The sequence below is a fragment of the Perca flavescens genome, chromosome 24, assembly GCF_004354835.1.
Source record: "Perca flavescens isolate YP-PL-M2 chromosome 24, PFLA_1.0, whole genome shotgun sequence".
In the NCBI taxonomy this organism is placed as follows: Eukaryota; Metazoa; Chordata; class Actinopteri; order Perciformes; family Percidae; genus Perca; species Perca flavescens.
In genome coordinates this window covers 15,088,100-15,229,244 of record NC_041354.1, presented here as the reverse complement: position 1 = coordinate 15,229,244, position 141,145 = coordinate 15,088,100, and the positions used below count along the sequence as shown (strand labels likewise).

General features: G+C 40.1%; 5 protein-coding genes, 1 long non-coding RNA gene and 32 other non-coding genes across 39 annotated transcripts in view; all 38 read right to left on the bottom strand.

The window, feature by feature from the left end:
* The window catches only part of LOC114550730 (zinc finger and SCAN domain-containing protein 31-like), an 8,646-nt gene extending 7,456 nt beyond the window's left edge, over positions 1–1,190 (bottom strand). The window contains exon 1 of the mRNA XM_028571520.1: positions 905–1,190. Coding sequence (XP_028427321.1) covers positions 905–1,076 — 172 coding nt within the window. The 5' untranslated portion in view covers positions 1,077–1,190. The remainder of the gene's footprint in view (positions 1–904) is intronic.
* An 18,161-nt stretch (positions 1,191–19,351) lies between these two features.
* Positions 19,352–19,424, bottom strand: trnat-cgu (transfer RNA threonine (anticodon CGU)). Its single transcript has one exon. It is a non-coding gene; the product is annotated as a tRNA-Thr (tRNA).
* Positions 19,425–29,849: 10,425 nt separating this feature from the next.
* Positions 29,850–40,748, bottom strand: LOC114550673 (zinc finger protein 501-like). The gene is made up of 3 exons (XM_028571432.1): positions 40,367–40,748; positions 30,320–31,183; positions 29,850–30,235 (listed from the first exon to the last, which is right to left on the bottom strand). Exons 1-3 carry the CDS (start codon positions 40,404–40,406, stop codon positions 29,850–29,852), a joined length of 1,290 nt encoding a protein of 429 aa, XP_028427233.1. The 5' UTR covers positions 40,407–40,748.
* Positions 40,749–44,020: 3,272 nt separating this feature from the next.
* Positions 44,021–44,093, bottom strand: trnat-cgu (transfer RNA threonine (anticodon CGU)). Its single transcript has one exon. It is a non-coding gene; the product is annotated as a tRNA-Thr (tRNA).
* Positions 44,094–49,916: 5,823 nt separating this feature from the next.
* Positions 49,917–59,440, bottom strand: LOC114550722 (oocyte zinc finger protein XlCOF6.1-like). 2 transcript variants are annotated; one of them, XM_028571508.1, is made up of 5 exons: positions 59,317–59,440; positions 59,094–59,170; positions 51,320–51,681; positions 50,416–51,277; positions 49,917–50,333 (listed from the first exon to the last, which is right to left on the bottom strand). In XM_028571508.1, the coding sequence occupies exons 2-5, from the start codon at positions 59,131–59,133 to the stop codon at positions 50,320–50,322; spliced, it is 1,278 nt and encodes a 425-aa protein (XP_028427309.1). In that variant the 5' UTR covers positions 59,134–59,170; positions 59,317–59,440; the 3' UTR covers positions 49,917–50,319. The 2 variants fall into 2 exon arrangements, with proteins under 2 accessions (XP_028427309.1, XP_028427308.1); XM_028571507.1 differs by having other exon boundaries at positions 49,917–51,277.
* Positions 59,441–61,598: 2,158 nt separating this feature from the next.
* On the bottom strand, positions 61,599–64,835 carry LOC114550694 (zinc finger MYM-type protein 1-like). The gene is made up of 3 exons (XM_028571458.1): positions 62,907–64,835; positions 62,707–62,806; positions 61,599–62,334 (listed from the first exon to the last, which is right to left on the bottom strand). The coding sequence occupies exons 1-3, from the start codon at positions 64,787–64,789 to the stop codon at positions 61,807–61,809; spliced, it is 2,511 nt and encodes an 836-aa protein (XP_028427259.1). The 5' UTR covers positions 64,790–64,835; the 3' UTR covers positions 61,599–61,806.
* A 20,804-nt stretch (positions 64,836–85,639) lies between these two features.
* On the bottom strand, positions 85,640–85,713 carry trnat-agu (transfer RNA threonine (anticodon AGU)). The gene has a single exon. It is a non-coding gene; the product is annotated as a tRNA-Thr (tRNA).
* Positions 85,714–85,955: 242 nt separating this feature from the next.
* Positions 85,956–86,028, bottom strand: trnak-cuu (transfer RNA lysine (anticodon CUU)). The gene has a single exon. It is a non-coding gene; the product is annotated as a tRNA-Lys (tRNA).
* A 1,546-nt stretch (positions 86,029–87,574) lies between these two features.
* Positions 87,575–87,648, bottom strand: trnat-agu (transfer RNA threonine (anticodon AGU)). Its single transcript has one exon. It is a non-coding gene; the product is annotated as a tRNA-Thr (tRNA).
* Positions 87,649–87,890: 242 nt separating this feature from the next.
* trnak-cuu (transfer RNA lysine (anticodon CUU)) lies at positions 87,891–87,963 on the bottom strand. The gene has a single exon. It is a non-coding gene; the product is annotated as a tRNA-Lys (tRNA).
* A 1,740-nt stretch (positions 87,964–89,703) lies between these two features.
* trnat-agu (transfer RNA threonine (anticodon AGU)) lies at positions 89,704–89,777 on the bottom strand. Its single transcript has one exon. It is a non-coding gene; the product is annotated as a tRNA-Thr (tRNA).
* A 1,305-nt stretch (positions 89,778–91,082) lies between these two features.
* trnat-agu (transfer RNA threonine (anticodon AGU)) lies at positions 91,083–91,156 on the bottom strand. The gene has a single exon. It is a non-coding gene; the product is annotated as a tRNA-Thr (tRNA).
* A 243-nt stretch (positions 91,157–91,399) lies between these two features.
* Positions 91,400–91,472, bottom strand: trnak-cuu (transfer RNA lysine (anticodon CUU)). Its single transcript has one exon. It is a non-coding gene; the product is annotated as a tRNA-Lys (tRNA).
* A 1,368-nt stretch (positions 91,473–92,840) lies between these two features.
* trnat-agu (transfer RNA threonine (anticodon AGU)) lies at positions 92,841–92,914 on the bottom strand. Its single transcript has one exon. It is a non-coding gene; the product is annotated as a tRNA-Thr (tRNA).
* A 242-nt stretch (positions 92,915–93,156) lies between these two features.
* trnak-cuu (transfer RNA lysine (anticodon CUU)) lies at positions 93,157–93,229 on the bottom strand. Its single transcript has one exon. It is a non-coding gene; the product is annotated as a tRNA-Lys (tRNA).
* Positions 93,230–94,221: 992 nt separating this feature from the next.
* Positions 94,222–94,295, bottom strand: trnat-agu (transfer RNA threonine (anticodon AGU)). Its single transcript has one exon. It is a non-coding gene; the product is annotated as a tRNA-Thr (tRNA).
* Positions 94,296–94,537: 242 nt separating this feature from the next.
* trnak-cuu (transfer RNA lysine (anticodon CUU)) lies at positions 94,538–94,610 on the bottom strand. The gene has a single exon. It is a non-coding gene; the product is annotated as a tRNA-Lys (tRNA).
* Positions 94,611–96,353: 1,743 nt separating this feature from the next.
* On the bottom strand, positions 96,354–96,427 carry trnat-agu (transfer RNA threonine (anticodon AGU)). The gene has a single exon. It is a non-coding gene; the product is annotated as a tRNA-Thr (tRNA).
* Positions 96,428–96,669: 242 nt separating this feature from the next.
* trnak-cuu (transfer RNA lysine (anticodon CUU)) lies at positions 96,670–96,742 on the bottom strand. Its single transcript has one exon. It is a non-coding gene; the product is annotated as a tRNA-Lys (tRNA).
* A 1,376-nt stretch (positions 96,743–98,118) lies between these two features.
* Positions 98,119–98,192, bottom strand: trnat-agu (transfer RNA threonine (anticodon AGU)). Its single transcript has one exon. It is a non-coding gene; the product is annotated as a tRNA-Thr (tRNA).
* Positions 98,193–98,434: 242 nt separating this feature from the next.
* Positions 98,435–98,507, bottom strand: trnak-cuu (transfer RNA lysine (anticodon CUU)). The gene has a single exon. It is a non-coding gene; the product is annotated as a tRNA-Lys (tRNA).
* Positions 98,508–99,785: 1,278 nt separating this feature from the next.
* On the bottom strand, positions 99,786–99,858 carry trnak-cuu (transfer RNA lysine (anticodon CUU)). Its single transcript has one exon. It is a non-coding gene; the product is annotated as a tRNA-Lys (tRNA).
* A 1,375-nt stretch (positions 99,859–101,233) lies between these two features.
* On the bottom strand, positions 101,234–101,307 carry trnat-agu (transfer RNA threonine (anticodon AGU)). Its single transcript has one exon. It is a non-coding gene; the product is annotated as a tRNA-Thr (tRNA).
* A 242-nt stretch (positions 101,308–101,549) lies between these two features.
* trnak-cuu (transfer RNA lysine (anticodon CUU)) lies at positions 101,550–101,622 on the bottom strand. Its single transcript has one exon. It is a non-coding gene; the product is annotated as a tRNA-Lys (tRNA).
* Positions 101,623–103,368: 1,746 nt separating this feature from the next.
* trnat-agu (transfer RNA threonine (anticodon AGU)) lies at positions 103,369–103,442 on the bottom strand. The gene has a single exon. It is a non-coding gene; the product is annotated as a tRNA-Thr (tRNA).
* A 242-nt stretch (positions 103,443–103,684) lies between these two features.
* On the bottom strand, positions 103,685–103,757 carry trnak-cuu (transfer RNA lysine (anticodon CUU)). The gene has a single exon. It is a non-coding gene; the product is annotated as a tRNA-Lys (tRNA).
* Positions 103,758–105,497: 1,740 nt separating this feature from the next.
* On the bottom strand, positions 105,498–105,571 carry trnat-agu (transfer RNA threonine (anticodon AGU)). Its single transcript has one exon. It is a non-coding gene; the product is annotated as a tRNA-Thr (tRNA).
* Positions 105,572–105,813: 242 nt separating this feature from the next.
* Positions 105,814–105,886, bottom strand: trnak-cuu (transfer RNA lysine (anticodon CUU)). Its single transcript has one exon. It is a non-coding gene; the product is annotated as a tRNA-Lys (tRNA).
* Positions 105,887–107,627: 1,741 nt separating this feature from the next.
* trnat-agu (transfer RNA threonine (anticodon AGU)) lies at positions 107,628–107,701 on the bottom strand. Its single transcript has one exon. It is a non-coding gene; the product is annotated as a tRNA-Thr (tRNA).
* Positions 107,702–107,945: 244 nt separating this feature from the next.
* Positions 107,946–108,018, bottom strand: trnak-cuu (transfer RNA lysine (anticodon CUU)). The gene has a single exon. It is a non-coding gene; the product is annotated as a tRNA-Lys (tRNA).
* A 1,560-nt stretch (positions 108,019–109,578) lies between these two features.
* Positions 109,579–109,652, bottom strand: trnat-agu (transfer RNA threonine (anticodon AGU)). The gene has a single exon. It is a non-coding gene; the product is annotated as a tRNA-Thr (tRNA).
* A 242-nt stretch (positions 109,653–109,894) lies between these two features.
* Positions 109,895–109,967, bottom strand: trnak-cuu (transfer RNA lysine (anticodon CUU)). The gene has a single exon. It is a non-coding gene; the product is annotated as a tRNA-Lys (tRNA).
* A 1,637-nt stretch (positions 109,968–111,604) lies between these two features.
* On the bottom strand, positions 111,605–111,678 carry trnat-agu (transfer RNA threonine (anticodon AGU)). Its single transcript has one exon. It is a non-coding gene; the product is annotated as a tRNA-Thr (tRNA).
* Positions 111,679–111,920: 242 nt separating this feature from the next.
* On the bottom strand, positions 111,921–111,993 carry trnak-cuu (transfer RNA lysine (anticodon CUU)). Its single transcript has one exon. It is a non-coding gene; the product is annotated as a tRNA-Lys (tRNA).
* Positions 111,994–113,361: 1,368 nt separating this feature from the next.
* Positions 113,362–113,435, bottom strand: trnat-agu (transfer RNA threonine (anticodon AGU)). The gene has a single exon. It is a non-coding gene; the product is annotated as a tRNA-Thr (tRNA).
* Positions 113,436–113,677: 242 nt separating this feature from the next.
* Positions 113,678–113,750, bottom strand: trnak-cuu (transfer RNA lysine (anticodon CUU)). Its single transcript has one exon. It is a non-coding gene; the product is annotated as a tRNA-Lys (tRNA).
* Positions 113,751–121,267: 7,517 nt separating this feature from the next.
* Positions 121,268–131,019, bottom strand: LOC114550706 (gastrula zinc finger protein XlCGF57.1-like). Its single transcript, XM_028571480.1, has 3 exons — positions 130,893–131,019; positions 130,683–130,754; positions 121,268–123,122 (listed from the first exon to the last, which is right to left on the bottom strand). Exons 2-3 carry the CDS (start codon positions 130,720–130,722, stop codon positions 121,453–121,455), a joined length of 1,710 nt encoding a protein of 569 aa, XP_028427281.1. The 5' UTR covers positions 130,723–130,754; positions 130,893–131,019; the 3' UTR covers positions 121,268–121,452.
* A 2,987-nt stretch (positions 131,020–134,006) lies between these two features.
* Positions 134,007–134,439, bottom strand: LOC114550744 (uncharacterized). The gene is made up of 2 exons (XR_003691731.1): positions 134,372–134,439; positions 134,007–134,092 (listed from the first exon to the last, which is right to left on the bottom strand). It is a non-coding gene; the product is annotated as an uncharacterized LOC114550744 (long non-coding RNA).
* Between the last annotated feature and the right edge of the window lie 6,706 nt (positions 134,440–141,145).

Genomic DNA, 141,145 nt, shown 5'->3' with positions numbered 1-141,145 from the left:
TTACTGGTGAAATAAGTTATTGTTATAGTTATTATTATTAAATCTTTAATTTTGACCTTAGCAATAAACAAGTCACTGACTGTTGTTTACTACCCTTATTTTTTTTTTTTTTTTTTTTACTTTATTGAAAAGTACCGGTTCAGGCACCGGCACCGTTTTAAAAGTATCGATTTAGCACCGGAATCGAAAAAAAAAAAAAACGATACCCAACCCTACACAGCAGGCAGCGCTAATCTGTATTGTTGCCCAGGAAATGCAAACCGGCAGCTGACTGGACGAACGCGTCACGTGGGTTAGTTTTCTCCGGAAATTCAAAGCCAGACTGTCATTGCGGCCGTTCAGAATACGATGCAGTCAGTTAACAATCGGTTTAGCGGAGCCTTTACGATTAATTAACCGTGACGTTTTTAAGCGCGGTTAATAGTGAAATCGGTTAATCGCTGCGTCCCTATTATATGAAAGTATGAACAGTAGGAAACTAAGAAGCAAACGGTCAACAAACTGGTGACATCAAGTAAACTCAGCCTTTGCTTTTTCTTGAACAAAGATAGGTTAGGATATTGCATTCAAGTTTTAGCTTTACAAGCCCAAACTGAAGCAACTGAACTGTATTACTCACTGTATATTTACAAAGAAAATGTGACTAATGTTAGGTCAATTCACATAAACATCGTGCCAAAATAAGAACAATAACGTTGCAGTCAATAGGCATATTTGCTAGCTAACCTCTGCTAAGAAATAATCCAGCACATAGACGGCACCTTAGGATACGTGAAAGGTGATTTAACGTCGCCGCTCTTTCACCACGCTTTTACAGTTTAGCAACAAGACAATAGGCTGAGCGAACATTACTACGGACGTCTGCTTTTGTAACCATAAATGAAATACTAAAGTGCATACACACCTATCCTGTGTAACTGTATTTCGGGTTTCCAAACGATATCCAACAGTTTGCGCTGACGGTGGATCTCTTCCTCGTACTCGGCGATAGTCTTTTCAAAAACTCGGAATATTTCTTCAGCAGCAGCAGTTAGCCGCTCGTTGACAAACTCTCTCAAATACCCAAATGAAGACATTGTTGCTTAATTACACCTGAAAGAATTAGCTGCACTACGACTACAATACAGTCTCCTCCAGCTCACTCAACACGAACATGCAGGTAACGCTACGGGGCGCTTGTGTTGTTTACTTCCGCTGGGTGTCACACTGTTTAGGTTCCTACAGTGGAAGTACGTGCGCTTTTCGTTCCGCTTTCAACTGACGGCATTTTATTCAAACGCGTGTGTTTAACATCAGCATTTAGGATGTTCATCTACTTCACTTCATTTCCCAAGGTCTGTCTGAAGGCGTTTAAAGCTTCTCTGCTCCTGACCCGTCCCCCGCTTTATTTCAATAGGTGATTATGTGAATAACACTGGGAACTGGTTGTAAAGCCAACATGAAGCTGAAATACTGAAATGCTGTGGATGCCGATTCTATTCTATTCTAATAGACTATAATGGTCAAACTGGATATATAGTCAGAGTCATATTTGTCGAGTTGTGAACTTTTTTCCACTAATGTGTTCAAATCGATTACTGAATTTGGTGAATCTGCTTTTGCTAAATGACAGAACGGGGTATTTCTTCTTAATTAACGTTAGGCAGTCGGGCCTTTTATAACGAAAATACATACAAAGCACATTTGTGTACAAATAATTAAAGGGATCATGTTATTTCAGGCGGTTTTGTTGTCTTAACTGTGTTTTCTCCAGCAGGGGTTGTGGCTGATTCTGTGGTCTGTACTGGGACCAGTGGTCTCTGGCAGGGACCAGTGGTCACAACCACTAGGGGCGCTAGAGACACTGGTTGCGACCAGTGGCACAGTGGTCATTACCAGCATCTTACTGGCACAAAGGGCAGTAAAATGACTGGTCCTGACCACCTCCGCTGTGATCTGATCTATTCTTTGGACCAGTTGAGTGATCTGTGGAGTGTTTATTTTTAATACAACTTTTCATGTTTCTCAAAGTGTGAGCAGAGTCGCCTAATGTGAGAAGCCATAATAGTTTGTCTATCCAATGCTATTGATCACTATTATTAATAGAAATCATAACAATGATTAAATTATTATTATTAGTCGTGGTTGTATGAGTAGTACTATCGACTATGTGGGTCCGTGTCTTCGATTGAGAATTGAAGATTAATTTTCAATTGGTTTTTCGATCATGCCATAGGGTTAGGGGTTAGGGTTAGGGCTACATGGCCACTGCATTTAAACTAGTGAAATGAAGTAAACTGTTGGTGATTCAGTTCCTGGCCAATAAGAAGCCATTTCCAATTTTGATGCCAGTTGTGATTAGAGGTGGGCGATATATCGTTTAGACGATAATATCCAAATTGTTGTCTGGACGATATGCAAAATTGGGATATCGAATATTTCATAATTTGTACAATCCGACCCCCCAAACATGAAAAGAGCTGAAGGAAGTTAAAGAGAAAACAAATAACGCACACTATAACCTTCTAAACAATTATATGTAGCGATTTTAGGGTTTGTTTGACTGTATTTTTTGTACAAAATCACGATCGTCCCGCACGAGAGTAAGCTGCTACTAGTTCTTACCTTGCGCGTTATGACGTTCACTCATGTCAACAAAGATGGCGGTGCGCGATTGTCCAGTGGCTCTCCTGTCGGTGTATATTTATACAAGTACATACAGCCACACTGCACTAATCAATACAGGACCACGATATAACACAGCCGTTACGAGAGCCTTCCAGTCAGCTCATAACATCCCGGAGGACATAGCCTGACCGAGCCCTCCAGGTTGTTGTCGGCGCTAGCACGCCGAGCTAGCTATCTACCGGCAGGATGAGAAAATAACTCCGGCACGACCAGAGGCGGAGGACTGCAGTGTTGTGCACCAGAATGGAGTACCAACTGCAGGATCGTTGCCCAGTACGGCTCACCTGACCCGGAGCCCTGTCGGTAATATACCGACCATTTTATTTACTACGAAAACAGCACACTGCCGTCTACATAGCCCCCGATGCTAACGTTAGCAAACGTTTGGTTCACTGCTAACCATAGCGAACAAACTGCAGCGCGATCACCTGGATACGGGATACAGGGGACTTTTACAAGGTGTCCTTAAAAAGTCTGTTCCCCTCCAGCTTTCTCCTAGCATGTAGATTGTGTTACTAGAGGGAAGAACACACTAGACCATGTATACTCTAACATCAAAAAAAGCACACAGAACTGCACCTCTCCCTCACATGGGCCAGTCAGATCACATCCAACTCCTGATCCCAGCATAAATCCCGGTCAGAAGGACTATACAGCCAAGTAGAAGGACAATCAGAACCTAGTCTGACCTGATATTTTGTGAACATTTTAAAGTTGTAATCACGTCTGTAGGTGAAAGAATGTAGGAGGAGATACATTTTGAAGCAGAGGAAGATTTTAAGGGGTTGAAGCCTGCTCTCATTCACTTCAATGTTAAAAAAAAAGTGTTAAAAAGCTTAAAATTTTAAAAAGTATAAATATTAGAAAAAAAGTTGAAGTCCCATCATTAGCTGAAAGAGCTGAACATTTGAAAAGTTGAATGGTTTAAATAGGTGAAAGTATGCAGAAGTTACAGAGCCAAAAAACGTATGGAAGAGGGAATAATAAATAAAATCGAACTAGAAAATGCATTTCCTGCAGAAAATGCGTGGGAATGCTGAATAGCTGAATTGCTAAAGCTAACTGGTTGAATAGCTTAAATCTGTAAGAAGATGTTGAAGTAGTGAGAATAGTAGAAAAAGTGGAAATTGGTTTAATAAGTATGAATTTCAGTGAAAAGTTGAATAACACCACTAATGTATAAAATAATTTATTTTCTAACTGGAATTATGAATAAGTATGGAAGACTTACAAATGCCGTGTGAAAAATTGATGAAAATGCAGAAATATGGAACAAATTGTTTTAAAAATGTCAAATGCATTGCACTACACAGCTGAAACTGCACATAAGTTAAGAGCTGAAATACATTAGTAGAAAAGCTGGAAGCTGTAATACTGTCAAAATTGGAAGTTTCAATACATTGACTAAAAAGACTTATCTGCTGTATCCATTGCATAGAAAAAACAGAGAGAGAGAGAAAGAGAGGGATAGAGAGAGACAGAGAAAGAGAGAGAGAGAGAGAGAGAGAGAGAGGGGGAGTGAGAGACAGGGAGGGAGAAGGAGGCATGGAGAGAGAAGGAGAGAGAGAGAGAGAAAGAGAGGGACAGGGAGAGAGCGGGAAAGACAAAGAGAGAGAAAGAGAGAGGGAGAAGGAGAGAGAGTGATAGAGAGAGAAGGGGGATCGAGAGGGAGAGAGAGACAGAGGGAAAGAGAGAGAGAGAGGGAAAGAAAGAGAGGTGGAGGGATGGAGAGAGGAGAAAGAGAGTGAAAGAGAAAGAGGGAGAGACAAGGAGAGAGAAAGAGAAGGAAAGAGAGAGAGGAATAGAGAGAGAGGGAGTGTGAGAGAGAGGGAAAGAGAGATAGGGATATAGAGAGAAAAAGGGATAGAGAGGGAGAGAGAGGCAGAGGGAAAGATAGAGATAGAGAGAGAGAGAAAAAGAGAGAGAGAGACCGGGAGGGAGAGAGAGAGAGAGAAAAGAGAGACAGGGAGAGAGAGAGAGAGAAAGAGAGAGAGTGACAGAGAGATAAAGAGGGGGAGAGAGACAGACTGAGAGACTGACAGACAATATATTGTAAATTGAACCAATTGTAACATGTTGTTGTTGTTCTATTCCTATCTGTGATTGTAATGAAAAAGTGCTGTGTCATGCTAGAAGGAGGAGCAGCAGGTGTTCCTCCAGCTGTAATCAAGCCTTGGCCTTCCTTTGATCTATCATTAGCACACCTGGTAAAGGAGAAACATTGGTATACAGTGAGATCCAGTCTGAGAAAGCTGATAAAGATCTCTTCAAACAGAACAGCATTCCCCCAATAAAAAAAATGGCCAACACGAATAACAATAGTGGGAATGCTGTTGAACAGCATTCCCACTAATTACCATTTATACATCTGTATGTATAGTACAATATCCAAATATCATGAATTTAGTTCCAAATATCATCTTGGTTTCGGGCCATACCCCTCAGACCTCAATCCCCCAAGATATATACACACTGGTGCACAGCTGCTTCAGTCTGAAAGAGTCCTCCAGCCTTCCTTATTTACAGGGGGCGGAGCCAACCACTAACGATCAAATCAGGATCACCTGAGTAGAGCCGACAGGGAGAAGCAAAACAAGGGGGGAGCTTGTAACACACACGTGTTGGGTTCTCATGTGTGTCTTTAAACTTCCACTCTCCGTAAAAGCTTTCTTACAGACGGAGCAGCTAAATGGTCTCTCTCCGGTGTGGATTCTCATGTGTTTCTGTAAATTTCCACTCTCTGTAAACGCTTTCTTACAGACTGAGCAGCTAAATGGTCTCTCTCCGGTGTGAATTCTCATGTGTCTCTTTAAACTTGCCCTCTCTGTAAAAGCTTTCTTACAGACTAAGCAGATGCATTGTTTCTCTCCTGTGTGGGTTCTCATGTGTCTATGTAAAGCTCTACTCTCTCTAAAAGCCTTCTTACAGACTGAGCAGCTAAATGGTTTCTCTCCTGTGTGGGTTCTCATGTGCCTGGTCAGATTTCCATTGGTGCAAAATCTTTTCCCACACTCAGAGCAGCTAAATGCTTTCTCACCAGTAGTACATACTGAATCACTAACAGGGACTTCATCTTTATTCAGAGAGTTTAAACCTGACTGAGGTTCTCTGGTCTCTTTCCAATCAGCACTGTCATCAGTCTCGGGTTCAGAAGAGTCTCCAGTCTCGTCATCAGTATCTGGTTGTAAATGTGGATCGGATTTCATGGCTGGTTCTGGTCCTCCACAGTCCTCTCCCTCAGCTTCTGTTTTTATCTCCTCAGTTTGTCTTTGATGAAGCTGTGAGAACATAGGTTTCTCATCATCATCATCATCATCATCATCACCCTTCACAGGGACAGGAGTGAATGTGAACTTGGTGATATCAGCCTCCTCGGGCCCTTGAAGCTGCTCTCCATCCTGACTGATCCGGAGTTCCTCCTGTTCCTCTTTAATGTGGGGGGGCTCTGGGCCCTCCTGGTCCAGACTGGAGCTCCACTCCTGCTGATGTTCTTCACCAACAATCACTTTCTGGACATCTGAAGGTAAAGGTGAAACACAAACCGCTTTTAATGTGAATTTTAACAATAATTTGCTAAGTAGCTCTATTCACTCCCATAATAATTAGGGGTGTCAGGATTTTCAATTCAATCTTATATAAAAAAAAAAATAAAAATAAAAAAAAAAGTAAAAATTCCAGCACTTACACTCACAATAACTAGGGGGACATGAATGCTATATATTATAATCTACTTTGTTCAAAATGTAATGCCTAGTGCTTGTAGCCTAAGCCTAGGTTTAATTCTTCCACTTCATAGCTATATACAGTACAGGCCAAAAGGTTGGACACACTTTCTCATTCAATGCGTTTCCTTTTTATTTTCATGACTATATTGTAGATTCTCACTGAAGGCATCAAAACTATGAATGAACACATATGGAATTATGTACTCAACAAAAAAGTGTGAAATAACTGAAAACATGTCTTATATTTTAGATTATTCAAAGTAGCCACCCTTTGCTTTTTTATTAATAAGGGAAACACTTGCACTAATTAACCCTGACAAAGCACACCTGTGAAGTGAACCATTTCAGGTGACTACCTCATGAAGCTCATTGAGAGACCAAGGGTTCTAGAGTTATCAAAAAAAGAACCTATGATATATATGAGAGAGAGAGAGAGAGAGAGAGAGAGAGAGAGAGAGAGAGAGAGAGAGAGAGACACATACAAACACACACACATCAAAATATAATATACTTTGTTGGTACAATTATGGTCTGAAAAATAATCACGGTTTCATGATTGTGCATTATTTCACTATGTGTGTGGAATCAGATGAACACTGTAGATTTTAATGTTTTGTATTACTGCCTTTTGAAAGAAAATAATAGTAACAGTTTTGAATGTTTTGAAAATGATTATATGATCTACCTTTTTATTTAAATCCTTTGAAAAGACTAGAGGTAAATCAGTCACACCACAACCAAAGGCCAAGTTGGCAACAACAGTGTTCGGCCCTACTAGCTGGTGTGTCTACAAGTTGGAAGAGATGCTAGACAAGATGAAGCACTCATGGGGAGATTAGCAGCATATTGCCAATGCTGGATAAGCATTCATTTGCAAATTGTCAGACAGACAATCTGGCGAAAACGCACGTCTTTCAATTTATTGTGACTGCGACAAAAAGTTGTGAATGATTCAACTTTTGGAAAAAAGCAACCCAACGTCATCCTATGGTGGACAACTAGGTTACCGCTGATCATTCATGTTGTCAGTCTGCTTTTCACTTACCAGGAAACATCTTTGCCTTTACCGTTGCCACAAGCTAATGTTAGTAAAGTATCAGTGCGATTGTTCTTCTGTATATCGTACGAGATCAATAGTGTACAGTTTACAGCGTAGGAGAGAAGCAACAGAGGTTTGTGTTTTTAATATATTTCTCATGTCAATGAAACCGAAATTAGCTCTTAGTATCTCCATCCTTTACACGCAGCTGTTCTAGCTGTAGCCTAGTCTGTGTTACAACTGCACATGACGTGAGTTGTCTACCAGGGAAATCACGACACATACGATTACGTTTATGTTACAAGGCAGACAATCCTTTTTCATCGTTGACGCAAGGAAAGGTATCCTAGACGTTGTTCTAGCGTTATGCCCAACCATGCTATAGTTAGCCAACAACTATAAAACTTTGAATTTACACAAATAGGCAGAATTACCTTTTGAGAAGAAAGCAGGCAACTTTTTAAACCTTTTAAAATCCTTGCTCCTTATGAATTCTTACCATCTTGGAAAAGCCAACCCAATATTAACTTTGGTCTTGTTGCTTTGCCTGTTGTGTTGTCGTTTTAATTCTCTTTTTAACCTCTTTGGCGACTCCGTTAGCAAAGTTATTTTGCTTGTGTTAGCCTAGCAAGCTACTAACCCAGGTTAACGCTAGTTGTAATGCCTCATCATGTAAATAAAAACAAAATACCAACTACGGTCTCACTGCAATAAACTACTGGTAATGTCTAAAGTCTAGGCTGAACAGTAGGGGCTGCTCCTCAGTCACAGAACAGAAGAGATAGGTGACTGTTTCAGCGCGCGGCCACAAGAGAGAATTACCTCGCGTGCTCGCTGGACAATATCTACTGGCTTTTTTTTTTTTTCTACAGAAAGACGCCAGATTTGTCTCTAGTTGCTTTTGTTAAAATGTTGCTAATGGGGTCTGAAAAGTCGCTAAGTTGGGAACACTGCCCACACACACACACCGGCTTGACCCACACACCAGCACACAAGTATAAACATTAGACCACTTACGTAGTACGGTGAAAAGCTCCGAACTTCCTGTCGAAAGCATACCGTTTGTGTTTAATCCCGGGTCTGACTTTTAATTGAAAAGAAAAAAAAAAAAAAAAAAACTGAAGGCATTTAATGGTCAAAATGGTATTAATAAATATTTGAATATTAACATTAATAAACAAACAAACTTCGAATATGATTTTTGGGCAAAAGTCAAAGCCCTAGACCAAAGTTTTCGTGTTGGGGACGGCCCCAGGCGGGAGTGCAAGGCTCCAGGCTGCAGCCATGCAGTCTCAAAGTTTTCGCCACTCGCCATGCTCGTCCTTTCGAGTTGCCATCTCTGACTCACTCGCTGGACAAGACAAAAAACTTCATGTAGCCAGAGCTCGGCTAAGGCAGGGCTAAAGATTAGGTGTCCCTAGAACCCACATATCTAACAGGAGTTCCACATTACATTACTTCCGCATTACATTAATTAATTTGCACGCAAGTTTTATTTACTTATTTTATTAAGTGACGCGTCGACGCAAATTATTTGTGTCAACGCATTTACGTAATCGATGACGTTGACTACGTCGACGAATCGTCCCAGCCCTACTGAACAGACAGTATGGACGTTATCTAAGGTATAACGTTAAACTTTCCGAATAAAGAGAACAGAAGTGGCCTTGACGACTGGATCTGAGTGAAGTGGAAGTCCGGGACTGTCAGTCAGTAAACAAGGAAGTGACGTCCTAATTGATGCCCTGCTTTCATGAGACGTCTGACATTTTGCATTGCCAATTGAATAAAGAGACCAAAAAAACCATGGAAATATGAAATGCGATTGATTGCGCTTTCATTCAAATTTGTATGCAAAATAATTGTAACTGAATTGAAGGTGCATTGAAACTCTGCATATTGAATTGTCAATTGTAAAAATACATATTCAAATTGAATGACAAAATTGCAAATTGAATTGACAATTGCAAAATACCTTGACGTTCCACTTGCCGCAGGAAATTCCGCCGGATGCATGTATTTTCTGTTTCCTTCCGCTTTCATTGTGTTGGAATTTTAAATTTGTTGGATTAATGAGGACTATTGTTTACTGCTCTTCAGATCTCTGAATGGTAAATTGAGACAGCTAGCTAGACTGTTAGAGCTGGGCGATTTTTTTCCCCTAAAAAAAAACTCTTTACAATTCGATTTTTACCCTTCCATTTAAAAATAAAATAACTGCGAACTGTAAATATATTTTAAAAATATATATTTATTGTATTTAATTAAAATTGCATCAACATGAACAAAATTGCAAAGGCAAACCCTTTCTCCAACTGAAAAGCCACTGTGCAACAAAGATAAACATCCAAATTATTTATACTGTATTTGGACTGAAAAAAAAAATAGATTTTTTGAAAATATGAATCGATTTGACCTACCAACTCGATTTTTAAATCAAATTGATTTTTTAGCTTAGCATGACGATTCTGATTGGTTTAAAGAAATGCCATAAAACAAGAGCATGTTTTCCTCCCATCCCCAAATGCTATCTAGAGTAGCCAGACCCTCCTTCAGGGCGCTTTGGAGGAGGGTCTGGCAAAGTGAGACCAATTACTAGCTAACGTTAGTTAACTGCAAAATAAGCTTCTGCAGTGCTGCGTTCAAACGCTGTTGAAAATGTTTCATTTCAAAATTACTTTTAAAATAGCCCAGTAAACATTGCTGGGAAGTATTCAGGTAACACACTTGTTACCAGATGGCTGTTATTATAATAAATATGTACTAAAATTACTTTAAACAGGCTGATATATACACACCTTCTACTCTTCAGAACATTGTGGAAAATTAGCAGCTGAGAAGAGCAGAAAAGGCGACTCAGCAGTACTTGTTGGTCAGCCTAACAATATAAGCTGCTCTATTTAAGAATACAAAAAACATGTATGCAGGCTCAAATTCACACGGTTATACTGGGATAAAGCACTAAACAAAAAGGAAACTCTGCTAGCTGCTAGGCTAATGTAAAGTGAAATGGTACTGCAGCGTTAATGTTTCCACCTCAGCTGAGAACAGAGAAATTTCTATGACCGATCACGTTTTATATTTCACGTTACCTGTAGAAGTAATTCATAATAATGGGAGACAAAATAGAAATCCCCCATCCTATTGTGCAAAGCTGGAAGTGACAAGCAACGTGACTTTTTTCTCTCTCCATAATGTCTTGAATATAGGATAGAAGACAGACAATGGTAACTAAACAATGCTTATTATATTTCATATGACACTGTATATGAACGTCTGTAACTTTCACCAGTAAAAATATGTAACCAAATACAAGGCTCCAAATAGGCCTGCACACTGTTGCAAAAAACTGACATTGCGATATTTTTTTCTGCAATATATATTGCCTTATGAAAAAAGCTATTTGGAAATAATAAATCATTCTCAAGTACTGGGGTGATTTTGTAGGGGAGCGCATCTACATAGAAAATGAAAAAGGAACTCTGCTAATGTGAACCATTCTTTGTTGAACTTTAATGCTTTACAGACACCAAAGCAAGTAAGGCTGCGACTACTCATCTGACGTGATTTTGGAGAGGGACATTAGGTAGATAAATACGCTGATTGACTACGGCTCCGAACCGTAACGTTAGTTGGGACGCCTTGAACATGAACAACACAGAACATAAAACACTGACTACTCTAACTTCACTACCCATGGAAAAGTATGTGCATCACTGTCAGCTGCAGCTTACGGTACTTTTCTACACACAGAGAGCCTCAATTCCCATTACAACAAACCCAGTTGGACTAAGGTATATAGTATATATATATACCCACCCACCGCCAAAAGTTGCTTCCTAATCTGTGGGAAACACTGCAGAGCACGGAGCCGTTCCACAACCAGTGGAAATTAGGAGTTATGCTGAAGAACACCTAACCTGCAGAAAAGTTAGAACATTTAGAGACCGACAAGCCCATTCCCTGATGGTTTTCTTTATGAAAGATATAGATTTTAAGCAGAGGGAATTATGTATCTCTGTCAGCTTCCTGGCAGTATGTTGCCAATGCACCCATTGGTTCTAATTATGTATGTATGTATGTATGTATGTGCTGCGCATCGGAGTGTAAATGTTTATATGCATGTGGCATCTTGTGAGGCAGCCTCTGCCACAGTGTATGAATGGTAGCCTGTACTATGTAAAAGCGCTAAGACTAGAAAAGCGCTATCTAAAAACAGTCCATATATATATACACACACACACACACATATATATATATATATATATATATATATATATATATATATATATATATATATATATATATATATATATATATATATATATATATATATATATATACACATATACACACACATATACATTATATATATATATATATATATATATATATATATATATATATATATATATATATATATATATATACACACACACACACACACACACATATATATATATATATATATATATATATATATATATATATATATATATATATATATATATATATATATATATATATATATACACACACACACACACATACACATATATATATATATATATATATATATATATATACATATATACATACATACATATACATACATACATATATATATATACATACATACATATATATACATACATACATACATACATACATACATACATACATATATATATATACATACATATATATATATATATATATATATACACACACATATATATATTTTATATTATAAATATATATTATATATTAAAAAATATATACACGGGGTTGCAACTGAAAGAATATAGGCTATTGCAACAAAAGTTTATGGGATGCACTAGTGTAATTATGGTCAGATCTTATGCCTCAATGATAGGGCAGTGATATTGATAAGTCTTCTAATTTTCGGGTATTTTTTGCCAGCTTTTCTTCCTGGGTTAGAAAGTAGCGGCTGTATTGTGTCTGTGTTCTTTATATTTCTGCAGGATTATCGTTTGCTCTTCTTATGTAAAATATGCAGCGCTGGTAGATTTATCCATGTTTTCGATATATAGTGCAAACACCGCCTCTTTTATGTGGACGTGCACGTCTCCTCAGGAGTTTGTGCAACAGCTGCTGTTTGCCGAACAACAATACACAGCCACTTTGTCTCTCTTCTTTTTCTCCTCCGTGGATTAAAGCTCCAGTCAATTGCTGTCGGGTCCACTAAGATCTATAAACGATTCGACGGAAAACAGTAGGCCTTATTGTCAAATATAAATTTTACTAGTGCTACATAGATAGCACTAGTAGACCCGTACATTGCTGATTAAATATAACTATTGACCTCGACAAAACAAATAGTTCTCGTGTGTTTCATCATCACTCAATGTTTCCCACACTGGATGCTTAGATACAGTACTCCCCTTTCCATGGATGTTTAATCACATTAGATATGATAGCCATTTCAGTGTTGACAAAAAAGAGGGGAGGGAGAGTCTGTAGGAGGCTGTAATACAGTACATTGGCATCGATTTGACAACAGTCTGCTCATTCTTGATAACAGACCGTTGCTAAGAATAACAGACCGTTGCTATGCATAGCAGAGCATCGCCATGGACGAAGTGTGGTTAATTTATCAGCTGTGGCAAAAAGTGGAGCACCTCCTGTCCTCGAATTCAGGCATTGACAGTAGCTCTTACTTATTAACATACTTTTTCAGTTATGACTGACTTTCAAACTAGATAATAATAAACGTTATATGGCATTATAAACCAGAGAGAGCTCATACAACAATGAATCCGGGTAACGTTAAGTAAGAAGAAATATAAGAAGAATATAGAACATTGTAAACGTCTCCCACCTCTCCACTGGTCAGCTGACAGTTTCCTCTCAGAGTTCATGTTGAAGTGTCTCTCCTCAACTTCTCCCCGACCTGTAATTCGAGAAAAATACGAAGCTCACAACATATCCAATAACACGCGTTAGCAGGAGCTAGCTGCGGCTAACGTTAGCTTAGCGCGCGGACTCCCTGCAACAACAGCAGCAGTAAACGCGTTTCCGGTCGGAGAAAGAAAACAGACCTGAGCCCAGACCTTGTAGCTCCGTTTCAGGTTTGAAAACCTCATGCAGCAGTTTGGGATGTTTCTCTCTCGAAGGACACCAAACACTGGCGCCTTTTACTCCGCTGTCCTCATCACGAGCTAAAATGCAAACAATGGGACGGAGGTCGTAGCGTCTTGCGGGACCCGGAAACACAAACACAACTTCCGCTACACACGGCCCTTCAAAATAAAAGTGTTTTAAGAGTCGATTTTACCCACTGTCCTTTAATAAGATGATATAAGATCAGTGGTTGAATATAACTTAGTAAATTTTCTCATGTACTATACTTTTAAGGTATTATCATACTTTATACGTCTAATGTATTGTACTTTTTGACTTGGATTGACTGCTCAGCACAGATTCCGGCAGTACTAAATGAGGTATCTCTGTTCTCTAAAGCCTCTGGTTGACGTTTAAATATGAAAAAAATTGAAAGATATACACTATATACGATTACCCTCTGATTATTATGTATAATAAACCTGTCACTTTGAAGTTAAATATTTAAGGATCATAGTTTAAAGAATAAGAATATAAGGGAAACATCTACTGTAATATAGAAAATGATATACAGAACACTTGAACTATTCTAAATAGATGGCTTCAGAAGGGGATCCTGAGGCATTCCCAGGCAAGGATGGAGATATAATAGGCTTGTTCGAGGTGAGCCAGTTCTGTGCAGAAAGTCGGGTTGCCAGCGGCCGTAGCTGACAACGGTGAGTTATTTTAGGCCAAGAGAGGCGGGCTGTGAATTGGGAATAGAGGACCGGGAGTTTGCAGTGTGTTTAGTGGTTGTTCCCTAATTCTAAGCCAACAAAGTGTGTTCAGTTATGGAGTTATTTTCAAGAGCGGATTCTTTGAATTTGAGAGCATTTCTCACTAATATTACGTTCAGATTTTGTAATGATTTCCCTCAAAACCTTGCTATCACACTCAAACAGTCACTGCTCGCGCTTGGATTTGCTCTGCTTGTGCTCAAACTTTCTGCTTGCACTCAGATATGTTGTTGTTTGGACAAATTTCTTGCTCTCAGCTTTGGCCCTTCTCCTCACACTCAGGTTGAGTCTGAACGCTAGCAAATCTTCTCCTCACGGATTTCACCTGCATTTTTTTTGTGTTACAATGCTCTCAAAATCCCCCCAACCAATAGAATGCCAGCTGTAGTGTTGACCAATCAAATGATCCCTCCCCCGTTGAGGGTGCGTTGGCTTTACGTTGAACTGTCTGTTTTGGGCGGCTGCTCAAACGAGTGTCTTTATCCCCTCCGTTGATTGCTTTATTATAAGTATATGTCAACAATGTGCACAGAATGGTCGACGCACTTTCACCTGCACTTATCAGGAAATGGGAGAAAGCTTTGAAGTGGGACATATCAAGTTAGGTCCACCACTACTTGGGTAAGTAACATAAATTAAGCATGTTGCATATGGCGCTAGCATATAGCCTAGCTTGATGTCCATAAACAATTAGATTTTCTTTATAGAGTTTAGCTAGATTGAACGACATATGTCGGAAGGTATGTGTATATGTGATGACCCCACTTATTCCTGGGGATTTGGCTAATTTCATGTTAGAGCCAGTAGTAAAAAATAACTGTAATATAACTGAAAGAACACAAGAAACTGGATTGTTGGTGTCGGTTTCGGTTATATTAGTACAGACAACACTAAGTATCATTACTTATTCACCGTATATATTATTCTGGTGTACACTGTTGACATGACTCCATGCTATTGATTATACAGTATGTCACTTTAGCATACCACTACTTCATAACTTTCCTTAATTGCTCTTGTATAGTTAATTCATCGTCTACTTGTTGTATATACCTCCTATGTAATTTAATTATTATTATTATTATGTTGCAATACCGGAATCATCTCTCTTGTGAACACTAGGCTTATCTTATCTTTATTTTAGTTCATATCATAACCCTGCTCACAAACTCACCTGTACCTGGGTCATCGGTTTGCCAATATCAATGTTCCTGCTACAGTAAATCCTACAGACAAAGTGTACCGCTTCACAGGAGCACCATACACTTTGTGTGTCACATATTGTTTGTTATGAATTACTCATTGTTTTGACAAAGTAAATTAAAGCTGTTTTCCAAGTGTCGGCTCTGGTATATTTAATTGTACATAATTAGAACCGATGTGCGCATTGTACTTGTTTTTTTTTATAAAAAGGTTACTCTGGAAAACTACAATGATTTAAGAAATATCAGTGCTACTTATCAACATGTATTAATTGATTGTTTATGTGGGCAGACATTACAGGCACCTATTCATGTAAGCAGGGAACACAATAGTCTGTTCTCTCTTTTATCACTTGGAGTATGCAGGTGATAGTGCAGAAACGGGTGAAGTCCTTGTAGATCTCTGGCACCTTGAGGACAGACAGATCCAGCAACTCTCCACTGTTGTCTTTGTATAGTGTGCTCCTATTTAAGACAAATAGATATACATAGACATCAACGCATAATATATTAGGTTTACATAGCTTTCTTTAACATCATTACTATCTTACCTTACCTTCTCTCATTTGGTTTTGTGGACACCACAGTTATTGTCTCTCCCCGGGCCCGGTTGTGCACCCTGTGAAATTAAGCAAGATAAATAATAGATAACTGTATTTAACATGATTTTACAATTACATTATTATTTTGTTTTTTTCAATTACATTAATATCATCAAGCTAGGCTTTATGCTAGCGCCATATGCTACGTGCTTAATTTATGTTACTCACCCTCGTAGTTGTGGACCTAATGTGATGGTTGGGGTCTGCTGGCTGTGAGTTTTTGTTTAGTTTTCTAGTTTCCTCGTTCCTATTTTATTTTCACCTGTCAGTTTTCTCTGTTGGCCTCCTGTGTTTTCCCCCCCCCCCTCCTGCCTGCTCCTGCCTGCTACTGCCAGCTGACTAGGCACACCTGCTCGTCATTCCACCATCACCTCTCCCGCCGTGCACACCTGCCAGCCATCTACAATCAAGCCCTGTATTTGAACCGCGGATCCACTCATCATGGACCTTTTTCACAGCAGACATGTTGACTAGTCATAGTAGGAAAAGCACAGCTGAAATTGATAACCTTAACAATAGCTCAGTTCCACCAAGTGTCCCAGTAAGCTATTTCAGTGAGTCCAGGGCCTCTCCTAAGTGGAATGCCTAAGTGGAATGCAGCCATCGTTAATAGTTTTGAATACAGCTGTGCTTTTCCTACTATGACATGTCTGCCTTGAAAAAGGTCTATTGTTTCATCGTTGCTTCTGCTATCTTGCTTTTCTCTCCATACCTCTCCGTTACCTCCAGTCAGCTGGCTTCACCATTCGGTCACTTCCTCACGGCTCCATGCTCCGTCCTGCCTCCACTCCTGCTTCCAGCCGTCCCCTCTTCGACTCACCTGTTCCCCGGATTCCAGTGCCTCCTCCTCGGTTCCCTCGGCTCCGGTATGCCCGCGCTCCCCGAGCTCCCTCGTAATCCTATCCCAGTGAGTCCCTTGCCATCCTAGCCCAGTGAGTCCCTTGCCATCTTATCCCAGTGAGCTCCCTCACCATCCTATCCCAGTCCCAGAGCCCTCACTCCTGTCCTTGGCGTCCGCCTCCCCACTCCCCTTTCCCACTCCCCTTTCGAATTCTAATAAAACTGTTTTTGCTGAGCCTAGCGTTTGGGTGCATTCTATGTCCCACTTCAAAGCTTTCTCCCGTTTCACGATGGGTGCAGGTGAAAGTGTGTCGACCATCCTGTGCACAATGTTGACATATACTAATAATAAAGCAATCAACGGAGGGGATAGACAAATTCGGTTGAGCAGTCGCCTGCAACAGACCGTTCAACGTAAAGCTAACTGTGGCAAACCAGGGGGAAACAGGTCAGCCAATCCGGCACAGGGGGCGGGTACATAGGCTCAGACTGGGGGAGGAGCTGCAGCCACTTGGCACATGGAACTGGTCACACCTGCAGTCCATCAGGTAATCAGGGGGAAGGTGTTAAGAGAGCCAGCCCAAGGCTGCAGGGAGAGAGGAGACAGTGAGTAACAAAGGCCCAGAGGAGCAACACTTCAGGAGCTAATGGTCAACAAGGATATGGGCTAGGATAAAAGACTAACCTCTCCCTCTGCTTAAATCCTCCCAGGACAACACCTCCTGAAGGCTGACGGACCCCAGACGGGAAGAAACCTAATGGTGCGTTCTTTTTGTCCACCGAAGTCGATCTACGAGTTGTTTTCCGGAGTTACGAACCGGAAGTTGCAAAAAGAACGCCCCCGAGGTCGTATATACGACTCGTCAAGTCGTCTGAACTCCGAGGACCCCGAGTTCACTTTCAAAGATGGCTACGTTGTGCATCACACGTAGTAAACGTTGTGGTTTTCTACAATTTTAAGCACTTTTGTCTTTGTTGTAACCAAATGAAGAAGTCGTACACCTAGCACTGTATACTGCTACCTATAGGCATGTCGCTACAGTCTTATGAGTTAAATACCGCCTGATTAGTTATTTTGTAGCTTGTGCAGCTGAAATTGGCTAGAGACGCTCGGTTGCTATATGACAACAATGGCTTTAAGCAGAGTCTTGACCAGAAAGCAGAGCAGTAGCCTAACGTTAATCAAAATGTAATTTTCATGTATCAAACTGTGAAATATATTTGTGTAATATGTCAATAACTGGGTGAATAGAATCCTAAATGTTACTAAAAATGTAAAAAAAAAATCCATCTTTTCTCCGACTCGTAGTATTGTGCGACAAAAATAACACAACCCACGGTTATTAGTTTTTCGAGATGGATGTGACGTCGCACTCAAGCTACTAGTCGCGATTACAAGACAAAAAGAACTTACCATAAGTTGCAGTTTGTACAATTACCCTTTTCCTGAGCGACTTCATTAAAAAACACTTTGTTTAAGTTGACTGTCTCTGTGTTTCCTATGTTCATTGTGAATCTGGTGTTCAAGTCCCCTGGGTTGCCACAGAACGCACCCTCAACTGGGCAGGGATCATTTCATTGGTCAACACTACAGCTGGCATTCTATTGGTTGGGGGGATTTTGAGAGCATTGTAACACAAAAATCTGAGCGTGCAAGAGAAATCCATGGGGAGAAGATTTGCAAGCTCAACCAACTAAAGAGTGTGAGAAGGACCAGAGCTGAGAGCAAGAAATGTGTCCAAACAACATATCTGAGTCCAAGCAGAAAGTTTGAGCACAAGCAGAGCAAATCCAAGCGCGAGCAGTGACTGTTTGAGTGTGATAGCAAGATTTTGAGGGAGATTGTTACAAAATCTGAACGTAATATCACTGAGAAATGCTCTCACATTGAAAGAATGCGCTCTTGAATAAAGATAGGAATATAACTCCATATTCAGTTGGGTGGAGAGGACAGCAAGGTAGTGTTATTTTTAGGAGTTCCTACCGTAATTCTAAGACAAGGAAGTGTGTCTGTCCGTCAGGTGGAGAGGATGATGAGGTTGTTAACAGTTCCTACCGTAATTCTAAGCCGAAAAAGTGTGTCTGTCAGTTGGGTACAGAGCTCCGTAGGAACACAGGCTTTTATGACTGTCAATCTAGCCAGCATCTAATGTTAGCTACTCTGCTGTGCTGTGAAATAATGTCTGGGTATGTGAGACAAGCGTCTAGCAACATTTTTGTGAATGCTGTGTTCTCAGCCTGGCAACCTCCATGAACTTCGAGTCTGGGGAGACAACTCTCTCCAGTATTTAGAATACCTATTTAGAGTACCTATTTTAAACATTAGCTGTCAGTATTACATATTGCACCTTTAATATCCTCATGTTACATATAACTTTTGGGCTCAACAAAGCATTGAGGTAATCAACTGGTAATCAGGCACTGCTGGGATTTGAACCCAGGATCTCCTGTTTACGAGACAGGCGCTTTAACCTCTAAGCTACAGCGCCTCTTACAGTTAAAAGAAACGGTTCTCTATTTTTGTCGGGTGTTTTGTGTTGGTGTATACCAGGACCCTGTAACATGCCCACCATGTTGGATGAGACACATGCCTTTGGTATGGGAGACCTGGGTTCGGTTCCCACTGCGATACGTCAACCAATGTAATAATATACTGACTGATTGATGAATTCTTCCATTTACTGTAACTGATATTTTGCTGAGGTTTGCACTGTTGAAAGTCCCCAAGAACAATGAGCAGGGAGCCTGAATGCTAGAATGTGACATCGTTCTCAAAACCCTTTTCTGAATTACTAGTAGGTAAGAAATAAAGGATATGTAGCAATGCTCCTTTCTTTACTTACTTAAATAAACAAGCCCAAATCTCATTTAAGCCTACTGTTCATCATACTGATGTAGCTTTAACTTTCTTAGCAAACTTGACAATACCAACACACGTTAATACGCAGTTTATGATGCATTTTCACTGAGTGATGAGTTGAAGAAGCAGCCTCAACCCAGAGGAACTGCAATGGAAGAGCAATAATTCATATTTCTCCTCAAACTTGATGAGAGGCATATTTAATTATCTTTTTGGAGTAAATGGGAATTTTTTGGGGCAAGCTCTTTCTTGCCATAGTTGGGAAACTGAGGAGAGGGTTAAATAAAATGGGTAGAAGAGTTAGAGAGGGTCAGTATTGTTAGCAGTGGAGCCGACTGACACATTGGGTTTAGCCTAAGAAGTTACTACATTAAAGTTTTTTATAAAAGCTTATCTTCACCTCCTGTAGTTTTATGTACAGCGGAGCGACAGAACAGGAGTGAACGAGAGCTAATGGACAGTAATTAACTGAAGTGATACCATGAAGTACGCTGTTACAGATATAGCTCCTGTCGGTAACATGCTAACGCAATTAGCGTTACAAGTTCTAGAAACTCCATAAAATCCATAAATTTACCTTCTGTAGACCGCAGGCTGTGGGGGGGATTTCAGACAGGACACTGCAGCACACCGACACGGTGCTCTGCAAGTAGGAGACAAAGAAATGTGTTCATGTCACAGACTTTCACCTTGCAAGCTGCCACGAAGTCCCGGCAGTCTTTTTCCATAGTGGGTCACCAGAACCGTTGGCGGAGCAGGAACAGGGTTCTGGCCATTCCTGGGTGGCAGCTGAATTTGGAGGCGTGCACCCACCGGAGGACCCGGGAGCGAACACACGGCAGGGACGTAGAGGCGGTTGGGAGGACCTCTCTTTCTCTGTGTGTCTGTGTTGTTGCCGTGGTGATTCCCTCCCTCTCTCCCGGGTCCTGATTGCTGCCAAGCTGGTTCACCTGCTCCCAGCTGCACACCTGCAACCCATCCACTAATCAACGCTGCAGCGTAGCAACCACTCACTGCTGGCCACATCTTTGGCCGTTTCTCAGTCTCAAGAATTCAAAGAACGGGCTTGTGTTCTTGGGGAGAACAACCTTGCTAAATGTTCTTGAAAGAATGGACCTGCAAGTTCACAAGCACAGAAAAAGCTGTCAACAGTTTGAGACGATGCATTCTTCCTGTTATTGTGCAACACCCACAGCAACAGAGGCCGCCTGCAGTGCTCCAAAATAACAGCTAGAAATAAAAACCACAATATTTTTTTGTTTGTTTTAGCTTAAACACCCCTACTTATTCAAGAGTGGAATGCGATCCCTACTATAATTAGTGTATTAGTTTTAGTCAGTTAAAAATAAGTAAAGTGTCCCGATTAGTGTTATGTGGAATTATCATTTCTATATTATTGTAGTGCACTGTATATGCCCAGGGACGACAGATAGAAATTAGCAATACAAATTAGAAACGTTGGCGTCTCCCCTTTAATCTACATAACATGCCATAGCATGTTACCACTTTATGGGCAACTGTTAACTTATCATACAGATTCTAACTCAACTCCCAATTTAAAAAAAATTCTGAAAACAAATACACCAAAAAAAGTACAAACTAAATACTAAATCTAATGTATATAGTCTATACAGATAGAAGATAAACGGGTATCTCTCTCCCCCGCCTTTGCCTGCTGCGCTGTCTGTGTGTGTGTGTGTGTGTGTGAGACTGTTGGCCAGCGAGGTTGTTAGGCCGCAGGAGATTGTGGAGTTTAACTCCGAAAAGGCAGTTAACCATAAGTTCCCGTAACTCTTATGATGGACATGTGTTGTGATATTTAAACAAAATCCGTCAACGGCAAAATAAAAGCCTTGTATTAATGAGACCGGTCTGAGAGACCTCCGGCTTACAGCGGGGTCTCCGAGCGTGACTGTCCCAGAGATGAGCTAGTGGCCCAGCAGGCGCTAGCTGGCTGTCGCATCACTTTATGGAGCTTCTCAACTCCGAGAACTTTGGAGCCAATTGTCAATATGGCATTGATTTTTGTAAGACTGCCTTTATTCTAAATCTGCACAGTTAAACATTTTAATTGTCCCGTGGTTGGTCCGCATATATACCGGAAACCCGACCCTCGTTGAGTGCCGAAATGAATGTTGGGATACGGGTGCTGCCGTGCAGTTCATACAAGTTACCAACCAATGCATCCTCTGTAAAATGGCCGTCGAGAAGATTTCCGAGAATTTGAACAGTTTTGAATGCAAACTTGTGTATTGGGACATTACTTTGGCCACAGAAGATGATGTTTCACAGGGACACAAGAACACAAGTCCATAGAAGAACACAGATTGAGAAACGCCCCTTGTCTTAGCTACAGTGGTAATGGCACAGCTTAGTCACTTGAACTTTACATTTCAGTTTTTTTGCCCCATTCCTGACCGAGTGGTTAGGGCATTGAACTTGAAATACAAACGGGTCTCCCCACGCAGGTTTGAACCCTGCTGACAGCGATATCTAACTTCAACAATATCATACATGCAGAGCTTGAAATAACAAATAATTGTAATTTTTTATTCATAGAGCATTTTTCAAAATAACACATGACATGACAGAGCAGTCATAAAAACATCAGGATTAAAAAGATATATATATATATAAAGACTATTAGGGGCTTTAAACCCTGTACAATGTAAGAAAGTGTAGTAAAACATTTTAAAAGAAAAAAGAAAAGTCAAATACATTTAGACTTAATGGACTCACACCCGATTAAATCCCAACATTTTAATAAGTTGGCTTTAACAGCTTTAAACTTGGTCGAGAGTTTTAGACTGTTCAGATGAGATCTTGAGTGTAACATTTCATAGACTCTTTCAATTATTTAATTATCAATTACTATTTATACGTCTGTATTTATAGTACAATATCATTGGTTTTGTGCCATACCCCTCAGACCACCATCCCCCAAAAAAATAACCACACTGGTACACAGCTGCTTCAGTCTGAATGAGTCCTCCAGCCTTCCTTAAGTACAGGGGGCAGAGCCAACCACTAATGATCAAATCAAGATCACCTGAGTAGAGCAGACAGGGAGAAGCTAAACAAAGGGGGAGCTTGTAACACCAGTGTTAATTTTGTTGACGAAGACTATGACGAAAAATATTGGTCAACGAACCTTTTTCACGGACGAAAGCTAAATAAAAAGTAAATACAAAGTCAGATATGATGGCGAAGAATGTGACGAAATATAACTGACACTTTAGTCAACGAATAAAAATGAGACGATGGAGAAGAAATCCAATCAGAACTACTCTTTTTGTGGGACAAGTTGGGAAGAAAGAACAAAGATGAGTTTGCAGAACTCCACACAGTTTCGAGGACGTTTTCACAACAGCAAGGTTGTTTACATTATATTTAGTTTGTTTAGTTGCACAGTCTTAGTTACACAGCTTTGGCGGATTTCAGTTGACTTCGCTCGTTAGCAACACGCTAACATTTTGCAGTGCACCCGGTCCGAGGGCAATGACATGTCTCATGAACAACAGAAATGTCAGAGCTAGGTCTAGGATGAAAACGAAGACTTGCCATCTAGTCACACTTCACATATGACAACAAGGACAACAAGACCGCCTGTAAACCGTGTGGAGCAAAAATCGTTGGGAAAAACACCAACTTGAAGCGACATCATCCAGAAATACATGCAAAGGTAAGCATACACGCTAAGGTTATTTTATTAGATAAACCACCGTGTTTCCGCTAGCTAAACTTGGAATAAAATAGAAGCTAAAGGAAACCACCTCTGAACTGTATTGATTAGACAATTGTCTCGCTGAATTAATGGGAGTATAAATATTCAGTGTCCTCAAATTGAATCAAATGTGTACTATTATAGTAGATGTTGTGGTGTTGTATATGACTGGACAAAGCAGGGCTCCAGACTAACTTTTTTCACTAGGAGCACAGTGGCCCCCCAACTGAAAATTTTAGGTGCGCAACCAGAAACTTTAGGGGCACACACCGTAAATTAACATGCTAACCAAATATTCACATTTCTACTAATTTCCACTGTATTACTAATAAATACTTTGATAATAGATGTAGAAATTACAATGTGCCATTTCAAATTCAGTGTCACTTTTGAAGATTCAACATAGAAGGCCCCATTGCTGTAAACAAAATACTTAAAAAATATACCAGCTCTAGGCTACAATTACAATGAATTCAACTTAAAATTAAACATGCATTGTTTAGGCTACTACCCTTAGGGTTGAGTAATTGTCGCATCTAAACCAATATCGGTACAGATTCCTGAAATTCCGTTCCAGTACCCAAAGGTACCTATTTTCAGTACTTTAACAATTATTTCAGTTGTAAAAATAATTCCAAACCTATTTATCCTATGTATTTAGAACATTTTTACTTTAGTAGAATGTTACACTCTAAAGAAATTAAACAAAAATAAAAATAAAATCCCTCCCCCTCTCTTCCCAAACCCATACCTACAACCTATTAAATTGAATAATTATTAATTTCTTACTCACTGTAACTTTTTTAGCCCGTTTTATTTTCATGACCATTTTTAATTCCTCTTTAATGTTTTATGTAAAAGCACTTTGAATTGCCTTGTTGCTAAATAAAGTTGCCTTGCATTACAAACTCAGCCTATCAGTCAATCACCAGGGCACAGAAACCACTGTGCCTGCTGCTTGTCTCAGAGGAAGTCTAACGTCAACAGCCCCGCTACAGTTTTCTTCTCGCCATTCATATCATATCGCAGCAAACGCTGTCTGCGTGAAGTTTTGAAAAACTTTAACCACACTTGAAACCACTTTATCGGCATTGCGAGACTCACTGTGGCTTCAACAAAACTGCAGAGCCGACGTAGTTTGCACCGTCACACCTCTGCGTGTGTGTGCAAGTGTTTGTGTCCAAGCTCTGCTCTCTGTCAATTTTCAGAGAGGACAGATAAGCTAGCGCTTACGCTCTCAGGACATTGACACTTAACGTGTAAAAAAAGAGGGCAAATTTACTGGTCGCACATGTGCGAATGGATGTAAAATTCAGTCGCACACTCTCAAATTTTGGTCGCAGTCTGGAGCCCTGCAAAGTCACAGATACAGAAGACGTCTGATGAGAAAGATGACAGAACACAACCATTACACAGCCTAGTTCCCCCAAGTTAGTTTACAGTCTACATATGCATGCCAGGACCATATGTAGGGGCCTCCTCCATCTCCTGCTGATGTCTTTTCACTTTTTTGGCTATGCTTACACTTTTAAGGCTCCACTTTGCACTGGCGGAATGGACACTATTTGCTCTTGGGATCCTAACCATGTTGTCATCCTTCATTGCATTGACAGTCTGTGCTCTGAAGCCAATATTTCTCCATCACAGCCAGCATGGATACTGGCTGCAGCTTCAACGCTAATTTTCCCCACAAATACTGTTTTTGGACATTGGTCCCATATAACCAAGTTGGGGCAATAGTTGGCATTCTGAGCACCTCCATGCTGCACTGTCACTGAATCATTCAAAAGACCAATATTTAGAACATTGCAATCAGAGTAGACAAAATTGTTATTTGACAGATTATCTTCACACTGTCAGAGATACGAAGAGACGGATCCTGACTAAACACAGGCTCAGTGACCACCAACTGGGTCAGACAGAGGTGCAATTCCTCCTCCACTGGGAAAAACTATCTTCATTAAGAGATTTACACCTTGGAAAAATAGCCAAAAAAAAATAAAACTTTGAGAACAACAAAGTCAACACCAGAAAAGAAGCTGGTAGTTCTCCTAGGAGAGGTGACAGCAGCTCCACTGGCAGCTAAATATGGATCTGCCTGCCACAGCCTGAGGGACTCACAACCACTTTGGGATCCCCCTTCACAGACCCACTTAGCTGGAGCTGTGTCAGGATCTCACACACGAGCCGCGCTATGTAGGACTTTAGAAAGAACAAAGTTTGAAAGTTTTTCAAGGATATTGAAAATGAACCACGGTCGTAAATGCAGTATTCCAGACTGTACAACGGAATAGCCTACTGGCCCAGAGAAAAGTGTTTAGAACGTGTATATTGGACAATGGAGCGGGAGTTGTGGATCTAACGCAGTGCTGCAGAGGCACTGGCAGAGGACATTGCAGGAGTTCACTCTCCGCTCCCCGCGCTTACTAGCTATTAGTTGAGTTGTGATTCTTTGGTGGAGGTTTTTTATGTCTCAATGGTCACGTTACAACTAAACTAGTTACAATGAAAGTGTCAAAACATTTTGTCTCGGCTACAGCCGCTGCAGCTGCCTCGCGTCCGGGCATGTCTGGGCATGTTACAGACAGTGTGTGGGTGTGTGTAATATGAGACTCCAATGTCTGCGTATGTGGGTTGCTCAACCAATCAGTGCACAGGTCATCTAAATATTCATGAGCATACCATATTTGGAAGCTCTTGTTCAAAATAGGGCCATATTCACAGGGTAGTTAATGTCCCACAGAAAATCACTTGGGCCATTTTCAGCCCAACCAATGTTACATACCCTATTACAGGGCTCTCAAGTCTCATGCATTGGTCGTGAGACACATGCATTTCAACCCGTTCACACGCTTACATGCCACACTTTGTATTTCTCACGCAGATAAATTACCAGGATAACACCCACCAAGTTGCGCCGTTATCTTTAACAGTGGAACAGGTAGAGGAATCAAGTGAGTTCCCCACGGGTTCCCCATAGAGCTCAGAACGCCCTGCCACCACCCGCGGCGCTACCATTGGGCATTTTAGGTCCGGGCCCGCCCATTTTGACCCAGGCCTATAGTTAGTAGTGAGTGATTTTCATTCTAGCAGTTCATCCAATAAGCAGCCCGAGGAAAGCTTTGAGTGAAAGCTTCTCAGCCAATCAGCGGCTTCTACCCGGACTCTTAAGCCTGCCCACAGATTCATGCATCGTCACCAGCAAGTGATCCAATGAAATGAATGACGTTTGCGCTCAAGCTTTTCAAGCAAGCTCAATGAATGAGACAGACCCAGACTGTAGCTATTAGCTAACTAATATGAAACGCAAAGCAAAGCATTTCAATCATTTCAATTCAGCATGAAACGCTCCGAGGAGCAGGAGCCAGGAGGAGGACATTTTAAGTAACGCGGTTACAAGTGACGAGTTACCATCCTGCTCAGCCGCCCTCTCCCCATCAAGTCCTCCCGTAGCCATCCCATCACACCAGCAAGGCAAGTAGTGTCTTAACATTATTAGTGTCTGGCTGTCCGTAAGCAGGGGGAACCTGAATTCATTTTTTTTGTCTTATTTTAATTGGCCCATCCAGTTTTCTGGAGGCCCACCTACAATCAAAATCCTGGCGCTCCTAGTGCCTGCCACGCACCAGCAGAGTGAGTGCGGATTTCAAGTTGCGGCTTTCGTCGCTGTTTGACTGTGACTTTGCCTGAGATTGAGTGACAAGTGTACTCGCCCTGTTGTTTATCTGGTTGCCATGACTTGGCGAGTGATGACGTCCTGTCACTGTTCCAGTTGAGGGGAGAGAGAGCAGATGACAGTTCGCTTGAGTTCAGTAGAGCACACGGCTCTGTAGAGTCGTGTAATTATGACTTTATATACTACATGTAGCTACATAGCGGAAACCCTTTTGTGCGTCTGCCCTGATATTGTGGCGACAGAAATCAACATAGAGCCCCAAGGACCCCTTAGCTGAAAGAGAGATGGAGATGGGACCCCCTACTACTGTACATATATTGTATAAAATTGAGTTGCATGTTAAACGGGGCCTGATGGATGAAAATGAATAGATATATATTATTTAAACATCATGTTTTAATGTTATACATATATGTGGAAGGCACAGTGAATTAATAAGCCTAACTGTATGGCTACCTATATTAAGCTTATCTTCAATGTGTAAATGAAATGGTTTTCTTTTCACAAATAGGCCAAATTATCTTTCCTAATAATAGGTTGGATTCATATTATTGTATATTTTCAGCCCCCCTGAACTTACCCCGTGTTGAATATCTCTGACAGAGGAAACACTGGGTAGCTTTTGCGCCTAGATCGGCCGATTTATTGGTATTTTTTACATAATCGGCATCGGCCAATATCAAGCCGATTAATAGGCAGGCACATCTGCGGGCAGCCTGGTGTTGTTGTGGAACACGTGTTCGACGCACGATGCCCCTAGAGTCAATTACCAGCAGAGTGAGCAGACCTCACCCAGTGCCTAAGGTAGGAGCTGTTCCTCGGAGAAAACGGTAAAGATTAAATTCTTAAAGTCCTATATATTTAATGAAAAACGTATGACATGTTACTGCCAACTTCGCGAAAAAACATGAATAGGCGACATGACGTTCGGCTACTTTGGATATTAATAGCTGTCATGTCATGCTGTCATGTCACAATAATTAATTGCTTTGCTAGCGTCGTTGCTAGGGTTGGTACAGAGTAGACCCGCTGCTAATATGGCACCTGTGCCTTAACGACCCATACCTACCGGATCGAATAGCAGCGCGGATTTCTGTGAGTCATTTCGGCGCCACTGATATGCCTGCATTGCTCTCTGATGCTCGAAAACGAATGTTAGAATAACAGAAACATTGCAGCATGTGACGCTAGTTAACATTACATTCGTCAGCAGCTAATGTTAGCCTACCGTTAGCTAGCAGATGGATTAAAACACAATTAAAATGGTGACAGCTAAACGGTGTAAAGTGTGATTTATTTCAGTGTATATGATCCAACAGCAGCATGTTAAGCAGTGTGCAGCTGCCGTTGTCTACTTGTCTGAAGAAGAACACAGACGGTCGCGGTGCATTCAAAGTTTTTGTAAAATACCCTTTTGCCATGGTGGTTGTTCTTGTCGTTCAACAGCAATTTAAGAGTGAAATACATTGTTATAAGTTATAGTTATTACATTATTATTAAATCATTTAATTTTGACCATATGGCCTAAAGTTGTTTTCCCCCCTTTTGCGATAATTAGGTTTTGTCCATTTGGCTTTGTCTGTCAACAAACAAAACAAAATTAAAGCTGCGAGCAGCGATGGACGGGCCCTCGCGCCTCTGCGCGCTTCAGGGTTACCGGCGGACGCCGCTCCTTGCGACCGTGCTTTTGCGCGGCACTCAGACGAGTTCAATTATACCTCACACAAGACTATACCTTAGATGGGTAAGGTTTTATGAAAGGGGGGGTGACTGAAGCATAGGGGGTGGGCCAAACCATCACCAATGAATAAGGAAGTCTGTGCTGAGTTCAATGATATCTCACACAAGGGTCTACATGAAACGGGTCATTAGTTATAAAAGGGGGCGTGGCCAAAGCATAGGGGGTGGGCCAAACAATCACCAATGAAGAAGGAACTCTCTGCTGAGTTCATTGATACCTTACACATGGGTCAACCTTAAATGGTTCAAATGTTATGAATGGGGGCGGGGCCTGAGTAAGTGGGCGTGGTTAACGTATAGGGGGCGGCTCAGTATCACATGTAGACCACACATTCTGAGTTTCATGTAAATCAGATGATGTTTGTCATATAAGGCAGATTTCCTGATGCCAGCGGGGGGCGCTATGACCAAAAGTAAATTTTGGCCTATAGGTGTCCTCAGGCATGGACCCTTGTCCATTGTGAGAAATTTCGGGCAGATTTGACAATGTACACTCAAGTTACAACAACTTCTTTGTTCATCGCTAAACACTCAAAATGGCAGCCACGCCAAATTTTGGGCACATTGGAAATGGGTTTGAATGGGCTCTTCGCCAGACACTTGCAGAGCAAATCTCAAATTTGCCGGAAGTTGGTCAGGGTTTACCCAGGCTTCTTTAGGACTAGACTAAGACTAAAACTCTTATGATATTTAGTCAACTAGCACTACACTAAGACTAAAAGATTTCAGGTGACTGAAATATGACTAAAACTAAATCATAAGTTGCTGTCAAAGTTAACACGTGTCGCTTTAAATTTCCATTCTCGCTAAAAGCTTTCTTACAAACTGAGCAGTTAAATGGTTTCTTTCCTTTGTGGATTCTCATTTGCAAAAGGTAAATGACCACTCTGTCCAAACTCTTTCTTACAGAATGATCAGCTAAATGGTTTCTCTCTTGTATGCGATCTCATGTGCCTCTTCATATCTCCATTGGTGCCAAATCTTTTTCCACACTCAGAGCAGCTAAATGGTTTCTCTCCTGTGTGGATTCTCATGCGTGTCTGTAAATTTCCACCCACTGTAAAAGCTTTCTTGCAGACTGAGCAGCTAAATGGTTTCTCTCCTGTATGAGATCTCATGTGCCTTTTCACATCTCCATTGGTGCCAAAACTCTTCCCACACTCAGAGCAGCTAAATGGTTTTTCTCCTGTGTGGATTCTCATGTGTGTCTGTAAATTTCCACTCTCTGTAAAAGCTTTCTTACAGACTGAGCAGCTAAATGGTTTCTCTCCTGTATGAGATCTCATGTGCCTCGTCACATCTCCATTGGTGCCAAATTCTTTCCCACAATCAGCGCAGCTAAATGCTTTCTCTCCTGAGTGGATTAACATGTGGGTCTGTAAACTTCCACTCTCTGTAAAAGCTTTCTTACAGACTGAGCAGCTAAATGGCTTCTCTCCTGTGTGGATTCTCATGTGTTTCTGTAAACTTCCACTCACTGTAAAAGCTTTCTTACAGACTGAGCAGCTAAATGGTTTCTCTCCTGTGTGGATTCTCATGTGCCTTTTCACATCTCCATTGGTGCCAAATGCTTTCCCACACTCAGCACAGCTAAATGGTTTCTCTCCTGTGTGGATTCTCATGTGTTTCTGTAAATTTCCACTCACTGTAAAAGCTTTCTTACAGACTGAGCAGCTAAATGGTTTCTCTCCTGTATGTGATCTCATATGCCTCGTCACATCTCCATTGGTGCCAAATCTTTTCCCACACTCTGAGCAGCTAAATGCTTTCTCACCAGTAGTACATCTCGAATCACTAACAGGAAATGTATCATTATTCACAGAATTTAAACCTGACTGAGGTTCTCTGGTCTTCTTCCAATCATCACTGTCATCAGTCCCAGGTTCAGAAGCATCTCCAGTCTTGTCATCAGTAGCTGGTTGTAAATGTGTATCTGGATCTGATTTCATGGCTGGTTCTGGTCCTCCACAGTCCTCTCCATCAGCTTCTGTTTTGATCTCTTCAGTTTGTCTTAGATGAAGCTGTGAGAACATAGGTTTCTCTTCGTCATTTTCACTCTTCACAGGGACCAGAGTGAATGTGAACTTGGTGATATCCGCCTCCTCCAGCCCTTGAAGCTTCTCTTCATCCCGACTGATCCGGAGTTCCTCCTTTTCTTCTTTAATGTGTGGGGGCTTTGTGACCTCCTGGTCCAGACTGGTGCTCCACTCCTGCTGATGTTCTTCACCAACAATCACTTTCTGGACATCTGAAAGTAAAGGTGAAACAAAAACTAACAGCTATTAATGTGAATCTTAATGCTTTGATAAGTAGTGCTATTCACTCTTTATAAATAGGGGTCTCAGGATTTTCAATTAAATCTCGATTTAAAGATTTTTTTTCCAGCACTGATATTACCAATAACAAGGGGGACATCAGTGCAATATGAGTTTACAGAGGGTCGGCTGAGTGCACCATGAAGTCCAGTCGGAGCCAAAAAGCTTTAATAATTTTTGTTAAAGCTTTTTTAAAGTTTGTTTACATAACTCACAGAGGAATGCAAAATGACGTCACACTGGTGGCTCAAAGGAAGCATAAATTACAATTAAAGACTTTGTTGGTACGATTATAGTCTCAAAAATTATTATGCATTTATTTCACTGCTAATGTATGAAATCACATGAAAACTGTACATTTTAATGTATGTATAGCTGCCTTTTGAAAGAGAAATCACTAAAAAAATTTTTCTAACGATTGTTTTGAAATGATTATATGATCAACCTTTTTGTTTAAATTCAGTGCTGGGTGGTATGACCAAAAATTTGTATCACGGTATTTAAGATATTCACGGTTTCACGGTATATCACTGTATTTTCTTTTTGCTTGACTGGGTCTTTATATAGGTTTATAATGGCTTATTTTACTGTCAGTTTTCAGTACTGTCAGAATATAAAATGAATCGTTTCAATGTCATCATGTTTAGTAAAAGTTTTTATTACTAATGGGTTTCCCTTGCTCCATTTATATAACGTTATATGAAGGAGAATGCATGAAACAGTTATAGAATCCTAACTATTTTTTTATTGTCCAAAATACAAAGTAGTAAAATTAACTTAAATCGAATGAATATACATACAAACAACTTTAACATTGTTTCCCTTTCAAAACAAAATAGTTGTAAGATAGTTGTATAAACACTACTTTGACCACAGGTAAGTTAGGTTGTAGAAAAGTGCGCGAGTGAACATAGCTCCCGATGTCCGCATTCTTCATTGTTTGAATAATGTTAGCAGGTTGGCACATGTATTTCAGTGAGGTAAGACATCTTTAATCCATCCATCCATCTTAAGTCATTGCTCTGAACCCATCTTTCTCAACTGTCTGTAGCGGGACCGTAGGTTGATTGTTATTGCGTTCATTATGTTCCTCAGCTGCATGCTTGAAGTGACAGGTCTTTAACGTTAGCACGGCTGAGTAACGTTAGTGCAACAAAGTAATGTTAAAGCGACGGGCAACAACAGTGGCTAAATTATGTCAGATTTTTTTTAAAGAAAAAACTTCGGAACAATAGACGGCTCCTCTCGAGTATATGTTGTTCTGGTGTATCTCCGGCCTTTCTTCGTCCTCTAACTTTCTTCTTCTGATCTCTGCAGTAGCGACCGGAGCCTCTCCGAGCTCAACACACTGTTATGCTACCTGGCTAGCTAGCAGCTATGATGTTACCCTGCATGCCGTTCGGCGGTGTAAATTTGTAAATGTAAAATTATTAGTGTCAGAAATAGTTTAAGCCACAAATTGTTGCGTGCTATGGTGTTTTATCCTATTAGAGAGTTAGATGTGGGTTATTAATTGTTGTGTTATAAAGTTACTACCATGAGGGAGAAGGGTACGCAGTTAACGGGGCTACCATTCTCAAGTCACTCTGAGGTTACTTCGGCCGTAGAGCTCTCTGCGGCAATGCAATGACGGTATATGAAAAATTCATATCATACGGGAAATTAATACTGGTATGCGGTACAAACCGGCATACCACCCAGCACTACAACAACATGGTTGTCCTTAAGAAGCACTAAATGCTTGACCTTGGGGTAATTACTGGAATTTTTGAGTCTTTGTAAATTATAAAGTGTGGTCTAGACCTACTCCAGCTGCAAAGTGTCCTGAGATAACTCTTGTTATGATTTTATATTATAAATAAAATGTAATTGAATTAATAAGGAGTTGGACCTTTTTATGACTAGAAATGCCCCTGCTAGCTGGTGTGTCTAAAATTTGGAGGAGCTGCGATTAGCAGCATATTGCCAATGCTGGATACACATTTATTTACAGTAACTGCGTTACTTGTCAGACAATCTGGCAAAAACGCAGGTCTTTCCATTCATTGTGAATGCCTGCGACATAAAGTTGTGAATGATTCATCTTTTGGAGAAAAGCAACCCAACATCACCCTATGATGGAGCTGGATTGTTTTGTTGTTTGATATTTTTAAAACTATAGCGCTATATCTATCAATATTTATTTAGCTGTTATCATGGTATTCATTTCTTTATTTAAGGCGAGAAAAAACATTGTTTTTTTTTCACTGGTCAATTTTGAGATTTTCGGCTATTTGTGTTCAATAACATGTCTTCTTTCAGACATGTGAAAAAAAGTCAAAAATACACATTTAGGTCTTTATTTTACTACACTTTGTCGGTTAGCGTTGGTAGATTTCTCCTAAATTCAACAAAAGTTGGCGTCCTAAATCATCCCGCTGCTCCGCGATCGCTGTCTGCACCCTGTCATGAGCTCTGTCTCTCCTCTACAAAGCTGTCGGATCCAAATATGGTCATTTCCTTTTCATCAGCAACCAATCGTGAAAGTAAAAGGGGGGATTTAGCGCTAAATGCGCAATCTCATTGGCTGATGACAATTCCTGACAACGTGATTCGCTTAGAATGGTCATGTGACGCGCTCTGACATTTCCACGGTAGTTCAGAATGTCAAAATAAATGCGTCGAAAATCACCTCAGAGAAGACGAAAACTGTTTTTATTAGTTAAGAAGACCCAGGGGATTACAAACTAAGACAGCAGATAATGAAATGCCTTCACGTAGTACGCCGATGTGTCAACTATCGTTCAGAAAACAGGAGTTTTCAGTTTTCAGCGGAGGTAATCAGACTGACTCGCTCTCTCCAAGCAGTTTATAGAAATGTATGGCCTACATGTCATATATTATTAAATATATTTAGGTTTCACATATATACTATTCTACTATAATTACTATAAAATACTAAACAAATCTGTAATTTTGGGATCCTAAGTGGTTGAGAGTCCCTCAGGCAGATCCATATTTAGCTGTCAGTGGAGCTGCTGTCCCCTCTCCTAGTAGAACTACCAGCTTCTTTTCAGGTGTTAACTTTTTTTGGTTATTTTTCCAAGGTGTAAATCTCTTAGTGAAGATAGTTTTTTACCCAGTGGAGGAGGAAGTGCACCTCTGTCTGACCCAGTTGGTGGTCACTGAGCCTGTCTCTCTCTCTCTGACCTGTCTGTCTGACCCAGCTGGTGGTCACTGTATTTAGTCAGGATCCGTCTCTTCTTTGTATCTCTGACAGTGTGAAAATGTGTTTCATAACAATTTAGTCTACTTTGATTGCTTTGTCCAATGTTCTAAATATTGGTCTTTTGAATGATTCATAAAGAAGCTCATCCCTGCGTATCACCGGATGTCCAGTGTCAGTGCAGCATGAAGACACTCAGAATGCCAACGCATGCCTCAACTTGGTTATATGGGCCCAGTGTCCAAAAACTGCAGCCATGAAGGCTATTTCTACATTCAATGAGGGTGCCTCTGCCATGCTGGCTGTGATGGAGAAATTGTGGCTTCAGAGCAAAGACTGTCAATGCAATGAAGGATGACGACATGGTTAGGATCTCAAAAGCCAATAGTGTCCATTCCTCCAGTGCAAAGCGGAGCCGTAAAAGTGTAAGCACAGCCAAAAAAGTGAAAAGACACCAGCAGGAGATGGAGGAGGGCCCTACATATGGTACTTGCATGGATATGTAGACTGTAAACTAACTTGGGGGAACTAGGCTGTTTTCTGTCAGTTCGAAGTTTGTGATGTAATGGTCTTCAGTTGAAGGCCATGTTGATGTGTTGTTTTGGATGTTATGATCAGTGATGGATGAAGCAATGAGTTGTGGATGTTAAACAGTGAGATACATGGATCATACTTGGACCTGAAGGGATATGTGTCTGTAATTCATGGCTTACATTAGAAATTAGTGGAATTTTGCTATAAAAATCTTTAAAGGCCCGTTTTCTCAAAATGACTTCTCTCATACTCCAAGAACGGAATCTCCACTTCAGTAGCACCTTTATACACCAAACTTTCCAGTCTTGTACCTAGTTATATTACGAAGACAATTACAGAGGCATTTGTAAATATATTATTCCTAGCCTGATTTATATAACATTTTATTCCAAAAAACATGGCGAAAATCGTTTAAGGCTATTGACAGTATATTCTGATTTACAGGATAACAAAAATAGATATCCATAAATCCCTCTGTAATTTTTTCCCCCATCTAATATGTGAACACAATGAAAAAATAATTTGGAACGTGGCTTTATCCAATACTCAGATTTCTTTTTTTTTAAATATATGCAAATTAGCGCATTTTTCATTAGATAATGCTTAATTTGCATATTTAAACATTAAATTACAGAAAACTTGTAATACATTTTTTTTTCATCTTAATGTCAATAATCAACTGGCAGATTTTCATGGTGATATCTGCTAGTTAAACAAATTCCCTATTCACCTGTAGTGTCTCGCCTTAAATATTATTTTGGTATTACCATTGAAATATTACAGTATGCTGTAAAACAGAAACCTACGATATAAGCCGAACATTCATATCAGAGAATCGGACAGCAATCAGCGGGTTTTTAATGACAATATCGCTTCAATGTACATATATTTAATCAGCGGTTTTGTCACCAGCAACACGTTGCTCAGCTTTGTTCCAGTAAGTTATGTACCGTAATGTTTTTAAAAGAATCTACGAAATATTCCGGAAGTGACGTAGTAATTACCGCTTTGCGTCTGTGAAAGATACAAATACATAATATTCGTAATATTTATGTTTTTGTCTAACGTATAATAATTATAATAAAATACAGTTTCATTTATTCGTCACATGTATTGTTTGCTCGGCGGGAGGCAGCAATCTGAAATGGAATGAAGCCCATTCACTGCAGACAACTACAGCCAAAACCCACCCACCCCGGAAGAACTACAAGTAAACTAGCTATGTAGAAGTTGGCAGTGAAGAATTTAGGATACTCCCTGGGTTTTTTGGGATCGGGAATACACTGGTGTCATCGGATTTTAAAAATCAAATTGTTAAATAGGGGAAAGTAGCTTATTACCATATTTGACAGTGCTTACAGTGGGTAAACGTTGGAGACCATATCTACAAGACAGCTGAGGTCCAGAGCTTTCTATAACAGCTGGTCCTATGTGTGTAGCACCTTCTGTTGCTAAATGACAAGCCTTCAAACATGGACTGGGTTCAAAGTTCAGAGGTCAATATTTCAAAGCTGGAGTAATGTATGCTCTTCAGACTGACTGAGCTATAGTCCTACGACAATATTAAAATTTTTACATATCATGGAGACGACAAATTTTATTTGTATAGCACAGTTCAGCAGCAATGCAATTCAAAGAGCTTTACATAAAACATTAAACAGTCCCTCCAGGATTTTGCAGCCTTTTTTGAGATTGTTGCAGCCCAAAATGCCTGATTTTGCGGGACCTTTTGTAAAAATTTGCAATAAAAGTTGCGATGTCTTTTGTTGCAATGAAGTTGCGTTGCAAAAAAAGTTGTGATTTTTTAAATGTATAGGTTCTTTAAAAATAAAAAGGAAACTTGAGAATAAAATAACACTGGGCTGATATTTCCTAGTAACCTTACCAAAAAGGCTCAGGATGCTGCAAATGTTGGTATAATATGAAAATAGCTGGTGTATTTAAGAAAGAAAAACAAATTGCACGCAAAAAAACGCAGCAGCCCCCGCCCACTGCAGAGAGCCAACAAGATTGAAACAGCAGCAGCTTTCAGTGACTTTAGAGTGAAAAAACGTTACAGCGTACATTTATGTTAAAATTTATACTGGTTGGCAGGACGGTCTTTCGCTGTACGTTTTGTTGGTAAATGTGATAGCTTATTTTGTAGGGCTGCACGACATTGGAAAAAAACTGACATTGCGATATTTTTTTTCCTGCGATATACACTACCGGTCAAAAGTTTTGAAACACCCCAATTTTTTGTTTTTTATTGAAATATTAGCTGTTTAAGTCCAGTGAATAGCTTGAAATGGTGAAAAAGGTAAGGTTACCCAAAACTGAAAAATAATGTATATTTCAGTATTTTACAAAAAGGCCTTTTTCAGGGAACAAGAAATGGGTAAACAATGTAAAGCTGTTCTGCAGCAATGGATGTTGATCAAGCTTTGAAAGTTGGTGCTACCAATTCCCACAGGTGTTCCAACTTGTCTGGATTACTTACAACCCCCTCTGTTTGTATAAAAGTATTGTTGGAACACACTGTGGTACCATACCCTCATGAGCAATACAGTATTGTACTTCATAAAGTAGTGTGTTGCAGCTCACAGGACAACAGCTTCAAGCACTGCTTAATAGTGGTTGTAATAAGCAAGTGTCAGTTTCAACTGTAAAGAGAAGACTTTGAGCTGCAGGTTTGATAGGTTGAGTTGCATCAAGAAAGCCATTGTTAAGACGTCAGAATAAGAAAAAGAAGCTTGCCAGGGCCAAGAAACATTGTCAATGGACTACTGAAGACTGGAAGAAGGTGTTATGGACTGATGAAACCAAATTTGAAATATTCGGTTCATCACGCAGGAGTTCGCCTTTTATGAAGTGGGTTTTTATGCTATACGTACCAGTTTATTACCTTCAGTAGTTGACGGTTAACAATGCGCCAGTTTCGAGAAGCAGGCAGGAAATTTCCCTGGACAGGGTCAGCAGAAAAACTGTAATCTTACTTTTCTCTCGCGCGACTATTTTCGCAGCAACTCTGTGCAGAGCTTAGCGCCACCCATGACAATTCTGATTGATTAAAAAAAAATGCCATAAAGCCAGAGCACGTTTTCTTCCCATTCCCAAATGCTATGTGGAGTAGCCAGACCCTCCTTCAGGGTGCTTTGGAGGAGCATTAGTTAACTGCAAAGTAAGCTTCCCCAGTGCTGCGTTCAAACGTCAAAAAGTTTCCAATCATTTCAAAATTACTTTTAAAATAGCCCAGTAAACATTGCTGGGAAATATTCAGGTACTACTGCATGAACCGAAAACACACTATAATAAATATGTACTAAAATTACTTTAAATTATATTTGCCTCATATACACACCTTTTACTCTTCATAACATTGTGGCAAATTAGCAGCTGAGAAGAGCAGAAAGGGCTACTCGGCAGTCTGCTAACTTGTTGCCTATCAATATAAGCCGCTCTATTTAAGACTACAAAAATGTGCATGCAGGCTCAAATTCAACCACGTTGTTTTATCGGGATAAAGCAAGAAGCAGAAGGAAACTCCTCTAGCTGCTAGGCTAATGGATAGTGCAATGGTACTGCGGAGTTAATGTTTCCACCTCAGCTGAGAACCGAGAAATGTCTATGCCTTACCTACCGTTTATTATATTTAATGGTACCTGTAGAAATAATTCGTAATTAAAGCTTCAAGCAGCGTTGGACAGGCCCTCGCGCCTCCTTGCACGTCGGGGTTACTGCCGCTCCTTGCATTTGTGCGGCAATCAGATACTTCAAATCATCACCAATTAATGAGGAACTCTCTGCTGAGTTCAGTGATACCTCACACAACGGTCTACATCAAACTTGTTCGTTCATCAATAAATCCTCAAAATGGCCGCCACCGCGAGCCATTTTTGTGCGCCTATTCCCTTAAAATACGTACATTTTCACCAGGCTTGATGCAACTGCCAATTTTGGTGAGTTTTTGAGTATGGTAAGCCCCTCATAAAGGCGATTAATTTGCCAGAAGAAGGAAGAATTCCTTTAGTTTCAACAGGGCCATCGCCGCTGTCGGCGCTCAGGCCCTAATAACAATGAAAAAGGAACTCTTCCAATGTGAACGAGGGATGGGCACTTGATTACATTTTCTTCGTCGATCGTTGGGAGAATTAACAATTGCCTATCGATTAATCATTACTATTTTTATATTAAAATTCATTATTTAACTTTGTATAAATTAAAAAAGCAATGAAAATACAAAAATACAGCGTGTTTTTCCTTGATGAGATCTTAATTTCAAGAAGAACAACTTGTGGCAGTTAAACTGGAGGTTATAGATATAGATTATAGATATAGGCGCTGCAGTGCTCTGAAGCAGCAGAACCTGCAGTTGCGAGCTGGCGTTCTTAAACAGAGTCCCTCGTTTGTTCCAAAATAATAAATAAAAAGAATCATATTAAATAACTTATCGAAAAACATAATACTTAGATCTGAAAGGTTTTGTCAAAATGTAACTCAAAACTATTCAAGGCACGGACAAAGCCTAATAAAAAATAACCAGTAGGCTAACTCAGATACAACTTCTGCACCAGTCTACTGATTTTTGTTGAGAAAGATAAGCATGTTGACATGATCTGGGGTCAGACACGACCGCTACCTGGTGACAGTCAGTCCAGCCGCCGAAAACACCCGCATTGCCGGAATGCACAAGTCGCCTGCCTCCGAACTAACTTGGCCAGCCCGGGGAACCTTATTCCGTTCTTCGTAGTGAGTTTCTACCAGTCTGGTGAGGATACCTCGTGACGGAACGTGATATGCTGGTTCCAATATCCATCTCAATGAACTTGCAGGTCCCTTGGGTAATTTTCTCTGCTCGTTGTGCATCGCAGCTCCTCCATGCGAACGCCGAGTTTATGCTAGGTTGAGACAGAGCAGGGTGCACCACGGCTGCCACCATCATTAACCAGGGTCGGTGTACTTTGTTTAGCGGTGGGCTACATCATTTGAGTCGCGGCCGTGTTGTACTTATACACGGCATCTCAGTGTTTGCAGTGAAATAAGTTGTTTGAAAGAAAAAAAAATGTAAATGGTCCCACGCTACACTTGAAGAATAACAGACCGTTGCTATGCATAGCAGAGCATCGCCATGGACAAAGTGTGGTTAATTCATCAGCTGTGGCAAAAAGAGGAGAAAAGTGGAGCACCTCCTGTCCTCCAATTCAGGCATTGACAGTAGCTTTTACTTATTAATATATATTTTCTTCAGTTATGATTGACTGTCAAACTAGATAATAATACAAGTTATATGGAATTATAAACCACAGCCAGCTCATACAACAATGAATCTCCCCCAACATGGTAATGTTAAGTAAGAATATAAATTAGAAGAATATAGAACATTGTAAACGTCTCCCACCTCTCCACTGGTCAGCTGACAGTTTCCTCTCAGAGTCCATGTTGAAGTGTCTCTCCTCAACTTCTCCCCGACCTGTAATTCGAAAAAAATACGAAGCTCACAACATATCCAATAACACACGTTAGCAGGAGCTAGCTGCGGCTAACGTTAGCTTAGCGCGCGGACTCCCTGCAACAACAGCAGTAAACGCGTTTCCGGTCGGAGAAAGAAAACAGACCTGCTCTTTGTAGCTCCGTTTCAGGTTTGAAAACCTCATGCAGCAGTTTGGGATGTTTCTCTCTCGAAGGACACCAAACACTGGCGCCTTTTACTCCGCCGTCCTCATCACGAGCTAAAATGCAAACAATGGGACGGAGGTCGTAGCGTCTTGCGGGACCCGGAAACACAAACACAACTTCCGCTACACACTGCCCTTCAAAATAAGTGTTTTAAGAGTCGATTTTACCCACTGTCCTTTAATAAGATATGATAAGATGAGTGTTTGAATGTAACTACGTACATTTGCTCATGTACTGTACTTTTAAGTTATTATCATACTTTATACTTCTAATTTATTCTACTTTTTGAGTTGGATTGACTGCACAGCACAGATTCCGGCAGTACTAAATGAGGTATCTCTGTTCTCTAAAGCCTCTGGTTGACATTTAAATATAAAAATTTGAAAGATATACACAATATAAGATTACCCTCTGATTATTGTGTACAATAAACCTGTCACTTTGAAGTTAAATATTTAAGGATCATAGTTCAAAGAATAAGAATATAAAGGAAACAGCTACTGTAATATAGAAAATAATGTACAGAACACTTTAACTATTCTAAATAGATGGCTTCAGAAGATGATCCCGATGCATTCCAATGCAAGGACAGAGATATAATAGGCTCGTTCGAGGTGAGCCAGGTCTGTGCAGAAAGTCGGATTGCCAGATATACCTGTAAAATAGTAAACCCAGCGTGCTACAGCTGTAACGTTAATACAGCCATGAAAGCATCAAACAAATGAACAGGATCAACGGAGATACAGTAGATTCTACCCGACCTAAAAAAATGTTTCTAACAGTTGCGTGACCAGAGACGTAAAAAACCCCGGGCAAATATTGGAGATGTATTTAAAAGATGGAGACAGCTTGGAGCCCAAAAGTATGCTGAGTCAGTGGCGGCACCAGAGATGTTCTTTTGCTGTTGCTTTCTGGTTACTGGACTTTCAGTGAGGGTGCTCTGAAATTTTGAGTTTCCCTTGACACAAATAGCCTAACATTACACACACTTGCGCAGATGCCCACCCACCTTCGCCGCAGTTTATTAAGCGAGCAAACGAGAGGGGATTGATTTAAACTTGCTGATACAATGGCACAAGTTCAGGCAGGTAGGCAGCAAACCGCTGCAAAATATACATCTCAGTAGGGATGGCTGACGCGAAACTGACGTTCCGAAGCTTTGTCGAGATCCTGAAGCGCAGAGTTTCGAAACACTGATCCGAAGCGTGATTCAAAACACCCATGTCATGTGACTACGGCTAAATGAAGCTTCGGAGTGTTTCACAAGTGTTTCGACAGGTGGCATGGTCCGCCGAATCAGCGTTTGATTGACAGGGTCTGGAACAGACCACACAATCGCACATCTGTATAAAATTAAGTCAATACATCTTGACCTCTTGGGTTTTTGTGACAGGAGTTTGATTTTGAGATAGTGTATTTTTGGTGAAATAGCGACATTTATAGTGCGATTTGTTTAGTTATATTTAGGCTTACATTTAAATTTACACATTGACTGATAGGCTAGAGACAGACAGAGTATACATACAGTGACACATTAATAGATAGATAGATAGATAGATAGATAGATAGATAGATAGATAGATAAAAATGGAAGCTCTTTTTTCATTTTCATTCAGAGCCACAAATGTCAACATCAGGCCCATCATAATCAACATCAACACCAGTAGAAACACAGGACAGTTTATGGGAAAGTTTTGATGATCGTATCCGTGAAACCAAGAGGATACACAATGCTACAGCTGATGCCACAGTGGAAGTGAAAAAATACCTCCACTCTGCGTTTTTTCCAGAACTCATGATCCCCTAACTTACTGGAGAGAGCAGTAATCTTTCCTCATTTGTATGCCCTTGCTAAAAAATATCTTTGCATGCCAGCAACATGTGAGAGGATTTTTTCAAAGGCTGGAGAAATTATGGGTAAAAAAAGAAGTCCTTCCACAGCAGAGAAATTCGATTTTGGAATAAAAATCTATAAAAAAAGTGAGACATTGTGGCTTGATTTTTTATTAATATTCATTTTTCATGACCAAAATAACAAGCCTTACAAGCTTCACATATTACAAAAATACAATCATTTTAATGGCTCGCTGTCAAGGTTGTTTCAGATCAAACCTGCAAGTGACCACTAGGTGTCATCTTTGAGACGGGTGTGAGATTGTTTCGAAGCCTCGACACAATATGGCTCATTTGCTTCAACGGTTTCATTGTTTCACGAAGCCTTGATCTGCCCACCACTACATCTCAGTATTTAAAAACACTTTAAAAACATAAACTGACTTAACACAATTACCTACCTAACTAAAAGTCACAGAGATGGTCCCATGTGGCAACCAACAGGCAGCGACAAAGCCAAGAGGCAGCCATCATGATACAGGTGCTTTATATAAGCTCAGCTAAGAGGGGGTTTGGTCTGGGTGGAGCTACTTTGGTCTAGTTAAGGTGCGTTCAAGAACCAACATGGTGCAAAGCTTACTGCACATACCACTACACTAGCATTAGACTCACTTCTCTAATCTAATGGCTCCAAATATTGAGCTCTTCTTCTTCTGTGTGAAACGTTACTGCGGAAGTAAGGTCAAAAGTTCAATATGATCACCTGTGTTTTGTAGCCTAAAAATAATCAGTTTGTTTTATTAATGTATTTATTAGAAAGTTTGAGCACAAGCAGAGCAAATCCAAGCGCGAGCAGTGACTATTTGAGTGTGATAGCAAGATTTTGAGGGAGATTATTACAAAATCTGAACGTAAGATCACTGAGAAATGCTCTCAAATTGAAAGAATGCGCTCTTGAATAAAGTTAGGAATATAACTCCATGTTCAGTCAGGTGGAGAGGATGGCAAGGTAGTTTTATTTTTAGCGGTTTCTACCGTGATTCTAAGCCAAGGAAGTGTGTCTGTCCGTCGGGTGGAGAGGACGACGAGGTTGTTGTGTTTGTTTTAGTGGTTCCTACCGTAATTGTAAGCCAAAAAAGTTTGTCTGTCAGTTGGGTACAGAGCTCCGTAGGAACACAGGCTTTTATGACTGTCAATATAGCCAGCATCTAACGTTAGCTACTCCGCTGTGCTGTGAAGTAATGTCTGGCTATATGAGACAAGCATCTAGCAACATTGTTGTGAATGCTGCGGTCTCAGCCTGGCAACGTCTGTGAACTTTGAGTCTGGAGAGGAGGGGGTGGGTGAGACGACTCTCTCCAGTATTTTGAATTTATACTGTGGTACAGATTTTAAACATTAGCTGTCAGTATTACATGTTGTACATTTAATATCCTCATGTTACATATAATGTTTGGGCTCTGGGGAATCAGAAATTAAGTTTGTTGTCAATAAACTGTACAAAAATGCTGGTGACAATGCATTGAGGTAATCAACTGACAACAGCCACTGCTGGGATTTGAACCCAGGATCTCCTGTTTACGAGACAGGTGCTTTAACCTATAAGCTACAGTGCCTCTTACAGTTAAAAGAAACTGTTCGCTCATTTTGTCGGGGCTAAACGTGGCCCAGGTGTACACTAGGACCCTGTAACATGCCCACCATGTTGGTGGTGATGGCACAGTGGATATGACACATGCCTTTGGTAAGGGAGACCTAGATTCAATTCCCACAGCGATACATCAACCAATGTGTCCCTGAACAAGACACTTGACTCCTAGTTGCTCCAGAGGCGTGCAACCTCTGACATATATAGTACTTGCAAGTTGCTTTGGATAATAGCGTCAGCTAAATGACATGTAATGTGACATCACTGTTGGGTGTGGCTTAAGGTTTACGTGATGCTGACTGTGTCAGGGTTGAAATAAACTTGAACTTTAATGGCCAAGGCATTTTATAGGGTCTGACTGCCTGATATGAGTTTCTTCCTTACTAAACTAAGTGTATATTGTAGCTTAAACTTGCATTGCACCATGTATAGAGCTTTACGCCTCGACGCAGCGGGCCCAGATTTGTCTCCCAGGTTTGTCTCCAATCTGCGGTGCTTTGCTGCATGTCAGAGCCCATAGATATATACACTAGATGTCGCCTGGCTACTGCTGTTCAGTTGAACGAATGCGTCAACAGAGCCGCCATCTTGGAACAGGGGAGTCACTCCTCTTTAATGCTAATGGAAATAAAATCACCATAAATCGTCAATCTCAAGCAATTTTCTAGTTTTCGTGGTTCGTTCTAAAGGTCAGACATGCATCTATGATCAAGTCCAGAGAAAATTTAAGCTTTTGATATTAATATAATCTACTTTGTTCAAAATGTAATGCCTAGTGCTTGTAGCCTAAGCCTAGGTTTAGTTGCCACATTCTTCCACTTCATAGCTATATACAGTACAGGCCAAAAGTTTGGACACACCTTCTCATTCAATGCTTTTCCTTTATTTTCATGACTATTTACATTGTAGATTCTCACTGAAGGCAACAAAACTATGAATGAACACATATGGAATTATGTACTTAACAAAAAAGTGTGAAATAACTGAAAACATGTCTTATATTTTAGATTCCTCAAAGTAGCCACCCTTTGCTGATTACTGCTTTGCACACTCTTGGCATTCTCTTGATGAGCTTCAAGAGGTAGTCACCTGAAATGGTTTTCCAACAGTCTTGAAGGAGTTCCCAGAGATGCTTAGCACTTGTTGGCCCTTTTGCCTTCACTCTGCGGTCCAGCTCACCCCAAACCATCTTGATCGGGTTCAGGTCCGGTGACTGTGGAGGCCAGGTCATCTGGCGCAGCACTCCATCACTCCTGCACAACACAACTAATGGTCCCAACCCCATTAATAAGGGAAAAAATTAACCCTGACAAGGCACACCTGTGAAGTGAAAACCATTTCAGGTGACTACCTCATGAAGCTCATTGAGAGAACACCAAGGGTTTGCAGCGCTATCAAAAAAGCAAAGGGTGGCTACTTTGAGGAATCTAAAATATAAGACATGTTTTCAGTTATGTCACACTTTTTAGTTAAGTACATAATTCCGTATGTGTTCATTCATAGTTTTGATGGCTTCAGTGAGAATCTACAATGTAAATAGTCATGAAAATAAAGAAAACGCATTGAATGAGAAGGTGTGTCCAAACTTTTGCCCTGTACTGTATACTGCTTCCACGTAAGTAAAGAAGTAAAGATGAACTATCGAATACAAAACACTCCAAAAACTCCTCCACTATTTATTTCTGCATGTATTTATTTATTTATTTAACGATATTTAAAGTCATGTTTCGTCGTCCACAGTCCGAGTCCCACCAGACTCCCTTTAGGAAACCTGTGATTTCAACTTCAGCAAGCTGTGACAGTCCGCTCCACTCAGTCCTGCTTCTGGTTCTCCCGGGCTTCTCCCTCCAGCGGGTTCAGCAGCACGGGCTGGGCATCCAGCTGCATGGTGTCGGTTTTGGCTGCCAGAAAGCAGGCAGGGAGCTCCAGATCCTGCAGCCGCAGACAGTCTCTGCTGCCCTGCTGTAGCTTCTCTCCGTCCGCCTGCTGCCGGCAAACACAGTGGAATTTCCCGCCAAAATCGAGATACAGGTCGTCCCGGACTACGTGTAAGATCCTTCCGATCACAATTCTGTCTTAGGCCGCATGCTTAGAACCTCAAGGCGACACCTAGTGTATATATCTATGGTCAGTCCCCCCTCTCTCTACCCTTTCATTTCTTCAGCTGTCCTGTCAATAAAGGCCTAAAAATGCACACTACAAATCTATAATTGCTCTGCATTTCATGTGTTTTTATGTACCATCTTAAGTCTGTGGTAATCAGAGGTGTATAAAGTACTAGAGACCCATACTTGAGTAAAAGTACAAGTGCTCTATTAAAAAAGTGACTTGAGTAGAAGTTGAAGTGCTCTTTAAGCACCCCACTTAAGTAGAAGTTCTAAAGTACTCAACATTTTTTGTACTTAAGTATTGCAAGTAGTTTATTTTAAAATGTACTACTCAAGTACTGAAAGTAAAAGTACAAGTATTGTGTTATTTAGTTATTCAAGAAAGCAGTCAAAAGTTTGAATATCATATTGTTTATATTATGTCAAATGTTTAGCCTAAGGCTGTAGCCAAAGGAATTAACAAATATTAATTATATTAAAAATAACAAATATTAAATACTGAAATAAAATGTAAAATTATCACACTGTGCAAATAAAATGAACATCCTCTCCAGCACAGTAACGATTAAACAGTAACAAGTAACTATGCAGCACAAAAAAAATTTATTGGAGTAAAAGTATTAAACTCATCAAAAATATGTACTCAAGTAATAGTATTTCCGCAGAATCCTTTATTATCAGACCACTTTTTATTAAATTTTGAATTCTTACTACCAGACTATACAAAATTAAATAAAAGTTGCTACACTAGATGCCTATCTGACAGTGCTATAGCTAAATTTAAGGAAGATATTCCAACAGCATTTAACTCAATGTCATGCCTTAATATAACAGTGGACCTTTATGTTAACTTTAGTCCCTCCCAAATTGATAATTTTGTAGACGCAGCTACGGCCTGCCTACGGACAACTTTGGACTCGGTTGCTCCTGTCAAAATGAAGATGATGAAGCAAAGGAAACTAGCACCTTGGTATAACTCCCAAACTCGCAAATTAAAAAAAATCTCACAAAAACTTGAAAGTTGATGGCGTTCCACGAAACTGGAAGAATCTTGTGTTGATTGGCAAGACAGTCTGAAGAATTATAGGAGGGCCCTCAGAAATGCTAGATCAGACTATTACTCATCACTAATAGAAGAAAATAAGAACAACCCAAGGTTTCTTTTCAGCACTGTACCCAGGCTGACAGATAGTCACAGCTCTATTGAGCCATATATTCCTCTAGCTCTTAGAAGTGACAACTTCATGAGCTTCTTTAATGATAAAATTATAACAATTAGAGATATAATTCATCACCTTCTGCCCTCACCTTTAAACGCAGGAGTGCTAGAAATAACAACAAGACCTGACTTAGACTGTGTGGCAGTACGAGTGGCTAAGATGACACTCAGGTAATTTAAGATTTCCGACAACGCCACTTGGGATAGGCCCAAGACTTTCAAAGCACACAGATCCGTTTATCCAAAATTAGGAGTCAGAAACAATAATATACTTATAAAAAAAATATACAATTTTATTTTAGTATGTTTCAAATGTTATTTATTAAAATAGTAGGATATTTTATGTGCGGAGAAAGCATACAATGAATATTGGAAAAGTAATAAACAAGACAATTCAAAACAACAAACCAGCATGCATAATTAAAGGAACAAAATAAACCAAAATCAACACATGAAAAGAAGGACAAAAACCCACATGCAATATATACAAAGTTAATAACAATATTTACAAAGTCAATGTCTGGGTGTTCATAAGGCATAGCCGTATCAATCCAAACCAGCTCTATGCGCCCAGAACAGTCCCATACATACAGACACTTTTTGTACCAGTATCCAGAACAGCCTGTACCGATATCCAGAACAGCAAGAGTGGGAGGAGAAACGCGCCGGGGAGTGTTGGCCGCTTAGATAACTGTGGCCCCCGGCAGCCTCCACAACAGCATGCACAAGGCTGTAGCTCTTTGCAGCTGTGATATAAAACGCACCATTAAAACAGGAGCGTAATAAATTGTAAGCAGACAGGCAGACAAGACACTTACCGCTTTATGATAAATATGTCCTTATTAACAGGTTATGTATCACAGTCATTCAAAGTGGCTGTGAAAAAAACTCTTCTGAAAAAACCCACCCTCGATCCTGAGGTCTTAGCCAACTATAGATCTATATCTAACCTTCCCTTTCTCTCCAAGATCCTTGAGAAGGTAGTCGCTAATCAGTTACGTGACTTTCTACATAGAAATAGTCTATTTGAGGACTTTCAGTCAGGATTTAGAATGCGTCACAGCACAGAGACGGCACTGGTGAAAATTACTAATGACCTAACTGCGGCTGACAAAGGACTTGTCTCCATACTTGTCTTCTTAGATCTTAGTGCTGCATTTAACAATATTGACCATACCATCCTGTTACAGAGACTGGACGATTAACCCTCCAAGTACGCTAAAGTTAGCCATGGTGTTCCTCAAGGCTCAGTGCTTGGACCAATTCTATTTTCCTTATATATGCTTCCTCTAGGCAATATTACTAGGAAACACTCAATTAACTTTCACTGTTATGTGGATGACACCCAATTATACTTATCAATCATGCCAGACAAAACCAGTCAGTTAGCTAAACTTCAAACGTGTATTAAAGATATAAAATCCTGGATGACCTACAATTTTCTGATGTTAAATTCAAACAAAACTGAAGTTATTGTGCTGGGCCCTAAACATCTCAGAAATTCACTATCTAAAAATATAGCTACCCTGGATGGCATTGCCCTGGCCTCCAGCACTGTCAGATATCTAGGAGTTATCTTTGACCAGGATATACCCTTTAACGCCCACCTAAAACAAACCTCAAGAACAGTCTTTTTTCACCTTCGTAACATTGCCAAAATTAGGAACCTCCTGTCGCAAAGCGATGTTGAAAAACTAGTCCTTGCATTAGTTACTTCCAGGTTGATGTAACTAATGCTAATAGTAATTCCTTACTATCAGGTTTCTCAAATAAGTCCCTTAAGATTCTCTAGCTGATCCAGAATGCTGCAGCACGTGTTCCGACAAGAACTAAGAAAAGAGATCTATCTTGTATTAGCTTCTCTGCATTGGCTTTTTGTAAAATCTAGGATTGAATTTAAAATCCTTCTCCTGACCTACAAAGCTCTAAATGGTCAAGCACCATCATATCTAGAAGAGCTCTGAGTACCTTATTGTCCCACTAGAGCACTGTGCTCCCAAAATTTTGAGCTACTTGTGGTCTCTAAAAGTAAAATGGGAGCCAGAGCCTTTAGCTAGCAGGCTCCTCTCCTGTGGAACCAGATCCCGATCCCAGCTCTACCGTTGTTGGTCCTATGTACCGGAAACCCGACCCTCGTCGAGTGCCGAAATGAATGTTGGGATACGGGTGGCGCCGTGCAGTTAGTACAAGTTACCAACCATTGCATCCTCGGGAATTTGAACAGTTTTGAATGCAAACTTGTGTATTGGGACAGTACTTTGGCCACAGAAGATGACGCTACAAAGCACTTTGCACTACAGCAAAATAACATGACAGAGCGGTCATAAAAACATCAAAATATATATATATATATATATATATATATATATATATATATATATATATATATATATATATACATACATATACACACACATATATCTTAAGACTATTAGGGCTTTAAACACTGTAGAATGTAAGGAAGTGTTGTAAAACGTTTTAATAGAAAAAATGACAGTTCAAATACATTTAGACTTAATTAAATCCCAGCTTTTTAATAAGTTGGCTGTAAAAGTTTTAAACTAGGTCGAGAGTTTTTGACTGTTCAGATGAGATAGTGTGTAATATTTCATAGACTCTTTCAATTATGTCACTATCAATTACTTATACATATGTATTTATGGTATAATATCAATTAAGTTTTGTGCCATACCCCTCAGACCATCATCCCCCTAAAATAACCACACTGGTGCACAGCTGCTTCTGTCTGAAAGAGTCCTCCAGCCTTCCTTAAGTACAGGGGGAGGAGCCAACCACTAACAATCAAATCAGGATCACAGTTAAATGGTTTCTCTCCTGTGTGGATTCTTATGTGTGCCTGTAAGTTTTCACTGTCCAAAATCTTTCTTACAGAGTGAGCAGCTAAATGGTTTCTCTCCTTTGTGGATTCTTATGTGTGCCTGTAAGTTTTCACTGTCCAAAATCTTTCTTACAGAATGAGCAGCTAAATGGTTTCTCTCCTTTGTGGATTCTCCTTTGCATCTGTAAATGACCACCCCGTCCAATATCTTTCTTGCAGACTGAGCAGCTAAGTAGTTTATCTCCTGTATGAGATCTCATGTGCCTCTTCATATCTCCATTGGTGCTGAATCTTTTCCCACACTCAGTGCAGCTAAATGGTTTCTCTCCTGTGTGGATTCTCATGTGTTTCTGTATGCTCCCACTCACTGTAAATGCTTTGTTACACACTGAGCAGCTAAATGGTTTCTCTCCTGTATGAGATCGCATGTGACTCTTCACATCTCCATTAGTGCAAAATCTTTTCCCACACTCAGAGCAGCTAAATGGTTTCTCTCCTGTGTGGATTCTCATGTGTGTCTGTAAATTTCCACTCTCTGTAAACGCTTTCATACACACTGAGCAGCTAAATGGTTTCTCTCCTGTGTGGATTCTCATGTGTCTATGTAAACTTCCTTTCCCTGCAAAAGCTTTCTTACAGACTGAGCAGCTAAATGGTTTCTCTCCTGTGTGGATTCTCATGTGACTCTTCACATCTCCATTGCTGCCAAATGTTTTCCCACAATTAGCGCAGCTATATGGTTTCTCTCCTGTGTGGATTCTCATGTGTTTCTGTAAATTTCCACTCGCTGTAAAAGCTTTCTTACAAACTGAGCAGCTAAATGGTTTCTCTCCTGTATGTGATCTCATATGCCTCATCACATCTCTATTGGTGCCAAATATTTTCCCACACTCAGAGCAGCTAAATGCTTTCTCACCAGTAGAACGTCTTAAATCACTAACAGGGAATGTATCATTATTCAGAGTGTTAAAACCTGACTGAGGTTCTCTGGTCTTCTTCCAATCATCACTTTCATCAGTCCCAGGTTCAGAAGCGTCTCCAGTCTTGGCATCAGTGTCTCGTTGTAAATTTGTATCTGGATCTGATTTCATGGCTGGTTCTGGTCCTCCACAGTCCTCTCCATCAGCTTCTGTTTTGATCTCTTCAGTTTGTCTTTGATGAAGCTGTGAGAACATAGGTTTTTCTTCATCGTCTTCACTCTTCACAGGGACCAGAGTGAATGTGAACTTGGTGATATCCCCCTCCTCCAGACCTTGAAGTTTCTCTTTATCCTGACTTAGCCGGAGTTCGTCCTGTTCCTCTTTAATGTCTGGGGGCTTTTTGTCCTCCTGGTCTAGACTGGAGCTCCACTCCTGCATATGTTCTTCACCAACAATCACTTTCTTGATATCTGAAAGTACACAAACTAACAGTTATTAATGTGAATCTTAAAGATTTATTTTCCAGCATTCATACTACCAATAAGGGGGACATCAATGCAATATGAATTTACAGAGTCAGCTGAGTGCACCATGAAGTCCAGTCAGAGCCAACAAGCTTTAACAATTGTTTGTTTACATAACTCACAGGGGAAGGCAAAATGCTGTCACACTGGTAGCTCAAAAGAAGCATGAGTTATGTATTTATTTCACTGCTAATGTATGAAATCACATGAACACTGTAGATCTTAATTTATGTATTGCTGCCTTTTGAAAGAGAAATAACTAACAATTTTGAATGTTTTGAAATTATTATATGCTCAACCTTTTTGTTTCAATTTATTTGAAAACAGAGACTAGAGGCAAATCAGTCACATCACAAACAATGTTCAAGTTGGCAACAACATAGTGCTGGGTGGTATGACCAAAAATTTGTATCATGGTATTTAAGATTCTGGCGGTTTCACGGTATATCACGGTATTGTCTTTCTTTTGCTTGACTGGGATATAGGTTTATAATGGCTTGTTTTATGGTCAGTATTCAGTACTGTCAGAATATAAAATTAAACATTTCAATGTCATCATGGTTAGTAAAAGTTTTGATTACTAATGGGTTTGCCTGGCTCCACAACATTATATAACGTTATATGAAGGAGAATGCATAAAAAGTTATAGAATCTAAACTATTTTATTATTGTGCAAAATCCAAAGTAGTAAAATAAACTTAAATTGAATGAATACACATACAAACAGCTTTAACATTGTTTCCCTTTCAAAACAAAATAGTTGTATAAACACTACCTTGTCCATAGGTAAGTTAGGTTGTAGAAAAGTGGGTGAGAGAATGTAGCTCCGCTCTCAGCCTCATTGAGTTGAGTGCAGAGCGGAGCAGCGCGAAGCGAAAGAAAAGAAAAAAGAGCAGAGCCGGGGTAGAGGAAATACGGAGAGAGACCGGAGAGACCTGTAACGTTGTTCTAAAACACTCGGCGGAGGCAGAGAAATCAGTACGACCCAAGTCATCCAAGATGTGGGAGCATTTCACACTAAATAAATCAAAAACGTGTTAATTACAAGATAAACAAAAGCAACACGGCATGGCACAGGCGCACCACGGTGATGAGTCAGCACCTAAAATGTAAACATGTTGGAGTCCTTGATGAGGAGGAAGGGAGTTCAACAGCAGGGTAAAGTCACTACACTATCCTACTTCTGTTCCGTTCTGAAGTGAGGAACGTAATGTCCCTCCAGTAGCTCTTCTGGTGCTGCTGTTTACTCGTTATGACTAGCATGACAAGCTAGCGTTAGCTCGGTAATAACAGTAATAAAGCAGGGGTGGTATACTTTGCAAGGCTAAATACACTGTTTTATTCACTCGCCTTTTTTGGCCCATTAATTTTTCAATGTTATGTATATATTATGTGCTTTGTCCCATATCAGTTATTGTTGACAAATATAATAGTGTGTGGTGTATAAACGAACTTAACTTACTACAATGATGGTAATAATTTAATGAATAAGTGTGTGTGTGTGTGTGTCTGTCTGTCTGTCTGTCTTGTCTGTATCTGCTATTTGGGTTACTTACCTTTACACAACTATTAACTAAAACAATAAGTATGCATGTATTGAGTTGATGTAAATTAATGCTTTTGTTTTTATCCGATTCATCGAAAAAATAATCGACAGATTAATCGATTATTAAAATAATCGTTAGTTGCAGCCCTATTACATACCCCATTAGGAGACCATAACGAACAGTGTGAAATACCTTATATAATCATTTTATCACCCTTTTAAATGGTAATGTATTTTGCAATTGTTAATTCAATTGTCAATTTTGTCATTGAATTTCAATATGCATTTTGCAATTGACAATTCAATATGCAAAGTTTCAATGTGATCCTCAATTCAGTTAAAACTATTTTCACTAAACATTAGAATGAAATCTTAATTGCATTTCATGTTGCTATGTTTTTTTTAGGAGTCTCTTTTTCAATTGGCAATTCAATGTGCCAGTGAAACAGCACCCCCCAGTATATTGTATTAACATTTACTTGGTCACCCAACCCAGTCTCATGGCAGTTCGTGATATTTTCATGTGATTTAATCTAATGATTTGTGTACACGGACACGTTCATCTCGTTCTTTTCATGTGTCTCGGCACAAATTTTAAACTAATAAATTTCAATGGGAAGCATCTTTCGTGATCACAGCACAATTCTTTCTGCCAGTCAGGCTGCAGCAGAGAAGCTGTATACAGCTTTGCTATCATTGGTATTTTTAGCCCAATAACCGCTGTTTTAATCAACATTTATTAACCAGATCTTATCATGGTTTACATGCATTTCTTTTATTGTTATTATTTCAGTCTATTTCGGCCAGGGAAGCTGTGTTGCTTTGTTGTTTATAGATATTTTTAAAGCTATAGCTCTACATCTATCAACATTTATTTAGCTGTTATTATGGTATTCATTTCTTTATTTTAATATTATTTCGTTCTTATTACCGGTGAAATATTACAGTATGCGGTAAAACAGAACATTACGAAATGAGCCGAGCGCATTCAAAGGCGATATCCCACAATGCATTCATAACCGAGAATCGGACAGCGATCAGCGGGTTTTAAACGACAATATCACTTCAATGTACATTGAACACATGTTCAACAGCAACAACCTGTTGCTCACCTTTGTTCCAGTAAGTTATGGACAGTAATAACATTTTTTAAAAATCTGGGAAATATTTCGGAAGTGACATAGTAATTACCGTTCGGTATCTGTGAAAGATACAAATAACTAATATTCGTAATATTGAGGTTTTTGTCTAACATTGTATTTGAGGATTTACATAATAAAGATAAAAAAAAATAATAATAAAATACGGTTTCAGTTATTTGTCTCATGTATTGTTTGCTCGGTCAGCCGGCAACAATCTGAAATGGAGTGAAGCCCATTCACGGCAGTCAGCAGAAAATCAGGAGCCGAACCCACCCTCCCCGGAAGAACTATAAGTAAACTAGCTTTGTAACAGGTTCTGGGGCGCATCTATAGTGGGAGTTGTAGTTTTTAAATACATTGGTATATTAGTATAAAATTATTATAGTATAAAACCCTTAAAATACGTAAATTGTCATCAGGCTTGATTTTTAGTATGGTAAGCCCCTAAAAAAGGCGATTAATTTGCCTTTAATTTTCCTTCAGTTTCAAACGGGCCCCAATAACAATGAAAAAGGAACTCCTCTAATGTGAACCATTCTTTGTTGAACTTTAATGCTTTACAAACACCAAAGCAAGTAAGGCTGTGACTACTCTTCTGACGTGACTTTGGAGAGGGACATTAGGTAGATAAATACACTGGTTGACTAGGTTTCCAGCGCCATTCCTCCGAACTGTAATGTTAATTGGGACGGACGCCTTGCTTCTTTAGGCTAACTATATTAGCTTTAGCAAGGCTGGTAGCAGCTTTCGGCGGTGAATGAAAAGAAAACAGATGATTTTATTTGGATCCCCCACCTCTATAAAAAAAAACCTGAGCAACGCCATATATATTAAAATAGCCCCACATCATCACATACCCTTCACCATACCTAGAGATTGGCATGGTTTTATTTCAGTTAGCCTAAAAGCTGGTTTGATTTGCAGTGAGAGATGATCTTATGGAAAGTAGCCCATGCCAATCTCTAGGTATGGTGAAGGCTATGTGATTATGTGGGGCTATTTTAATTCCAAAGGCCAAGGGAACTTTATCAGGATGCATAGTATCCTGGATCCATGAAATAACTGGCCTTTAAAAATAAAAATCTGCCTGCCTCTATGGGAATTTAACACAGGGGTATGTATACTTATGCCTCCTGTATTTTAAGGATGAACATTTATTTATTTACGATACATTATTCATTCACAAAGAAAATTGGTGTCCTTATTTTTCCTCTTTTTTTAATTAGGGCTTTAAATCAATTTCCAAAAGATGTTTTTTATTCCTCTTTTTAGTCAAGTTTAGCATGGGTATGTAAACTTATGAGCACGAGTGTGTGTGTGTGTGTGTATGTATGTATGTATGTATGTATGTATGTGTGTATGTATGTATGTATGTATATATTTGCTCCCACGATCATACAACTGTCAGGGTTGTAACTGAAAGAATATAGGCTACAGCAACGAAAGTTTAGGGAATGCATAAGTGTAATTATGGTGGGAATTAAAGAAATTGCAGTAAGCTGGTTTAAGTCTTATTTCTCTGATCGATCTCGAATTTGGTAATGTTAATGATAAATCCTCTAAGTACGCAAAAGTTAAACATGGCGTTCCACAAGGCTCAGTGCTTGGACCAATTTTATTCTCCTTATATATGCTTCCTCTTGGTAATATCATTAGGAAAGACTCAATTAACTATCACTGCTATGCGGACAACACCCAATTATACTTATCAATCAAACCAGACGAAACAAGTCAGTTAGCTAAACTTCAAGCATGTATTAAAGATGTAAAATCCTGAATGACCTATAATTTTCTGATGTTAAACTGTAACAAAACTGAAGTTATTGTGCTGGGCCCTAAACACCTCCGAACTTCATTATCTAAAGATATAGCTACTCTGGATGGTGTTGTCCTGGCCTCCAGCACTACTGTCAGAAATCTAAGAGTTATTTTTGATCAGGATATATCCTTTAACGGCCATCTAAAACAATCATCGAGAACAGCCTTTTTTCATCTTCGTAACATTGCCAAAATTAGGAATGTCCTGTCTCAAAACGATGCTGAAAAACTAGTCCATGCATTCGTTACTTCCACGCTGGACTATTGTACTTCCCTACGGTCAGGTTGCTCAAATAAGTCCCTTAAGACTTTCCAGCTGATCCAGAATGCTGCAGCACGTGTTCTGACGAGAACTAAGAAAAGAGATCCTATTTCTCCTGTATTAGCTACTCTGCATTGGCTTCCTGTGAAATTCAGGATTGACTTTAAAATCCTTCTCTTGACCTACAAAGCCCTAAATGGTCAAGCACCATCCTATCTAGAACAGCTCTTAGTACCTTATTGTCCCACTAGAGCACTGCGCTCCCAGAATGCAGAGTTACTGGTGGTTCCTAGAGTCTCCAAAAGTAGAATGGGAGCCAGAGCCTTCAGCTACCAGGCTCCTTTCCTGTGGAACCAGCTCCCAGTCTGGGTTAGGAGGGCAGACACCATCACCTCATTTAAGAATAAACTGAAAACTCTCCTCTTTGATAAAGCTTATAGTTAAGAAGTGAGGAGTTGCAGCGTCCGCCTAACCCAGCCCACCTGCTTCTCTTCGTAGTCATCAGAGTTATTAATCATATAATCAATAATATAGTGTGAGTAGAGGGGGGCAGGCCAGTACAGCCTCTCATCAATGTTTTCATTCGTTTCCTTTTATATGCATCCTGTCCCAGAACTGCTGGTTACTAACCTAGCTCTGGGGAGTTTACTCCCCGGAGTCCTTATGTATCTTCTTCGCAGAGCTATGCTCTGCGATTCCCTTCAAACGCCCAGCCGCGTCCTGCTGCGTCTGCTGCACCCACCCATTCTCTGCAGCGCCACGTTTCATCCCGCAACGTCCTGCTGTGACATGAACTACAACTACTACCTTCAAAGTCACTGTTCCACTATCTTTAATGCGACTATTATCGCCATCACACCCCCAACCGGCCCCGTCAGACACCGCCTACCAAGAGTCTGGGTCTGCCGAGGTTTCTTCCTAAAAAGGGAGTTTTTCCTTGCCACTGTTGCAATAGCCACTGCTAATGCTTGCTCTTGAGGGAATTACTGTAATTGTTGGGGCTTTGTAAATTATAGAGTGTGGTCTAGACCTACTCTATCTGTAAAGTGTCTCGAGATAACTCTGTTATGATTTGATACTATAAATAAAATTGAATTGAATAGATATTGTGCCTGAGTGATGGGGCAGTGATATTGATTCTGAAGTCTTGTAATTTATGCATTTACAGCATCTGCTATTTTTTGCCAGCTTTCCTTCCTGGGTTAGAAAGTAGCGGCTGTATTGCTTGTTGCCTGTATAACCGTGCCTGTGTTCTTCATATTTCTGCAGGATTATCGTTTGCTCTTCTTCTGTAAAATATGCGGCTTTGGTAGACTTATCCATGCTTTCGATTGGTTAAATGGTGCAAACATCGCCTCTTTTATGTGGATGCGCACGTCTCCTCAAGAGTTTGTCCAACAGCTACTGTTTGCCAAACAACAATACACCGCCACTTTGTCTCTTTTCTTTTTCTCCTCCGTGGAATAAAGCTCCAGTCAATTGCGGTCGGGTCCGCTGAGATAGCAGTAGTTGACTGGTACATTGCTGATTAAATATATAACTGTTGACCTTGACAAAACAAATAGTTGTTGTGTGTTTTGAGCTCTGTTTCTGGCTCGATCATCACTCAATGTTTCCCCACATTGGATGCTTAGAAACAGTACTCCTCTTTCCATGGATGTTTAATCACATTAGATATGATAGCCAACTCAGTGTTGACAAAAAAAAGACAGAGAGGAGAGTCTTTTTTAACATTGTCAAAGTCAATGAGAGCATGCTTCAAATCCTCTTCTGCTTCAAAATGTATCTCCTCCTACATTCTTTCACCTACAGACGTGATTCAAACTTTAAACTGTTCACAAAATATTCAGGTATTCAGGTTGTGCTCAGTGTTTTCATATCTTTTACAGTTGTTGTGAAAAAGCTGTTTAGGTTTAGTGATAATTTCAGGAAATGTTATCGATTAAACAGAGTGCCAGAGTGAGTGTCATCAAGTAGAGTGTTGAGCCTTAAAAAAAAATTATCTTTGTCCCTTCTCTATAAATTGCTCGTACACCCAGTTTTTACTGGTCATACACAATTTATACATCAAAACGTACGTATGTTTGTCTACTTTCAGCTAATTTGCTAATGTAATAAGCATTTATAGTTTTTGAATTATCTGCCTTAGAGCGACAAGACCATCAGTAAATCTCTCATTCAGTTATTTATGCTCATTCTTTGTTGAGCCAAACACGAACGGAGAGTATTTTGAAATTGCAATTTCAGAGTCATTTTTTTTTTTGTTATTGATAACAGGCCGTTTATAAGAATAACAGACCGTTACTATGCATAGCATCGCGTCGCCATGGATACAAGTGTGGTTAATTTATCATCTGTGGCAAAAAGTGGAGCATCTCTTGTCTTCCAATTCAGGCATTGACAGTAGATCTTACTTATTGATTTACTTTTTCAGTTATGTCTGACTTTCAAACTAGATAATAATAAACGTTATATGGCATTATAAACCACAGCCAGCTCATACAACAACGAATCTCCCCCAACAGGGTAACATTAACGTTAAGTAAGAAAAAATATAAGAAGAATATAGAACATTTTAAACGTCTCCCACCTCTCCACTGGTCAGCTGACAGTTTCCTCTCAAAGTCCATGTTGAGAGTCCGTGTCTCTCCTCAACTTCTCCCCGACCTGTAATTCGAGAAGAAATACGAAGCTCACAACATATCCAATAACACACGTTAGCAGGAGCTAGCTGCGGCTAACGTTAGCTTAGCGCGCGGACTCCCTGCAACAACAGCAGTAAACGCGTTTCCGGTCGGAGAAAGAAAACAGACCTGCTCTTTGTAGCTCCGTTTCAGGTTTGAAAACCTCATGCAGCAGTTTAGGATGTTTCTCTCTGGAAGGACACCAAACACTGGCGCCTTTTACTCCGCCGTCCTCATCACGAGCTAAAATGCAAAGAATGGGACGGAGGTGTAGCATTTTCCGGGACCCGGAAACACAACTTCCGCTACACACTGCCCTTCAAAATAAAGCGTTTTAAGAGTCGATTTTACCCACCGTCCTTTAATAAGATGAGATAAGATCAGTGGTTGAATGTAACTTAGTACATTTGCTCATGTACTGTACTTTTAAGGTATTATCATACATTATACTGCTAATGAATTGTACTTTTTGACTTGGATTGACTGCACAGCACAGATTACTACTAGTAGTACTACTACATGATGTCTAAAGCCTCTGTTTAATGTTTGAAAATGAAAAAATTTGAAAGATATACACTATTCACAATTACCCTCTGATTATTGTGTATAATAAACCTGTAACTTTTAAGTTAAATATTTAAGGTTCATAGTTCAAAAAAATTTAATACAAAGGGAAACATCTACTGTAATATAGAAAAGGATAGACAGAACAGTTGAACTATTCTAAATAGCCCGAGATGGAGAATTTATCTAGGCGTATCTATCCAGCGTATTACTTGGATATCTGTTAAATCCATCCATCCATCCATCCATCCTGATCTGCATATCGGGGATATCGGGGCAGCTCCAGCAGGGGGCCCCAAACTTCCCTTTCCTGAGCCAAATTAGCCAGCCCAGACTGGGGGATCCCGAGGCATTTCCAGGGCAGGACGGACATATAATAGGCTTGTTCAAGATGAGCCAGGTCTGTGCAGAATCAAACGCCGGCCACTGCATGCCGGTTAGATTTGTGTCCGACTTGCTCAGATTTCATTCACACGTGGGCAACGATAACCTCACGAGATCAAGGCGGCTGCAGGTTTGAGATCCAGACAGCGCAAATGCTTTTCACCAACTGCATTACCCAGGCAGACCCAGGGCATGCTGGGAAACGCCTGCCTCTCAGCTGATCTAACAGTCGATTGGTTTAGAATCTACTCAAAATTGTGACATTTTATATAAACTTTTGATTGTTTTTGAATCTCAGGGATTTTAATTGCTATTTGTCTCATTTAAAGGCTATACAGAACACTTGTTGCGTGGCTGGTAATGATGTTTAGAAATCATTGAGACTAAATCCGTTCAGATAACGGATCATCTACAGTCTGTTCATTAAGATTGCATGTAGAGCATTTTGACAGCTCCTCTTAATAAAAACTGGAGACTGTGTACAAGCTGATATATGGGACTAATAACATTTTATTAAATCGGACCTAACTAGATGGGTATGGTGCTAAAACAGTCTCATAAGTATTTGCAACTTGTAGAACACAATTCACAAATTAATAGAGTGATTTGTGTTCGTAAATCTGTGTTGTATCTGTGCCTCTAATTTGTGACTTGTGAAACACAATTCACAAATGAATGCTTGATGATTCGTATCCGCAAATTCGTATCTGTGTCCGTGTGTCTAATTTGTAACTCATATTTCATCATTTCTAAATTAACTTAGTATTTTTCAATGTGAATATATTTGTAAATCTCCTTATATATGCGTGGGTACTTTTGAGACTGTTTTTCCACACCGTTGTGGTCACATTACAATTCCCGTCTCAAGTAACGATCCCAGCACTCTCAAGTAGATGGCAGTAATGCAACATTTATGGATACCAACCACCGTTAATTTATATGAAAAAGCCTTGTTAAATGTTTCAGAGACGGTTGCCAGAAACTACTTGACGTTCCTCCAGGTAACTTGATATTATTAGGACTTTGTCGTCAAATAAATTACATTTACATTTTCATCATCATTGTTGGAGTGCATTTACAATTTGCTCTATGTTGTTATAGTGGCAGTGAGTTTGCTACATTTTGAAGCGTGCCAACGTTCACCTTCTTGTACAGCTTGAGCGGCGATGCTAGCTAGCTAGTGAATATATTTGGTATCATATGAAACTTAACAATCTAAGGAATCCATTGATACTGACCATGTCATGCTTGTCCATAACAGGTTCCAAAGTAAAGCCATTTTCAAAAGGAGTCTCTCTCACCTCAAGATATCAGAATAAAAATGGATTTATCATGTTTTACACTGTAGGTGTTGCAATAACTACAGATTTAAGATGATGTTGCAAGTTAAACTATAAAGAATACAATTTTAACATTTGATCAACATATTGTAACCATGTTTATTAGTACAGTAATTGCCACGCACCAAGTTTAAATAAATAGAAAGCAGCACTTCAAAACTGGGCAAAACAACCAGCACTACTTCATTTAAACAACTAGGCTATGTAATTAAGAAGAGCAAGACAATATGATACAAAATTCAAGTTACAAACATAAGAAGATAGTGACACTGACTGAGTTTTCTTTTTTTTTAAACTATATCCTTCCACCCACTACCAAAAAGCATGTTAACTACTTGAACATAAATGTTGCTCTCCTTCCCTTCTGGCCAGCAAATTTCTCAATGACTCTCTGATTAAAGTCTGTCATCTCAGTAACAAGTCTCTTTTCCATGGACAGCATGGCCAGTGCATTCAGCCTCTCCTGGGTCACGGGGTTTCTGAGAAAAGTTTTTATTCTTTTCGAGGTTGAGAAGCACCTCTCAGCTTCAGCCGTGGTCATGGGTGTGGTAATGACAACTTTTAGGAGAGTCACAGTTTCGGAAAAGACTTCCTCGAGATTATTCTCCATGAACAGCTGGAATAGGTCCACGGCACCACGGCAGGCTTTGAACTCTTCCTTGCTGTAGATGAGACTGAGCTCTGTCTTCAGCTTGCTTCCACTGAGCATCGGGTACGCTTTCATGGTGCTGCTCAATGCATCTTCAGGAAAGGTATCCTTGTACTCCTCAAACCTGTCCCCCTGCAACAAGGTGGCACAGACGAGCTGGTCTGCGAAGGAGAAACGCTCCCTAGTGTGTCCAAGGATGGTGTCACAGACCTATAGAGATAATTAAAAATATATATACACGTAAATCTAAGGTAGTAGCCCAGAGTAGGCCACTAGTTGTCATTGTTGCAATGACTTTCAAAAGAAAATAGAGCCATATGAGTTTTTTTGTCCCATACAAGACACAGTAGTTTTTGGTGTGTAGTTTTTTTGTGGGTAATTCATGACTTCATATTGCTTTTGAGCATTTTTATGTTGTGTATCTATTCTTTTCAGGATGCTGTTGTATAATATTAAAATTATGTTTTTTTGTAAGGTTTTATACCAAACAAAAAAAGGTTTTCTTGAGTCTGTAGAATATGATAAGTGGGCAGGACAACAATAATGTGAAATGGTATTGACTGATTTCTATAACAAACTCACCTCCGCTGCAATCCTTTCGCAGCCTTCTGGACTGAGCGCCCGGCGCCTCTTTATTGGCCGAGAACCACTGCTTTGCTCACCAATGGAATGGAGAGAGTTTCTGCAAAGGACACAGATAATGTATTATAATATTGGCAAAATAAAAAGAGAGTTAATAATGAAAGAGAAAGCAAATGATCATATTACAGGAATACAATTACCTGATCTTTTGTATTTCCTGTTGGAACTGTTGGATGCTCCCTTTGATATGGACCGAATCAATGTTCTTCTCCTGGAGCTTGGCACAGAGGAAGTCGACGTGTGGCGTGATGTGGTGATAAAGTTCCAGAAAGAACTTAAAATCCTGATCCTCCAGTAGCATGGCCAGGGCTCCTGCTTCTCTGACAGTATTGGGGTCAAAGTCACCTGAGTCTTGTATGCTCTCAAAACAGCGAATGAGATCCCCTCTGTGCTCAAAAACAGTATTGATGGCACGGCTATGAAAGTTCCATCTGACGGTGCCGGATCTTGGCAGTCTATGGGCAACCACTTCATCCAGAAAACATGTCCGCTTGGGTGACTTGGAAAAAAAGCTGGAAAATCCACCAATGTTAGAAAAAAAAATTCTCACCTTGGATATGTGAGAGGTGGCCTGTTGCATTATCAGGTTGAGCTGATGTGCGTAGCAGTGGATGTAGTGGGCATTTGGGTACACATCTTGTATTTTCCTCTGAACAGCTGAAGTGGTGGCCCCATCATATGCCTGGCAGATGAGCTTACTTTTCTGATCCTCAGGAAGGATAGTAGCAAGACGCCCTTTTAATGCAGTAGCAATGGACTCAGCTGTAGCGGACTGCAGGGGGATGAACTCAAAAAATCTTTCCTGCACGTTGTTTTTGGCGTCTATGTAGCGCAGCACAAGCAAAAGTTGGGGCTGTGTGGCAATATCTGTCATTTCAACTGCCTGGATTGATAAAAAATCAGTTGTCTGGACTTCTTTGATTATTTGTTCTCTTGTAACAGACAACATACAGTCCAGTAGCTCGTTCTGTATAGTTTTAGATGTTCCCTTAAATACAGTGGCCCTGTCAAGGTGCTCTTTCAAAGCTCCGTCAAGAGAGGCAGCAAAATCCACCCACCCGTGAAACATCTCGGGGTTATCTGAGCTCTCACTCTCATCGTGGCCACGTAAAGCCAACTCAAAGGCTCCACTAAATTTCACACGGTCTATTATCGTGGACAGTATGTGACGGTTTTTTGTCACCTCTTCGTTGTGCCTTCTAATGCCAATCCTGTAGCCTTCATCAAGTTGTTCAGCAATGCTAACTCTGCCAAAAAACGTTAGCTTAATGCTATTATCAAGATGGCTGCGACTACTTTCATGACGTTTGCATTTTTCAGAAAGATGTTTTAGGTCTCTTACCCCCGTTGTTGTCCACAAAACCTCAGTGCCGACACTTTGAAATAAAAGACAGGGAAAGCAGAAAAAGGCATTGCTAACATTACATCCAGCCAGCCAACTCCGTTTCCCATAACAAGAGCGGGTGAAGCCCCGGGTGTAGTTTCGTCCTCGGTCACTGGCCTGCTGCTGGATTTGTAAGTCGGGTTGGTCCGGTCCGAGATCCTTTATCCTCTTTTTTGCTTCCAGCGATCGCCTTGTGAAAGGGTTTTTTTGTAAATCAATGACAGAATTTGGTTTGGCTGCTACGAAAGTGATTTGTGTGATCGTCAGCTTGCAAGATTTTGGCAGCGTGAATGGTTTGTCTCCTGTGTGAATTCTCATGTGTCTCTTTAAACTTACACTCTCTTTAAAAGCTTTTTTACAGACTGAGCAGCTAAATAGTTTCTCTCCTGTGTGGGTTCCCATGTGTCTCTTCAGATGTCCATTGGTGCCAAATCTTTTTCCACACTCAGAGCAGCTAAATGCTTTCTCACCGGTAGTACATCTTGAATCAACAACAGAGAATCTATCATTAGTCAGAGAGTTTAGACCTGACTGAGGTTCTCTGGTCTCTTCATCACTGTCATCAGTCTCATGTTCAGAAGAGTCTCCAGTCTCGTTATCAGTGTCTGGTTGTAAATGTGTATCTGGATCTGATTTCATGGCTGGTTCTGGTCCTCCACAGTCCTCTCCATCAGCTTCTGTTTTGATCTCTTCAGTTTGTCTTTGATGGAGCTGTGAGAACATAGGTTTCTCTTCATCATCTTCACTCTTCACAGGGACAGGAGTGAATGTGAACTTGGTGATAACAGCCTCCTCCAGCCCTTGAAGCTGCTCTCCATCCTGATTGATCCAGAGTTCGTCCTGTTCCTCTTTAATGTCTGGGGGCTTTGTGTCCTCCTGGTCCAGACTGGAGCTCCACTCCTGCTGATGTTCTTCACCAACAATCACTTTCTGGACATCTGAAGGTAAAGGTGAAACACAAAATAGCAGCTATTAATGGGAATCTTAACAATCATTTGACAAGTAGCTCTATTCACTCTCATAATAATTAGGGGTGTCAGGATTTTCAATTCAATCTTTGATTTAAATATTTTTTTCCAGCACTGACACTCACAATAACAAGGGGGACATGAATGCAATATGAGTTTACAGAGGGTCAGCTGAATGCACCATGAAGTCCAGTTGGAGCCAACAAGATTTAACAATTTTTTGTTTGCCGTCACACTGGTAGCTCAAAAAAAAAGCATGAGGATTGTCCAATTATGCTGTTAGGGATGCAACAATTATAGACTTTGTTGGTGCGATTATGCTCTGAAAATTATCACAGTTTCATGATTATGCATTATTATTTCACTGTAGATTTTAATTAATGTATTGCTGCCTTTTAAAAAGAAATAACAGTAACAGTTTTTAATGTTTTGAAAATGATTATATGATCTACCTTTTTATTTAAATTCATTAGAAAAGGTTAGAGACTAGAGGTAAATCAGTCACACCACAACCAAAGGACAAGTTGGCAACAACAGTCCTGCTTGTCCTTAAGAAGAAGTCGGACCTTGTATGGCTAGAAACGGCCCTGCTAGCTGGTGTGTCTAAAAGTTGGAGGAGCTGCTAGACAAGATGCACCACTCATGGGGAGATTAGCAGCATGTTGCCAATGCTGGATAAGCATTCATTTACAAATTCTGCCTCACTTGTCAGACAATCTGGCGAAAACGCAGGTCTTTCAAGTCATTGTGAATGCCTGCGACAAAAAGTTGTGAATGATTCATCTTTTGGAGAAAAGCAACCCAACATCATCCTATGGTGGACAATTAGGTTACCGCTGATCATTCTTGTCAGTCTGCTTTTCACTTACCAGGAAACATCTTTGCCTTTACCGCTGCCACAAAAAGAAAACACTATGAAGGTACAAAAACCAAACACAAGCACTGAACTGCCCAGGAGTTTGTGGTGATTGTTTCCTGCCATACTTAAGAGCAACCTGGCGGTTCCATTTTGCTTTGGAACCGAAAAGCGAATAAAAAAAAGTTTGCAGGTATGCAATTCAATTTGCAATTTTATCATTCAATTTGCAATTTTGTCATTCAATTTTAGTATGTACAGTGTTTCCCACACAGAGACTAATGTGTGGCGGTGTGCCTCACTATCAACACCGGCTGCCGCACATTGCGTTTAGTTATTAATTGTTTTTATTTATATTTTTTAAGGCTATTTAAAAAACACATTCTTCTGCATTTCCTTTCCCTGCTCTCCTCCATCTCTCTGTCACTTGTGTCTCACTCACATAAACACACACACAGCCCCTCCCACAGTGGGGTGTTTGGTGGTTTTAGCCCCCAACATCGCTTCCAGGCAGCGCGGCAATGGTTATTTTTAAGGCAGGTTTAAGGAGACTGTTAGCTGCCTGTAAGGCGACGTTGGAGGCTTAAAATACCAACGAGCCCACTGTGCACACAGCGTCTGTCTCCATCAAGGAGAGAAGACGGCTGGCTAAATTCACAAGTTCACGAAAGGTTGGTATCTATCTCGTGAACACCATTACACAATCACAGTCACCGACTCTTAGCAAACAAGTAGTTGTGCACGATATATCGGCCGCCGATATAATATCGGCCGATATGGTCATTTTTTTACACATCGGTATCGTTCCGATGTCAAAACAGGGCCGATGAATAGGGCCAATGTGAATCATTCCTGTGTATTTGACGTGTGTAGGCTTAGATGAGAATTTAGATTTAAATCTGACCTGTGGAGGGCAGTAATACGCTTAACAGCGTCTATACTGCTGAAATCAGAAGAAGAAGAAGAAGAAAAAGTGTGGGCGGGGATGTTGGTTTTTGCAGACGGAATCTGCGGCGAAGTGGGACACTGGAAACTTTAGTAGACCACCGGCTCTCGGTGGGCGGGGGAGAGATGAATGTTCGGGAATAAGAGGTTGCTGTTCGGTTGCTGCGGCCCGCCGTACAGGTTAGTTTGACCAGCGGGCAGCGGCGGCGGCCGAAGTGGGCAGCGGCGGCGGCCGAAGAGGGCAGCGGAGGCGGCCGAAGTGGGCAGCGGTGGCAGCTGAAGTGGGCAGCAGTCGCGATAATGGGGGGACATTTTCAGCGGTGAAACGCAAACGGGGGCTGGAGTCTAGCTAACCTAGCTAGGTGGAAGACTAGCGCTAGCCAGCCACCTGTTCCATCAATCCTGGTTGCAAGTGTCTGCTCATTAGACAACAAACTGGAGTACATCCAACTTAAAAGAAACTCCCATCGCGACTTCAGAGACTACAGTGTTTTTCTTGTTGTGGAAACATGTTGCCGGGTAAGAGTGGAGATGGGCTGTATTAACACGGGCTTTAATTAGCTGCTTGTATCCAACTAAATGCTAACTGCTGGGGAAGTTTGTGACTAGTAAATGCCGACCATTCTACATTTCACGCAAATTTACAACTGTGTTTATAATCTGCTACATGTAGCTATTGCACACACACGTAAAGTTCAGCTAATGCATACTAGCATTAGCGCTTGGTTGACTGTAAACACCTGTTTCGGATGTCGTTTTTATATATTTTAAATGTGTAACCATTACAGCCACGGTGAAATGTTGTTTCGTGTATATGGTTGAAATGACAATAAAACACATTTGGGTTGAGTTGAATGCTGCCTCACTGTGGGTCTGTAGGTGGATGTGGCTTGGGAGTAGAGTCTAAGCAGCGAAGCAAGTGCATTCTGGGATTTGATGTCTTTCATCCATATGAGCAAAAAACACATTTTCTGGGTTATCTCGGCCTAGAAGGCACCAATTTCTATAATTTTGAGGGTTAGGCATAACCCTAAAGTACTTGGCAGTTACTGTACTTCCAGTTCAGACTGCAAAAGCCAGTGTCTGTTCAGTCCAGTTTGTTCTGGCTCCATTTTCACATTTTACCTCTTTCAATACTTTTGGCTTTGGCCATTTAAGGCCTACTACTGTACTTTAAAGTTTTGAACTGTTGAACAATGTTCACAGAATACAGTGACTTGGTCTTAAGTGAGTTAGATGTTTATTGTGAATACTCAGGGTTGGCTTATTCATAGTGTGAATTCAGGACACACTTGTATCCTTTTAAAAATTTATTTTTATATAAATAGTTATTTTTTCTTCTGAAAATCTGATGACAGTCATATTTTGCACACAGGTAAAGGTGCCTAATATCAATGATTTCTGAAAATAGATCACAAAAGTAAAAAAAAATGCCTTTTAAAAAATAGTTCCTTATTTGTTTATCATAAAAAATGTGTTCTATACAGAGATATCGACATCGGTAAATATCGGTATCGGCCATAACAGCAATATTAATATCGGTTATCGGTATCGGCCACAATTTTCACATCGGTGCATCACTACAAACAAGCGATTGCGCCCGCTTTAGAAAGTTAAAATCTCTAGTTACACGCAAAGCTAACTGGCTATAGTTAGACTGTACGTATGTTAAGCTTATATAATTTTCTGAAAGTTTTAAAGGGGACCGAGTGATTTTGTTGACATCTTGTGAGTGTTCCATTTACTTGGATTTAATTAATTGAACTGAAAACATCAATTACACAATATATGTCTCTGACTGAACAGAGAGTCTACAGCAGGGATCATCAACTACATTTATTTCAGAATTTTTCTAAGCACTCTGGCGGCCGGACTTTCAAATAAAATAAAATAAAATGAATTTATACCTAATACGCCTATTCTTGTTCACTATCTTACTGAATTAATGCTATTTTTTATTTTTTATTTAAATGTATTAGTGTGAGCAAACTCCTAAAAAACATGCAAACTCCCTAATGATAACTGGCTCTTTAACTAGAAAAAGATCTCAGACTAGGAGGCAGTCCACTGAGGAGTGATGGTTAAGTGTGAGTGATTATGGAAAAATGATTGTAGTATGCAGCATCCTGATTGGTGGAAAATACTTGCAGAAAGAAAGGCTGTTGTCAGGTAAACATGTCACGGTCAAATACGCTGAAGCAAAAAGTTGAAGTGGAAAAGCCAAAAGCCCAACTTTAATGATGAATGGACTGATAAGCAAGCTATGCACTCGTCACGTATGCCTCATTTGCAATGAAACAATGTTGTTGCAAAATAATACAACCATCATCATCATCACTGAACATAACAATCATCACGTCATTCACGTGCATATTAAGTAGCTCCAGATTGTCCGCTCTAGCGGAGGGTTTGGTTTGTTAAGCCAGCAGTGAGGTTTACAAGAATTTGTCAAAATTTCAAGATTCCTAGCAACCTAAGATAAACAGTTAGACTACAAACCGACAGCTTTTGTTTTAGCTTGTTTGTAAAAATTTGCTATTTGCAGAGTAGAGCTGTGTTTGTGTTAAACAGCGCGGTGGTAGGAGCAGATTGAAATATCTCTTTCTACATGTTTATGCCGGTCTACACAGGTGAGTGCATTGATAAGTATTGACTTTCTACTTACAAAGGTTTAATTGTAGCCTATTTACAGAAAAGAGACCAGCGTGAGTTCATCTGCCCCAGTGGCCGTTGGTAACTCTGTATCGTTCCCAGTCAGGTGCTTTTAACACACACACATCTCGGCTCAGCGGTGTGTGTGTTTTAACGCACACACATCTCGGCTCAGCGGTGTGTGTGGAGCTCGGTCATCGCTGTAGAGAATCCCGGCATGTGAATAGAGATGTAAATACAGTGGGCTGGGTTTTTGCTCTAAATGCTTGAAATGATAAATAACAGAACACATTTTTTCCTCTTTACATTTTGTGAATTCATGATTACTCTGGGGGCCAGACTAAAAGCTTTGGCGGCGGGCCACCAGTTGACGTTGGCTGCTCTACAGCGACACTAGCGGCTGGCTGACCAAATCGCTCTTCCTGCAATGCGAACGGGGGTAAACACGGGGGATTTGAATGGGACTTATGTATCGATACTCGCGGCATAAAAATCGATACTTTCTTGGGGAATAAAATATCGATTTATATCGCAGAATCAATAAAATTGCTCAGACTTAATGTGGCATTAGTGCTCCTTTTGTATCATACTTTTATTGACTGAAATATTAAGCTTTGCTCCTACGAGATAGGTGTTTTTTGGTAACATTACACACAAAGCTAACTGGCTATAGTTAGCCTGTACGTATGCTAGCAGAATTAACGTTGCGTAGCCAGCCAGCAACTTCGGCAACCGGCAGTAGTTTCGGCGAGCTAACCACAACAGTATGTCGCCCACAATCAACCTCTGCTGCTAAAAGCAGTCAATCTGCAGTGATGTTTGAAATGGAGACACGTGGATGTGTTAGTTGTCGTGGTTATCTCACCAAAACTACTGCCGAAGCTGCTGCTGCTTGTTTTTAATTAAAGCAAAATCTATACAAAAGGTATACACATGTAATAACAACATTAACACATGTCAGACATGTTATTTAAGACCCTTAGAAAGATATAATGTGCAATTTTAGTTCAGACCATCCCGTAAAATGTTTTCAAACAATCAACTGAAAGTGAAAGTACCATAACTTGTTAGTTCTGAGGGCCATCCTTCTTTTTGTCACAAACAAACCAAGGCCAAATCATGTGTTTTGACTCCATAAATGGTTTAGACCCATAGACTGTTAATTATATTATTATAAACAGACCCTAATGTTCACAGCCCAGACTATAGCAGCTAGCTTCTACGCCTAAGTAGCCCATATGAGCTAATTAGATGTATGTGAATTAATTCTCCTACATACGTTGTCCTGGAAGGAGTGGGCAATTAATTTGCCCAAGGGGCCACATGAGAATCAGGGACTGTTGTGGAGGGCCGGACACATTGGCTAAACTCAATTCTACTCAATATTAATTTTATGTCAGGCGACACATTCTCAAACGTCTCTTTTTTTCCTCTGGGCATATTAGCGATATTACAGAGTCCATTAAAACACTCGTTAATAAACTCCCCTTCAGAAAATGGCTTACTGTTTTGGCGATTTTGTAGTTTGTCACAAAGCTGGTCTTGACTGCTGCATATCTGGATGCCTTGTTGCTTTTGCAGCATAACTAGCAAAGCTTCAGATGTCGGTGCGCACTCTGCATCAGTCAAGTCATTTTTTAGGGATGACAGCTCATTTACGTCCATGCTGACGTCTCCCACTCAGTTTGCCGCTCGCCGACACATCCAAGCCCGACCGTTATTTTAAGCAGTTATACACCAACCAGACTAATACATCCATGGGTCCGACGCATAGATATATACATATGGGTCCGACGGTGCTACCATAGACAATATGGGTGCGACTATGGACTGTATATTAATATTAACAGTCTATTGGTGTGACCATTGACATATATAAAATGGACCAATAGACCCCGTTGCTCTGGACAGAGACCAGTGAAGGCTATTAGAAGCACTTTTCCGGTGATGGCCAGCTTTACTGCGCAGCCTCCAACTGACAGAGACAACGTAAATGTGACGTGAGCAACGTGTCTGAAAGATGCAAGTCTTCTAGTAGCTGTGCCATGAGAAATCTCAATCATTACGAATCTCGCAGAGACCGTGATGGATCACGAGAAGCAACTTTTGGTAAGTATTATGATTAATTATTTGGTCATTTTGCATAGTATTTATTTAATTTAAAATATAACGCCAGTACGCCAGATTAAGTTAATGCATATATCATTTAAGCTAGCTGAGGCATTGGTAAAGATATGCTTGCTTGCACATGATGTAACGTTAATTTTAGACAAGCAACTTTTGCTATGTATTATGATTAATTATTTGGTCGTTTTGCATAGTATTTATTTATTTTAAAATATAACGCCAGTACGCCAGATTAAGTTAATGCATATATCATCTAGCTGAGGCACTACTGGTAAAGATAACATGCTTGCTTGCACATGTTGTATTACATAAATTTTAGACAAGCAACTTTTGCTAAGTATTATGATTAATTATTTGGTCGTTTTGCATAGTATTTATTTATTTTAAAATACAATGCCAGTACCAGTAAGTTAATGCATATACAGTATCATCTAGCTGAGGCACTACTGGTAAAGATAACATGCTTGCTTGCACATGTTCTAGAACATTAATTTTAGACAAGCAACTTTTGCTAAGTATTATGATTAATTATTTGGTCATTTTGAATAGCATTTATTTATTTTAAAATATAACGCCAGATTAAGTTATATATGATTTAAGCTAGCGGAGGCATCGGTAAATATAAAATGCTTGCTTGCAAATGTTGTATAACGTTAATTTTGGCCGAATATAACCACAAAATGGCGTCAACTGTTATCTAGCTACATCGCAAAAGAAAATGGCGAATCAGTCATATAAAAAAGTTAATCAGTAAATCGCTTTGGACAAAAGCGTCTGCTTTGGCCTGTTGAATAACAGATAGTTAATAGATGGACAATAATGTCACCAATAACATCTATAACTGAGGGTTGCCCTTTTTATTTTTCTTTCCACATAGGTTTAAATACTAACATTAAGCTGTTAGCCTACACCATGCCTAACAATCAATTGTAGGTGCCCAAAGGAAGTATTACACAAGTTGATTTGAATTGTACAACTAGAAAACAGATTGGGTCCAAATATAATCCCTGTCAGCTCCTGAATTAGCAAACAATGCCGTCTCTGAAGAAACAGGACCCTAGGATATATTTCGGAACTGTATGAGATTTTGCTAAAATAAGATGTCACCTGTTAGTTGTAATGTTGTTATTTAGTCATACCAAAGCTAACGTGCTCTGTACTGTTCCTTTTTATTTTTCTAGGACTTGTCCCCATCCTCCACCTCGGGGACAGCAGGAGAGACTATGGCCATGAAGCCTTCAGTACAAGTCCAAATAGGTAACCCAACTGACACACTGCAAATCAATACATGGCATGACTTCACACTATAATTAAGGTTTAACAGTAAGCAGTAGCATAGAATGCAAAGCCCTCAAACGTTGTGTAATACCTATATTGTCTTATTATTTCAATGAACAGATAAGAGCAATTCATTTGTGATTTATTGTATATCTGCATTAGCGGTGGGAGATATTGACAAAAATGAATATCTCAATATTGTTTTTCAATATCTCGATATCGATATTCAGACGATATTTTTGAAATCCTTCTAGAAATTAAAAGAAGCCCTGTTCGGAGGCTATTTCAGTGGTTCTCTTGGGAAAATGTACAAGCAAGATGAAATCATAACAATAAACAAAGGGCTCTGTTCTGTAACATATTGCACACAACCATGTCCTTATTGGAAGCAGTCCTGGAGCTGGGACAAGGCCGGGTCAGACTAGGTTCTGATAGTCCTACTTGGCTGTATAGTCCTGACCGAGATTTATGCTGGGATCAGGAGTTGGATGTGACCTGACTGGCCCAGGTGAGGGAGAGGTGCAGTTCTGTGGGCTTTCTTGATGTTAGAGTATACATGGTCTAGTGTGTTCTTCCCTCTAGTAACACAATCTACATGCTGGGAGAAAGCTGGAGGGGAACAGACTTTAAGGACGCCTTGTAAAAGTCCCCTGTATCCCGTAAACAGGTGATCGCGCTGCAGTTTGTTCACTATGGTTAGCAGTGAACCAAACTTTTGCTAACGTTAGCATCGGGGGCTATGTAGACGGCAGTGTGCTATTCTCGTAGTAAATAAAATGGTCGGTATATTACCGACAGGGCACCAGGTCAGGTGAGCCGTCCTGGGCAACGATCCTGCAGTTGGTACTCCATTCATTGTGCACAACACTGCAGTCCTCCGCCTCTGGTCGTGCCGGAGTTATTTTCTCATCCTGCCGGTAGATAGCTAGCTCGGCGTGCTAGCGCCGACAACAACCTGGAGGGCTCGGTCAGGCTACTTCCTCCGGGATGTTATGAGCCGCCTGGAAGGCTCTCGTAAAGGCTGTGTTATATCGTGGTCCTGTATTGATTAGTTCAGTGTGGCTGTACGTACTTTTATAAATATACACCGACAGGAGAGCCACTGCACAATCGCGCGCTGCCATCTTTGTTGACATGAGTGAACGTCATAACGCGCAAGGTAAGAACTAGTAGATCGTGATTTTGTACAAAAAATACAGTCAAACAAACCCCTACAGTATTAAAATCGCTACATATAATTGTTTAGAAGGTTATAGTGTGCGTTATTTGTTTTCTCTTTAACTTCCTTCAGCTCTTTTCATGTTTGGGGGATCCCAATTTTGCATATCGTCCAGACAACAATTTGGATATTACAGTATAGTGGCATAGTGCAGTGTACACAGTAGTATACAGTTAACCAAGTGGTATGGTTTACAGTAAGGCTATGTGCAGTATATTAACAGTATAAGAGCAGAACACATGGATATGCAGTATGAACAACATATGTACAGTATGTCTAGATATTTGCAGTGTAATAACAGTAACATTGTATGGGTGGTGTGTGAGGGGAGGTGGGGGGCTCAATGTTGATGGCTACCTCCTTGTTGCCCCTATCAAAGCGGCCCTATGGATGTGGTTCAGCTCATCAGGCACTATGATCAGGCACAGGCAAGGAGGTGTCGAGCATCTTGTAGACGGCTTCAACCATTATTAAAGGGATCCCTCATCTTCGCGTAGATGTGTAAATAAATAAAGGAATAACGTTAACCGCAATTGGCATTGAGAAGTTTTTTTTCTCTCCATTGGCTGTATAATTTCCCCATCCCCCGTGTATACCTTGTTAACCCTACTTCATTATTTAACAACATATAAATTTCTTAAAATATACTTGTTCGTGGATAAATGTTATTTCCTACGAATTCAATTGCCACATGTCGAAGTATGAGTAATTCCAATCCATCAAAACGTTGCTGAAAACTGAAATATTATAATAAAGCTGAAATATTTTCTTCCGATGTTTTTCTTAAACTCTCTATGGGCTTCTCACCTTCTCACTTGACTGCATGCCTCCACGCCAAAGACGGTATATAAGCTCCACGCCATAGACAATAGCTCCACGCCCCCAGATTGCCTGCGAGCTTGGCCGTCTATGGTTTCTCCTGGCAATACGGTCATTTTTCGACTATGCGACAGTAAGTTGCGTGGTTATGACACAATCCTTAGCCTATTTTTACAAAAACATCTGCTACGGAATCATAACGTGAGGTACAAGGTAATGGGCCCTTTTATACATTGTCGAGTTTCTTTAGAAATAAACAATGGACAAATAGAGTCTTTAAACGCTTCAGATGTAAAGTTATTCGCAGTCAAGTGACGTAAAAAAAAAAATGGCTGTCAGCGGAATGCTAACAGGAGGTGATGGCCAGGTAGCAACAAAATGGCGCCATGATGGCTCGAGTTCTGAAGCGAAGCTTACCCCCTTGGGTGGGACACATTGCAGTTCTTCTTCTACTTCTTTTTAATTGCGACTTGCAACCAGAGAAGAAGAAGCTGCATACCTTCGCGCAAAATAAAGAATGCTGGTGCATTCAGGGTGCATTACAATCTAGTCTGGTTTAGTCATTCCAGGCCCTTTTTTTCTTCCTTTCGTTTTTTTTTTTTTTTTACTCAGTAACAGCTGGGATTTGTAATGTAGCGAAATACAATCCTTCACTCAAAATGTAATCAAGTACATTTTAAAATACCGATTTTAAAAACTACTTGAAACATACAAAATACACAACAAAACTACTCAATACAGTAACGTGAGTAAATGTATTTCGTTACTTTCCACCACTGTTTCTCAGTTATGACTGACTTTCAAACTAAGATAATAATAAACGTTATATGGCATTATAAACCAGAGCCAGCTCATACAACAATGAATCTCCCCCAACAGGGTAACGTTAACGTTAAGTAAGAAAAAAAGAAGAATATAGAACATTGTAAACGTCTCCCACCTCTCCGCTGGCCAGCTGACCGTTTCCTCTCAGAGTCCATGTTGAAGTGCCTCTCCTCTACTTCTCCCCGAGCTGCATTTGAGGAAAAACACGGAGCTCACAACATATCCAATAACACACGTTAGCAGAAGCTAGCTGCGGCTAACGTTAGCTTAGCGCGCGGACTCCCTGCAACAACAGCAGTAAACGCGTTTCCGGTCGGAGAAAGAGAAAACAGACCTGCTCTTTGTAGCTCCGTTTCAGGTTTGAAAACCTCATGCAGCAGTTTGGGATGTTTCTCTCTGTAAGGACACCAAACACTGGCGCCTTTTACTCCGCCGTCCTCATCACGAGCTAAAATGCAAACAATGGGACGGAGGTCGTAGCTTCTTGCGGGACCCGAAAACACAAACACAACTTCCGCTACACACTGCCCTTCAAAATAAAAGTGTTTTAAGAGCCGATTTTACCCACTGTCTTTTAAAAAGAAGAGATAAAATCAGTGGTTGAATGTAACTTAGTAAATTTGCTCATGTACTGTACATTTAAGGTATTATCTTACTTTATACTTCTAATGAATTGTACTTTTTGACTTGGATTGACTGCACAGCACAGATTCCGGCAGTACTAAATGAGGTATCGCTGTTCTCTAAAGCCTCTGTTTGATGTTTAAATATGAAAAAATTTGAAAGATATACACTATTCACTGTTAGCCTACCCTCTGATTATTGTGTATAATAAACCTGTCACTTTGAAGTTAAATATTTAAGGATCATAGTTCAAAAAATAAGAATATAAGGGAAACATCTACTGTACAGAACAGTTGAATTATTCTAAATAGATGGCTTCAGTAGGACTTTTTAGGATTTATTTTGCTTTCCGAGATGGAGAATTTATCTAGACGTATCTTTCCAGCTTATTACTTGGATATCTGATAAATCCATCCATTTATCTATCCATCCATCCATCCATCCATCCGTTTTCATCCGCATATCGGGGTCAGGTCACAGGGGCAGCAGCTCCAGCAGGGAGCGCAAAACTTCCCTTTCCTGAGCCACATTAGCCTGTGGGATCTCAAGGCGTTCCAAGGCAAGGACGGAGATATAATAGGCTCGTTCGAGGTGAGCCAGGTCTGTGCAGAAGGGTGCCAGATATACCTGTAAAACAGTAAACCCAGCGCACTACAGCTGTAACGTTAGTATAGCCATTAAAGCAGCAAACAAACGAACAGGATCAACAGAGATACAGTAGATTCTACCCGACCTAAGAATACCGGCATGTTTCTAACAGTTGTGTGACCAGAGAAGGTAAATATTCAAGACTGTATGGCTGCAGCCTGGAGCGTCCCATGTCATGCTGTCCTGTCTCATGCAGTCCCGCCTGGTGCCATCCCCGAGCTTCTACTTTTCAAAATAAAAGCCTGCGTCGACTATCATGCTAATGAATACAATACTTAAAAATATATTTGGTGTTTTTTTAACTAAACAGTAAGATAAATGCAGACTATCATGCTAAGGAATAAAATACTTGATATATTTATATGTCATATGTTTTTTTAACTAAACAGTAATGGCAATAATACAAATGAATAAAATACTTTAAAAATATATGTCTACAAGATAAATTCAGACTATCATACTCATGAATAAAATACTTAAAAATATATGTCGGTCTATAAAATAAATGCAGATTATAGTTAAACTAAAAAATGTATTCTGGCTGCAACCTGGAGCCTCCGAGGGTTCGAGCAGGCACATAAGGGTTCACTAGGTCTTTAAGATACAACGGTGCGCTGCCGTTTAATATTTTATAAGTTAGCTGCAACACCTTAAAGTCTGCTCTGGCATGAACAGGGAGCCAATGCAGAGAGGATAACGCTGGTGTAATATGTTCATATCTGGAGGCTCCGGTCAGAACATGACTGCAGACTCCGAAGACTTTTCTTTGGCAGACCCGACAGAAGGACATTACAATATTCTAGCCTAGATGACATAAAGGCATGAATGAGGACCTCAGAGTCCTTAAACGAGAGTATTGATCTGATCTTGGAGATGTTTCTAAGATGGAAAAAAGCAACTCTGGTCACCTCCTTTATATGTAAATCAAACGAGAGTGTCTGACCAAAAAGCACACCAAGATTCGTAACTTGGTCTCTGCGATTGATCTCATCAAGAGACAAAGTAATGTGATCAAAAAGATGACCTAGTTTTGCTGGTCCGATAACCATAATTTCTGTTTTAGCAGAATTAAGCAACTAGAAATTTGTTGATAACCGGCTCTGAACAGCTGGAAGACAGGCCTCAAGTTTAGCCGTATTAGAATTGTAAGTAGCCTAAAAATCTACATTAACTGACCACTGCTCTGAATTGAACCCGTCATAATCCTACCAAGGGTTCAAGGATTAGGCCACTAATCATTTGCACAAATTAACATTTGTACTCTTTGCCTTGAAAGTAAGCAGAAGATAATGTTACTCAGGAAATTTAATATGAAGATCAATTTTCTACAATGCTAGAATATGATGGGTAAATATCTCTTTCACTCTGTTTCTCCCTCTCTCTCATGGAGTAAAATATAAATTACCTAATGCTATGTTTACACGTGGCCGGCTATTTTCATAAACGGACATTTCAACCTCTCCGTTTTCAGAAAAGTGTTCGTTTATATGTACCCGTGTATATATATGCCGTCAATGCAGTTAAGAGCATGCCAGAACTGTAGGTGGCAGTGTAACGAGAAGCTCAAGCCCACGTCAACCAATCAGAATCCCGACAATAGCAACAACAGCAACCACTCTTTCTCTCTCTCGGCTGCCTAAACCGTTGTTTGTCTCAGTTTACATGCAAACGTGCAAACAAGGTTTTCCAAAATCTCCACTTTGGCCGGAGTTTTTAGAAATAATCGTTTTCTGTGATAAAAACTGGGTTTTCATGTGAATGAGAGGCCAAACCGCAGGAAAATATCTGCGTCTTCCCTTCGTGTAAACGGGGCTTAAGGCATATTAACTTCCACTGCTCGTTTTTGCAAATGACAAGTGACTCATTGAATGCTTTCAGTTAAGAGCAGTAGTTCGTAAATGTATATTTTCGGTCCACTATTATCTGCCACGTTTTTTCTCACGTGTTTTTTTTATAGAGGACGAGTTTATATCCTTTGCTCCCTCGTATATATGGACAAGAAAGACACTGAAGAAATTGGACTCTAAAATCTAGAAACAAGTGATACATTTCATGCACACTGTAAACATGAATGTAACAGAGTATATTCATCAGTTATTTCCCCCCAGCAAAATATAAGGTCAGAAACCATTGAAGTGTCCTCTCCCTGTTGTTACATGAATGTACAGTAGTCTACACTATATAGTTACCTATTGGTTCAGTGAACTAAGTCTATAATTTGGGAAGATTGTACAATTAGGATATGTTCTTAAAAATGTACAATCCTCCCAAATTCTAGTCGTTAAAGAATACAAAAAAAATAATAACCCTATAGAAACACACATGCACAGCACTTTATATATTGCCCTTAGTAACTGACTTCATTTAAAACCCATTTGAAATTATATCAGCCTTTTCCAATTATTTCAACAACAGACGTGATATATTCATTAAACTTCTAACAACAATATGAACAGCAGTCTTCATACAGCAATATAACAGTAACAATGACTGTCCCATGAATAATGGTCACAACTTTAAATAATAACAGTACTTAAATGAAGAGCAACATGCACCTGCTGCTGTTGTAATGCAGGCTGACAACAATAAGGTTAAACCTCTGCTGAGTGAACAGAAAAGGCTCCTGGATTAATAAATCCTGGTCGGGACCAGGGACCTGTTTCACAAAACCAGGATAAGGGATTAAGCCGGGATTTCCCAGTTATCCTGGCTCAATTGAGCCTTGACTCGGTTTCACAAAAGCGGAGGCACATAAATCACCATGGAGATTTATTCTGTACAGCTAGCCTGCTCCTGACCAGGCTTTATTTAATCCTGGAGCCTTTTCTGATCACCCAGCGGTGGTTTCACCTTATTGTTATCAGCCTGGATTAAAATACAACAGGTAAATATTGCTGTTTATTTAAGTACTGTTATTAGTTAAAGTTGTGACCATTATTTTTTTATAATTATTCATGTGACATTGTTACGGTTATATTGCTGTATGAAGACTTCTGTTCATATTGTTGTTAGAAGTTTGATGGATATATTATGGCAGTTGTTGAGATAATTAGAAATGGCTGATAACATTTCAAATGTGTTTTAAATGAAGTCTGTTACTAAGGGCAATTGAACAATTTTAAGAACATATTCTTATTGTACAATCCTCCCAAATTATAGTCTTAGTTCACTGGACAAATCATGTGTTTCACGTCATCATACTTCCACAAGAAGCTGCTGCTCACTCTGTATAAAGTAGCCTATGTACAATGCGTATTCTCCATTTTGGCGTCAGTAAATCTGTGATTGACCTGGATTTATATATTCTGCTTTTGTGAAACAGGCCCCAGGCTGTCACAAATCCACTATGTGGAAAGCGACAAGCAGGGGTTTCCTGGAGTCTCTCTCTCTCTCTCTCTTTTCCTCTCCCTCTCCTCTGCTTGCTCTTTTTCTCCTCTCTCGTTTTGATTTGTCTTTTTGTCAAAAAGTGACAACTCAAACAGCCATCCAGTTTCAAAGCAGCTTTTCTGGGTCTCTTTGTCCTTGTATTTCACTATCATATACAGTACCTGAGACACACACACTTAATATACATGTTTGAAAAACACAAAAAAACATTCCCTTACAGATAGTTTTCTTTACAAACAGACAGACTCACCGGTACAGGCAGTTTTTCAGTGCTGAGATGAAGTAGGTTCACAGATCCTGCTGCAGAGAATTGACAATCAAACTGACAATCAACTAACAGCATTAAGTGAACACAGCCAATGCAGCTCCACAGAAAATGGAGAGTGAGTTCAGACCTTTGCACTCCTCTGTCTGGGAATTGATGCCCATCTTTCTGAAGTCTGCATCAGTGTCCAACTGGGCGTCATGGAGGTGGCCTACAGATCTGCAAATGCCTCAGTATAGCCTGCCTTTTTATTGTGGTCTTGAGGCAGAAAGGGCAGTGGAAGTGACCACTGCTTCCACTCCTGCAGGCCTGGTGTTATTTTGTTATGAAGAAATCTATGAAGGGACAAAAGAATTACGTGCTTACCCTATAAAATAAAGCAACTAGTATGTCAAGTTACTATTAGTAAGCTTACTAAGTAGCAGTAGTTACAAACAAACAAATGATAATGGCATAGCACAAAGCTGATGGAGGGAACTAACCTTCATGTTGAATGGCATTCATTACATGCACCTCCATGTGCTGCAAAACCTTTGCCCTACACTGGGGCTTGTATATTGAAGTGGGGCAAAGGGGACAATGATGGACGGTACAGCACATCATCATCATGTTAGTTTTTCTAAAGACACTGATGTGTACCTTAAGGAAAATCACAGAAAGAAACCATCAAAATCTGCAACCATAAATTGCTCTAGGTAATGTTAGCTAATATTCGCTAACAAATGTCAAGCAACGCTGATGCAGGTTTCATCAAATGTACGTTAACATCAGGGACACAACAATAACATCCAGAAATAAGCAAACTATATGTATGGCTAAAATTGTTACTTTAACAGTTTAAACATTTTTCAATTGATTGCAACAAACGTGGTCACAAACTTACCCATGACTCCATGTGGAAAATGATTTGATTTCGTATTTTTGACCCTCTGAACTTACTGTTGGACACACCTCAGCATGAGACGAGACGGCATGAGACGGGACGGCCTGACATGGGACAGATTTTCAAACTGAATAACAATTAAAAAGAAAGTGTAAGAAAAATAAAGGTATCTTTGTAATAATGAGACAGCAGTACGACAGGTGTGGATTAAGATGTTAAGTTCTGTGATTTTTTCCTTTAAGAAATAAACAACGGGCATTTTTTGTCATTTGAACATTCATGGACTCACATTGAATTATATAGCTAGAGTACCCGAGTTGGTTACTCGCAAAAACAATTGAGAGACAGCCAGTAAAGGGATCCCGACTGGTCCTGGCTAACAATGCCATGCTAACCCTGCTAACTGCTAACACTACTGGAGTACCAGGCAATCAGGCCATGACTATTTACAACGTGTAGCCTTTTCAGCGGCCGTAGCTGGCAACGGTGAGTTATTTAAAGCCAAGAGACGCAGGCTGTAAATCGGGAATAGAGGACTGGGAGTTTGCAGTGTTTTTAGCGATTGTTCCAGTAATTCTAAGCCAACAAAGTGTGTTCAGTCGGGTGGAGAGGACGGCAACGTAGTGTTGTTTTTAGCGGGCTCCTACTGTAATTCTAAGCCAAGGAAGTGTGTCTGTCCGTCGGGTGGAGAGGACGACGAGGTTGTTGTGTTTGTTTAAGTGGTTCCTACCGTAATTCTAAGCCGAAAAAGTGTGTCTTTCAGTTGGGTACAGAGCTCCACGTGAACACAACAAAATAATTCCAGAGCGATTGCACTTCTAGAATGTTAAACCACCCTTTAAATTGTGGAATTGTAAAAAATATTCACACACATGTGATCTGAATTTGAAGTCACAAAAAGAAAAAAAAACACACGAGCTTGTAAAAAAAAATCTGAACTTGTAAATTGAAATTTTCACTTGTTGAAAAAATATTCACAAATGTGTAGATTGATATTTGCATGAACACAATGACAGCTGCAAACTTGTAACGCAACATTTACTCGTATACTTTTTTTTTTTTACTCAGGTTCATTTTCCATCACAACCACAATTCAGTGATTACAACCTCTCGAATCTGTCGCTGTATGTGCTCTCTCGCATCACAAAGTGGCGAATCTGCGCCTCGACTTTTACAACACTTGTTGCAATACATTTGGTCCAAAACTAATTTGTACCTGTGGACTTAGACTGTGGAGCTCTGAGCCAACAGGACGGGGAAAGCAGGGTTTCTATCACCAGATGAGGGACAACTCTGTCCGGCTTATTTAGCTATGTAGCATGGAAGCTTGGTGGAATAGCAAGCTAGCGTTAGCTAACTAACCAACCAGCTTCTAAATAAATACCTTTTAATTATCCTAACACTTTTTAACAGTCAAACTGAAACACTGGCGGTGAGCTCCATGTCCTGCAGCCGCAGACGGACCATCACCAGTGGGGATCGGCCAGCGTAGCAACATTGCTATTATTGCCAGAAAGCTTCGCTGCCGACCTTGACCTGCAGTCGGGGCTCCAGCGGGACACGGAGAGACCCGCACCCGGTAGCAGCGGCACATCCCCCCCTGGAGCTCACCGCCAGTGTTGGTGGAATAGCAAGCTAGCGTTAGCTAACTAACCAGCTTCTAAATAAATACCTTTTAGTTATCTAAACACTTTTTAACAGTCAAACTGAAACACTGGAGGTGAGCTCCAGGTCCTGCAGCCGCAGATGGACCGTCGTCAGCGGGTAACACGTGCCAAGTTCTGCATCCCTGCCGAAACTTGCATCCACAAGGGGAAATAATGATTTTATAAGGTAAAGTAGCTACTGTTTAATTAAAAGCTAGGCTATATACATTTCTTTGTCATGTTCATCAATGATGATTATAATTTAAAACGTTTAGAGACATCAATGTTTTACCAGACTATCATTTCCTTGCTACCTTGGTGCAATTCTCGGCAGCAACGAGGGTTAAGAGATGACGCATTATTCGGCAGAAATGATTGCTGCTGCCCGCGAGGTAGATGCAATTCTGCAGAAATTATTGTTGCTGCCCTAGCGGGTGCAATGTTTGGGAGTGATGCAAAATGTGGGCACAAAATCAGCAAAGCAAGCTGTGGTCATGGCCGGGGGATGTGCCGCTGCTAAAGGGTGCGGGTCTCTCCGTAGTCCTTCTGACTTTGTAGCCCTTCCAGAATCTTAGTAATCCGGCCGGGAAGAGGGGGACTGTTCTGAGAATTTGCAAAATAATTCCAGAGCGACTGCACTTCTAGAATGTTAATACCATTTCTAGAATTTTAAGTTGTAGTATTAGAATGTCAGGTTAACGTTCTAGAATTTTAAGATGCGGTTAAAGAGTTCTTCTGTCTTTGTAGCCCTTCCATAATCTTAGTAATCCGGGCGTGAAGAGGGGCACTGTTCTGAGAATTTGCATAATAATTCCAGAGCGACTGCACTTCTAGAATGTTAATACCATTTCTAGAATTTTAGGTTGTAGTATTAGAATGTCAGGTTAACGTTCTAGAATTTTAAGATGCGGTTAAAGAGTTCTTCTGTCTTTGTAGCCCTTCCAGAATAAGAGTAATCCGGCCGGGAAGAGGGGGACTGTTCTGAGAATTTGCAAAATAATTCCATAGCGATTGCACTTCTAGAATGTTAATACCAGTTATACAATTTTAAGTTGTAGTATTAGAATGTCAGGTTAACGTTCTAGAATTTTAAGATGCGGTTCGAGAGTGTAACAATACAATTCTAGAATGTTAAGTTGCAGTTCTAGAATGTTAAGATGTGCTAGATGTTCTAGACTGTTAAATTGCTGTTCTAGAATGTTAAGTACAGTCCTAGAATTTTAAAATGTAGTATTACATTGTGAAGTTGAAGTTCTAGAATTTTACGATGTGGTTCAAGATTGTAACCTGTTAACGAACAGCATCAACACTCCTTTGTGTCAACATTTCACATTTGATACCAGGGTAGTATACTTGTACCATACTGTGTAGCATGGGATCGGGTAAATGTCCAGATGGAATGCAAAGAGTTGTAATCTTTGCAACAACAACGTACTGATGGGATTTGAACCCAGGATCTCCTGTTTACTAGACAGGCACTTTCACCAACTAAGCCACAGCACCTGTGTTTTTTTGCACAGAGTTTAGTTGCTTCGCTAACTTTGGACCCATCGTCTTGTCGTAGCTGTAGCTCGATAGCCGACAGGTAGTCCTTTCTAAAGAGTTCTTCTGTCTTTGTAGCCCTTCCAGAATCTTAGTAATCCGGGCGTGAAGAGGGGCACTGTTCTGAGAATTTGCAAAATAATTCCAGAGCAACTGCACTTCTAGAATGTTAATACCATTTCTAGAATTTTAGGTTGTAGTATTAGAATGTCAGGTTAACGTTCTAGAATTTTAAGATGCGGTTAAAGAGTTCTTCTGTCTTTGTAGCCCTTCCAGAATATGAGTAATCCGGCCGGGAAGAGGGGGACTGTTCTGAGAATTTGCAAAATAATTCCAGAGCAATTGCACTTCTAGAAAGTTAAGACCAGTTACCCAATTTTAAGTTGTAGTATTAGAATGTCAGGTTAACGTTCTAGAATTTTAAGATGCGGTTAAAGAGTTCTTCTGTCTTTGTAGCCCTTCCATAATCTTAGTAATCCGGGCGTGAAGAAGGGCACTGTTCTGAGAATTTGCAAAATAATTCCAGATCGACTGCACATCTAGAATCTTAATACCATTTCTAGAATTTTAGGTTGTAGTATTAGAATGTCAGGTTAACTTTTTAGAATTTTAAGATGCGGTTAAAGAGTTCTTCTGTCTTTGTAGCTGGTTCAAGATTGTAACATATTTACGAACAGCCTCAAAAGTCCTTTGTGTCAACATTTCACATTTGATACAAGGGTAGTATACTTGTACCATACTGTGTAGCATGGGATAGGGTAAATGTGCAGATGGAATGCAAAGAGTTGTAATTTTTGCAACAACAGGGTGCTGCTGGGATTTGAACCCAGGATTTCCTGTTTACTAGACAGGAACTTTCACCAACTAAGCCACAGCACCTCTGTGTTTAGTTCTGTAATATTGAACCTTCCATTGTCTTACACCTTTTATAAGCTGTATAATGTACTGGCTGATTGATACATTGAAAGATTATGCTGATGTTTGCAGTGTTAAAGTCCCCAAGAGCAATGATAAGCTATTCTGGATATTTCCTTCCATGTTAGTTAACTCGTCAGTCAGGTGTTGTAATACCTCACTAACCCAGTCCTGAACTCAGAAATTCCCTCTTTTAAAAACATCTTCGCCCAACGTGGGGCTCGAACCCACAACCCTGAGATTAAGAGTCTCATGCTCTACCGACTGAGCTAGCCGGGCCAATTTTGCATAGAGTTTAGTTGCTTCGCTAACTTGGGACCCATCGTCTCATCGTAGCTGTAGCTCGGTAGCCGACAGGTAGTCCTTTCTAAAGAGTTCTTCTGTCTTTGTAGCCCTTCCAGAATCTTAGTAATCCGGGCGTGAAGAGGGGCACTGTTCTGAGAATTTGCAAAATAATTCCAGAGCGACTGCACATCTAGAATGTTAATACCATTTCTAGAATTTTAGGTTGTAGTATTAGAATGTCAGGTTAACGTTCTAGAATTTTAAGATGCGGTTCGAGAGTGTAATGTTACAATTGTAGAATGTTAAGTTGCAGTTCTAGAATGTTAAGTTAAGATGTGCTAGATATTCTAGACTGTTAAATTGCTTTTCTAGAGTGTTAAGTACAGTCCTAGAATTTTAAAATGTAGTATTACATTGTGAGGTTCAAGTTCTAGAATTTTACGATGTGGTTCAAGATTGTATCCTGTTAACGAACAGCCTCAACACTCCTTTGTGTCAACATTTTACATTTGCTACCAGGGTAATATACTTGTACCATACTGTGTAGCATGGGATCGGGTAAATGTCTAGATGGAATGCAAAGAGTTGTAATCTTTGCAACAACAAGGTACTGATGGGATTTGAACCCAGGATCTCCTGTTTACTAGACAGGCACTTTCACCAACTAAGCCACGGCACCTTTGTTTTTTTGCACAGAGTTTAGTTGCTTCGCTAACTTGGGACCCATCGTCTCGTCGTAGCTGTAGCTCGGTAGCCGACAGGTAGTCCTTTCTAAAGAGTTCTTCTGTCTTTGTAGCCCTTCCAGAATCTTAGTAATCCGGGCGTGAAGAGGGGCACTGTTCTGAGAATTTGCAAAATAATTCCAGAGCGACTGCACTTCTAGAATGTTAATACCATTTCTAGAATTTTAGGTTGTAGTATTAGAATGTCAGGTTAACGTTCTAGAATTTTAAGATGCGGTTAAAGAGTTCTTCTGTCTTTGTAGCCCTTCCAGAATATGAGTAATCCGGCCGGGAAGAGGGGGACTGTTCTGAGAATTTGCAAAATAATTCCAGAGCAATTGCACTTCTAGAAAGTTAAGACCAGTTACCCAATTTTAAGTTGTAGTATTAGAATGTCAGGTTAACGTTCTAGAATTTTAAGATGCGGTTAAAGAGTTCTTCTGTCTTTGTAGCCCTTCCATAATCTTAGTAATCCGGGCGTGAAGAAGGGCACTGTTCTGAGAATTTGCAAAATAATTCCAGATCGACTGCACATCTAGAATCTTAATACCATTTCTAGAATTTTAGGTTGTAGTATTAGAATGTCAGGTTAACTTTTAGAATTTTTAAGAATGTTGTTGCAGTTTAAAGAGTTCTTCTGTCTTTGTAGCTGGTTCAAGATTGTTCTAGAAACATATTTAACACGAACAGCCTCAAAAGTCCTTTGTGTCAACATTTCACATTTGCTACAAGGGTAGTATACTTGTACCATACTGTGTAGCATGGGATAGGGTAAATGTGCAGATGGAATGCAAAGAGTTGTAATTTTTGCAACAACAAGGTGCTGCTGGGATTTGAACCCAGGATTTCCTGTTTACTAGACAGGAACTTTCACCAACTAAGCCACAGCACCTCTGTGTTTAGTTCTGTAATATTGAACCTTCCATTGTCTTACACCTTTTATAAGATGTATAATGTACTGGCTGATTGATACATTCAAAGATTATGCTGATGTTTGCAGTGTTAAAGTCCCCAAGAGCAATGATAAGCTATTCTGGATATTTCCTTCCATGTTAGTTAACTGGTCAGTCAGGTGTTGTAATACCTCACTAACCCAGTCCTGAACTCAGAAATTCCCTCTTTTAAAAACATCTTCGCCCAACGTGGGGCTCGAACCCACGACCCTGAGATTAAGAGTCTCATGCTCTACCGACTGAGCTAGCCGGGCCAATTTTGCACACAGTTTAGTTGCTTCGCTAACTTGGGACCCATCGTCTTGTCGTAGCTGTAGCTCGGTAGCCGACAGGTAGTCCTTTCTAAAGAGTTCTTCTGTCTTTGTAGCCCTTCCATAATCTTAGTAATCCGGGCGTGAAGAGGGGCACTGTTCTGAGAATTTGCAAAATAATTCCAGAGCGACTGCACTTCTAGAATGTTAATACCATTTCTAGAATTTTAGGTTGTAGTATTAGAATGTCAGGTTAACGTTCTAGAATTTTAAGATGCGGTTAAAGAGTTCTTCTGTCTTTGTAGCCCTTCCAGAATATGAGCAATCCGGCAGGAAGAGGGGGACTGTTCTGAGAATTTGCAAAATAATTCCAGAGCAATTGCACTTCTAGAATGTTAATACCAGTTACACAATTTGAAGTTGTAGTATTAGAATGTCAGGTTAACGTTATAGAATTTTAAGATGCGGTTAAAGACTTCTTCTGTCTTTTTGTAGTCCTTCCATAATCTTAGTAATCCGGGCGTGAAGAGGGGCACTGTTCTGAGAATTTGCAAAATAATTCCAGAGCGACTGCACGTCTAGAATGTTAATACCATTTCTAGAATTTTAGGTTGTAGTATTAGAATGTCAGGTTAACTTTCTAGAATTTTAAGATGCGGTTCAAGAGTGTAATGTTACAATTCTAGAATGTTAAGTTGCAGTTCTAGAATGTTAAGTTAAGATGTGCTAGATATTCTAGACTGTTAAATTGCTGTTCTAGAGTGTTAAGTACAGTTTAGTTGCTTCGCTAACTTGGGACCCATCGTCTCGTCGTAGCTGTAGCTCGGTATCCGACAGGTAGTCCTTTCTAAAGAGTTCTTCTGTCTTTGTAGCCCTTCCAGAATTTTAGTAATCCGGGCGTGAAGAGGGGCACTGTTCTGAGAATTTGCAAAATAATTCCAGAGCGACTGCACTTCTAGAATGTTAATACCATTTCTAGAATTTTAGGTTGTAGTATTAGAATGTCAGGTTAACTTTCTAGAATTTTAAGATGCGGTTCAAGAGTGTAATGTTACAATTCTAGAATGTTAAGTTGCAGTTCTAGAATGTTAAGTTAAGATGTGCTAGATATTCTAGACTGTTAAATTGCTGTTCTAGAGTGTTAAGTACAGTTTACCCAATCGCTAACTTGGGACCCATTAGAATCGTCGTAGCTGTAGCTCGGTATCCGACAGGTAGTCCTTTCTAAAGAGTTCTTCTGTCTTTGTAGCCCTTCCAGAATTTTAGTAATCCGGGCGTGAAGAGGGGCACTGTTCTGAGAATTTGCAAAATAATTCCAGAGCGACTGCATCTAGAATGTTAATACCATTTCTAGAATTTTAGGTTGTAGTATTAGAATGTCAGGTTAACTTTCTAGAATTTTAAGATGCGGTTCAAGAGTGTAATGTTACAATTCTAGAATGTTAAGTTGCAGTTCTAGAATGTTAAGTTAAGATGTGCTAGATATTCTAGACTGTTAAATTGCTGTTCTAGAGTGTTAAGTACAGTCCTAGAATTTTAAAATGTAGTATAACATTGTGAGGGTGAAGTTCTAGAATCTTACGATGTGGTTCAAGATTGTACATGTTTATGAACAGCCTCAAAAGTCCTTTGTGTCAGCATTTCACATTTGCTACAAGGGTAGTATACTTGTACCATACTGTGTAGCATGGGATAGGGTAAATGTGCAGATGGAATGCAAAGATTTGTAATTCTGCAACAACAAGGTGCTGCTGGGATTTGAACCCAGGATCTCCTGTTTACTAGACAGGCACTTTCACCAACTAATCCACAGCACCTCTGTGTTTAGTTCTGTAATATTGAACCTTCCATTGTCTTACGTTTTATAAGCTGTATAATGTACTGGCTGATTGATACATTCAAAGATTATGCTGATGTTTGCAGTGTTAAAGTCCCCAAGAGCAATGATAAGCTATTCTGGATATTTCCTTCCATGTTAGTTAACTGGTCAGTCAGGTGTTGTAATACCTCACTAACCCAGTCCTGAACTCAGAAATTCCCTTTTAAAAACAATTCGCCCAACGTGGGGCTCGAACCCACGACCACCCTGAGATTAAGAGTACCATTTCTCATGCTCTACCGACTGAGCTAGCCGGGCCAATTTTGCACACAGTTTAGTTGTTTTCGCTAACTTGGGACCCATCGTCTTGTCGTAGCTGTTTAGCCGACAGGTAGTCCTTTCTAAAGAGTTCTTCTGTCTTTGTAGCCCTTCCATAATCTTAGTAATCCGGGCGTGAAGAGGGGCACTGTTCTGAGAATTTGCAAAATAATTCCAGAGCGACTGCACTTCTAGAATGTTAATACCATTTCTAGAATTTTAGGTTGTAGTATTAGAATGTCAGGTTAACGTTCTAGAATTTTAAGATGCGGTTAAAGAGTTCTTCTGTCTTTGTAGCCCTTCCAGAATGTTGAGCAATCCGTTCGGGAAGAGGGGGACTGTTCTGAGAATTTGCAAAATAATTCCAGAGCAATTGCACTTCTAGAATGTTAATACCAGTTACACAATTTGAAGTTGTAGTATTAGAATGTCAGGTTAACGTTATAGAATTTTAAGATGCGGTTAAAGACTTCTTCTGTCTTTGTAGTCCTTCCATAATCTTAGTAATCCGGGCGTGAAGAGGGGCACTGTTCTGAGAATTTGCAAAATAATTCCAGAGCGACTGCACGTCTAGAATGTTAATACCATTTCTAGAATTTTAGGTTGTAGTATTAGAATGTCAGGTTAACTTTCTAGAATTTTAAGATGCGGTTCAAGAGTGTAATGTTACAATTCTAGAATGTTAAGTTGCAGTTCTAGAATGTTAAGTTAAGATGTGCTAGATATTCTAGACTGTTAAATTGCTGTTCTAGAGTGTTAAGTACAGTCCTAGAATTTTAAAATGTAGTATAACATTGTGAGGGTGAAGTTCTAGAATCTTACGATGTGGTTCAAGATTGTAACATGTTTATGAACAGCCTCAAAAGTCCTTTGTGTCAGCATTTCACATTTGCTACAAGGGTAGTATACTTGTACCATACTGTGTAGCATGGGATAGGGTAAATGTGCAGATGGAATGCAAAGATTTGTAATCTCTGCAACAACAAGGTGCTGCTGGGATTTGAACCCAGGATCTCCTGTTTACTAGACAGGCACTTTCACCAACTAAGCCACAGCACCTCTGTGTTTAGTTCTGTAATATTGAACCTTCCATTGTCTTACACCTTTTTATAAGCTGTATAATGTACTGGCTGATTGATACATTCAAAGATTATGCTGATGTTTGCAGTGTTAAAGTCCCCAAGAGCAATGATAAGCTATTCTGGATATTTCCTTCCATGTTAGTTAACTGGTCAGTCAGGTGTTGTAATACCTCACTAACCCAGTCCTGAACTCAGAAATTCCCTCTTTTAAAAACATCTTCGCCCAACGTGGGGCTCGAACCCACGACCCTGAGATTAAGAGTCTCATGCTCTACCGACTGAGCTAGCCGGGCCAATTTTGCACACAGTTTAGTTGCTTCGCTAACTTGGGACCCATCGTCTTGTCGTAGCTGTAGCTCGGTAGCCGACAGGTAGTCCTTTCTAAAGAGTTCTTCTGTCTTTGTAGCCCTTCCATAATCTTAGTAATCCGGGCGTGAAGAGGGGCACTGTTCTTAGAATTTGCAAAATAATTCCAGAGCGACTGCACTTCTAGAATGTTAATACCATTTCTAGAATTTTAGGTTGTAGTATTAGAATGTCAGGTTAACGTTCTAGAATTTTAAGATGCGGTTAAAGAGTTCTTCTGTCTTTGTAGCCCTTCCAGAATATGAGCAATCCGGCCGGGAAGAGGGGGACTGTTCTGAGAATTTGCAAAATAATTCCAGAGCAATTGCACTTCTAGAATGTTAATACCAGTTACACAATTTGAAGTTGTAGTATTAGAATGTCAGGTTAACGTTATAGAATTTTAAGATGCGGTTAAAGACTTCTTCTGTCTTTGTAGTCCTTCCATAATCTTAGTAATCCGGGCATGAAGAGGGGCACTGTTCTGAGAATTTGCAAAATAATTCCAGAGCGACTGCACGTCTAGAATGTTAATACCATTTCTAGAATTTTAGGTTGTAGTATTAGAATGTCAGGTTAACTTTCTAGAATTTTAAGATGCGGTTCAAGAGTGTAATGTTACAATTCTAGAATGTTAAGTTGCAGTTCTAGAATGTTAAGTTAAGATGTGCTAGATATTCTAGACTGTTAAATTGCTGTTCTAGAGTGTTAAGTACAGTTTAGTTGCTTCGCTAACTTGGGACCCATCGTCTCGTCGTAGCTGTAGCTCGGTATCCGACAGGTAGTCCTTTCTAAAGAGTTCTTCTGTCTTTGTAGCCCTTCCAGAATTTTAGTAATCCGGGCGTGAAGAGGGGCACTGTTCTGAGAATTTGCAAAATAATTCCAGAGCGACTGCACGTCTAGAATGTTAATACCATTTCTAGAATTTTAGGTTGTAGTATTAGAATGTCAGGTTAACTTTCTAGAATTTTAAGATGCGGTTCAAGAGTGTAATGTTACAATTCTAGAATGTTAAGTTGCAGTTCTAGTTGCAGTTCTAGAATGTTAAGTTAAGATGTGCTAGATATTCTAGACTGTTAAATTGCTGTTCTAGAGTGTTAAGTACAGTCCTAGAATTTTAAAATGTAGTATAACATTGTGAGGGTGAAGTTCTAGAATCTTACGATGTGGTTCAAGATTGTAACATGTTTACGAACAGCCTCAAAAGTCCCATTTCACATTTGCTACAAGGGTAGTATACTTGTACCATACTGTGTAGCATGGGATAGGGTAAATGTGCAGATGGAATGCAAAGATTTGTAATCTCTGCAACAACAAGGTGCTGCTGGGATTTGAACCCAGGATCTCCTGTTTACTAGACAGGCACTTTCACCAACTAAGCCACAGCACCTCTGTGTTTAGTTCTGTAATATTGAACCTTCCATTGTCTTACACCTTTTATAAGCTGTATAATGTACTGGCTGATTGATACATTCAAAGATTATGCTGATGTTTGCAGTGTTAAAGTCCCCAAGAGCAATGATAAGCTATTCTGGATATTTCCTTCCATGTTAGTTAACTGGTCAGTCAGGTGTTGTAATACCTCACTAACCCAGTCCTGAACTCAGAAATTCCCTCTTTTAAAAACATCTTCGCCCAACGTGGGGTTCGAACCCACGACCCTGAGATTAAGAGTCTCATGCTCTACCGACTGAGCTAGCCGGGCCAATTTTGCACACAGTTTAGTTGCTTCGCTAACTTGGGACCCATCGTCTTGTCGTAGCTGTAGCTCGGTAGCCGACAGGTAGTCCTTTCTAAAGAGTTCTTCTGTCTTTGTAGCCCTTCCATAATCTTAGTAATCCGGGCGTGAAGAGGGGCACTGTTCTGAGAATTTGCAAAATAATTCCAGAGCGACTGACTGCACTTCTAGAATGTTAATACCATTTCTAGAATTTTAGGTTGTAGTATTAGAATGTCAGGTTAACTTTCTAGAATTTTAAGATGCGGTTAAAGAGTTCTTCTGTCTTTGTAGCCCTTCCAGAATATGAGCAATCCGCGGAAGAGGGGACTGTTCTGAGAATTTGCAAAATAATTCCAGACTGTTAAATTGCTGTTCTAGAATGTTAAGTACAGTTTACAATTTGAAGTTGTAGTATTAGAATGTCAGGTTAACGTTCTAGAATTTTAAGATGCGGTTAAAGAGTTCTTCTGTCTTTGTAGTCCTTCCATAATTTTAGTAATCCGGGCGTGAAGAGGGGCACTGTTCTGAGAATTTGCAAAATAATTCCAGAGCGACTGCACGTCTAGAATGTTAATACCATTTCTAGAATTTTAGGTTGTAGTATTAGAATGTCAGGTTAACTTTCTAGAATTTTAAGATGCGGTTCAAGAGTGTAATGTTACAATTCTAGAATGTTAAGTTGCAGTTCTAGAATGTTAAGTTAAGATGTGCTAGATATTCTAGACTGTTAAATTGCTGTTCTAGAGTGTTAAGTACAGTCCTAGAATTTTAAAATGTAGTATAACATTGTGAGGGTGAAGTTCTAGAATCTTACGATGTGGTTCAAGATTGTAACATGTTTACGAACAGCCTCAAAAGTCCTTTGTGTCAGCATTTCACATTTGCTACAAGGGTAGTATACTTGTACCATACTGTGTAGCATGGGATAGGGTAAATGTGCAGATGGAATGCAAAGATTTGTAATCTCTGCAACAACAAGGTGCTGCTGGGATTTGAACCCAGGATCTCCTGTTTACTAGACAGGCACTTTCACCAACTAAGCCACAGCACCTCTGTGTTTAGTTCTGTAATATTGAACCTTCCATTGTCTTACACCTTTTATAAGCTGTATAATGTACTGGCTGATTGATACATTCAAAGATTATGCTGATGTTTGCAGTGTTAAAGTCCCCAAGAGCAATGATAAGCTATTCTGGATATTTCCTTCCATGTTAGTTAACTGGTCAGTCAGGTGTTGTAATACCTCACTAACCCAGTCCTGAACTCAGAAATTCCCTCTTTTAAAAACATCTTCGCACAACGTGGGGCTCGAACCATCGACCCTGAGATTAAGAGTCTCATGCTCTACCGACTGAGCTAGCCGGGCCAATTTTGCACACAGTTTAGTTGCTTCGCTAACTTGGGACCCATCGTCTCGTCGTAGCTGTAGCTCGGTAGCCGACAGGTAGTCCTTTCTAAAGAGTTCTTCTGTCTTTGTAGCCCTTCCATAATCTTAGTAATCCGGGCGTGAAGAGGGGCACTGTTCTTAGAATTTGCAAAATAATTCCAGAGCGACTGCACTTCTAGAATGTTAATACCATTTCTAGAATTTTAGGTTGTAGTATTAGAATGTCAGGTTAACGTTCTAGAATTTTAAGATGCGGTTAAAGAGTTCTTCTGTCTTTGTAGCCCTTCCAGAATATGAGCAATCCGGCCGGGAAGAGGGGGACTGTTCTGAGAATTTGCAAAATAATTCCAGAGCAATTGCACTTCTAGAATGTTAATACCAGTTACACAATTTGAAGTTGTAGTATTAGAATGTCAGGTTAACGTTATAGAATTTTAAGATGCGGTTAAAGACTTCTTCTGTCTTTGTAGTCCTTCCATAATCTTAGTAATCCGGGCATGAAGAGGGGCACTGTTCTGAGAATTTGCAAAATAATTCCAGAGCGACTGCGTCTAGAATGTTAATACCATTTCTAGAATTTTAGGTTGTAGTATTAGAATGTCAGGTTAACTTTCTAGAATTTTAAGATGCGGTTCAAGAGTGTAATGTTACAATTCTAGAATGTTAAGTTGCAGTTCTAGAATGTTAAGTTAAGATGTGCTAGATATTCTAGACTGTTAAATTGCTGTTCTAGAGTGTTAAGTACAGTTTAGTTGCTTCGCTAACTTGGGACCCATCGTCTCGTCGTAGCTGTAGCTCGGTATCCGACAGGTAGTCCTTTCTAAAGAGTTCTTCTGTCTTTGTAGCCCTTCCAGAATTTTAGTAATCCGGGCGTGAAGAGGGGCACTGTTCTGAGAATTTGCAAAATAATTCCAGAGCGACTGCACACGTCTAGAATGTTAATACCATTTCTAGAATTTTAGGTTGTAGTATTAGAATGTCAGGTTAACTTTCTAGAATTTTAAGATGCGGTTCAAGAGTGTAATGTTACAATTCTAGAATGTTAAGTTGCAGTTCTAGAATGTTAAGTTAAGATGTGCTAGATATTCTAGACTGTTAAATTGCTGTTCTAGAGTGTTAAGTACAGTTTAGTTGCTTCGCTAACTTGGGACCCATCGTCTCGTCGTAGCTGTAGCTCGGTATCCGACAGGTAGTCCTTTCTAAAGAGTTCTTCTGTCTTTGTAGCCCTTCCAGAATTTTAGTAATCCGGGCGTGAAGAGGGGCACTGTTCTGAGAATTTGCAAAATAATTCCAGAGCGACTGCACGTCTAGAATGTTAATACCATTTCTAGAATTTTAGGTTGTAGTATTAGAATGTCAGGTTAACTTTCTAGAATTTTAAGATGCGGTTCAAGAGTGTAATGTTACAATTCTAGAATGTTAAGTTGCAGTTCTAGAATGTTAAGTTAAGATGTGCTAGATATTCTAGACTGTTAAATTGCTGTTCTAGAGTGTTAAGTACAGTCCTAGAATTTTAAAATGTAGTATAACATTGTGAGGGTGAAGTTCTAGAATCTTACGATGTGGTTCAAGATTGTAACATGTTTACGAACAGCCTCAAAAGTCCTTTGTGTCAGCATTTCACATTTGCTACAAGGGTAGTATACTTGTACCATACTGTGTAGCATGGGATAGGGTAAATGTGCAGATGGAATGCAAAGATTTGTAATCTCTGCAACAACAAGGTGCTGCTGGGATTTGAACCCAGGATCTCCTGTTTACTAGACAGGCACTTTCACCAACTAAGCCACAGCACCTCTGTGTTTAGTTCTGTAATATTGAACCTTCCATTGTCTTACACCTTTTATAAGCTGTATAATGTACTGGCTGATTGATACATTCAAAGATTATGCTGATGTTTGCAGTGTTAAAGTCCCCAAGAGCAATGATAAGCTATTCTGGATATTTCCTTCCATGTTAGTTAACTGGTCAGTCAGGTGTTGTAATACCTCACTAACCCAGTCCTGAACTCAGAAATTCCCTCTTTTAAAAACATCTTCGCCCAACGTGGGGCTCGAACCCACGACCCTGAGATTAAGAGTCTCATGCTCTACCGACTGAGCTAGCCGGGCCAATTTTGCACACAGTTTAGTTGCTTCGCTAACTTGGGACCCATCGTCTTGTCGTAGCTGTAGCTCGGTAGCCGACAGGTAGTCCTTTCTAAAGAGTTCTTCTGTCTTTGTAGCCCTTCCATAATCTTAGTAATCCGGGCGTGAAGAGGGGCACTGTTCTTAGAATTTGCAAAATAATTCCAGAGCGACTGCACTTCTAGAATGTTAATACCATTTCTAGAATTTTAGGTTGTAGTATTAGAATGTCAGGTTAACGTTCTAGAATTTTAAGATGCGGTTAAAGAGTTCTTCTGTCTTTGTAGCCCTTCCAGAATATGAGCAATCCGGCCGGGAAGAGGGGGACTGTTCTGAGAATTTGCAAAATAATTCCAGAGCAATTGCACTTCTAGAATGTTAATACCAGTTACACAATTTGAAGTTGTAGTATTAGAATGTCAGGTTAACGTTATAGAATTTTAAGATGCGGTTAAAGACTTCTTCTGTCTTTGTAGTCCTTCCATAATCTTAGTAATCCGGGCGTGAAGAGGGGCACTGTTCTGAGAATTTGCAAAATAATTCCAGAGCGACTGCACGTCTAGAATGTTAATACCATTTCTAGAATTTTAGGTTGTAGTATTAGAATGTCAGGTTAACTTTCTAGAATTTTAAGATGCGGTTCAAGAGTGTAATGTTACAATTCTAGAATGTTAAGTTGCAGTTCTAGAATGTTAAGTTAAGATGTGCTAGATATTCTAGACTGTTAAATTGCTGTTCTAGAGTGTTAAGTACAGTTTAGTTGCTTTCGCTAACTTGGGACCCATCGTCTCGTCGTAGCTGTAGCTCGGTATCCGACAGGTAGTCCTTTCTAAAGAGTTCTTCTGTCTTTGTAGCCCTTCCAGAATTTTAGTAATCCGGGCGTGAAGAGGGGCACTGTTCTGAGAATTTGCAAAATAATTCCAGAGCGACTGCACGTCTAGAATGTTAATACCATTTCTAGAATTTTAGGTTGTAGTATTAGAATGTCAGGTTAACTTTCTAGAATTTTAAGATGCGGTTCAAGAGTGTAATGTTACAATTCTAGAATGTTAAGTTGCAGTTCTAGAATGTTAAGTTAAGATGTGCTAGATATTCTAGACTGTTAAATTGCTGTTCTAGAGTGTTAAGTACAGTCCTAGAATTTTAAAATGTAGTATAACATTGTGAGGGTGAAGTTCTAGAATCTTACGATGTGGTTCAAGATTGTAACATGTTTACGAACAGCCTCAAAAGTCCTTTTGTGTCAGCATTTCACATTTGCTACAAGGGTAGTATACTTGTACCATACTGTGTAGCATGGTAGCATGGGATAGGGTAAATGTGCAGATGGAATGCAAAGATTTGTAATCTCTGCAACAACAAGGTGCTGCTGGGATTTGAACCCAGGATCTCCTGTTTACTAGACAGGCACTTTCACCAACTAAGCCACAGCACCTCTGTGTTTAGTTCTGTAATATTGAACCTTCCATTGTCTTACACCTTTTATAAGCTGTATAATGTACTGGCTGATTGATACATTCAAAGATTATGCTGATGTTTGCAGTGTTAAAGTCCCCAAGAGCAATGATAAGCTATTCTGGATATTTCCTTCCATGTTAGTTAACTGGTCAGTCAGGTGTTGTAATACCTCACTAACCCAGTCCTGAACTCAGAAATTCCCTCTTTTAAAAACATCTTCGCCCAACGTGGGGCTCGAACCCTCGACCCTGAGATTAAGAGTCTCATGCTCTACCGACTGAGCTAGCCGGGCCAATTTTGCACACAGTTTAGTTGCTTCGCTAACTTGGGACCCATCGTCTTGTCGTAACAAAGAGTTCTTCTGTCTTTGTAGCCCTTCCATAATCTTAGTAATCCGGGCGTGAAGAGGGGCACTGTTCTTAGAATTTGCAAAATAATTCCAGAGCGACTGCACTTCTAGAATGTTAATACCATTTCTAGAATTTTAGGTTGTAGTATTAGAATGTCAGGTTAACGTTCTAGAATTTTAAGATGCGGTTAAAGAGTTCTTCTGTCTTTGTAGCCCTTCCAGAATATGAGCAATCCGGCCGGGAAGAGGGGGACTGTTCTGAGAATTTGCAAAATAATTCCAGAGCAATTGCACTTCTAGAATGTTAATACCAGTTACACAATTTGAAGTTGTAGTATTAGAATGTCAGGTTAACGTTATAGAATTTTAAGATGCGGTTAAAGACTTCTTCTGTCTTTGTAGTCCTTCCATAATCTTAGTAATCCGGGCGTGAAGAGGGGCACTGTTCTGAGAATTTGCAAAATAATTCCAGAGCGACTGCACGTCTAGAATGTTAATACCATTTCTAGAATTTTAGGTTGTAGTATTAGAATGTCAGGTTAACTTTCTAGAATTTTAAGATGCGGTTCAAGAGTGTAATGTTACAATTCTAGAATGTTAAGTTGCAGTTCTAGAATGTTAAGTTAAGATGTGCTAGATATTCTAGACTGTTAAATTGCTGTTCTAGAGTGTTAAGTACAGTCCTAGAATTTTAAAATGTAGTATAACATTGTGAGGGTGAAGTTCTAGAATCTTACGATGTGGTTCAAGATTGTAACATGTTTACGAACAGCCTCAAAAGTCCTTTGTGTCAGCATTTCACATTTGCTACAAGGGTAGTATACTTGTACCATACTGTGTAGCATGGGATAGGGTAAATGTGCAGATGGAATGCAAAGATTTGTAATCTCTGCAACAACAAGGTGCTGCTGGGATTTGAACCCAGGATCTCCTGTTTACTAGACAGGCACTTTCACCAACTAAGCTAATTCCCAGCACCTCTGTGTTTAGTTCTGTAATATTGAACCTTCCATTGTCTTACACCTTTTATAAGCTGTATAATGTACTGGCTGATTGATACATTCAAAGATTATGCTGATGTTTGCAGTGTTAAAGTCCCCAAGAGCAATGATAAGCTATTCTGGATATTTCCTTCCATGTTAGTTAACTGGTCAGTCAGGTGTTGTAATACCTCACTAACCCAGTCCTGAACTCAGAAATTCCCTCTTTTAAAAACATCTTCGCCCAACGTGGGGCTCGAACCCACGACCCTGAGATTAAGAGTCTCATGCTCTACCGACTGAGCTAGCCGGGCCAATTTTGCACACACAGTTTTAGTTGCTTCGCTAACTTGGGACCCATCGTCTTGTCGTAGCTGTAGCTCGGTAGCCGACAGGTAGTCCTTTCTAAAGAGTTCTTCTGTCTTTGTAGCCCTTCCATAATCTTAGTAATCCGGGCGTGAAGAGGGGCACTGTTCTTAGAATTTGCAAAATAATTCCAGAGCGACTGCACTTCTAGAATGTTAATACCATTTCTAGAATTTTAGGTTGTAGTATTAGAATGTCAGGTTAACGTTCTAGAATTTTAAGATGCGGTTAAAGAGTTCTTCTGTCTTTGTAGCCCTTCCAGAATATGAGCAATCCGGCCGGGAAGAGGGGGACTGTTCTGAGAATTTGCAAAATAATTCCAGAGCAATTGCACTTCTAGAATGTTAATACCAGTTACACAATTTGAAGTTGTAGTATTAGAATGTCAGGTTAACGTTATAGAATTTTAAGATGCGGTTAAAGACTTCTTCTGTCTTTGTAGTCCTTCCATAATCTTAGTAATCCGGGCATGAAGAGGGGCACTGTTCTGAGAATTTGCAAAATAATTCCAGAGCGACTGCACGTCTAGAATGTTAATACCATTTCTAGAATTTTAGGTTGTAGTATTAGAATGTCAGGTTAACTTTCTAGAATTTTAAGATGCGGTTCAAGAGTGTAATGTTACAATTCTAGAATAGAATGTTAAGTTGCAGTTCTAGAATGTTAAGTTAAGATGTGCTAGATATTCTAGACTGTTAAATTGCTGTTCTAGAGTGTTAAGTACAGTTTAGTTGCTTCGCTAACTTGGGACCCATCGTCTCGTCGTAGCTGTAGCTCGGTATCCGACAGGTAGTCCTTTCTAAAGAGTTCTTCTGTCTTTGTAGCCCTTCCAGAATTTTAGTAATCCGGGCGTGAAGAGGGGCACTGTTCTGAGAATTTGCAAAATAATTCCAGAGCGACTGCACGTCTAGAATGTTAATACCATTTCTAGAATTTTAGGTTGTAGTATTAGAATGTCAGGTTAACTTTCTAGAATTTTAAGATGCGGTTCAAGAGTGTAATGTTACAATTCTAGAATGTTAAGTTGCAGTTCTAGAATGTTAAGTTAAGATGTGCTAGATATTCTAGACTGTTAAATTGCTGTTCTAGAGTGTTAAGTACAGTCCTAGAATTTTAAAATGTAGTATAACATTGTGAGGGTGAAGTTCTAGAATCTTACGATGTGGTTCAAGATTGTAACATGTTTACGAACAGCCTCAAAAGTCTTTTTGTGTCAGCATTTCACATTTGCTACAAGGGTAGTATACTTGTACCATACTGTGTAGCATGGGATAGGGTAAATGTGCAGATGGAATGCAAAGATTTGTAATCTCTGCAACAACAAGGTGCTGCTGGGATTTGAACCCAGGATCTCCTGTTTACTAGACAGGCACTTTCACCAACTAAGCCACAGCACCTCTGTGTTTAGTTCTGTAATATTGAACCTTCCATTGTCTTACACCTTTTATAAGCTGTATAATGTACTGGCTGATTGATACATTCAAAGATTATGCTGATGTTTGCAGTGTTAAAGTCCCCAAGAGCAATGATAAGCTATTCTGGATATTTCCTTCCATGTTAGTTAACTGGTCAGTCAGGTGTTGTAATACCTCACTAACCCAGTCCTGAACTCAGAAATTCCCTCTTTTAAAAACATCTTCGCCCAACGTGGGGCTCGAACCCACGACCCTGAGATTAAGAGTCTCATGCTCTACCGACTGAGCTAGCCGGGCCAATTTTGCACACAGTTTAGTTGCTTCGCTAACTTGGGACCCATCGTCTTGTCGTAGCTGTAGCTCGGTAGCCGACAGGTAGTCCTTTCTAAAGAGTTCTTCTGTCTTTGTAGCCCTTCCATAATCTTAGTAATCCGGGCGTGAAGAGGGGCACTGTTCTTAGAATTTGCAAAATAATTCCAGAGCGACTGCACTTCTAGAATGTTAATACCATTTCTAGAATTTTAGGTTGTAGTATTAGAATGTCAGGTTAACGTTCTAGAATTTTAAGATGCGGTTAAAGAGTTCTTCTGTCTTTGTAGCCCTTCCAGAATATGAGCAATCCGGCCGGGAAGAGGGGGACTGTTCTGAGAATTTGCAAAATAATTCCAGAGCAATTGCACTTCTAGAATGTTAATACCAGTTACACAATTTGAAGTTGTAGTATTAGAATGTCAGGTTAACGTTATAGAATTTTAAGATGCGGTTAAAGACTTCTTCTGTCTTTGTAGTCCTTCCATAATCTTAGTAATCCGGGCATGAAGAGGGGCACTGTTCTGAGAATTTGCAAAATAATTCCAGAGCGACTGCACGTCTAGAATGTTAATACCATTTCTAGAATTTTAGGTTGTAGTATTAGAATGTCAGGTTAACTTTCTAGAATTTTAAGATGCGGTTCAAGAGTGTAATGTTACAATTCTAGAATGTTAAGTTGCAGTTCTAGAATGTTAAGTTAAGATGTGCTAGATATTCTAGACTGTTAAATTGCTGTTCTAGAGTGTTTACAGTTTAGTTTGTTGCTTCGCTAACTTGGGACCCATCGTCTCGTCGTAGCTGTAGCTCGGTATCCGACAGGTAGTCCTTTCTAAAGAGTTCTTCTGTCTTTGTAGCCCTTCCAGAATTTTAGTAATCCGGGCGTGAAGAGGGGCACTGTTCTGAGAATTTGCAAAATAATTCCAGAGCGACTGCACTTCTAGAATGTTAATACCATTTCTAGAATTTTAGGTTGTAGTATTAGAATGTCAGGTTAACTTTCTAGAATTTTAAGATGCGGTTCAAGAGTGTAATGTTACAATTCTAGAATGTTAAGTTGCAGTTCTAGAATGTTAAGTTAAGATGTGCTAGATATTCTAGACTGTTAAATTGCTGTTCTAGAGTGTTAAGTACAGTTTAGTTGCTTCGCTAACTTGGGACCCATCGTCTCGTCGTAGCTGTAGCTCGGTATCCGACAGGTAGTCCTTTCTAAAGAGTTCTTCTGTCTTTGTAGCCCTTCCAGAATTTTAGTAATCCGGGCGTGAAGAGGGGCACTGTTCTGAGAATTTGCAAAATAATTCCAGAGCGACTGCACGTCTAGAATGTTAATACCATTTCTAGAATTTTAGGTTGTAGTATTAGAATGTCAGGTTAACTTTCTAGAATTTTAAGATGCGGTTCAAGAGTGTAATGTTACAATTCTAGAATGTTAAGTTGCAGTTCTAGAATGTTAAGTTAAGATGTGCTAGATATTCTAGACTGTTAAATTGCTGTTCTAGAGTGTTAAGTACAGTCCTAGAATTTTAAAATGTAGTATAACATTGTGAGGGTGAAGTTCTAGAATCTTACGATGTGGTTCAAGATTGTAACATGTTTACGAACAGCCTCAAAAGTCCTTTGTGTCAGCATTTCACATTTGCTACAAGGGGGTAGTATACTTGTACCATACTGTGTAGCATGGGATAGGGTAAATGTGCAGATGGAATGCAAAGATTTGTAATCTCTGCAACAACAAGGTGCTGCTGGGATTTGAACCCAGGATCTCCTGTTTACTAGACAGGCACTTTCACCAACTAAGCCACAGCACCTCTGTGTTTAGTTCTGTAATATTGAACCTTCCATTGTCTTACACCTTTTATAAGCTGTATAATGTACTGGCTGATTGATACATTCAAAGATTATGCTGATGTTTGCAGTGTTAAAGTCCCCAAGAGCAATGATAAGCTATTCTGGATATTTCCTTCCATGTTAGTTAACTGGTCAGTCAGGTGTTGTAATACCTCACTAACCCAGCCCTGAACTCAGAAATTCCCACTTTTAAAAACATCTTCGCCCAACGTGGGGCTCGAACCCACGACCCTGAGATTAAGAGTCTCATGCTCTACCGACTGAGCTAGCCGGGCCAATTTTGCACAGAGTTTAGTTGGTTCGCTAACTTGGGACACATCGTCTTGTCGTAGCTGTAGCTCGGTAGCCGACAGGTAGTCCTTTCTAAAGAGTTCTTCTGTCTTTTTAGCCCTTACATAATTTTAGTAATCCGGGCGTGAAGAGGAGCACTGTTCTGAGAATTTGCAAAATAATTCCAGAGCAATTGCACTTCTAGAATGTTAATACCATTTCTAGAATTTTAGGTTGTAGTATTAGAATGTCAGGTTAACGTTCTAGAATTTTAAGATGCGGTTAAAGAGTTCTTCTGTCTTTGTAGCCCTTCCAGAATATGAGCATCCGGCGGGAAGAGGAGCACTGTTCTGAGAATTTGCAAAATAATTCCAGAGCAATTGCACTTCTAGAATGTTAATACCAGTTACACAATTTGAAGTTGTAGTATTAGAATGTCAGGTTAACGTTATAGAATTTTAAGATGCGGTTAAAGACTTCTTCTGTCTTTGTAGTCCTTCCATAATCTTAGTAATCCGGGCATGAAGAGGGGCACTGTTCTGAGAATTTGCAAAATAATTCCAGAGCGACTGCACGTCTAGAATGTTAATACCATTTCTAGAATTTTAGGTTGTAGTATTAGAATGTCAGGTTAACTTTCTAGAATTTTAAGATGCGGTTCAAGAGTGTAATGTTACAATTCTAGAATGTTAAGTTGCAGTTCTAGAATGTTAAGTTAAGATGTGCTAGATATTCTAGACTGTTAAATTGCTGTTCTAGAGTGTTAAGTACAGTTTAGTTGCTTCGCTAACTTGGGACCCATCGTCTCGTCGTAGCTGTAGCTCGGTATCCGACAGGTAGTCCTTTCTAAAGAGTTCTTCTGTCTTTGTAGCCCTTCCAGAATTTTAGTAATCCGGGCGTGAAAGGGGCACTGTTCTGAGAATTTGCAAAATAATTCCAGAGCGACTGCACGTCTAGAATGTTAATACCATTTCTAGAATTTTAGGTTGTAGTATTAGAATGTCAGGTTAACTTTCTAGAATTTTAAGATGCGGTTCAAGAGTGTAATGTTACAATTCTAGAATGTTAAGTTGCAGTTCTAGAATGTTAAGTTAAGATGTGCTAGATATTCTAGACTGTTAAATTGCTGTTCTAGAGTGTTAAGTACAGTTTAGTTGCTTCGCTAACTTGGGACCCATCGTCTCGTCGTAGCTGTAGCTCGGTATCCGACAGGTAGTCCTTTCTAAAGAGTTCTTCTGTCTTTGTAGCCCTTCCAGAATTTTAGTAATCCGGGCGTGAAGAGGGGCACTGTTCTGAGAATTTGCAAAATAATTCCAGAGCGACTGCACGTCTAGAATGTTAATACCATTTCTAGAATTTTAGGTTGTAGTATTAGAATGTCAGGTTAACTTTCTAGAATTTTAAGATGCGGTTCAAGAGTGTAATGTTACAATTCTAGAATGTTAAGTTGCAGTTCTAGAATGTTAAGTTAAGATGTGCTAGATATTCTAGACTGTTAAATTGCTGTTCTAGAGTGTTAAGTACAGTCCTAGAATTTTAAAATGTAGTATAACATTGTGAGGGTGAAGTTCTAGAATCTTACGATGTGGTTCAAGATTGTAACATGTTTACGAACAGCCTCAAAAGTCCTTTGTGTCAGCATTTCACATTTGCTACAAGGGTAGTATACTTGTACCATACTGTGTAGCATGGGATAGGGTAAATGTGCAGATGGAATGCAAAGATTTGTAATCTCTGCAACAACAAGGTGCTGCTGGGATTTGAACCCAGGATCTCCTGTTTACTAGACAGGCACTTTCACCAACTAAGCCACAGCACCTCTGTGTTTAGTTCTGTAATATTGAACCTTCCATTGTCTTACACCTTTTATAAGCTGTATAATGTACTGGCTGATTGATACATTCAAAGATTATGCTGATGTTTGCAGTGTTAAAGTCCCCAAGAGCAATGATAAGCTATTCTGGATATTTCCTTCCATGTTAGTTAACTGGTCAGTCAGGTGTTGTAATACCTCACTAACCCAGTCCTGAACTCAGAAATTCCCTCTTTTAAAAACATCTTCGCCCAACGTGGGGCTCGAACCCACGACCCTGAGATTAAGAGTCTCATGCTCTACCGACTGAGCTAGCCGGGCCAATTTTGCACACAGTTTAGTTGCTTCGCTAACTTGGGACCCATCGTCTTGTCGTAGCTGTAGCTCGGTAGCCGACAGGTAGTCCTTTCTAAAGAGTTCTTCTGTCTTTGTAGCCCTTCCATAATCTTAGTAATCCGGGCGTGAAGAGGGGCACTGTTCTTAGAATTTGCAAAATAATTCCAGAGCGACTGCACTTCTAGAATGTTAATACCATTTCTAGAATTTTAGGTTGTAGTATTAGAATGTCAGGTTAACGTTCTAGAATTTTAAGATGCGGTTAAAGAGTTCTTCTGTCTTTGTAGCCCTTCCAGAATATGAGCAATCCGGCCGGGAAGAGGGGGACTGTTCTGAGAATTTGCAAAATAATTCCAGAGCAATTGCACTTCTAGAATGTTAATACCAGTTACACAATTTGAAGTTGTAGTATTAGAATGTCAGGTTAACGTTATAGAATTTTAAGATGCGGTTAAAGACTTCTTCTGTCTTTGTAGTCCTTCCATAATCTTAGTAATCCGGGCGTGAAGAGGGGCACTGTTCTGAGAATTTGCAAAATAATTCCAGAGCGACTGCACGTCTAGAATGTTAATACCATTTCTAGAATTTTAGGTTGTAGTATTAGAATGTCAGGTTAACTTTCTAGAATTTTAAGATGCGGTTCAAGAGTGTGTAATGTTACAATTCTAGAATGTTAAGTTGCAGTTCTAGAATGTTAAGTTAAGATGTGCTAGATATTCTAGACTGTTAAATTGCTGTTCTAGAGTGTTAAGTACAGTTTAGTTTTTTAACTTGGGACCCATCGTCCTCGTCGTAGCTGTAGCTCGGTATCCGACAGGTAGTCCTTTCTAAAGAGTTCTTCTGTCTTTGTAGCCCTTCCAGAATTTTAGTAATCCGGGCGTGAAGAGGGGCACTGTTCTGAGAATTTGCAAAATAATTCCAGAGCGACTGCACGTCTAGAATGTTAATACCATTTCTAGAATTTTAGGTTGTAGTATTAGAATGTCAGGTTAACTTTCTAGAATTTTAAGATGCGGTTCAAGAGTGTAATGTTACAATTCTAGAATGTTAAGTTGCAGTTCTAGAATGTTAAGTTAAGATGTGCTAGATATTCTAGACTGTTAAATTGCTGTTCTAGAGTGTTAAGTACAGTTTAGTTGTTTCGCAACTTGGGACCCATCGCCTCGTCGTAGCTGTAGCTCGGTATCCGACAGGTAGTCCTTTCTAAAGAGTTCTTCTGTCTTTGTAGCCCTTCCAGAATTTTAGTAATCCGGGCGTGAAGAGGGGCACTGTTCTGAGAATTTGCAAAATAATTCCAGAGCGACTGCACGTCTAGAATGTTAATACCATTTCTAGAATTTTAGGTTGTAGTATTAGAATGTCAGGTTAACTTTCTAGAATTTTAAGATGCGGTTCAAGAGTGTAATGTTACAATTCTAGAATGTTAAGTTGCAGTTCTAGAATGTTAAGTTAAGATGTGCTAGATATTCTAGACTGTTAAATTGCTGTTCTAGAGTGTTAAGTACAGTCCTAGAATTTTAAAATGTAGTATAACATTGTGAGGGTGAAGTTCTAGAATCTTACGATGTGGTTCAAGATTGTAACATGTTTACGAACAGCCTCAAAAGTCCTTTGTGTCAGCATTTCACATTTGCTACAAGGGTAGTATACTTGTACCATACTGTGTAGCATGGGATAGGGTAAATGTGCAGATGGAATGCAAAGATTTGTAATCTCTGCAACAACAAGGTGCTGCTGGGATTTGAACCCAGGATCTCCTGTTTACTAGACAGGCACTTTCACCAACTAAGCCACAGCACCTCTGTGTTTAGTTCTGTAATATTGAACCTTCCATTGTCTTACACCTTTTATAAGCTGTATAATGTACTGGCTGATTGATACATTCAAAGATTATGCTGATGTTTGCAGTGTTAAAGTCCCCAAGAGCAATGATAAGCTATTCTGGATATTTCCTTCCATGTTAGTTAACTGGTCAGTCAGGTGTTGTAATACCTCACTAACCCAGTCCTGAACTCAGAAATTCCCTCTTTTAAAAACATCTTCGCGCCCAACGTGGGGCTCGAACCCACGACCCTGAGATTAAGAGTCTCATGCTCTACCGACTGAGCTAGCCGGGCCAATTTTGCACACAGTTTAGTTGCTTCGCTAACTTGGGACCCATCGTCTTGTCGTAGCTGTAGCTCGGTAGCCGACAGGTAGTCCTTTCTAAAGAGTTCTTCTGTCTTTGTAGCCCTTCCATAATCTTAGTAATCCGGGCGTGAAGAGGGGCACTGTTCTTAGAATTTGCAAAATAATTCCAGAGCGACTGCACTTCTAGAATGTTAATACCATTTCTAGAATTTTAGGTTGTAGTATTAGAATGTCAGGTTAACGTTCTAGAATTTTAAGATGCGGTTAAAGAGTTCTTCTGTCTTTGTAGCCCTTCCAGAATATGAGCAATCCGGCCGGGAAGAGGGGGACTGTTCTGAGAATTTGCAAAATAATTCCAGAGCAATTGCACTTCTAGAATGTTAATACCAGTTACACAATTTGAAGTTGTAGTATTAGAATGTCAGGTAGAATTTTAGAATGTCAGGTTAACGTTATGTTCTAGAATTTTAAGATGCGGTTAAAGACAGGTTCTTTCTAAAAGTTCTTCTGTCTTTGTAGTCCTTCCATAATCTTAGTAATCCGGGCATGAAGAGGGGCACTGTTCTGAGAATTTGCAAAATAATTCCAGAGAATTTGTTCTAGAATGTTAATACCATTTCTAGAATTTTAGGTTGTAGTATTAGAATGTCAGGTTAACTGTTCTAGAATTTTAAGTAGTTAAATGTTTGTAGCCCTTCCAGAATTTTAGTTCCTGAAGAGGGGACTGTTCTGAGAATTTGCAAAATAATTAGAATGTCTAGAATGTTAACCATTTCTAGAATTTTAGGTTGTAGTATTAGAATGTCAGGTTAACTTTCTAGAATTTTAAGATGCGGTTCAAGAGTGTAATGTTACAATTCTAGAATGTTAAGTTGCATTTCTAGAATGTTAAGTTAAGATGTGCTAGATATTCTAGACTGTTAAATTGCTGTTCTAGAGTGTTAAGTACAGTTTAGTTGCTTCGCTAACTTGGGACCCATCGTCTCGTCGTAGCTGTAGCTCGGTATCCGACAGGTAGTCCTTTCTAAAGAGTTCTTCTGTCTTTGTAGCCCTTCCAGAATTTTAGTAATCCGGGCGTGAAGAGGGGCACTGTTCTGAGAATTTGCAAAATAATTCCAGAGCGACTGCACGTCTAGAATGTTAATACCATTTCTAGAATTTTAGGTTGTAGTATTAGAATGTCAGGTTAACTTTCTAGAATTTTAAGATGCGGTTCAAGAGTGTAATGTTACAATTCTAGAATGTTAAGTTGCAGTTCTAGAATGTTAAGTTAAGATGTGCTAGATATTCTAGACTGTTAAATTGCTGTTCTAGAGTGTTAAGTACAGTCCTAGAATTTTAAAATGTAGTATAACATTGTGAGGGTGAAGTTCTAGAATCTTACGATGTGGTTCAAGATTGTAACATGTTTACGAACAGCCTCAAAAGTCCTTTGTGTCAGCATTTCACATTTGCTACAAGGGTAGTATACTTGTACCATACTGTGTAGCATGGGATAGGGTAAATGTGCAGATGGAATGCAAAGATTTGTAATCTCTGCAACAACAAGGTGCTGCTGGGATTTGAACCCAGGATCTCCTGTTTACTAGACAGGCACTTTCACCAACTAAGCCACAGCACCTCTGTGTTTAGTTCTGTAATATTGAACCTTCCATTGTCTTACACCTTTTATAAGCTGTATAATGTACTGGCTGATTGATACATTCAAAGATTATGCTGATGTTTGCAGTGTTAAAGTCCCCAAGAGCAATGATAAGCTATTCTGGATATTTCCTTCCATGTTAGTTAACTGGTCAGTCAGGTGTTGTAATACCTCACTAACCCAGTCCTGAACTCAGAAATTCCCTCTTTTAAAAACATCTTCGCCCAACGTGGGGCTCGAACCCACGACCCTGAGATTAAGAGTCTCATGCTCTACCGACTGAGCTAGCCGGGCCAATTTTGCACACAGTTTAGTTGCTTCGCTAACTTGGGACCCATCGTCTTGTCGTAGCTGTAGCTCGGTAGCCGACAGGTAGTCCTTTCTAAAGAGTTCTTCTGTCTTTGTAGCCCTTCCATAATCTTAGTAATCCGGGCGTGAAGAGGGGCACTGTTCTTAGAATTTGCAAAATAATTCCAGAGCAATTGCACTTCTAGAATGTTAATACCAGTTACACAATTTGAAGTTGTAGTATTAGAATGTCAGGTTAACGTTCTAGAATTTTAAGATGCGGTTAAAGAGTTCTTCTGTCTTTGTAGCCCTTCCAGAATATGAGCAATCCGGCGGGAAGAGGGGACTGTTCTGAGAATTTGCAAAATAATTCCAGAGCAATTGCACTTCTAGAATGTTAATACCCATTTCTAGAATTTTAGGTTGTAGTATTAGAATGTCAGGTTAACTTTCTAGAATTTTAAGATTTAAAGAGTTGTAATGTTACAATTTAGAATAGTAGGTTAAGATGTTAACTGTTAATTTGCTGTTCTAGAAGAATTTTTTATTAGAATGTCAGGTTAAAGCGGTAAAAGACTTCTTCTTCTGTCTTTGTAGTCCTTCCAGAATTTTAGTAATCCGGGCATGAAGAGGGGGGCACTGTTCTGAGAATTTGCAAAATAATTCCAGAGCGACTGCTGTTCTAGAATGTTAATACCATTTCTAGAATTTTAGGTTGTAGTATTAGAATGTCAGGTTAACGTTCTAGAATTTTAAGATAGTCCTTTTAAAGAGTTCTTCTGTCTTTGTAGCCCTTCCAGAAATTAGTAATCCGGGCGTGAAGAGGGGACTGTTCTGAGAATTTGCAAAATAATTCCAGAGCAATTGCACTTCTAGAATGTTAATACCAGTTCTAGAATTTTAGGTTGTAGTATTAGAATGTCAGGTTAACTTTCTAGAATTTTAAGATGCGGTTCAAGAGTGTAATGTTACAATTCTAGAATGTTAATTTAAGATGTGCTAGATATTCTAGACTGTTAAATTGCTGTTCTAGAGTGTTAAGTACAGTTTAGTTGCTTCGCTAACTTGGGACCCATCGTCTCGTCGTAGCTGTAGCTCGGTATCCGACAGGTAGTCCTTTCTAAAGAGTTCTTCTGTCTTTGTAGCCCTTCCAGAATTTTAGTAATCCGGGCGTGAAGAGGGGCACTGTTCTGAGAATTTGCAAAATAATTCCAGAGCGACTGCACGTCTAGAATGTTAATACCATTTCTAGAATTTTAGGTTGTAGTATTAGAATGTCAGGTTAACTTTCTAGAATTTTAAGATGCGGTTCAAGAGTGTAATGTTACAATTCTAGAATGTTAAGTTGCAGTTCTAGAATGTTAAGTTAAGATGTGCTAGATATTCTAGACTGTTAAATTGCTGTTCTAGAGTGTTAAGTACAGTCCTAGAATTTTAAAATGTAGTATAACATTGTGAGGGTGAAGTTCTAGAATCTTACGATGTGGTTCAAGATTGTAACATGTTTACGAACAGCCTCAAAAGTCCTTTGTGTCAGCATTTCACATTTGCTACAAGGGTAGTATACTTGTACCATACTGTGTAGCATGGGATAGGGTAAATGTGCAGATGGAATGCAAAGATTTGTAATCTCTGCAACAACAAGGTGCTGCTGGGATTTGAACCCAGGATCTCCTGTTTACTAGACAGGCACTTTCACCAACTAAGCCACAGCACCTCTGTGTTTAGTTCTGTAATATTGAACCTTCCATTGTCTTACACCTTTTATAAGCTGTATAATGTACTGGCTGATTGATACATTCAAAGATTATGCTGATGTTTGCAGTGTTAAAGTCCCCAAGAGCAATGATAAGCTATTCTGGATATTTCCTTCCATGTTAGTTAACTGGTCAGTCAGGTGTTGTAATACCTCACTAACCCAGTCCTGAACTCAGAAATTCCCTCTTTTAAAAACATCTTCGCCCAACGTGGGGCTCGAACCCACGACCCTGAGATTAAGAGTCTCATGCTCTACCGACTGAGCTAGCCGGGCCAATTTTGCACACAGTTTAGTTGCTTCGCTAACTTGGGACCCATCGTCTTGTCGTAGCTGTAGCTCGGTAGCCGACAGGTAGTCCTTTCTAAAGAGTTCTTCTGTCTTTGTAGCCCTTCCATAATCTTAGTAATCCGGGCGTGAAGAGGGGCACTGTTCTTAGAATTTGCAAAATAATTCCAGAGCGACTGCACTTCTAGAATGTTAATACCATTTCTAGAATTTTAGGTTGTAGTATTAGAATGTCAGGTTAACGTTCTAGAATTTTAAGATGCGGTTAAAGAGTTCTTCTGTCTTTGTAGCCCTTCCAGAATATGAGCAATCCGGCCGGGAAGAGGGGGACTGTTCTGAGAATTTGCAAAATAATTCCAGAGCAATTGCACTTCTAGAATGTTAATACCAGTTACACAATTTGAAGTTGTAGTATTAGAATGTCAGGTTAACGTTATAGAATTTTAAGATGCGGTTAAAGACTTCTTCTGTCTTTGTAGTCCTTCCATAATCTTAGTAATCCGGGCATGAAGAGGGGCACTGTTCTGAGAATTTGCAAAATAATTCCAGAGCGACTGCACGTCTAGAATGTTAATACCATTTCTAGAATTTTAGGTTGTAGTATTAGAATGTCAGGTTAACTTTCTAGAATTTTAAGATGCGGTTCAAGAGTGTAATGTTACAATTCTAGAATGTTAAGTTGCAGTTCTAGAATGTTAAGTTAAGATGTGCTAGATATTCTAGACTGTTAAATTGCTGTTCTAGAGTGTTAAGTACAGTTTAGTTGCTTCGCTAACTTGGGACCCATCGTCTCGTCAGTAGCTGTAGCTCGGTATCCGACAGGTAGTCCTTTCTAAGAGTTCTTCTGTCTTTGTAGCCCTTCCAGAATTTTAGTAATCCGGGCGTGAAGAGGGGCACTGTTCTGAGAATTTGCAAAATAATTCCAGAGCGACTGCACGTCTAGAATGTTAATACCATTTCTAGAATTTTAGGTTGTAGTATTAGAATGTCAGGTTAACTTTCTAGAATTTTAAGATGCGGTTCAGGAGTGTAATGTTACAATTCTAAAATGTTAAGTTGCAGTTCTAGAATGTTAAGTTAAGATGTGCTAGATATTCTAGACTGTTAAATTGCTGTTCTAGAGTGTTAGGTACAGTCCTAGAATTTTAAAATGTAGTATAACATTGTGAGGGTGAAGTTCTAGAATCTTACGATGTGGTTCAAGATTGTAACATGTTTACGAACAGCCTCAAAAGTCTTTTTTGTGTCAGCATTTCACATTTGCTACAAGGGTAGTATACTTGTACCATACTGTGTAGCATGGGATAGGGTAAATGTGCAGATGGAATGCAAAGATTTGTAATCTCTGCAACAACAAGGTGCTGCTGGGATTTGAACCCAGGATCTCCTGTTTACTAGACAGGCACTTTCACCAACTAAGCCACAGCACCTCTGTGTTTAGTTCTGTAATATTGAACCTTCCATTGTCTTACACCTTTTATAAGCTGTATAATGTACTGGCTGATTGATACATTCAAAGATTATGCTGATGTTTGCAGTGTTAAAGTCCCCAAGAGCAATGATAAGCTATTCTGGATATTTCCTTCCATGTTAGTTAACTGGTCAGTCAGGTGTTGTAATACCTCACTAACCCAGTCCTGAACTCAGAAATTCCCTCTTTTAAAAACATCTTCGCCCAACGTGGGGCTCGAACCCACGACCCTGAGATTAAGAGTCTCATGCTCTACCGACTGAGCTAGCCGGGCCAATTTTGCACAGAGTTTAGTTGCTTCGCTAACTTGGGACCCATCGTCTTGTCGTAGCTGTAGCTCGGTAGCCGACAGGTAGTCCTTTCTAAAGAGTTCTTCTGTCTTTGTAGCCCTTCCATAATTTTAGTAATCCGGGCGTGAAGAGGGGCACTGTTCTGAGAATTTGCAAAATAATTCCAGAGCGACTGCACTTCTAGAATATTAATACCATTTCTAGAATTTTAGGTTGTAGTATTAGAATGTCAGGTTAACGTTCTAGAATTTTAAGATGCGGTTAAAGAGTTCTTCTGTCTTTGTAGCCCTTCCAGAATATGAGTAATCCGGCCGGGAAGAGGGGGACTGTTCTGAGAATTTGCAAAATAATTCCAGAGCAATTGCACTTCTAGAATGTTAATACCAGTTACACAATTTTAAGTTGTAGTATTAGAATGTCAGGTTAACGTTCTAGAATTTTAAGATGCGGTTAAAGAGTTCTTCTGTCTTTGTAGCCCTTCCATAATCTTAGTTATCAGGGCGTGAAGAGGTGCACTGTTCTGAGAATTTGCAAAATAATTCCAGAGCGACTGCACTTCTAGAATGTTAATACCATTTCTAGAATTTTAGGTTGTAGTATTTTAAGATGCGGTTCAAGAGTGTAATGTTACAATTCTAGAATGTTAAGTTGCAGTTCTAGAATGTTAAGTTAAGATGTACCTGATATTCTAGACTGTTAAATTGCTGTTCTAGAGTGTTAAGTACAGTCCTAGAATTTTAAAATGTAGTATAACATTGTGAGGGTGAAGTTCTAGAATTTTGCGATGTGGTTCAAGATTGTAACATGTTTACGAACAGCCTCAAAAGTCCTTTGTGTCAACATTTCACATTTGCTATAAGGGTAGCATACTTGTACCATACTGTGTAGCATGGGATAGGGTAAATGTGCAGATGGAATGCAAAGAGTTGTAATTTCTGCAACAACAAGGTGCTTCTGGGATTTGAACCCAAGATCTCCTGTTTACTAGACAGGCACTTTCACCAACTAAGCCACAGCACCTCTGTGTTTAGTTCTGTAAAATTGAACCTTCCATTGTCTTATACCTTTTATAAACTGTATAATGTACTGGCTGATTGATACATTCAAAGATTATGCTGATGTTTGCAGTGTTAAAGTCCCCAAGAGCAATGATAAGCTATTCTGGATATATAGATATTCTAGACTGTTAAATTGCTGTTCTAGAGTGTTAAGTACAGTTCTAGAATTTTAAAATGAAGTATTACATTGTGCTAGATATTCTAGACTGTTAAATTGCTACGGTAAACAATAGTCTAGATAGACTGAATGAGTGAAATACAAGAACTAACTAACCTAGTTAGCTAGCCAAAGTTCTCTATTCTTTAATATAGCAAGCTATCTCTATAGTATTAACAGTCCCCACAGAATGTTGTCACTGAAAACTTAATTTCATAGTGTCACTGTTAATGCTATTATATCGTTATATCCTTCAATTTAGTGAGCAGATGGATACTGGAAGATATTTTGAGAGAGACAGAGAGAGAGAAGCAGGAGTTTGGCAGGGCAGCTTATCCTGAAGGAAGCGGCTTGATTGAGGTCATTAGCATTACTGGTCTGCAGCAATGGTTCTCAAAGTGGGGTCCAGGACCCCCAGGGGTCCTTGAGGGGATTCCAGGCGACCCCAGTAAAAAGTGAAACAACTTATTTTCACTATAATTCCATCCATAATTAACACAATGTTTCATAGATTTATTCATATATTTTCTATAATAAAACATCTAAAAGCAAAAATCGTATCAGATGGGGAACCTTGGACAAAATTTAATCAAAGGGGGTCCGTGGTCTAGTTTCAGTCAAAAAGTTTGAGAACCACTGATCTACTGGGCTGAGAAAGTGGGATGTTTTGTTTTCTTCTAACAACAGGCATTTGTTGGCAGGTCTAGGCACTAAGGCATAGCCTAAACTAAATTATTTTATGATATTTATATGCTATATTCTGACAAATTTAACTTTCTGCATTAATTTGCTGTAGGTATGTAGATTATGTAGGCTAGGCTATACATGAACATACATATACATACATATCAGTCCCTCCAGGAATTTGCAGTGTTGTGATCACTATTTTTTTTTTTTTTTTTTTCACTGACTCTTGCAACTTCATTGCAAGAAAAATATCAAAGACTCAGCAGGAGCACAGTCCGGCCTAAGTATGTTCCCCCCATGCAGCTTTGATGTATCTAACATTATTCTAATGTTAGATACATTATTCTAATGTTAGATACATCACAGCCTTACTTTTTTGATACAGAGCCGTTATCAGCACTGTTACGTTTCTCCGCCATGTTAAAATAGTGATGCCGTGGCAGCAAGAAAAACGAGGATACAACAAAATATATAGTTTTTGTACATTATATATTCTAGTATATTATCATAATTTGTTTAGCATGTGCAAATATTTTTTTTTTACCTCAACCTCAAACCAGATAAAGACTTGCGCCCCCCCTGTGATCTTTGCCGCCCCCCCTGGGGGTGAACGGACCCCAGGTTGGGAACCACTGGGCTAGGTGCTAGCCGGTTAGTTTAGCTGCGAGTGATTGAGGCAGCTAGCAAGGATAGTTGCTAGAGCTGACGTGTCTGCAGCTTTGTGGCGGCGCCACATGTGGCTAGGGTCTAGCTGTTAGCTTAGGGTGAAACACACGTGCAGGCAAAAGAACACACTACAGAGCGCAGTTGTGAAGCTGAGCTATGCTATTGCGTGACTATGGTTGCTGGCTGAGACCAGCTGTTCACCGTAGCGTGTATGTTATTTGTTACACATGACTTGGCTGGGGGTTGGCTTGTGTATGTGTGTGTGTGTGTGTGTTCGCTAGGTTCGTGTGCAGAGGAGGGAAAGAGAGCACATTTGCGAGAAAGAAAAACACCCTTGAGCAAGGAAAGAAAACACTTGAAAATCTTGATCTCTGTGGGGTTGAAAATAATTAACTCAACGCTACAGCACAATCTGAGATTTTGAGAGAGTGTTATTTTCTGCGACAGCCGACTCTGCGGTAACGATAATCACGCCCACAGCCATTCCACGGGTCTTTGATATAACGTCTTTTATATCACAGCGCCGTAGTTGACTGACGGAAGGCAGGATTAGGGCTCCACTTGTCTAGTAATCAAACTTCTCAACGGCGGGAATTATCAGTTACAGTTCAACACAACTTTCAACAATCTCTTGATCAGGGATATTCTTCACAACAATACTTAGGACACAGCGGCCCACAGATAGTAGCAATAACTTTTACTCATTAATAAAACACATCCTGTTCTAATCTGCCCAGAACACTATTAAGCCTCTTACTTTGGATGTGTAGTCCACTTAGTTTTGTTCGGCGGATTCTCCGCGATGAACAGAAAGTGAGTTAAAACATGGGCCCTCCTTTCCTTGGAAAACAGGGTAATTTACCCTCTGCAGATTCTGTGAGACACTGAAAATCTCATTCACCAGGACCCCCCTTTAGTACCATGAAGATATTGTTCAGCTCAAACGCGACCGGCGAGGTGAGGCTGTGGATTTCTCGGCAGCGCTGCGACGTGTCATCCTTTCAGTAACGAAGGCTACTTTGGAAAGACAAAGTTTCGTCGGTGCTCAGCATATTTATTCCTCCGGTCAGCTGATCGAGGCCCTCTGGTCCGTTCAGGATCAGCTGTCCAATCGGAAATCAGTGTTCTTGAACAGGTCACCATACTCTTTGTTCAGGATGAACAAAGAGATTTCTGGGAATCAAGGTTATTATAGTTTTTATTTTTATTCAGTTTTGACTTTTTGTTTTCAAATTCAGTTTAGTTTTAATTAGTTTTTTAAAGCGGGTTTGCTAGTTTAGTTTATTTTTTGAAAATGCTTTGTTTTAGTTTAGTTTTTTTGTAATATGGGTTATTTGTCGAGGATTCAAAAAGGTCAGAAAAAGTATTGTGTAATAATTACTCAACAAAAACATCATACAATTTTAGAAATATGTATGTATTCACAATGTATTCATCAATAACAATAACATAAAATGTAGCCTACATATGGTCATAAATATGTAAACAGTCTACACAAGACGCCGCAGTAAGTGCAAAATGTGTAAGTGACGTGTGCCAGGAAAAAACCTAAATAGCCAACAGACTAAAGTAGACATACAGTACATGAACAGGTGTTTTGAAACTTTGGTTTGAGTAAAGTGGCAAACCTTTTGAAGTCAATTGACTCACAGTTGTGTAGACATCCCAGTATCAATACACATTAACCCACGCTTCCTCCCGCTTTTGGTGTTCCAGCGCATTTACTAACCAGCAACTATCGGGTCACCGGTGAAAGCACGCCTGTAGTGTTCTCTGTCCTACGGTTGTCTCCGTCATGCTGCCTGGCCCTGTACACATACATCCACGCCCTGTACTGAGGTTAGCTTCTGTTTCAGGGAAAGGGGGTATTGCGTTCTCCTTTACCTTGTTAAGGTGAGATAGGTTAGCCTCCTTGTGTGCACTTCTCAAATGTACTTTCCAATTTGTGGGGTTTTTCCCTTTAATAAATTGTCCACATATTTTACCACCTTCCACTGCCAGGCCCTTGCTTTTATCTGACACAGTCATAATCAAATAGGATGCCGCTTTCTTTTGACTTTCAGTACCGCCATGATGCCAGGCGAGTGGCGAGGACATGTTGTGTTCAATTTGACGTGGAATGTTGGAATTTCTGGGTTCCCAGTCGGAAACTATATATGTCTGTGGGAAAGGTCATGGTCGAAAAGAGAACGTTATTTGCTCTATGAAAGACATTGACAAAGATTAAGGACATTTACTTGATAATTTTATTTTATTTTAGTTAGTTTGGCAAACAGACATTACAGTTTTAGTTTAGTTATCGTTTTTTTTCTAATGCCTCTTTTTATTTTTATTTCAGTTAACGACAATGTTTTTTCCCACCTAGCTTTCGTTATTTTGTTCGTTTTCGTTGACGATTATAACCTTGCCGGGAATTTTAACGGTTTTGAATGCAAACTTGTGTATTGGGACATTACTTTGGCCACAGAAGATGACGTTTCACAGGGACACACGAACACAAGTCCATAGAAGAACACAGCTTGAGAAACGCCCCTTGTTTTAGCACAGCTTAGGCGCTTGAACTTCCTGGCCGAGTAGTTAGGGCGTTGGACTTGAAATACAAATGGGTCTCCCCACGCAGTTTTGAACCCTGCTCACAGCGATATCTAACTTCAAAAATATCATAGCTGCAGTGCTTGAAATAACAATGTGTGACGGTTGGGGTCGGCTGGCTATGAGTTTCTGTTTTGTTTTCTATTCTGTTTTCTAGTGTCTCCTGCTGTTTTTTTCTGTTGGCTCTGCCTCTCTGTTTTTATCTTCCCCCTGCCTGCACCGGCCAGTTGACTACACACACCTGCTCTTCGTCTCATCATCACCTCTCCTGCCATACTCACCTGCCAGTCATCAGCTGCAATCAAGACCTGTACTTAAACCCCGGATCCACTCCCCATCTTCGCTTGATTGTTGTTTCAGCCACCCTGGTGACACAAGCTCCAAGTGTTCTCCCTTAGCTCCATTGCCTTCTCCAGCCCCCAGTCCTCATGCCCACACTCTTATCCCTGGCGTCCACCTCCTCTCCTCGTTTAACTCAATAAACCCTTTTGTTGTTGAACCTTGCTTTTGGGTCCGTTCTGTCAAATTCGTAACACAATGATTATGCTAATTTTTTTATTCATAGAGCACTTTCAAAATACACGCTACAAAGCACTTTACAAAACAGCAAAATAACACATGACATGACAGAGCAGTCATAAAAACATCAGATTTATATATCTCTAAAGACTATTAGGGGTTTTAAACCCTGTATAATGTAAGGAAGTGTAGTAAAACATTTAAAAACAAAAAAACAATTCAAATACATTTAGACTTTATGGACTCACGCCCGATTAAAACCTGGCATTTTAATAAGTTGGCTGTAAAAGTTTTAAACTTGGTCGAGAGTTTCTTCAGATGAGATCTTGAGTGTAACATTTCATAGACGGTTTCAATTATTTCATTATCAATTACCATTTATACATCTGTATTTATAGTACAATATCATATTGGTTTTGTGCCATACCCCTCAGACCTCAATACACAAAAAAATAACCACACTGGTGCACAGCTGCTTCAGTCTGAAAGAGTCCTCCAGCCTTCCTTAAGTACAGGGGGCGGAGCCAACCACTAATGATCAAATCAGGATCACCTGAGAAGATCAGACAGGGAGAAGCAAAACAAGGGGGGAGCTTGTAATAGGCCTGTTGCGATAGTCAATAAATCAATAGCTTGATAATTTTTCCGGCCGCGATAATTTCCATTTGCGTGCTTGTTTGTTTTCCTCTGCCGCCACGGTATCAGAAATAGGGCTGACGCACAACAGGGTTTCCGCTATGTACACCGCGCACCGCCGCTCCTTCAGTTGTTTATGAACTCATAAAGTCGTAATTGCACGACTATGCAGCAGTCTGCTCTACTAAACTCAAGCAAACTGTCATCCGCTCTCTCTCCCCTTTAGGGTGAGCAACTGGAACAGTGACAGGACGTCATCACTCGTGAAGTCATGGCAACCAAAATAAACAACAGGGCGAGTACACTTGTCACTCAATCTTAGGCAAAGTGACAAACAGCCACGAAAGCCACTACGTGAAAGCCGCACTCACGTGGGTCCCGTGAAATATGACAGCTACAGTTTATTGGAAAGAAGCATTGTGGACACTGAATTTGAATTGAGAAGAGACAAGAAGCTAACGTTAGCGAACACTGCGGTGACGGTACCTCTGTGTCTGACTCCCCGCTGCAGGAGAACAGGGTTAGGTTTAGTTATTAATGTTACGGTTTTAAAACCAGGTTAGTGGGGGTGCATAGCGTTCAAAACCAACATGAGAAACATAACTAGTAATGTTCACTTAGCGTTTTGTTTTGTTGTTAAAAACTGTGGTTAATATGTGCGTAAGATGAGCGGTGACGTTAAATCAGAAATTTCAGGTAACGGAAACCTACGGACTACCGTACTGTCTATTTGTTGGATGGCTTCAAGCTAACGGTCGGTAGCTAACATTAGCAGATAAGCCTGTTGACAGAGACGTTATTGTTCATATTTTGGCACATTTCTGTAGTGGTCATAGTGACTGAAAGTGTGGCGCAAGATGCTAAAACGAAACTACACGCTGTTTTCAGTTAACGTTAAGATTGTGTTTGATTTTTATTCAAGTAAATTTTTTTGTTAACAGAGAGAGAGTCCATATTATTTATTGTTTTTGGTCGTTTTGTTCATTTATTGTGGATTGTTTAAAATGTCTTCCAATTCCAGTGTTAAAAATTATTTAGAAATAGAAGTTTATTGATCTTTGAAAAGGTGTACCTGCATCATTATGCCACTATCATTATATTAGATGATAATGGTCTCTCAACGTCAATATTATCGTTTATCGCAATAATTTCTGGGACAATTTATCGTCTAGCAAAATTTGTTATCGTGACAGACTTAGCTTGTAACTCTCTTGTGTTGAGTTCTCAGGTGTGTCTGTAAACGTCCACTCGCTGTAAAAGCTATCTTACAGACGGAGCAGCTAAATGGTTGCTCTCCGTTGTGGATTCTCACGTGTGTTTCTCTAAGTGTCTACTCTGTCCAATATCTTTCATATAAACTGAGCAGCTAAATCATTTGTCATCTGTATGAGATCTCATGTGCCTCTTCACATCTCCATTGGTGACAAATCTTTTCCCACACTCAGAGCAGCTAAATGGTTTCTCTCCTGTGTGGATTCTCATGTGTGTCTGTAAATTTCCACTCTCTGTAAACGCTTTCTTACAGACTGAGCAGCTAAATGGTTTCTCTCCTGTATGAGATCTCATGTGCCTCGTCACATCTGCATTGGTGCCAAAACGTTTCCCACACTCAGCGCAGCTAAATGGTTTCTCTCCTGTGTGGACTCTCATGTGTGTCTGTAAATTTCCACTCACGGTAAAAGCTTTCTTACAGATTGTGCAGCTAAATGGTTTCTCTCCTGTATGAGATCTCATGTGCCTAGTCACATCTCCATTGGTGCTGAATCTTTTCCCACACTCAGAGCAGCTAAATGGTTTCCCAGCAGTAGTACATCTTGAATCACTAACAGGGAATCTATCATTATTCAGAGAGATGGAACCTGTATGGATTCTCATGTGTATCTCTAAGTTTCCACGCTTTACAAAATCTTTCTTACAAATTGAACAGCTAAGTTGTTTCTCTCTTGCGTGGATTCTCATGTGGGTCTGTAAATTTCCACTCACGGTAAAAGCTTTCTTACAGATTCTGCAGCTAAATGGTTTCTCTCCTGTATGAGTTCTCAAGTGCCTCGTCACGTCACCATTGGTGCAAAATCTTTTCCCACACTCAGAGCAGCTAAATGCTTTCTCAACATTAGTACGTCTTGAATCACTAACAGGGAATCTATCATTATTCGGAGAGTTTGAACCTGTATGGATTCTCATGTGTATCTCTAAGTTTCCACGCTTTACAAAATCTTTCTTACAAATTGAGCAGCTAAATGGTTTCTCACCTGTGTGGCTTAACAAGTGTGCCTGTAATTCTCCACTCCCTTCACAAGCTTTCTTACAGACTGAGCAGCTAAATGGTGTCGTTCCTTTGTGGATTCTCATGTGTGTCTCTAAGTTTCCACTCCGTTTAAAATCTTTCTTACAGACTGAGCAGCTAAATGGTTTCTCTCCTGTGTGAATTATCATGTGTCTCTTTAAACTTCCACTCCTTCCAAAATCTTTCTTACAGATTGAGCAGCTAAATGTTTTTTCTCCTGTATGAGATCTCATGTGCCTCGTCACATCTCCATTGGTGCCAAATCTTTTCCCACACTCATCAGTAGTACATCTTGAATCACTAACAGGGAATCTATCATTATTCAGAGAGTTTAAACCTGACTGAGGTTCTCTGGTCTCTTTCCAATCAGCATTGTCATCATCCTCAGGTTTAGAAGAGTCCTCAGTCTTGTCATCAGTGTCTGGTTGTAAATGTGTATCTGGATCTGATTTCATGGCTGTTTCTGATCCACCACAATCCTCTCCATCAGCTTCTGTTTTAATCTCTTCAGTTTGTCTTTGATGAAGCTGTGAGAACGTAGGTATCTCTTCATAATTTTCACTCTTAACAGGGACCAAAGTGAATGTGAACTTGGTGATATCGGCCTCCTCGGGCCCTTGAAGCTGCTCTTTATTGTGACTGATCTGGAGTCCCTCCTGTTCCTCTTTAATGTTTGGGGGGTTTGTGTCCTCCTGGTCCTGACTGGAGCTCCACTCCTGCTGATGTTCTTCACCAACAATCACTTTCTGGACATCTGAAAGTAAAGTTGAAACACAAACTAACAGCTATTAATGTTAATCTTAACAATACTTTGATCTATTGCTCTATTCACATAATAAATAGGGGTGTCCGAATTTTCAATTCAATCTCTATTTAAAGATTTTTTTTCCAGCACTGATACTGACAGAGGGTCAGCTGAGGGCACCATGAAGTCCGAGCTTTAACAATTGTTTGTTTACATAACTCACAGGGGAAGGCAAAATGCCGCCACACTGGTAGCTCAAAAGAAGCATGAGGATAGTCCAGTTCTATTGTTTTTAGTGATGCAACAATTAGACGTTGTTGGTACGATTATGGTCTGAAAAATAATCATGGTCTCACGATTATTATGCATTTATTATTTCACTGCTAATGTATGAAATCACATGAACACTGTAGATTTTAGTAGAAAATATAGTGCTGGACGGAATGAATTCTGGCGGTTTCACAATATTTCTTTTTGCTTGACTGGGTCTTTATATAGGTTAATATGGCTTATTTTACTGTCAGTATTCAGTACATTACAGTAAATTAATACCAGTATGCGGTACAAACCGGCATACCGCCCAGCACTACAGCAACATGATTGTCCTTAAGAAGTCGGACCTTGTATGGCTAGAAACGGCCCTGCTAGCTGGTGTGTCTAAAAGTTGGAGGAGATGCTAGACAAGATGCAGCACTCAAGGGGAGATTAGCAGCATGTTGCCAATGCTGGATACTAGGGCTGGACCCGAATATTCGAATATTTGTTCGGTGGGTTGGTATTCGATTTTTTTTTTTTTTTTTTGGTTTATTTATTTTCTGCATTTATCTGTTGTTCACACTACAGTCCAGTTGGTGGCGTTAATGCACATTTAAGTTGGTTTGCCAACCGCCAATAAACTACAAAGAAGAAGAAGAAGAAGAAGATTGTGTCTGTACACGATGACGCCCACTTCAAGCATTTAGCAAGCTGGGCAGAGAAGCTAGCGGCGATAACAAGTGCGGAAATGGAAAACTGTTTTGCGTTTTTCCGTTTTGATTCAGCCAGAAACTTCAACATTGTGAGGCGAAGAGATCGTTTTGGAATATAAAGCTCGGATATTACATTTCGTTGCACTCTTGGGGATTTATGAAAATCAAGTTTTGGTCAAAATACCACTTTGTTGCTGAAAGGACAACGAAAACAGGTATGCATGCATTCGCGGCTGCGCAGATTATGGCTGAATTGTTTTATTTTTTGTTACTTTGTAACAGTTGTGTACATGGCTGGAAGAGGATCCGATGTCGCCGCAGCGGCACTTAACGTTGCCGTGTCCAGTTTTACGGCAGCAGCAGCGTGAGGACGGCGCGGACGGCGCCTTCAAGCAGCCCTCACCGGCCAGCTACAACGCTACTGCGCTGCCGGGGAGCTTCAACACGTTAAACAGGGCAGAACTATATATTGTGTTTAATGTCGTTCAAGAGGATGGCAACGTAGCAGCAAACACGATCAAATAAAAGGTAAAACACCCTTAGAGTGCTCTAACGTTACAGCAAGTCCCTGGGGCTCAATGGAGGTGGCTAATAGCAGTGAAGCTAATGACAACTTCACAACACAATTCATTTGGATACAAGCGTATGCATTATGGAAGATAGGCGGGATTGAACAGCGATGCCCATGCTGCCCATGCTGCGCGCGCGCGCACACACACACACACACACACACACACACACACACACACACACACACACACACACACACAATGTATTTGCGTTACTTCACGCAGCACATGTAACTGATTGGAAACGATACACTTTATACATTATTTACTGCCGTTGACGAAGATTAACTAACGCTACACTCCTTACTGTAAGTAGGCATAACCTACAATAAACCCTCCATGATTTAAAAGTCAATAGGCTACTTATCAATACCCACCTACCTGTTCTACAGGCAGAAACATGTAGTAACCATAGACTGGTATACAGTCTATGGTAGAAACTAGGGCTGGGCGATATGGTTGAAAACTGTATCACGATATAAGTTTTTCATATCGGTCGATATTGATAATTATTGATATTTTTTATGACCTATTTAAAATAAGGACCAGGAGAAAAATATATTAAATTTAAACATTTTTATTTAAAACTTAACCCTGCTCTGATTATAATCCCCTCAATTATAAAAGCAGAAATGTCAACACAACCATGGAAAACATAATTAAAATGTAAACAGGTCTAAAATCACAATGAACACTTAACAATTATCTCTTAACATTAAGGTGCAAAATTAACGAATAAGTAAGAAATGCTTAATAAAGTGTCATAAAATAGTGCAAAGTGTTAGCTAAATATAAGAAACCTGAGAAGGAACTATTTTCTGCAGGTTTAGTGCTAGGTTGGTATCCTGACTTCTGGACAGTGCTCAGCATGTCTGCCTCCGTTATTTCTTTGTAGCGTTTAGTAAGGCGCTGATGCAGAGTACCTCTCCATGGCGGTCTGCTGCTTGTGCCGTGTTGCAGCTGCAGATGTTGGACGTTGATGGCGAATACGGCTGTGCTCGAAAGTGTGAGCGCGGCTAAAGTGGTAAAACAAGTTTATGGTATTACCAGTGTTGGTCTGACGACATTGGTCTGACTAAGGTCAGACTTATAAAATCCCCAAAACTGCCATACTGACTTTTCCTGTTTTATCAACGATTTCCTCGCTCGCTGCGGCACTCACTTTCCACTCCACGCCGGTTCTGTTATTGAAGAACACGAGACAGCAATGTGGCGCAACCAAACATGATACTGTTACATGATTGGCTGTTAGAGTGTCACTCCCCACGTTGCTAGGTTGCCAGAGAGTGAGGGCCTTTGTTCATGCAACCAAACTTGATTCACAACCTCTGGTTTCTTCTGATGAAGAAAGTTATTGAACGTTTTATCGACCGCATTTTCTATTGATATTGATTATGTGTCTATCGCGATACATATCGTTATCGTTTTATCGCCCAGCCCTAGTAGAAACCGATATTTCAGTCTGCTCTGTCTGCGCTGTCCACCACGCTGTGCAAACACAGCTCTACTCTGCAAATAGCGACTTTTTACAAAACAAGCTAAAATGAAAGATGTGTACCTCTCAAGTCTCACGCATTGGGCGTGAGACACACGCATTTCAACCCACTCACACGCCACACCTTGTACTTCTCACGCAGAGAAATTACCAGGATAACGCCCACCAAGGTGCGCCGCTATTTTTTAAACAGTGCCAAACTATTTTTTTTTATGCCTCAGGGTTGGACTCTTATGAATCCTTAAGTTTCCAGCCAATTGGACAATATAAACTCAAGTTCCACCCACTTCCTGTTTTGATGGTGAAACGCACAAAATTTTCATCTTTACGGTCTTAAGATGGTACAGACCAAATTCGCTGCTGTCGGCGCTCAGGCCCTAATAACAATGAAAAAGGAACTATTTTTTGTTGAACATCAATGCTTTACAAACACCAAAGCAAATAGGGCTGGGACTACTCTTCTGAAGTGATTTTGTAGAAGGACATTAGGTTGATAAATACAGTGGTTGACTACGTTTCCAGCGCAATGGCTCCGATCCGTAACGTTAATTGGGACGACGCCTTATTTCTTTATGTTAACTATACTAGCGTTAGCCTGGCTGGTATCAGCTTTCTGCGGTGAAAAATGGCCGTGAGATGTCGTGATTGCGTTGTATTAATCAGATGGTTTAGTTTGTCTTTGCAGCTTCACTACCAATGGAAAAGATGTGCATCACTGTGTCAGCGGCAGTTGTCGCTTACGGTAATTTTCTACACACTTCCCATAAGAAACCCAGTTGGACTAACGTTACGTCACATACACACACACGTCCACCTGTCTTAAAGGTGAAGCGGTGTTTCCTTTAGGATTTTTTTTAGCAGTGGGGGCAGATCTGTCGGAAAACGGAGGCAGTGCCAGGTTAGGTTAGGTTAGGTTATAACTGTTCAAATAACATACTTTTAATTGTTATTTGGCTTTGAATTATGTTGAATGAATTTCCCCCAATATGTTTCGAGACATGAATGTATGAAATAATCACGGTTTAGCCTACTATGCCATGATATGATATCAATTGGCGTTGTATTGAATCAACAGCCATGTGCAATTTAGCTAGCAGGTGAAGGTGAAACTAAAAAGAAGAACTGTGCAAGAACTATAGACTAATACAGGCTTAAATGAACTGACAGTTATACGACTTACAGTTCTCAAGGAGACACACATGCCATCTCAACCGGGACCTCCGGACAGCCTCTCTTTTTTCTTTCTCCCTTTTCTCCGAGTGGCACGTGTGCCCACTCGCGTTGTGAAGCGCGTGTCCGCGCTATTCTTGGACGTGCTTTCTAACGATCACGGCTGATAGACAACTTTTTGTACATTTCAGATACTGTGGCGGGAGAAATCTAACCGTGGCGTACCGCCACTTGCCAATCAACATAGAGGAAACACTGAAGTAGAGGTCGACCGATTCGGCATCGGCCAATATCCCAGTATATCAAGCCGATTAATAGGCAGGCGCATCTGCGGGCAGCCTAGTGTTAAAAACATGAATAGGCGAAATTTTTTACAGCACACTCAGATCACCTGCCTCCAGCCCCTCCCCTTGTGAATTATTGCACTGTGTGTCTCGCACAGTAACTTCAGGCTCCGACGCTACCGTTAGTAGTAGCTAGCATATTGCTGGTGTTCTTCCTTTGGGATTAACTGTACTAATAAAACCGTACAAAACACCGCGGCCACACCGCTGTGGAAGCTCCCCGAATGTCATTTATCAAAGCCTGGTTGTTACCCCTGTGCGTGGCAGTCTCATCCACTCCTATAACGGAGCTAACTGGAGCTAACCACTAACGGAGCTAACCGCTAACGGACTTAACCGCTAACTGAGCTAATCGTTGCTAACAGAGCCTTCAGTTCTCCATGCCTGTATCCATTAACTGCATCTATGGACTCGAGCATGAATAAAACCCTTAATTTTATTAAATTGGCTGGACGAGTTTTAAATTACAACTCAGAGTTTTGATCCTAATGAGTGCAACAGGACATGTAACAGTAGGATCCCCAAAACACAGATACAACAAATGAACAATGATCTAACAAACAAGGTGAAAAAGAATTGACTTTAGATAACCCTAGTCTGGTTAGGAGGAAATAGTGTTGAGATTAATAACATGTCACTTTCTGTGAAGATGTGCAGATTTGTATTCTTAGAATTTAATAAATGCTGCTAAGTGCACTAAACTACAATTACTACAATTTACAAGCTTATTTGACAAAGTTTATTTTCTTCTTACCCGTTTCGTTTATTTAATATATGTTTCATATATTATTTATACAATATACAGTATGTTTTTAAATTATACATTTTTAATTGAAGTATACAAGTGTAGATTGGTGAAGTGTTCAATAAAGGTTTTTGTTGAGAAATTCTGTGTATATTAGTGTTACATTTTATCTTTCAAATAGAGGTTTAAAAACAAGCACATATCGGCCAAATATCGGGCAAAAAAAATCGGCAGCATTTATCGGCCATCGGCTGACCTTGATTTCTAAAGATCGGCATCGGCCAGAGAAAACCCATATCGGTCGACCTCTACACTGAAGACATGCCCACTGCATGTCTTAGTTGGCTGCTAACATGGAGAACAGTGAAAGTTTACTTTCCTATCAAGCAGCAAAAAATGTTTGTGCGTCAACATCGCAACGTCCTGTGATGTGCAGGTATGTAATTTACGCATTTACAGCGTCGGCTATTTTTTACCAGCTTTCCTTCCTGGGTTAAGAAGCAGCAGTTGTACTGCTTTTTGCCTGTAAAACCGTGTTTGTGTTCTTCATATTTCTGCAGTATTATCATTTGCACTTCTTATGTAAAATATGCGGCTCTGGTAGACTTATCCATGCTTTCGATTGGTTATATGGTGCAAACACCGTCTTTTATGAGGACGGCCCGTCGCTGGATTGGGAAACCCTGGGTTTGATTGAACTAGTTGTTAACCACCGTTGTGACACAGGTTATGCGGGACTGCAGTTGTTAGGTTTGGTGAATTTGGGTAACGGCTATAAAATCCAGGACATGTTGATCTTGATTCATAATACAGGCCTCAGGAGTTTGTGCAACAGCTACTGTTTGCCAAACAACAATACACAGCCACTCTTATCTTTTTCTCCTCCGTGGAATAAAGCTCCAGTCAATTGTGGTCGGGTCTGCTGAGATCTACAAACGATGCGACGGAAAACAGTAGGCCTTATTGTCAAATATAAAGTTTACTAGTGCAACACTGAAGGCACTAGTAGACTGGTACATTGCTGATTAAATATATAACTATTGACTGGGGCTGCACAATTAATCGCAATTTTATCCAAATATGGACTGGTGCGATATCCAGATCACACGGGGTGCAAGGCTCTTCTTTTGGTACATATCCTCGCAAAAAAAAAAATCACCAAATGATCATTCCCACCAATATCATGCAATATATCGCAATATCAGTCAAAATAATCGCAATTACATATTTTCCTCACATTGTGCAGACCTACTATAGACCTCAAAAAACAAATAGTTCTTGTGCGTTTTGAGCTCTGTCATCACTCAATTTTTCCCCACACTGGAAGCTTAGACACAGTACTCCCCTTTCCATGGAGGTTTAATCACATTAGATATGATAGCCATCTCAGTGTTGACAAAAAAAGACAGAGAGGAGGGAGGCAGAGCCTGTATGAGGAGAAATGCCCATAGTGAATACATTATTATTATTATTTTAAATTGACTTTGTGCTCGACCTAATTGCATTTCAACATATTACATTCATACACCAAACCTACAGTATGCCTAGCTAGGTTATGTGTAGAACATTGTATGTTATTTCAGAAGTGAAAGAATGGCTTTTGTTGTTGATTTGCTTTTCCCTGAGCTCGGGGAGAAAGTTCACTCACTCGTCTGAATTAATCAGATCCACTCAGGACAACGTAGCCGGCTGATTCGCGGGATTGACTGACTCGCGTGAGCACTGACGACTCGCGAGTCATCGAGGGCCCGTGAGTTCTCAAGTGAATCCCATGGTCTGCGGGTCGGATAATCTGTCTCGGACTGTCTCTCTGCTCTCTCATTCACTTGAGTTGACTTAGGTGGAGTTGTTGTTGCCTACGAAATTGTAAGTTTTAAAGCTTTTTGCAGCTAAGATGGCTAGGACTAGTAGTAGCTAATGTTGCAAGAGGTTTGTGTGTGGTGCGGTTATTATTTAAGATTGAATTGTAGTAGGACTCAACTGATCAGATGATGATACTAGAGAATCACAATTCGTGACTCAATTTAAAGACTTGAGTTAAAGATCCGAGTGAACCACGACTTAAACAGGTTTACAATTCAGGCATTGACAGCAGCTCTTACTTTTTAATATACTTTTTCAGTTATGACTGACTTTCAAACTAGATAATAATAAACGTTATATGGCATTATAAACCAGAGCCAGCTCATAAATCTATGAATCTCACCCAACAGGGTAACATTAACGTTAAGTAAGAAGAAATACAATTAAAATATAGAACATTGTAAACGTCTCCCACCTCTCCACTGGTCAGCTGACAGTTTACTCTCAGAGTTCATGTTGAAGTGTCTCTCCTCAACTTCTCCCCGACCTGTAATTCGAGAAAAACACGGAGCTCACAACATATCCAATAACACACGTTAGCCGCAGCTAGCTCCTAGCTCCAGCTTAGCGGACTCCCTGCAACAACAGCAGTAAACGCGTTTCCGGTCGGAGAAAGAAAACAGACCTGCTCTTTGTAGCTCCGTTTCGGGTTTTAAAACCTCATGCAGCAGTTTGGGATGTTTCTCTCGCGAAGGACACCAAACACTGGCGCCTTTTACTCCGCCGTCCTCATCACGAGCTAAAATGCAAACAATGGGACGGAGGTCCTAGCTTCTTGCGGGACCCGGAAACACAAACACAACTTGCGCTACACACTGCCCTTCAAAATAAAAGTGTTTTAAGAGTCGATTTCACCTACTGTCCTTTAATAAGATGAGATAAGATCAGTGGTTGAATGTTACCTAGTACATTTGTTCATGTACTGTACATTTAGGGTATTATCATAATTTATACTTATACTAATTAATTGTACTTTTTGACTTGGACTGTAGTAGGCTACTAAATGAGGTCTCTCTGTTCTCTAAAGCCTCTAGTTGACATTTAAATATGAAATAATGTGAAAGATATACACTCTTCATGATTATCCTCTGATTATTATTGTGTATAATAAACCTGTAACTTTGCCGGTTGTCATTTCTTGGGCAACAATACAGATTAGCGCTGCCTGCTGTCTCGTCTCGTCTTTTTGGTGTGTTCTGTGGCACTTTTTGGACCTCGGGGACGCGAGGTCACTGGCTTTTCTGCCGAGGGTCGGCCGTCTGGTTGGTGTGTAACCATTTTAACTTGCGTTTGCAAAATCTTTGCACCCACATCTTTTGTTGCCGTATTAGAGCTACACTTATTTCAAAAAACAGTTAAGAAACCAAGATGTTAACAAGTAAAAAGGAACAGACATATCCTCTTCTTCCATTTCTACTCTGTTCAACAATAGTGACTGTAATGTTAGCTTTTAGACACATCAAAGCTGCATGGGGGAATTTACTTAGGCCAGACTTTGATCCTGATGAGTTCTTCTGTAAGCAATGATTAAAATGATGTCTGTCTGCTCATGGAAATGTGTGATAAAGTAATAGCATACAGTACTATATCTAATTCCTCCCTCTATAAGATAAGTTGTCCAAAGAATGCTATTTAATTACACTAATTACTGCAACTGCGCTGTGTAGTTTGGCTTGCATACAGTATAACCCAAGAACCAGAATTTTAAGGCCTACATTTAGGCAACATGTACATATTTATTTAATTTATCACAGTCAATGAATGCTGTGCAGTGATGAAAAGCATGAATGTAGCTAGCATATATAATAAATATAATGAAATCATTTAGTTTATGCTATGCCTTAGAGCCTATACCCGCCAACAAATGCTTATTGTTAGAAGAAAACAAAACACCCTATAGACCCCCACTGACCTCAATCACACCGGCTCCTAGGGATGGCTGACGCGAAACTGACGTTCCAAAGGTTTGTCGAGATCCCGAAGCGCAGATGTTTCGAAACACTGATCGAACTACTGACGAAGCGTGATTCAAAACACCCATGTCACGTGACTACGGCTAAATGAAGCTTCGGAGTGTTTCACAAGTGTTTCAACAGGTGGCATGGTCCGCCGAATCAGCGTTTGACAGGGAACAGACCACACAATCGCACATCTGTATAAAGTGAAGTCAATACAGCTTGACCTCTTGGGTTTTTGTGACAGGAGTTTGATTTTGAGATAGCGGATTTTTGGTGACGTAGTAACATTTATAGTGCGATTTGTTTAGTTATATTTAGGCTTACATTTAAATTTACACAGGCTGATAGGCTAGAGACAGACAGAGTATACATACAGTGACACATTAATAAATTAAGATAGATGGATAAATAAATAAAAATGGAAACTCAGTTTTCATTCAGAGCCATGAATGTCAACATCAGGCCCATCATAATCAACATCAACACCAGTAGAAACACAAGACAGTTTATGGGAACGTTTTGATGATCTTATCCGTGAAACCCAATGGAAGTGAAAAAATACCTCAACGATGCATTTTTGCCCAGAACTCATGAGCCCCTAACTTACTGGAAAGAGAGAGCAGTAATCTTTCCTCATTTGTATGTCCTTGCTAAAAAATATCTTTGCATGCCAGCAACAAGTGTCCCTTGTGAGAGGATTTTTTCAAAGGCTGGAGAAATGTGTAAAAAAAGAAGTAGTCTAAGTCCTTCCACAGCAGAGAAATTCATATTTTGGAATAAAAATCTATAAAAAAAAAAAAGAGACATTGTGGCTTGATTTTTTATTATTCATTTTTCATGACCAAAATAACATTATGCACAGTGAAGAGCCTACAAGCCTTAACAGCTTCACATATTACAAAATTAAAATAAATTTTTTTTTAATGGCTCATTGTCAAGGTTGTTTCAGATCAACACCTGCAAGTGACCACTAGGTGTCATCGTTGAGACGGGTGTTGATTGTTTCGAAGCCTCGACAGAATATGGCACATTTGCTTCAACTGTTTCATTGTTTCACGAAGCCTCGATCTGCCCACCAGTGGGGAAAAGTGGAGCGAGCAACTCCTGCAATTCAGGCAATGGCAGCAGAACTGGTGAGTGCCTATCGCTAAATTTGTTCATACAGTCTATGATAGCTACGCAGTAACTTCAGCCATCGGGACAACAACGCTAATTAGTTACATTGCAACATCGTTTTTACAAGTGTGTCACAAACAAGAGGAATGAGGACAGAAACATTCAACATAAATAGTCCCATTCACTTTTCACGTCTCATTTCACCATCAATGGAAATGTTCAGTTCAGTCAACCCGCACTGATTAAAACAGCAGCTGGATGAAGGAGTTTTCTCCACCTAGCTAGCGATAGCAGGGCATCACCCCATTACAGCCTGACTTATTTTGGCGGTAAAATAGAAAGCTACTACCACAGCCTGTAATTGGGGGATTAAATGCATGTTGGACCCTGGCTTTTGCCAGAAATGCATGTGCTGCAACAGCTGGCTATCTGGTAGGCACACACACTGATGCCAAGCATGGAGGAGGAGATACTGTGGTGTTGAGTGACTGACGGAGGGTTGTATTAAACAGCTACAGTTTACGTTGCTATGGACGCAGGATACCAACCATAGAGACGGAACAGACCTTTTTCTTTATCGGTAGTGAAAAGGAGGTTTAGAGGGCTGTGGGTGGCTGGCGGGAGACCAGTGGAGGTGTCGGTAAGAACAGTTCTTGTCCAATCACTTTCAATTCCACAATTCTTTTATTCCAAGCATTATCAAGAAGACAGGTTACAGGTGTGTATGGTTACGTGTTTGGGTGTGTGGTTTCTGAGGGGAAAGGATATGGGATACAGTTAGTATCACAAAGGCACAAACAAGGCCATAATAAACATACATACATACATACATATCTGCTCTGTTATGAATAGAACTACTCCAATGCACATATCTCAGGTAGCTCAAACAAGCAATGTAAACTTATTTACTCGCAACTGTACGATATACAGCACCTTTACACAGCACAAACAGGAATACAGGAGAGGCACTCGCCTTACAATGACATTAGCACTTTCTTTCAGAGTATGTCAAGTAAAACTATGAATTTACATAGAGCAATAACGCACACAAGGCAGGAAACACAGCATGTACAGCCTCAAAGATCCTCCATGTGGTTCTGAACAAAAGGAAGGGCTGTGTGCCCAGTAGTGATGGGACATTTGACACCGAGGCACCGAAGCTTGTATCATTTCCGCAAAGCACACTGGTTCGAAACAGTGTTGGAGCTTGTATCAAATTGAAATAAGCACGTGACTGATGACGTCCGAAGCTTCGAACGTCACTGAAACTCCGGAAGGGTTTGCTGGATTTGAATAAATGCCGCTGCACCGATACTACTCACTCCGAGGAGACGGGAGAGACGCGCGGCGAACCCCTAGATAAGTTTTGTTGTGTTTCATTGAGTTGACGTGCTTATTTCAGAGATATTTATTCAAAATGGACAACAGTCCAAACGTAAGAAAGCGTTCAAGGGTGTGGGAACAACGTTTTATGGACTGTTGTATTATTAGGCCTATTTATTATTATTATTATTATTATTATTATTATTATTATTATTATTATTATTCCCGGCACTGTCATTCAGACATCTGCTAAATAAAGTAGCCTAGATGCATTAACTAGCCTACCTAGTAATTCAGATCAGGCCAGTCCAGGTGTTTCTCTCTAAACAGTCACACTTTTTGCATTATTTTAAGGTTCGGTGTTTACTATGCCCACAAGAACTGGCATACAACAATAATACATCTTCAATGTTGAGGCACCTCCGTGCAAAACACGAAGCAGCAGCAGCTGCAATATCTAATGCTCCACCCAGCGCCAACATTCAAGGCAATGTTCATTCCGGTCCTTCGTTTGGTTTGTTTCATTTTGTTTCATTATTTTGATCATTATACATCACACAGCCTATTAATCTTGTCTCACCCCACCAGGAAGGAACAAGCACCAAACTGGGCGAAAGGATATCACTAGCTGCAGCCCCCACTCCTTGCAGAAATCACCTTGATCGCCACCCTTGATCGCGTTATATCCTTTAATGTCACCTAATTCAAACACAATGGTCACTTCAGTTTTTAGTTGTGGTGTCTTTCTTCAAACATTATGCTAGGCCTACTTCACGGCTATGTTGTTTGTCCCAAACTCTGGCAGAATGTATTATTTGTTAAGGCTCAGAATTCACATTTAAAACATGCAAACACACAAAAAGCAACTGTCAAATATATATATTTTATAAACATATACATTTGCTGCATAATAATGAAGTAATGAATAATTACTGAATTAATATTGTCATTCAAATGATGCTTCTTGTGTGACAGTGTCCAGGAAAATGGAGCTGGATGAAGCCTTGCTGGAGATGGTGGTGGTGGATGCCCAGCCACTGAGCATTGTGGAGAATGCAGGGTTCAAGGCCTTTGTTAATCTCCTGGATCCCACATATGTTATCCCTGGGAGGAAGACCTTGAAGGCAATGCTGCAGAAAAAATATGAGGACACCAAGGAGAAGGCTGTGGCTGAGCTCGGGAAGGCATCCACAGTAAGCCTGACTGCAGACATGTGGACATCTATAAACATGGATGCCTACTTGGCAGTAACGTGCCACTATGTCACAGCAGAGGCCAAGCTTTCCACTGTGCTTTTAGGAGTGAGGAAGTTCCCTGACACGCACACAGCAGCTAACATCGCTGAAGCAAAGTCAGCCCTTATGACAGACTGGGGAATTACAGGAAGGTAACAAGCTTGGTGACCGACTGTCGTCAAACATGATTGCATGTGCTAATCAGTTACATCTCCGCCATGTCCCCTGTTTCGCACATGTTTTAAACCTTGTGGTGAAGCGATCCCTTGCTCTAACCCCTGAGCTGGAAGAAATGCGGTCTCGTGCACGCCGCATTGTGCATCTTTTAAATGCAGCACAACTGCCAAGGAAAAACTGTGCGAAATCCAGCTACAGATGGGTAGACCTCTGCTGAAGCCAATCCAAGAAGTGGATACAAGGTGGAATAGCACCTATGCCATGCTGCAGAGGATCCATGACCTCAAGTAGAGCCTTTGGGAGCAACTTTGGCTATTCTAACTAATGACATCACTCCCTTTTCAGCAGAAGAATATGAGTCCATCCAGCAGTGTCTGCTGGTTCTGAAGCCATTCCACCTGGCCACTGTCGAACTGTCAGAAGAACAACGAGTGTCTGGCTCCAAAGTCATTCCGATGGTGAAGATGTTAAGACATCGTACTAGCAGACTGTGTACAACAATGGCAAACCCATTGGCACAGAAACTGGCCAGTAATGTGCAAAGCACTTTAAATGACAAGTTTGCCATTGTTGAAAGAATGACTGCTCTCAGTGTGGCAACACTTGTGGACCCCAGGTAAAGTAGGTACTCAATGATAAATTTGGCATTGTCGCAAAAATGACTGCTCTCAGTGTGGAAAATCTTTTGGACCCCCAGGTACAAGGAGATGGGGTTCTGCGGTGCAAACTCGTCTCAGGCTGCAGTGGAGAGACTCACCAGGGAATGTGCAAACATCATTCCACCACCACCAACATCACCACCACTACCACCACCATCCTCACAGGAGTCTTCAGAGCAGGAGGACAATCTCTGGGGCCTGCTTGACAGCCACGTTGGCACACAACGTGGTTCCAACGCAACAGCCAGTGCCATTGCCGAGGTCCAGAGGTAAATTGTTGGGATTGGTGGTTTCCCTACAGACATAAGAAGAATTATAATGACATAAATTGTATTTTCCTTCTGCTTACAGGTATTTGAAAGACCCACATTTGCCTAGGTCAGAGGACCCTCTTAAATACTGGGAAAGGCACCACCTTGTCTTTCCACGTCTCTCAAATAGCCATGCGCTATCTATGCACTCCAGCATCCTCAGTGCCATGTGAGAGGGTCTTCTCCAAGGCTGGGGAAGTAGTCAGCAGCCGACGAAACCGCCTCAAACCCAGCACCGTCGAACACATTTTGTTTCTCAATAAAAATCTGGAAAGGAAAACAAGTACACAATAAGCATTCCCCAAACTGTCATTCACAATCCCCGTTACTGCACAAGCACCTTCCCCAAACCTCCTTTGTACACAAGCACTTACACACAAACGACCTCTTGTATTTCACATAGACCTGTATCACAAGTACTTTCCACAAACCCCTTTATGCTTTCTGAATTGTAGCAACCCTGTATATAGCCTATGCCTCTGCTGCAACTGCATTATATATGTGGTTACTGCTCAAAACGTGTTGCCACGTGTCTAGGTTACTCAGCAATAATTGTAGTAAAACAACTTTGTTGCAAGAATTATTACGGAATAAACTAGACACGTGTTTGTCATACAGCTATAATAAGCATGATACACCTGCTCCATATGTAACGGTAGTGGGAATCATACCTCAGGCATCAACGTTGCCTTTCCTCCAACGTAGGCTATGTTGCAAGACGAGAAAAACTATTCAAAAGGCACGTGTAGTAGGCTAAGCATTCACAAGCTTCGCTTCATGTCGCTACGTGCTTACCACTGGCCCGTTAAAATTTACTGGAACATCGCGGGGTATATGAGTGGCTTGCAATGTATTTGATTAACTTATCAATTAGCCTACCTACATACACCTGTATGCAATTATACGTAGCGGTAGAAGGTGGCATTGTTGCTGCTGTTTATTTTATCCATATTTAGCCGTATTTAAACATCCTCAAATCCTGATCACAGTAGTTTATATCATTATATTATAATGTTATATTCAAACGTTGAAACACAGGCTTTATATTTTTAATTCAGTCTTGTCATGTTCATGTCATTTAATTCAAGTTCAGTCATGTCATTCCATGTGCATGTGTCGGTCTCTCCTGTGTTCATGTTATAAGCTTCGTTTGTCTGTGTCGAGTTCATAGCCGCTGTCATTTCTGCGGACCAGCAGATGTCACTGTGTTGTCTTCGATGCTTTGATGCTTCGGATCATTTTTGCGATACAATCAGGAAGAAGCTTCAGAGGCTTCACAAGGCTCCGTTTGCCCATCACTAGTGCCCAGGTGCTGCCTATTTGAGTCTGTGGCTGATTGAGGCAGATTGATTGCAGGTGTGGTAAACTACAGATGGAACTGAGTGATTGAGGCAGATTGATTGCAGGTGTGGTAAACTACAGATGGAACTGAGTGGCAAAGTATAGGGGGCATGGCAACTGCAGGACAGAGCTGGAATCTTCCAAACAGGTAGCGATACTATCGTTTTTAAATTAGTATTGGTGTCAAATTATTTATTTATTATTTATTGAGTTAAGTAGCCATGTAATAGGCAGGATAATGCCTCACTCTACATTATCCCATACTTATGCTTACCTTTTTCTTGACAAACTTGGGAGGCTCCAGTGGAGGCTACTGATAAAATCAAGGACTTCGGTGGTGTAGGTGGAGCTGCAGGGGGATGAGGCTGGGCAACGGCAACAGCAACCTGTGTTGTTGGTGGGGCCCGTTGAGGTGTAGGTGGAGCTGCAGGGGGATGAGCCTGGGCAACGGCAACAGCAACCTGTGTTGTTGGTGGGGCCTGTTGAGGTGTAGGTGGAGCTGCAGGGGGATGAGGCTGGGCAACTGCAACAGCAACCTGTGTTGTTGGGGGAGCCAGTTAAGGTGTAGTTTGGGGTTCAACTGGGGATGATGAATGTCCTGCAGCAACTTGTGGGGACCAGCCTTCATTGGATGAGTATTAAATGATTAACAGTAATAATACTTTGACTATTTTAAGGTAAAGTTCCCTGTGATGAAGATTGTTGTGAATTAATTAGCTGTATCTAAAAAGGGTTATTTTTATGATGTCATATTAAACCCTGCCTTTCCTGTGGTATCCTATTTTGCAGGTTTGACTTTGGCTAGGATTTGTTTCAAGAAATGTTAACATGGTTCACACAGTAGTAGAGAAAAGTAAAGAATTTTGAAGAGGCCTGAACAAAAAAAACTCCTATATAGAAAATACCTAATAGCTCATTTAAATCAGCCACCAACATGGCGCTATAGTTTGATCTGCTATGGTATCCTTCCTCCATGGTAAAACCATTGCAGCAGCACACTTTTGAGTCTTCAACAATAGCTGTATAATTTACTCTGCCAGAAACAAAAGGCAACAATTTAATTTGTTTGACATAAATGAGTCATTTAACTAGTCTAGCACCAACTGATTATTTACAGTTGTACTTTAGCTGATTAAGAGGTAAAAACCAAAAGAGAGACTACGTGTTTTGCTGTGTTGCTTGCCAACCAAGCTGAAACAAGTATTTTTTTTTTTATTGATAGTTAAGTTTGAGCAGCAAATAGCTAGCTGGTATGTTTTTAACATATCTCAATAAGTTAAGTTTAAAAAGCATAAAGCATAATTATAAATGTGATTGTTCCGTTAGTTGAGAGAAGGCAACCACAGCCTTATCTGTGACAGGAAAACAAGCCATCAAATACAATATTGTTTTTTTGTAAATAACAGAACATTCTTACCTTGAATAACAAGTTCATAGAGTGTCTTTATTCTGCCAGTTGACAACGGGGTGCCAAAATCTCTGAAACCCAGGCAGTCTCTTTTCTTCCGGGCTTGGACAAAACTATTACAGCCCTTACACCCAGGGCCTGCAATTTTTCAAGCTCTCACACACACACACACACACACACACACACACACACACACACACGACAGTAAAAGAAATTAACATGAAAATGTACAGAGCAACACTGTGTAACTTAACTGCATGGAAATAATAAAAGCAATTACATAACAGCATAGAAGCTTCATCCACGATGTGGGAGGTGGTCCGATTGGTGGCCCAGCTCTCCCGCTTTTCATAAAATTTTTCTAATTTTTTTTTTTAGCCTTAGCTTTTGAGGTTGCTTTGCTTTGCATGCCTTGCAAGTTTTGCACGCGACATTGATTTCTGGCAGACCACACACTTTCTTAAAGTTGTCCCTTGACCTGGCATTTCTATCAGAAATACAGTAAGAAAAACAGAAAGGGACACAAAAAGATTATGTTAAATAGGGATGTCATGAGAACCAATGGTAGGTAGGTAGGTAGGTAGGTAGATATATACACACACACACACACACACACACACACACACACTGTCAGGGTCCCACCGGCACCAGCACTCACTCCTCCCTCTTATTCTCCAGCACAAACTCCTCCCACTGATTCATACTCCTCGCCACTCACACAGATCAGTCGCTCCCAGTCCCCTCAGTACTGATTACACACACCTGCACCTCATCAAGCCTCATCCTCAGTTCACCACCTGCAGCTAATCAACAACGACCTACATAAGCAGCACAACCACACACACTCTTTGTCTAGTCTTGTTTCTACATGACGCTCTGACTCACACATGTTATGCCTAGTCTATCCAAGTTTGCCTTACCAGTACTTTGTATCCTGTTGTCTGCTGCTGCTCTAAACCTGCCTACTCAGCTACCGGATTCCTGCCTGTTGCTTTCTGCTCTTTGTTGGATCATTATTAATAAAGATCTTCTTCACTACTCCAGTCTGTCTCCTGGTCGTCCGTGACATATATATTGTGTTCACAGGGTTCATTATTAAAAAAAACACTTTTATTTTACTGCCCACTGGCAAAGCTGAATTGACAAGCGCTTCAAATTGATTTTATCTACCAACAAGGAAAAGAAACCCATAACTATGAAATATAAGCTGCCAAAATGAAAAAACTCTTAAGGTGCTGACACACCAAGGAGATTATCAGCCGTTGGACAGTCTGGCGAGGTCAGTGACTCGAATCTGTTCGGTGTTTACCGTGCCGTCGTCAGTCTGGGGGAGAGCGGGATGAGCGTGAC

Bases quoted from the DNA above. Each gene is read 5' to 3' on its own strand.
- LOC114550722 (XM_028571507.1), bottom strand. From the start codon at position 59,133: ATGGACTTTGAGAGGAAACTGTCAGCTGACCAGTGGAGAG. The intron at 51,682-59,093 runs GTGGGAGACGTT...GTGTACTTTCAG, and splicing joins GTCAGCTGACCAGTGGAGAG to ATATCAAGAAAGTGATTGTT. The intron at 51,278-51,319 runs GAACCTGGGACT...AAGAAGACCAGA, and splicing joins CCAAGACTGGAGACGCTTCT to GAACCTCAGTCAGGTTTTAA.
- LOC114550673 (XM_028571432.1), bottom strand. From the start codon at position 40,406: ATGGACTCTGAGAGGAAACTGTCAGCTGACCAGTGGAGAG. The intron at 31,184-40,366 runs GTGGGAGACGTT...CTTTACTTTCAG, and splicing joins GTCAGCTGACCAGTGGAGAG to ATGTCCAGAAAGTGATTGTT. The intron at 30,236-30,319 runs GTTTACAGACCC...GCACCAATGGAG, and splicing joins AGCTTTTACAGAGAGTGGAA to ATGTGACGAGGCACATGAGA.
- LOC114550706 (XM_028571480.1), bottom strand. From the start codon at position 130,722: ATGAACTCTGAGAGTAAACTGTCAGCTGACCAGTGGAGAG. The intron at 123,123-130,682 runs GTGGGAGACGTT...CTTTACTTTCAG, and splicing joins GTCAGCTGACCAGTGGAGAG to ATGTCCAGAAAGTGATTGTT.
- LOC114550694 (XM_028571458.1), bottom strand. From the start codon at position 64,789: ATGAAATCAGATCCAGATACACATTTACAACCAGACACTGATAACGAG. The intron at 62,807-62,906 runs GTAATTGTATTC...TGTCCTTTGCAG, and splicing joins CAGGAAATACAAAAGATCAG to AAACTCTCTCCATTCCATTG. The intron at 62,335-62,706 runs GTGAGTTTGTTA...TTATCTCTATAG, and splicing joins GCGAAAGGATTGCAGCGGAG to GTCTGTGACACCATCCTTGG.